The sequence below is a fragment of the Cyprinodon tularosa genome, unplaced genomic scaffold (genome assembly GCF_016077235.1).
Source record: "Cyprinodon tularosa strain WSP-4 unplaced genomic scaffold, ASM1607723v1 ctg10, whole genome shotgun sequence".
Lineage (NCBI taxonomy): Eukaryota > Metazoa > Chordata > Actinopteri > Cyprinodontiformes > Cyprinodontidae > Cyprinodon > Cyprinodon tularosa.
The window spans coordinates 1,706,003-1,850,181 of NW_024037782.1; the positions used below are offsets into that span (position 1 = coordinate 1,706,003).

The following is a 144,179-nucleotide window of genomic DNA, read 5'->3' on the forward strand; positions in this document are numbered from 1 at the left end:
TGTTTTCAACAGAGTTGGTTGTTTAACATATCATGCAAAAACGTATCATCTATCTGAGCAAGATAAAAATGCTGAGTATGCAAAGTGTTTTTCATTCAGAATCCAAACTCATCGCTACAGAACCAACAATGAGTGTTAACTGCACATTAGTGAATAACTACATTCATGAGGAGGTTTAGTTTTCAAAGCAGCCGGGAAAGCTGAGTCAAAGCCTGAACAGTTGGTGACCTGAGCCAAGGCTAGAGTCCATTCACAGCATACGGCCAGTGGTTAAATCAGATTTTGTCAATGAGAGTCGTGGTGGGCTTTGAGCCCGATATAGCTGCAGCAGCCAAGCAGGGAAGCCTTGGCTGTAAACCCTCACAGATGCTGCAGCCATATGTTTCATCCAACAGCGGGAAGAATCTCACACCAACTTCCCTTCAGATTATCGATAAGCGGGATTATCGCCAAATTCTGAAGAGTGCCATAATGGCTAAAGCTTTTTTCAGCTGATCTTTAAGGAATATTCTAATCAAATTTAATTTTTGTTCATGTAGTTGATTTGGAAGAGATTGATTTCAGTCCAAAGTTGATTTTGATGACAGAAGCTGCCGCATTGTTCTGTTAATCTGAGGGTATTTTCAAAACAGTCCATAGAGACAGGTATTCAAGCTTTTGCCATATACCACACTGTTAAACATAGAGAAGATTCAGTATCATGTAATATTTTTTTCTACTATAATGAAGCTCAATCTTTTCCCATCAGCAATTAACTGAATGATCCCCTAAAAAGTCAAACACAGGCTTGGTAGGGCGTGCAAATCTCAATTAGTTTTATAATCAGCAGTGTGTGACTCAGGCACACATAAACTGTTTTCTTAATGAAGCAAGGGGAGAAAAGGTGAATGGGACAGAAATAAAAAAGTTGCAGATGTCCACTTCTAAAAGCCGGTAGAGGGCTTAAAGTAACATACAGATTAACAGCAAGGTAAGCCAAAGCAAAAGCTTTCAGTCATGCCGTCGAGGTCAAGAAAGGACTGAAAGCTGCAGGCAGGATGCTGTCTTACCTTTTGTAGCTGCTTATGCCTAAAATATGTTTTATGGTGTGTTATCCAATGATTATACAGTCTATTTATTCACAAAAACGTCTTCAAGTCTTGACATGCCAACAGGTTTATTATAACAGCATATCCACACCTTACAACTAAAGGAACTTTTCAAACATTTCATATCCACTAAAATGACAAAAGGTAAAACACACACAAGGTGATAAATCCAAAGCCATGAAAATCTACAGAGGATCATGCATGTAAGGCAAGTGTGAGTGGAAGAGAAAGCAGCTGTCATCAAGGCTCAGGGCATCTGGACACCATTCCCTGGTGCAGTGAAATCCAGCAAATCTTTTACAGGATTTGTTTTTCCATTGCAGATGGTCCCTTAGCATGTTTTCCTCCCATTGGCTCGGGGTCCCTTGCTGGCAGTGCTGCAGCTTTGCAGGTACCACATTTAAGGGTGTTCTCTGTCTGCTGCAAGTCCCTGCAAACTGACAGGAGGGACCTGGAGTTAAAGATCACATGAGCAGCGTTGGATAACAAAGTTTTGTCACAGTAAGGTGCAAAGGTAAGTGCTGCATAGAGACTTTATTTTGGAATTAGATTTAAATTGATTGCATCAATTGTTGCAATATCTGCATCAATGCTTAAAGCCCAGACATCAACAAGGAAATCATGGCTATTTTGCAAAATTATGATTTAAAAATTCTTTTGAAATGATAGATAACATTCCGTCATATGAGAACTAAAAGAGCACCAGAATAAACACGTGTATCTGTATTTTGCATACATAAATATCAGGAAAGTGTTTAGAACAAAATATGTGTACTCAATGCCTGTGGAAAATAATAGAAACTATTCTTTTGTTTCCTGTTTTTATGTCATGCATCAAGATATTTCATTATCATAACCTAAAAAGTAGGCAGGCATAATTGTAATTATGAAGAATGTAGTTTCTCTGTCTGATAAAGTTATACACAACTTGCACAAAAATAACAGCTAGTTGAGGACTATAACTCTCCCTGCTATAATTTAAATCAAAATTATGTATAGATAATATTTCATAATTTGCTTTGTGCTCTTTTAAAACTCATAGTTATAAACAAATACAGATCTATATTTACAGGGTGAGTAACTTTCTCAGAGTTGAAGGTATTTTTCCTCCAAAGGAGCTTTTTTTCCTTATCTTTGATTTAAAAGACTGATATTTTACTAAACTTCATCTGAACATGAGTTAAAAAATTATTTGATTTAAGTAGATTTTAAACAAAATTCTTTTGTCTTGATTACTATCATACTGTGCTTTTCCCATATATAGGCAAGAAGCTGATTTAGGGTCCTCATCGCTAGAGGGCAGCATTGTCAAGCTGACAAGCAGGACAATTAAACACCTAATATGTTATAACTTTCAGAGATATTAGCACCCCTTTTGTCAGATTGTTGTAATATAAAAAGATATATTATTTACTTATTTCACTGAAATTTTGGGAAAATGCTTTTTGCAAACTGAAATAAAATAATTGCACATCTCTTAACAAATACTGTTTTATGTACTCTTTGATCTAATTTCCACTTTCTGTGGGGGCGTACCTGATATTAATCATAGCAAATCTGTTCAATTAGAGCTAAATTTCATAATTATTTGTATGAGTTTTCTGCAGTTTGCTCATTTACATCTACATTTGATGGCATTTATTATAATGAAGACCTCACTCCTCACCTTGCATTCAGTAATCTTGAGCTGGGATGTCCAACCATGCCAACATGGAACTTGGTAATGGTGCTTTCAATGAGATTATGTTTCTTGGAAGGATAGACCTAGGTTTTAGTGAGGTAACTGAAATTATAAAAGGTTCCAAATTGTATTTAAGTGTGACTCAAAGCATCTGGTAGAAGGGCTGTGTGGTTTGCAGCACTGGTGCCTTGCAGCAAGAAGGTTTTGAGCTTAAATCCTGGTCTAAGATCTTCCTTCTTGTCACATTCTCTAGGTGCATGATTGGGTTATCTCTAGGTTTTCTGGCTCCCCCAGAAATATGGCTGTTAGATTGATTGGTTATTCTAAATTGCTCTTAGGTGTGTGGATGTGTGATTGGGGTAAACATGGTTGTGTTACCCTCCAACAGACCAACGGCACGTCAAGAATTTACTCAGCATTTTGCCTAAATACTGCAGCAGGTAGATAACACCCCCTATGACTATGGATGGATGGATGGATGGATGGATGGATGGATGGATGGATGGATGGATGGATGGATGGATGGATGGATGGATGGATGGATGGATGGATGGATGGATGGATGGATGGATGGATGGATGGATGGATGGATGGTAAAGTCCGAATACATATGTATGTGAATGATTGTGGCACATGTTAACTGATTTGTATTTAAGAAGATTATCTCTTGCTTTTTTATTTAAATATCCTTCAACCAAATATTAGTTTAATGACACCCATGCTAATCCTACCAGATTATTGCAGCTATTTTCTCCATGTAGATTTGTTTGTTATAAGTTGTATTTTGCAATATATGAGTTATATTCGGTTTTGGGAAAATCTAAAAGAGATTTTTATGTTATTATTTTTACACCACCATGGTAATCTAAGAGTGCATAAAACAGTATTTGTTTCAACAGACATACACTATAAATAATAGCAAAATATACTACTGAGATCTCTGGGTATGTGTTACCTTACCATTTTTCACAGTTTGTTATATTCTTTGCAATTTTCTATTATTTATTAGAAAATATTTGGTTGTTTTCCTTTACCTGTTATTTCTTCCGACATGGAGATTAGCCCCACCATTTTCTGTGGGATGCTTAAACTGAATACATTTATAGCAAAACCTTTTTTCACTTATTCGTCTCTGGTCTTTATGATTTCCTTGTGATTGTTGCAGAGCCTCTGTCATGCAGGCAGGTCATACAGCAGACACTATGGTATGAAGGAGCAGCTAAAAGACCTAGGCTCCTTTTTTCACATCAGGCAGGTATGAAATCAAGTATTACATACAAATACACAATATATTCTTCATTGACTTAGAATGCAATAATGTTTTTTTTTCTTTGTTCTCCAAAACAGCCTTGGCTCTGACCATATAAAAGAAAATGAATCTTACCTGAAAGATCCTTAATGCTCCACTAGGGGGCCCCACAGTAGCTGGTAGAGGGGCTCCACGATGAGAAGGTTGAAGGCTGGATGGAGATTTTCTGTTCAAGGTTTGTCTCCTTTTCCTGCTCCTTTTGTCTTATTTTCATTTGTTTAATTTCACAGGAATTTGGTTTATCTTTCTTGATTCCACTGTTTCTATTCGGTTTGTCATAATTTTACTCAGGTGCAGTTCTTACATAATTATATCATTTATAATAAGACATAATAAATTAAATGAACACAATAATTCATTTTACTTTATATAACTCATATGTAACCTTAACAAACATACTTATAATTTAATTTAGCCTTTTTGTTCTTAAAAGCATAAAGTGTTATGAGATACTGACATTCATCACCCTGATTGGATGGATTCTGTTAAGTTGCCTTTGACAGAATTAGGTCCACACCGGACATTGAGTGGGGTAAGACCTGTTAAGATGGAGGTGAAGCAAGAACAGTGGCATTAATTCCTTTAGCTGTGTTGATGTAATGTTTTTCTGGATCATGGACTGCGTAAATCTGGCTTCCCATGTCCTCATGGAAAACTTTTGATTTTCTGCTTTTCAGTATATCATTAGGGTATTAAACATATAGAGATTGGTTATCTCTGAAGCTTTTCTTATAGGTCAAAGCACCTGGGACCAAATATGTATTATATATATATATATATATATATATATATATATATATATATATATATATATATATATATATATATATATATATATATATATATATATATATATATGAAGATTAATTTAAAACACGCACGTGTTTTGGTAAGTTCTCCAGCTGCATTAAATTGCCTTGTGTCAGAGTAAAAGATAGCTTTAATCCTTAAATAAAGGTTCTTACAGCTATAATGAATTGACAGTTTGAACTGACATAACAGCTAAAACATTGTGTCTGAAATTTAAACATAAACTTAATAAAAAAAGAAGACATAAATCCTTCCTGTAATGACAAACATATACTCTTTTTCTAAAAAAAAAAAAATGCTTCCTTTTATGTCTGTAGCTATAGTTTTCAGCAGCAGAATAGCAGTTTAAAGTCATATTAAATAAACACCTAATCACTGGAAGATCGACAAAGCTCAAAACAGAACTTTATTAATTCAAAAATAACATTTCCACTGTGAAATAAGATAGAAGTTTCTTTCCTTTTGTCATTTGTAGAAGTATATTGCTAATCTTATAAATAGAATTGAAAAGGATCAATGCCATGTCGAATGTACAGTCGTATTCATTAAATTAGAATATTATTGGGAAACTTATTTATTTCAGTAACATACACTCACTGGCCACTTTATTAGGTACCCCATGCTAGTAACGGGTTGGACCCCCTTTTGCCTTCAGAACTGCCTCAATTCTTGGTGGCATAGATTCAACAAGGTGCTGGAAGCATTCCTCAGGGAGTTTGGTCCATATTGACATGATGGCATCACACAGTTGCCGCAGATTTGTCGGCTGCACATCCATGATGCGAATCTCCCGTTCCACCACATCCCAAAGATGCTCTATTGGATTGAGATCTGGTGACTGTGGAGGCCATTTGAGTACAGTGAACTCATTGTCATGTTCAAGAAACCAGTCTGAGATGATTCCAGCTTTATGACATGGCGCATTATCCTGCTGAAAGTAGCCATCAGAAGTTGGGTACATTGTGGTCATAAAGGGATGGACATGGTCAGCAACAGTACTCAGGTAGGCTGTGGCATTGCAACGATGCTCAATTGGTACCAAGGGGCCCAAAGAGTGCCAAGAAAATATTCCCCACACCATGACACCACCACCACCAGCCTGAACCGTTGATACAAGGCAGGATGGATCCATCCTTTCATGTTGTAGACGCCAAATTCTGACCCTACCATCCGAATGTCGCAGCAGAAATCGAGACTCATCAGACTAGGCAACATTTTTCCAATCTTCTATTGTCCAATTTCAATGAGCTTGTGCAAATTGTAGCCTCAGTTTCCTGTTCTTAGCTGAAAGGAGTGGCACCCGGTGTGGTCTTCTGCTGCTGTAGCCCATCTGCCTCAAAGTTCGACGTACTGTGCGTTCAGAGATGCTCTTCTGCCCACCTTGGTTGTAACGGGTGGTTATTTGAGTCACTGTTGCCCTTCTATCAGCTCGAACCAGTCTGGCCATTCTCCTCTGACCTCTGGCATCAACAAGGCATTTCCGCCCACAGAACTGCCGCTCACTGGATGTTTTTTCTTTTTCGGACCATTCTCTGTAAACCCTAGAGATGGTTGTGCGTGAAAATCCCAGTAGATCAGCAGTTTCTGAAACACTCAGACCAGCCCTTCTGGCACCAACAATCATGCCACGTTCAAAGTCACTCAAATCACCTTTCTTCCCCATACTGATGCTCGGTTTGAACTGCAGGAGATTGTCTTGACCATGTCTACATGCCTAAATGCACTGAGTTGCCGCCATGTGATTGGCTGCTTAGAAATTAAGTGTTAACGAGCAGTTGGACAGGTGTACCTAATAAAGTGGCCGATGAGTGTAATTCACATAGTATAGATGTCTTCGGGCTCCATTTCTGTTACTTATGGGGATTTCTACTTAAAGCGAATAAAAACCTGACGTTTAGAATATAATTTTATATTACATCAAGAAAGAAATATGTTTTAATACAAAAATGTGGCCTATGTAAAATATGTTTATGTATGCTTACTGACAGAAAGTCAAATAAGTGTTTACTCCTTTACATAAAATTAGTAATTAGAATATATTTATGGGAAAAACAAATGAAGCTTATGCGAAAATTCAAATCCGTACGACTCTTATCATCATAGACTCTTATCGTCACTCGTCCAGCTTCAGCCAATCATCCCGGGACCCCATCTCCTCCGAAGCCCACTATCTTTCAAGACCCTCTTCATTTAGCTCCTGGCCAAGCTTCTCTCTCCCGTACGGAAGAAAACTTTCACGCACCTCCACCCCATCTCCTCCCTCACTCTCAGACTAATCCCAGTCCCACTCACCCTAGAGCTTATTCCACCACCAGGGGAAGACTACTCTAACTCTTTTTCTCGGTTACTCATTTAAGTGAATGTTGGTTCACAGCATCAAAGTGTTTTGCTGGGGCCTGAGTGCCAAATAACTTATTTCATTTATGTCACTCTCTGCTTATCTGCTTCTATCTTCTTGAACCCCAGTCGGCCTCGACAGATGGCTGCTCACACAGAGCCTGGTTCTGCTGGAGGTTTCTTCCTGTTAATAGGGAGTTTTCCTCTCCACTCTCGCTACATGCATGCAACCAGCTTATTTTCCTTTGATAGAAAAAAAAAATTGACCAATCTCCTGTGTTACCTGTATCATTACATTAAATTGAATAAGACGTTTCTAATTGCAGCTTTTCTCTGTGTGAGTCTTTCCAGGTTGAGTTGCTGAGTATCTGACTGATAAATTATCCAGTCGATTTACGCTCGTCAAAGTTGAAGGGATTCACCTCTAGGAACTGAAAGGCCTACAGTAGTATCCATTCAACATTTCCTTGGCTGGTCCCCTACAATTCCTTTTTAAACATCAATATTTGTACTAAAATATTCTTTCTGTCATGATTTGTGGACATTAAGATTTAAAGATAAGCATCATCTCGTGGTCAGACCCCGTGATTCAGCGAAAGGGTGGAGTCAGAATAGAAAAATGTTCAAGAAGGGGTAACTCCAGTGGCTGGAAGTTGGAGGGAAGTGGGCTGCCATTCGCGGGCGATTGACTGGGAAGGGTCATTTTGAATGGCTACTACAGTATCTGTATATAACAATTGGGTAGAAATGCATTATCGAGGCCTTTAAAATGTTTAAAAAAGGACAACAGAAGAAAAAGAGTGGTTAGCAATCTTTCAGTGGCTCGAAAAACCACCTGGTATGCATGCATGTGGTACAGGTTGCTAATGCAAGAAACTAGAAAAGGAACATTTTATAGTGCCCAAAGTAATTCAAGGTTCATGGCATAGCACCCGACTCATTTCTTTGTTTATTTCACAATGTAGGTTTGGTTGCATATATTTTCTGGAGAGAGTGTTCTTACTTATCAACAATAGCTTGAGCATTTTCTTTGGATGACAGAATGGTTCAAATGCTACTGATTAAAGAAAAAAAAAACAGTAATACAATGGTATTTGAAGCAAGTTTACCATTACCTTCTGTAAAGGGGAGAATTTGTGTCTCCCTCTTTCTTCTCGTACCTCAGTTCTGCTGAAGAGAGTTTTTCCTCACAACTGTTGCTTCATTTCGTGCTTTGTGTGAGGAATTGCTGCAAAGTCAACGACATATGCAAGCTAACACTATCTACTGTCACTACATGCTCATCCAAGAGAAGCGAGTCCTGCAAAGACTCACTGTAATCTGCAGTGAGTTGTTTGAATCATTCACATGGGTCAGGAAAGGATGCATTCTAAATCACTGCTAAACAAAAATGAACTGAATTGAATTATTTATTTCCAGACAGAAAAACAACCTGTTGCATAAATTCTAACTCTCTCTTACCCACTCACTTTGCAATGACGGTGCAGTTTGATTTTTGCAGATACGCAAAGGTTGGCAATAACTATAACATTTTAAAATAAGAGTTTTCTGCATTAGATTAACCTATTTTTCTTAGTAAAAGAAGATTGCATTACCATTGTTACTTCTTTCAGCCTTATTGAGAATGGACAGTATAAGGCAGCAAGCTAATTCAGTTTTTTACATTCTAAAACCCCACCATGTTGCTACTTGCACTGTGTTTACTGAAGAAATACTCCCGTAGGCAGATCTATTTTCAGAATTTATAGCTAACTTCACCTGTAATTATGAAATTGCATTATTCCCTCAAGCAAACATGCTCTTATCCATCTGTCAACATCAGTGCACCATCAGTTTTACTACCCTCATCATTTTAATTTTATCTCAGGTCTTGGGGGATGAGGGAGAAAACATCCCGCTCCTTAGTGACTCTGACTAACTCTGGGGTGTCCCTTGGCAGAAAGGGAATCCGATATCTCCAGCCTGTCCATGGGCTGCCTTTGGTTCACTTCTAAGGATTTTTTATTTAATGCATGCCCATTTACAATCTACAACAAATTCTTTAGATTTTGTGTGTGTGTAATGATCTTCAATCATGTGTTGGGGAGTCATTGGGACCTTAATCTGCCAGTTGCTAGCTGATAAAACTGAACTGTTTTACAATATGCACCACTTAAAGGTTAAACTCTTGTAAAGTTCTTGATCAAAGCCATGGTCCTGTGAGGCTTGTAAGAATCCAGAGGTTTTCAAAGGCATTTTGCTGCCCTCAAGTGGTCATACAATTGTGACTTGTAGATTACGTTATGACATGCATGTAGTTGTATTGACATTTTATGGCCAATAAGCTGTTTGGACTCCAAAGATGGTTTCAGGATTTGGGTAGGCTGCCATCAACATCATTTAATTGCCCCGGGTGTTTTCAGAATGTGTAAACAAATAATGCTAGTCAAGTCTTCCATGCTTATGATTATCAACTGAACTCAAAGAATACTGTCTATTGCAGACTTAGAAGTATGTACATTTAACAAAATCAGATTATTGTAGCTTTAAGATAGGTGAAGCAAAGGCACAACTGTCTTGTTTCAAGAAGTCACCCGTAGCCTTACCAAAGAACTATATGATAATACAGCATTAAGGTCCTTTGTTGACAAACTTATATTCTCTAACAAATCACCATCCAATCTGTAGTCTTTCATTTGCTAAGATGTACAAACATGTTGGTTTAATTTCCTTTGCATATATGCTCAACTGACTTAAACCATTTTGTTCTAACATGGTGACCTAAGTTGAATCAGGTTGATTCCTTGTACCTTTGTCTGAGGTCCACAAATTTCAGCAAGTTATTATAAATACATAACAGTAGAGATACCTTTACAAAACTCTGGAGGTCAGACACCTCCAAGTAGCTGTTTTGGACCCCAATAACCTTACAGAAGCAGGATCAATTGTGTATTTTGTCCGTTTTACATTAAAAACAAATATTATGGTATTCCTCCAATCATTCCGAGTCTTTTAGGCTTGATGGGCAGACAAAAACCCATGAGGTTATCACTTTTTCACACAGGTTTATTCCTCGCTTTATTTCTTGTATGTTGAAATACCTTGGACTTTTACTGTGAAAATAATAATGGATTTTTTTTAACTGTCGTTAAAGATCCATCTGTAACCAATCCCAGTCCCTTTGATATGATGATATTTTGGTGCTGCATCAAGTTTGCACTAGCTGGTTCTTGATAAAGCAAGATATGTAGCCTATAAAAGGAGAAAAAATGAATTGCTGTTTCACTAAACTAACTTCCAAAGAAGGTCTCTGTGGTCTTGATTTCAGTTGCTAAACCTAAAGGCAGGGCCAAGCCAAGGTGTGCATTGCCTTTTGCCTTACCCATGTGTTTCTCTCGCTAGTTCGTGATGATGACTGAAAAAAAGACAACCTACCACTGTCCCCCAAAAATTTGGTTCTATTGCATGTATATACTGAATATACAAGGTTGTCTCACTTTTTCTTCATAGTTTAGTTAAGCTTTATTACCGTTTCATATAATTTTCTTTGTGTTGCAGATGATCCCAAAGACAATCAATAATTTGAGAATGTCTCTTGAAAGTCATCTGACTTTTCCAACCTGAAATTTAAGAGATCATGCAATTGCCTTTCTCTTTTTTTGGCACATATTTCTGTGCAGAGATTTAAATGTTCATATAAGTTTTATGAGGCAATTTTGATATGTTTCAACAAGTGATTCAGGCACCGATTCTGACTTGCCCGAGTAAAAGGTCTTGGAATAAGGTTCTTTGTGTTTTTCAGCTATTAGAGGTAGGGTGGAGAAGGTGGAGTTGTTCTTGGGAACTCCCTCTCAATTGGAAAATATGAGCTTATTAGAGTACTTTTGACCTTTGCTTGGTTTTTGTGAGTCTCAAAAAAAGGTGAAGTGGAAAGCATACTAGCATCTTAACCATCTAACCGGCTTAAACAGTTTTCTGAGTTTAATGTTCCTGTGAGATCCTTTAACCATGAAAGCTCTCTTTGATCTATCGGCCACTTCTGTTTTTAGGAGCTAGCAAGCTTTGCGTCAGCAAAACATGCAGTTCTGGACAGTTTGTTGGCCTACAGTTTGTAGGCCAACACTGACCTTAGGCAATTCTAAATGGCCTAAAAGGGCATACAGTTCTAAAGTAGGAATTTGTATGGGCTATTCTAGAAATAGATCAAAGAAAACCACCAGCTGAAGTGTTGATATAGAAAAACAACCTTCCCGTGAGTCCAGATTGATTCTGTAATGTAAGTACTGTACATGAAGATATAGCTTTCCCAAATTATTGTTTAGGACCCGTTTTTTTGCACTGATCAGCTTGAACAAGGGACCAAAGATCCCATGAGTGTCGGCAAAGTCTTTTAGTGAAGCCATTCACAATTATACAAACTGCTAATTACCAGAAACAGCTTCACTGCTATCAGCTTCCACTTATACATACAGGTGCTGGTCATAAAATTAGAATATCATGAAAAAGTAGATTGATTTCAGTAATTCCATTTAAAAAGTGAAACTTGTATATTATATTCATACATTACATACAAACTCATATATTTCAGATGTTTATTTTGTTTAATTTTGATGATTACAAATGACAACAAATGAAAATCTCAAATTCATCATATCAGAAAATTAGAATATTACTGAAGACCAATAAAAACAAAGGATTTATAGAAATGTTGGCCAACTGAAAAGTATGAACATGAAAAGTATGAGCATGTACAGCACTCAGTATTTAGTTGGGCCTCCTTTGGCCTGTATTACTGCAGCGATGCGGCGTGGCATGGAGTCGATCAGTCTGTGGCACTGCTCAGGTGTTATGATAGCCCAGGTTGCTCTAATAGTGGCTTTTAGCTCTTCTGAATTGTTGGGTCTGGTGTATTGCATCTTCTTCTTCACAATACCCCATAGATTTTCTATGGGGTTAAGGTCAGGAGAGTTTGCTGGCCAATTAAGAACAGGGATACCATGGTCCTTCAACCAGGTACTGGTAGCTTTGGCACTGTGTGCAGGTGCCAAGTCCTGTTGGAAAATGAAATCTGCATCTCCAAAAAGTTGGTCAGCTGCAGGAAGCATGAAGTGCTCTAAAACTTCCTGGTATGTGGCTGCGTTGACCCTGGACCTCAGAAAACACAATGGACCAACACCAGCAGATGACATGGCACCCCAAACCATCACTGACTGTGGAAACTTTACACTGGACTTCAAGCAACGTGGATGAAGTGCCTCTCTTCTTTTCCTCCAGACTCTGGGACCTTGATTTCCAAAGGAAATGCAAAATTTACTTTCATCAGAGAACATGACTTTGGACCACTCACCAGCAGTCCAGTCCTGTTTCTCTTTAGCCCAGGTAAGACGCTTCTGACGCTGTCTGTGGTTCAAGAGTGGCTTGACACAAGGAATGCGACAGCAGAAACCCATGTCTTTCATACGTCTGTGTGTGGTGGTTCTTGAAGCACTCACTCCAGCTGCAGTCCACTCTTTGTGAATCTCCCCCACATTTTTGAATGGGTTTTGTTTCACAATCCTCTCCAGGGTGCGGTTATCTCTCTTGCTTGTACACTTTTTTCGACCACATCTTTTCCTTCCCTTCGCCTCTCTATTAATGTGCTTGGACACTGAGCTCTGTGAACAGCCAGCCTCTTTAGCGATGACCTTTTGTGTCTTGCCCTCCTTGTGCAAGGTGTCGATGGTCGTCTTTTGGACAACTGTCAAGTCAGCAGTCTTCCCCATGATTGTGTAGCCTATAGAACTAGACTGAAAGACCATTTAAAGGCTTTTGCAGGTGGTTTGAGTTAATTAGCTGATTAGAGTGTGGCACCAGGGGCCATCAATTTTGAACCTTTTCACAATATTCTAATTTTCTGATATGATGAATTTGAGATTTTCATTTGTTGTCATTTGTAATCATCAAAATTAAACAAAATAAACATCTGAAATATATGAGTTTGTATGTAATGTATGAATATAATATACAAGTTTCACTTTTTAAATGGAATTACTGAAATCAATCTACTTTTTCATGATATTCTAATTTTATGACCAGCACCTGTACTTACAGAAAAATCTGTCCAGCGCCCTCTGCTGTCTAAACATTTAACAAGCACAATAGCTAATGTACTATAAACTGTATTTTAAAGTATGATGTGGCTACATAAAAGAAAAAAAAAACATTGCATGGATTAAGAATTCAGAATATGTCCAGCTAATCCAGTTCCTGTAATGATAAAGTAATTTCCTTGACAACCCAGTAAGTACAGCTCATATTTTCTATGCAAATCATCTACCTATTTTTACTATATGATTAAAAATACAAGCATGCATATTTTCATATCTAGACCCCTTAGGCCCTCTGCAGCTAAACATGATCGCTTTGTCTTTGCTTGACAACAATTTAGTGTCTAAATATTTTGATGCAAAGGATCGAGTAAATTACATGATTAGCGTAGAGTAAGGGTCATTTTAATTGGATTATCCTCAATAGTAAATTGGAGAGGGATTCCCAACCCTCTTAAACACACAGTGCCACCATGTGGTATAATGGGATGCTGTGGTGAAATGTGGTAAATGCTAAGCAGGCTGTGAGCAATATTATTCAGTGTTTTTGTTATTTTGAAATATTTTTTATTCTTTCAACAATTATATTTTAACGTATATGCAAATGTTTGTTAATCTTTAAAGAAGGAGCAATAATTTGGCTGATCACAGATTTATTCGAATTAACTCTTTTTGTACGGAATGGCTGATAAGCATTTTGATAACCTTTTCAACCCCCAAGGAAAAAAATGATATAGGAGGGTTAATGTATTTGCATGTGTCCAGTCCTCTAAACTTAATTAAAAAGACTTGTTAGAAACAATTACCACAATTCGCTGCTAGTCGATTTGTTCTTATAATGATATTAATCGTAATTATTACTAATACATCACCAGGTTGACTCTCTGCTTTGTCTATGGTTTTAATTTAAATGAAAATGCTTATTAAAAGCAGCTGACCTCAGATGAGCTCTTTCAGTTGGAAAAATGAGTTGAAGGTAATTCTTTCTTTAGTTCTTGATGAGGCTCCCGGATATTGTTCTGGAACAAGGTACTCCTGATGTAACTCAGAGAGACATAACAGGTAACTGGGACTGTCGTAATGCGATCAGCCTGAGGATTTAAAAGTTATTTGAAGTGCTGTGTTTCTTAAAGCTAGTACACAGTCAACAGTGCAGATCCAGTCTTTTTAAAATGCCCATGAAAGTATGTCATACAGCTTAGCTCTATGTCCCTATGTTAGATTGTATAGATAATGAAATGTAAACAGATCCATTACAGCAGATATTTTATAGCCTATCTATTTGTATGCTCTTGTCTACAGGAGCTATTTGATCACTGTTGGGCTTATTGAAGATATACGATTTCATTATGATAATTGGCCTTGATGCTCAAAAAAGTTTTAAAAAAACATGGATATTGTAACTATCATCTAATTTTTATTATTTTTATCAATATTTCAGGCAGCTACTAAACAATATATTTTCTGTGAATTAATATAGATTCTGATAGTAAGTCCCAGTTAAGATTCCTTTGTACCATTTATACACCGTGATTTGATTTAATTAAGTCTTAGAATTTGCTTCATATAATTTGTAACTACATGACTTGTTAAATGCAGGGATCATGTAGCTGTGGTGATGCACAGTACTTTTCCCCCTAAGCTTAGCATCGTTATTTACTGTTTACCCGTGTAATAGGGGGAGAGAGTGGAACAGTTTGTTTTCACAGTGTCCTGTCCTGCCGTGACACTTTGAGAGGCGACTTTGGCTGAAACCTTTAACCCTCAGCAGAGGATTTGTGGGATTGTAGGTGGAGTGAAGGATTTAGGGTTTTAGTGGCACACTGGAAAAGAGTGGGTCAGTGTGTCAGTATATCAGTGAGTCAGTAGGCTTCTCATTTTTCCAATCTAGGTCAGCTATCTACTTTCTTTGAATGAGGCTAATGCCGGAACTTCGTGGTGTCACACTGGTCTCACTTGTCACGTAAGGGTCTAACTGCTTGTGTTTTAAAACCCTTACACGTGCAGTCACACCTTCAGCTTTCACCCAAAGTCCTCATCAGACAAAAACAAAAGGCCTTTCTGCTCAGGTTTGCTGGAAAGATGGGCTTTGGAGTGCAAAGTAGTTTTGTATATTGCCAATTATGTTTTAAAATGATCTAAAATCATAGTTCCTTGTTTAGCTAATGTTCTGTTTTAAAAGATCCAGTCCTGCTGAGCCACAGGGAAAGTGTAGGGATCCATTTACTGATTTACAGATTGAGAGAAGGATTTTAAAGTCTTTTCTCTGAGCTACAGGGAGCTAGTGGAAGGGCTTCAGAACCAGGCTGATGTGCTCTAGTTTCTAAGTTCTAGTGAGAACAAGGGCAGCAGCTTTTTTGATCAGCTGCCTGCAGCTGTCTGACAGACTTTTTAGGCAAACCTATGAAGACACTGCTGCAATATTAAATTCTACTAAAGAAAAATGCATGAATGAGTTGGTCTGGATCTTACTTGGACATTTGTCCTTCAATCCTGGAGATGTTCTTCAGGTGATAAAAGACTGACTTAGTAACTGCCTTTATGTGCCTCTGAAGATTTAAGCCATAATCAGTGGTTTCTGATGTAAAGGGATTATAATACTGTCTAAATATTTTGATACTTAATATTAAATGAATAGCTTAATGATTAATCTGTTTGTAAAACATTTTCTATTAAGTCATTATAAGCTATTTTTAATAGAAAAAATACCACATTTAGTAACAGAAACACATTTAATTGGCCCAAATAAAAAAAAACAATTCAAAATACCAAAAAACCTAAATGTTTTGGTACTACATTTTAAAGAATTGATTTAAATTTAAATTAGATGAATTTTTATCAATACAAAGGAAAGAGTTTCCTTTATTTCTTGTGTCTATCAGATGTAGCTCTTACACAATTGGTGATAATAATCAATAATATTTCAAAATTTGAATTGGTTCATAGACTCTAGATTCTCACATTTCAGTTCATTTGTTTCTATTGGTTTTCTCTATTTTCTTCAGCAAGATAAAACACATTGGATTGTGGTGAATATATTTAAATTTTACAGAAAGATTCTTCAGTGGGCTTAGATTTAGACTTCGACCAGGTAATGTTAACACACTCATATTCTTCAATCTAAGCCAGGTCATTTTACTTCTAGCTCCATATCAAAGGATGTATTCTTGTCAAACTTTGTCTTCAATCTACAGTCTGTCATTTTATACCAGCCGGTTTAGCTTATTCCAGCCTTTATTTCTCTACTGAGGAGTATTCCCTCGCCCCAGTTGCCACTGCAAAATACAATGAAAATGTTTGCAATGCACTGTATAAGACTCTTTTTATTCTTGTCCACATACTGTAGGTCTGCTTGCATTTGAGTATCTGATTATCAAAGCACTGCAAAACGAGTCCGTGTCCCATTTAAAAAATCAGGTTTCATTTTTATTCCCAGATTCATGTCACAATGTAACTGATTTATCTTGACTTTACCTTGATACCAGAGGTAAATGTCTGGCATTTGTCTTTGAACCATTTTAATGTCCAGAGTATATTTAATGTTGATTTGTGTTTCTAATGAAAAGACTTAAAACCCATGTTACCGGTACAAAAAAAAGCTTTCTTAACTGCATGGCTAAAGTAATGCCATATAAAAGTTGATGTGTTTTTTTTAAAGGGATTAAGCATTTTTAATGGTGAATCAAGTAAATCACATATGAAAACATACTCCTTTGCTCTAAAAAAAAAAATGTGCCAGGGTGCCTCAGGTGCCGATTATAGTCCATTTTAGATGATGTAACATGACTGTACTGTTGGCCTCTTGAAGAGAGTTGGGAAATGTATTTTCAGAGAAGGGACGATATGTTATGACCCTGTAATTTTCAGAGTCAGATATTACGGTCATTGACATTTTACACAGTTTGGCAAACAAAGATTTAAACATAAAAAAATTGCTTAGTCAGTAAGAATTATTAGTTATTTTTGTTCTGGTGTTCAATATGTTTAGGGCTTTAAATCTCTAAAATAAAAATAGAAAATACGCTTTAATACTACCTTGAATTAATGATTATCTATTTACCCCTACGTGTACCAGTTTCTCATATTTAGATTGCAATCAGTCCATAATGTAAAAGCGTGATATGTAACTAATTTCATGCCAGGGCAATGTTTACTCATCAAACACAGCCAGTCCATAAAGCCACTTCTACTGTTTGTATGAGCAAACATGCTGTTGCCCTAAAAAACTGCACTGGTATAATTGAACACGTGCATCTTCTTGAAATTGAAAAAAGTAAGAATTTGATAATTTGCATCCGAAAAAATAAGAAAATTAATACTTTATCTTGTTAAAACAGGATAAACTACATGAAGGATGCTCAGTGTGACGTTGTAGAATCCCTGATGTCATGATCTAAACATAAACAATCAATCCAAAACAAGAAACGGGTTTATAACATATTTTATTTCAGAATATACATAAATTATAATTATGTAAATTCAACTTTTTTAATTTTCAAATTCTATGACATATTCCTAATGTTATATAAAATATAGAATCATATAAAAATAAAGTAAATGATTTTATATTCAGGTATACACAAAATGGCTTTCATCTATTGCATCATCTGCTAGTGTACAATATTTCCAACAAAATATGTTTAAACACAGCTAAAACTTATGAAAGTAGGCAGATGGTTACCTGTAGGTCTGTTGACACTTTACATCATGTCCAACTAGTTTTAAGTACAGTAAAAATACCCCGTTAACAAAGTTTGCATTTAGGAAAATTTGCATTTAACCTAAAGTTAGGGTGATAAAGTGCTTGTTTTAGCGGTGCAGCAGAGGCCCAAACATTACACAATAATTCCTGGAAGTTATAAACAGGGAAAATTATAAAAAGGGATCTAAAAATGTATATTCCCTAAATACAGAATATGTTCTCCTTGGGAAAACTATATAAATATATTTGAAAACCTAATGACTACATTTTTATAAAAAACTGCTTAGAAAGCAATTATTAAGCTTTAAATTTAACAATTTCAACTGAAATCAAGATAGTTTTCATTATGAAGAAATATCTTATTCCCTGTACTGATATTTTTGTTTAATTACGACATAATGATACAGATTTTTTTTTAAACCATATAAATTCAACATTTATAAACCAACAAAGACATTTTAACAAACAGATACACCTCGTTTACTTATCGCTGGAGAGATACTAAATTTACATCACCCCTAAAAACTTTAGACTTTGAGAGCTATAAAAGCCAACGTGCTGATGCACATGCTTGTTGACCCAACTGCCTCACAGACCTTCAAAGGAGCAGACACTGAGGCAATAGCTAAATGTTTGACCATGCTGCCTAGGAATGACCTCTGGTTCATACACCGCTAAACTCACCCGTCTGGTTAGATAGCTTGTGTAAATAATACGGTAAAGATGATCAAATATTTTTTAAATTGATGCTATGCTGGCTGCCCACAGTCAGAGCTTATGTCAGATATTACATATGTTATGATTTGATTCTATGCATGTAAATATAAAGCACTTTTCAGTAGTTGTATTATGTCATTCTTTGATTTTTTAAAAATCATTTAACTGCATCTTGAAAATAAAGAATTATTTCAGGGGTCATGCTTCTATATAATCTTATTTAGAGACAGAGAACCATAAAATTCAGCAAAAATTTCAATGTTTCTAATGGGATCAGATTTAATAAAAAAAAGAATACAGTGGCTATAAATAAAAAAGAGAAATTATTTTTTAAATAAATTATGCCGGTGTATTAGTATAATTTCAGAATAAAAGCTGGGACAATTTTTTGTGAAAAATTCCACACAAAAAAAGAATTGAAACCAATGAAAATATAAAATACTCTCGACTTTTATCATAAATGTAGGGTTTTTTTTCCACTTGCAACTACAGTACTAAATACTCTTACTTCATCATATAATCCCTTTACAATACCTTGATTTTACAAATATAAATTTTGTTCTTGTTTGTATAAAATATGCACTACATACATAGAAACCTCCCTGTAAACCCATAGAGAAAACATCTTGTTTCTCAAAATCTCTAAAAGATTTGCTGTTAATACCAGGATTTATATATAGAAATTACATAAAAAAATGTTTCAGTATAGGCATTCAGTGTATTTGCATATATCTGTTTTAGCCACTTGTAAAAAATGTTTAATTATTAGGCTGTCCAAAGCAAGCATACCTCTTAAATTATTTCAGTCTGTCAATCTGTTAGTCACAGAGTGCCTTTTTCTGTTCTTTATGTGCATCCACAGGACTCTACTATCATATCAGGGACATCCATTTTAACGATGCTGTGCTGAGAGTTGAAATAGACCATGGAGAGTGGCCGCCGCTCAGTGGGAATGCAGCATGAAGCCGTGCCTGTGTTGATGCCATTGACTTTAAGCTGGCTGAAGACAGTAGTGTGGAATGAGGATGCTATGCCGGGCGAGCCAGCCAGATGTGGGGGGCACTGACCCATGCAGTAGTTCATGTGGTAGCCTTCAGGTGCAATGATCCACTCATCCCACTTGATGTCCTTAAACCTGATGTAGAAGTCTCTCTTGCAGCAGACCGTCACCTCATCGCCACAGCGCAGTGAGCGTTTTCTGACTAAATGCTTGGAGTGGTCATCGCGCAGACGCACCTGGGCCACCATGAAGGGCTGGTTTGCTCTGTCAACCGAGCCATCTAAAGAGCAGAGGTTCCTTCCATCCTCTATACAGCTGACCTCAAGCCGGAGCCGTCTCTGACCTCCATCCAAGAAAGTCTGTAGTGTGCGTGTTATTGTGAAGGTGTGCCAGTTACTCTCTTTGACTTCCAGCATCTTTTCTATTACCAGGGTGCGATTAGAGCCTGAGGTTCCTTCGTCTGCTGAGAGGAAGACCCGGGCAAGCAGGCGAGAGTTCCGGTAAGGATCCTCAGAGGGTTGAGCGTAGATCCACAGAGAGGACTGGAGGACTTGGATGCTCTTGCCACGTTCCTGTAGAAACTGAAAGGTAAGGCTGAGGCTGGCCTTATCACCGCTGCCTGAATCATCTATGAAACAAAGACAATTTAAAAACAAAAAACAGATTGTTAATATTTTGAACATATGAAAGTGCCAACAGTTTATAACCAAGAGGGAACATGTTGAAACGAAAGTTGTGAGTTCATTTATTTCGTTTTCTGTATCAAGATACAACAAACTAGCATTTTAGTATGTTCTAAACACTGTTAATCAAAAGGCATACAGTGCATTTCAAATAGATCCATACCTCTTGATTTTTTGTTGAAATGTCATTTTACAAACACAAGCTTTAAAAAGATAGCTATATTTTTTAAGAAGATATAATTGGGAAATACATAGTTTCATATTTTACCACATTCCTATCAGATTTTATTGTCAGCTTTGAATGTAATGCTCTTGAATAAAATCCAGCACATTCAGTGCAAAACCAAGTTTGAACTAACAAATATCCCAAGCTGTGAACGCCTCACAGAGCAACATTCAGTTTATTAACAGAAAGTGGAAAGATGCAGCGATCCATCACTCATGTGTAAGAATCAAGTGCAGAATGTCTGTTAGCCATCACTCTGCAATCTGACCTTTAGAGAAAGTAGTGGCATTGTTTAAGAAAGGTAAATGATACCCTCCTAGCAGTTCTGTTCAAGCCTTGAAGGGAAGACTTGGAAAAGGTACTAAACTGACACCAAATTAAACTTTTTGTTAAACCTATGTTGTACATTTTTCTTAATACACCATCTCTACAGTAAAACATGGTGGTGGCAGTATGTCATGTGGCAAAGTATTACTTAAGCAGGAATAGTGAAGATGCTCAGAATAGAATAAAAACATGTTTGGAGCTAAAAACTACTCAGACCAGGCACGAAACCTGTGTTAAACACAGACAGAGGCTAAGTTTTTAGTAAGAGAGAAAAAAAAAAAAAACAAGAGGTAAGGTTACAATTTCATGGTACTGTATGCCATGAAAAGTGCTATTTAAGGTAACTTTTCATCTCATTTATAATATTAGTGATATACAGTATTATTATTAAAAAGGGTCTTTAGATGAAAACCTTTCTGCAGCAAGAGTTCTTATATCTTTAAAGAAAACATGTATGCATGAGAATATTTTCCACTTCATCTTTTGTTGCATCATAATTTTCCCAAAACTTAGATGTGTCCTCTAGCATTCTCTATACACATTTTCACCCCACTTGTTTTTTCTCTATTTTCTCTATCTGTGCTCTATTTAATCATGTTTCTCTTGTAAAAATGCTTCTTGGATCCTACCCTAAGGAAATCTTGTTATCTGTTTATTTGTCTACACTATTTTTGGCATTAAGCATCCTAAAATTTAGGTTCAGTAAGATAAAAGATTTTAGTTGTTAACCAGGATGCTTTAAAGTTCCAATTTTCGTTGCTTGGGTCAAATTGTCAGTCTTGACGTTGAAAAAAAAAACATCAACTGACCTTATTAAATCTGTGTTAATATTGCAAAATCAACCACAACTTTTTTTTTTCTAGAGATTTGAAATTCCTCTGACTGCTGAAGGGGGGCGTGGTGTTTATCTAACTTTAAAAATCAATACAATATGCATTTTGAACCAGCATAATATGTTTAATAATTGATAAGAATTGAACTTAATTAATCTCACACTGGAGAAAATCACCTCTGCATTTGACCATTTGATGAATAAAAAACATTTCTAAGAGAGAATATTTCCATATTTTCTCACTAAATTGCGAGAACTAAGAGTAAAAATGTAATCTCTTCCAGGCCCTATGCTACTTTATGTGCGTAAAATAACAAAGACTATTTTACGCACGAACCGGATCAAAAAGCGCGCTCGTGTACAGTGTAAAAGAGTCATGCCAAAACCGCTTTAGGGTATGAAAAATGAAAGCACAACTTACTTATATCTGCAAAGCTCACTATCTCATAGCCTTGATCTTTTGTTGGTAAGCTGTTATCTAGTTCAAGGGTACCATCCTGCCTGACGCGCCCTGAGTGAAGCTTACGCAGCGCGGTGAGAAGCGCCACTCGCGGCACCGTCTGAGTGATGTTTGGTCTCTCTTTCAGGTGCAGCTTGTCCAAAAGTTGCTGTTTTGCGATCTCTATCATCAGCCTCTCCTCTGCCTCTTTCTCCAACGGTGGTAAGCCACAGGATGCGCAGCCTGGGGAGCCGCACACCCAGAGACCCTTCTGCAGTAAAGTTGGCAGTAGTAGAAACAGTGAGATGAGTGAAAAAGACGTCGTCATCCTCCAGTGTGAAGCGAGGATTTGCATTTTCGAACTAAGTAATTTGACTAATAAAAATCTTTTAAAATCTATTCTTTTAGTGCTTCTTTCCACTTGGTGTGGTCAGATGCTCTTGCTGGAAACTCTGGTGCAGTGAAGAAAGACGCTGAAGAAGCAGTGGCGTCTCACCCTTTTGATGCTGCAGATATCTGGGGTAATCCACCAAAACTGGTGACACGTTGGAGAGACGCACCAATGAGCGCAACGGGGCATTGGTGAAATTACGCATCAAACTGTCCTCTCCCACAACACGAACGTTCACACATCTGAGAGCACGCGCTCACGCCCTGGCATTTGACTCACTATCACTTAGTGTTAATCCTTTATCAGTATGAGCCAATTTGAGCACCTGGATGATGAATGCGTAAATGTTTGGTTTGTGTACAATGATCAGATTTTCTGTGCCACGCAGCACAAGCATTGCATCTCCAGCGTTCAAGGTTGAAAAGCTGCGCCCTTTTACCTAGTTTCAGATTTGGTACCAGAACAGTAAACGATTGAACTTAGTTCGACATACGGGAAAGGGTTGGGCTCTGTGAGAGCAATTAAAAACAGGTTCTGTCATGTTGTCTGTAAGGTCGCAGCGCAGGAACCAGTCAGTAAGCGGACGCCTCGCTGGTGTCTCTGCAGTGTGACGAACAGAGGGGGAAAAAAAGGAGAAGCAGAAGAACAACTTTCTCAAGTTGTGACAAGTTTTCTCAGTCTGGGTTCATCGTCTGGTGATGTCAGAGTTAAACAGACACTGAAAACTTTGGTGAATATTAATCTACAAGCGCCCATTTCCCCATAAATTCATTTTAAACAGTTATGTGACTTCATCAGATAATTTCAAACACTTAGCTATTAAATATCCCCATATAAAAAATATGATGTTTCAGAATCATTAATTGATGGAGTGCATGCATAATAAGATTGAATACAACCTTTTCTGTTCCCATATAAACATAAAGATGATTCCATTTACCATTTAATCGCTGAACTTTAAGACTGACCGATAATTGTGAGACAAAAACATTCTCTGGTTCACTGATTATTAGATTACTTGCCTGCCCACACGTGGGGAATCGCAAGCACTGCAACTATCCAAGTCCACTTTCTAATGATAGATAAAAAAGTGAAAGCGTAAAAATTTGAACTCCGCACAAGATAAACCCATAGACAAAACAAACTAAACAAGATTTTTGCAGCATTTTTGTGAAGAAAAAAAACTAAAGCTTTATTCAAAGAGCAAAGGTCTACATTCTGTCAACAAAACTTGTCAAGTGTCTTTTTAAAAGAGAGTTCAGCATGTCAGTTTTAGAATCTACTCAGGAAAAATAATACAAAATGCAAATTTAAGATAAACGGTATAAAATAAGCATTAATTATACAAATAAAAACAATATTTCAGTTTTTATTTACAGTACATTTGAATTTAAATTGTATATTATTTATACTTGTTTTCTTGATCAGTAGAGAAAAAAAGCAAAAATAAAAAACAAAGAAGTAAATTATAGTTATACTTTAAAGCAAATCCATCCATTATCTGACACACTTCTCCCAAATGGGGTCACAAGGGGTGCTGGTGCCTATCTCCAGCAGTCAATGTGCGAGAGGCGGGGTTCACTCTGGAAAGGTTGCCAGTCCATTGCAGGGCAACACAGAGACACACAACCATTCACACACACACTCACACCTAAGGACTATTTAGAGAAGCCAACTAAACAGTCATGTTTTTGGACTGTGGGAGGAAGCCAGAGTACCTGGAGAGAACCAACGCATCCTCAGGGAGAACATGCAAACTCCATGCAGAAAGACCCTGGGCCAGGAACAAACCCAGAACCTTCTCGCTGCAAGGCAGAAGTGCTACCCACTGCACCACTGAGAAGCCCACTTTAAAGCAAATATACTTCTATAATTTTACCTGCAGGTTAGATTTTAAAAAAAGAATATGTAGATCATAAAAGGGCAATAGAAGCAAAATAATATTCAGGCAAAAAAACAAACCAACTGACTGCATAAAGAACTACCTAAAAAAAGAAAAACTGACGACTATCAGAACTAAATGACAACTAAGAATAAAAACATATTATATAGTAAATACAAATATAAAAATTAAATAGAATAAGATACTTAAACAAATTATAATATAAGTTTTCTCTCAAGCAGGAGCTGGTGGTGCAGTTTAATCATCCCCTCCATACATTAAGGTCCTCTAAGACCAGGCCCCCATCTATTATCTGACCAAACTTCCAGGGATCATAGGAGGCTAGAATCCAGTAATACAATAGTCACAACACAAAGGAAGGAAATGGTTTAATAAAAAATTCAAGCTTACAAACATAGTGGATGTATTCAAATTAAGCAGACTTTTAATGCACACTAGTGCATTAAAAGTGTTTCGATAAATGAAAACCATCAATTTACAAATAATAAATGGACATGAGAGACCTTTCTACAGTTATAAATAACTTTTGATTTAACAATATTCATTTCCACTCTTAATTTTTTATTTATAAATACTTTGTTTTTCGAAAGGGAAATTAAATGTTGCAGTAACTCATTCTTTGTTTATGTTGATAGCTGTAGACTATCATTTGTAGATGTCATGGGGAGTTCCTAGACTACAGCTGGCCTTTTTCAATATTGAGCTTCTTTAAGTCATTTGTACTGATGCTGTTAACCCAGCAGATGACGGCAGAAGAGATCAGACTCTCTACAACATATTTATAGAAGATATGCAGCATCTTGGTGCTAACACTAAAGGATCTAAGCCTCCTTAGGAAGTGCAGTCTGCTCTTCACAGTTATGCCTCCAGTCTAGTTTGTTATCCAGGTGAACACCAAGGTATTTACACTCCACCACCTCTACTTCTTTTCCCCTGATGGAAATAGGATTCATCTGTCATGTTTTTTTTTCAGGTTCCTAACCCACATGCAGAACACTCAAGAGACTGGGAAAAAGTTTAAAGGTTTATTGAATAAACACTGTACAGAATGTAAACTGGTCAGGGGGTTATCAGATCCTGGACTGGTCACGACTGGGTATACTGCAGAGGGGGACAGAGGAGTTAGCAGAAGTCCAGGTGATTTGCAGGATGAGAGAGTGCAGGTCTGTACCTGTTCTGGAGTTTGAGCAGAGCGGCAGAGGGGGGGAACCAGGAGGGTCCAGAGGCTGTAGGCAGGCTGAGGGCTTGGTGGAGGCAGAGCTTGGTTTGAGTGCTTGCAGATCACAGGTTTGAGTTTAACTTCCAGATTCTTCAGAGAGCAGGTAGGCAGGTCTTTGACAGGTTTGATTCTCCAGGGTTCTTCAGAGATCAGACAGACAGATTTCCAACAGAGAAACTCTTCAGGGTTTCTGGTTTCAGGCAGGTTCAACCTGGGAAGCAGAGAGGACAAAACAAATCAAGTTCTGGTTCAGGTTTTCAGGGAGTCAAAGATTCAGACAGGCAGGTTGGCTCAGGCTTGCTAACCATAACTGGCAAACACTCTGGCACTGGAGTGATGTCCTCTGCCTCCTTATATACTGGTCTCCTGATGAGCAAATGAGCAACAGGTGGTGGCAATCAGCTCCGGCTCCAGGAGATCCAGTGCACCCTCTGGTGGAGAAAGTGGACAGACCTTCAGATCCCAACATCATCGTGTTCCTGTTTCTTCTCAAGTCTAAAATCATCTCCCCTGTTTTGTTCACACCCAGGATCAGATTATTGTTTTCACCCTATTCCACCAAGTGGTTCACCAGCTCCCTGTACAGAGCTTCTTGTCCATTTTTTACTTGTATACTGCAGATAACAGGACTCTATCTTGTAGTGGAAGTCGGAGGTTCTCAGACTTAAAAGAAATGGCGTAGCCAGAGGAAAGACATTGTGTGCCAAAAAAATGACACCTACACAATATGTCTCAATATGTGCACATTAATAATTAATGGAAACCACGACTCATTTCTGTTTACCTTTTGTGCACTGCACAGCTCTCAGTTCAAAGGCCACGGAGGCCTGGCTTTGCCCTAAACACATTTATTATTTAATCAGAGCCCAGTTTCTCTGACAGCTGTTTTTAAATTAAGGTCAAGTCAGTAGGTTACCAGGTGTACCAGCTGCCTCTTTGGGTGGCAATAGTACACCCTGGCACACTCATGGCTACGCCAGTGGTGAGAGACCAAGTGTAACCAGGTAGTCATTGTGGTCTGTTTGTCAGGCGATCTTGGATCCAGGTGATTGCTGAGGCCACTGTTTGAGTTTTGTGTAGTTTCTGAAAAAGATAATTACGCTGATTCATGTTAAATACCCCGGAGAAATGGAAGAATATGACCCTGATAGTGCTGCCTGCTTTGTCTTAATGACGATGGGTTTGTTGAAGCCAGTTTATGATGCAATCTTCAACACCAACTAAAAACAAAGTGCAAGGGGTCCTGATTGCTGCTTGTTTAGTGCTGAGTTGAACCAGTATGAGTCACTGTAGGACCTTCATTATTTGGGATGTCAGGACAAAAGGTCTGTAGTCATTGAAGACCTTTGGCCTGCAAGGTAACTGTTCACCAGCTCCACAGGCGATGCATTTTCTTTGGTAGGAGTTCTTCCAAATAACTGGAACTGTCTCCTGGGTCAGGCTGAGGTTGTAGAGGTGCTGTAGAATCCCATGGAACTGCTCTGCAGAGACCTTCATGACTCCGGGAATAACACCATCAGGACCTGGTGCATTGTGCAATTCAGGCAGTTGTCTCATCACTGGACTTGTAGAAATGGACAGGTGTAAAGCTGAGGGAAAGCACCATGATTTAGATTTGGTTGAGGACAAAGGCATAGAAGCGGAAGGAAATGACAGAGGTGGAAGATAAAACATTTGAGGTGTGAGAGAGAAGCTTTGGGTCAAAGAAGCATGGGACACCATTTTGACTTTGGCCAGGAAAGAAAGATGCTGAGTGTGTTACTGTTAGGTTTCTTGGTTTGTTTACTTACAGGGTGGCGGGCTTATTGATTCCAGCTGGTACTCCTTGTCGGCAATCAGCGGGGCCCTTTATTTTATTATTAATAATAAAAATACAGTTATTATTATTATTATTATAACTGTCTCGTGTCGGGTTGACTCCTTACAGGACCCACCAGCCTGCCTGTCCACCCTCCATCCATCCCAAATCCATCCTCTGAAAAAGAACATAGGCTCTCCTTCTCTGCTTCAGCCCAAGCTCTTTTCCTTTCCCCTGGTCAATGGTCTGCAAACCTTCTTCAACACTTCAGCGAATAAACCTTCTAAATCTGCTTCAGTGTCCGAAGTCTCTTGCTTAAGAGTCTCTGGTTCAAGCATCATGTCAGTTACTAAATTAAACCGATTGTAAAGATTCACTTCATTGGTTCTGTTCATACTTCTATCTGTCTGATCACACATCTGCTTGAAGCCTGTGATCTTCTTCATCCCCAACCACACATCTCTAATATTGTTCTCCTGGAGCTTGTTTTTCAGCCTCTAACTGTATGACTTCTTGATTTCTCTTATATTGAGCTTAAGTTGTTCTGTATATTGTTCTGTAGCAATAATTTCACGTCTCCCCTCCCTGAAATCTCTTCTTGTTTTCTTTCTTCATCTTATAGCAGATTCCAAAATTTGACTTAGGTCTGCAATTTGACAAGTTAATTTGAACAAGGATTTAACTATTTTCATGGTACTTCTCTCCCTTATGTTCATGCTCTTAGGGAGAAATTTTGAAACATCACTGCTTTATTAATAATAAAACAAGAATTGGAAAAACAGATATTTTCATCTGGTATAGTTAAATTAACTTTATCATAAATCAATATCAATGGCTAAAACCTTGACAGAGTTGGATGTTCCAACGAGATAAACCCAAACACTTGTAAAAACTGGATTTAGATTTGATAAAAGAAATGAAAATAAAGCTTTTGGAACGAATGATCCAACCTTCAAACTTATGGTAAATGTGTGTAGGTTTACTTTTAATGAAGACTGCTACACCCAAAGCATGAAACCAAAGCCTTCAAGTAAGCTCTACAATTTCTGCAATAACTCAGAAACTACAGTATAATCTCTTAGTTATAGTTTAATATCCCGAAGATTTATGCCAGAAGCTTGTTGCATACAGTAACATTTTCTTTTCGTTAACTTGTTAAACTTTTTTTTCCCGCTGCCTCAGATTATCAGGTAATCTCTTAAATTACGTAATCTCTATTTGATAATCACAGTTGACTACCAAATGTGTATTTATATATTTTCTGAATTCATTTATTAAATACAACAAAACCTTTAAAATATTTGATCAGACTAGTTCTAAATAAGCAATTATTATTCAAGTCCATTAATCTGTTTTTTGGATTAACCTTTTAATAATTCAATGGCAAAAGGTCCCAAATATGATTTAAAAAAATATATATATATTTGAACCAAATGAAGCTAAAGATTTACCTGCTAATGAGTTCTAGATAAATCACATTTTAATAAAAAGCTTTTTCCTTCTTAGATTTAAAATGCATATTTTTCTATGGTTTTTTTCTAATTTATTTTAATTCAATTCAGTTTATTTATATAGTGTCAATTTACAACACATATTATCTCAAGAGACTTTACAGAGACAGTTCGACCAGATCATACAGTCAGACTGGTTCAAAGTTTTCTAAGGAAAACCAGTTGATTGCATCGACTCATTGACTCATCAGCAATCCCTCATACAATGCATGCCTGTAGCGACAGTGGAGAGGAAAACTCCCTTTTAACAGGAAGAAACCTCCAGCAGAACCAGGCTCACTCTGCCAAGGCCAACTGAGCTTAAAGGAGACAGAAGCAGAGATACAGAAAGAAGCAGAGATACAAGGTAACTGTTCACCAGCTCCACAGGCAGCCCCGTCCAGGAAACACACAGCAGGGCAAACAAGCTCCGAGCCAGCTCGCATGTCAGAGCATGAAAGGGAGCATATACAGTTAGTCACAGTCAGAAAAACAGGAATATCCTGAAAAAAGGCCAAGCTCCAACATCTATAAACAAAGGTGTTGATGGCCGCACCACAGCTGATATTCATCTGTCGGATGGTGTCACAGCCAAACAGGAACAGACTAGATTACTGCTCCTAAAGAGTTTTTTTTTTTTTTTTTTGTAGAAGATGTTTTAGAGTCTATAGACCTACATAAGGTCAATAAAAAAAAATGACATAGGTAGTGTAGGAATGTTGGTTTACTGAAAACGGGGTTAAATATCTAGATGTTGTTATTTTCAAAAGGTAAATTTCCTCTAACAAGTACTAACCAGACTTGGGCTTAAATAACAGTCTTAAAACACTCATGACTTAGACTGATTTATTTAGTCATTTTGTATACACGAGTGTAAACAAAAAGAAATTTTGTTTAAAACAGCTCTAGACAATTTCATTTTTTAAAATGCAGCCTTGAAAACAGTAAAAAATACATAAATAAAATATAATATATATGAATTAATAAAATGGGAAATGAATAAAATGTGTAACAAAAGGTCCTGTGATATTCCGTATATCAGCACAAGAAGTAGAATATCCTGTTACTTTCCATTTGTATTCTTTTTAATTTATTAATATTAAGATCACTTGAACCATGACTTTAACAACTTTCTCTGTGCCCTGAACGCCTCTGAGTGACAGGGAGGTACGTCACTGACGTCAACAGCCGGTTGGGGGGGGACAAAAACCTGACGCTGACACACAAGCCGGAGCCGAGAAGAGGGGGACTAGTGTTTTGTTTCTTTTTTCTTTAATTTATGTCGTTTTATTCTTTAGTGTTTTGTTGTTATTCAGTAAGATTCCACTGACAGCGCAGACTGCCCCGCTTCCCAGCGCTTGCTTGTCTGCCCTTAACTTTCGTGGCGCTGTACCCGCACGCGGCGCTATTTTGACAGTCGGCTCGTTTGGATCCACTCGGCTAGCAGCAACATCATATTAGCAGCGGTAAGTCATTTTGGAAGCTAGCAAACGTAACACTCCTATTTAAGGACACAACAATGGCTGGACTGCTCTATGACAAGAGTCATGTCTTGTCTGTTTTAAATTGATAACATAAAGGGTGTCTTTTATTAGCATCGGACAGTTAGCGTATACTATAAAGAAAGGGCTAGCTAGTTGGGCTAATATTAGCTCGGTGGCTAATTATACTCTTTGGAGTAAGCAGGCTAGAGCGAGCAGCTAGCTATTGTTAGCGGCTAATATTATCAGGCAACTGGTAGCCACCACTGACCATACTGCCATAATTTCTTCAAATTGACAACTTGACAAATTTTCTTAATTGGAGTCAAAGCACACGGGGACGGAGCACGTAAGCTGAGCTCGGAAGATGATTTGAGATAATCTATGCTTGAAGATCTACTATATTTAGTCTCATTTGAAATGTAACATGAAGCACCATCTTTAAAGTCCGCGTTCCCAATGGCTGACTGGAGATGTCTAAGATAGCTCTCAATCTTCTTGGTATACGTGAGATGTGGCTCAAAGTCGGAGAATGTGTGATTAAAGAAGAAATTAAGGCAGTTATTGTTGATGGATACAGTATTGTAAAATAGGAAATGTACAGCCATAGTTAAAGCATACAATGAACGAGTTTACCAGTATACTATATATATATATATATATATATATATATATATATATATATATATATATATATATATATATATATATATATATATATATATATATATATACAGGGGTTGACGTTAAGGATTTTTACCACTTGAGAAGTTCACATTTCGGTTGCCCAGAAACAAATTTTACTTGCCCAGTACAATGTTTGATAAAAATAGTTCCTAATAGTCATTTTTGTATATATATCAATGAAGCATGTTCGGTTTTTTTTATTATTTTTTGTAATTCAGTATTTTTTAAGTTTACAGGTTCCTGGTGTGTATATGCATGCGTCAGATAATGAACTCAAGCCTACATTACCATGTTAACATGCTTTTCAATCCTTCCTGCACATTCTTTTCAAACTAAACTTTGCTTTAAACTGTTGTGTGCTTGGAAAAATATAATTGTAATGGTAAAAATCTAAAAAAAACTTGACAGGTTAAAAACTTCAGATAAATCACAAGACAGAAGTCAATGTCACAAATGAATAACTTTTAGTCACGGTACGTTTTTACAAGATAATATATTTAATATAATGTGACTTTTCTAGAGAATCATTATACGTAGTTATTTTATACAGGGTTTCCACAGTCTTACATAATTTCAGAATTGCCTGACTTTTAACTGACTCAGGATTAGTTTTCCCTGACAAAATAAATGCAGCAACAAGACAATAATAATAACATAACAGGTCACCAATTTAACATGTTTAGCTCTATAACATTTAAATTCACCTCTCCCAAGAGAAAAAAATAATAATTAACAGTTTTTAATGTATGACCTGCATCACTGTACATATGATAGCCACATTTACACTGTGCGCATGGCATACAATTATGCCAATTTTCCTAATCCCTGACGGATAATTTTTAATCTAGGGTTATCTGGGTGGTGGGTGAAATGGGTGGAGGGTAAAATAGGTGGTGGGTGTGTTACTGTACTTGCATTTTTTTGCCTTGTGGTTGTTTTTTAGTCTGCTAAGTCAAAAAATGTGTCTGATTCATGCAGTACCTCCCTGGACCCCCTGTGAAAGACCTCTGCTCTAAGGCATCATGTTAAATGCAAACAAAGTTACCGTAAAATTTCATGTAGTTTCGTTGAATAAAGTTGTGATTTAGAATTTAATTAAATGTCATTCAAAAAAGTGCAAAATACTTTTATTTGATAGTGTGTCCATAAATAAAACCATTAAAAAAAACAGAAGACAATTTTAATTTGTTATATTGTCCATAAATAAAAGCATAGCTTTTCTTACAGTTGCATGGGTGGTGCAAAATAATATTACCCTCTTCGTGTGCCGTGTTGATGTTGTCATCAATGCACTCTCACAGTTGCTGTAGTATGGGTTGATTCGACTGAGCCTGAGGCATGAACATCCAGCAATTTGGCATTTACTGCATTTAAGTTCATGGACGCTCTCCTGTTTCATAGACTGACAGCCAGCGACAAATTAATCATGTCTGTTTTCTTTTGCATATTTGCTGCACACAGAGCAGATCATTAGCTCAGCATTGTCATAAATAAGTCAGTCTCTTGCAAAACAGTCTTCCTGAAAGCACCATTTTTCAGTAAACTTTCTCTTCCCCCTGGGGGCTGTAGATCCTCGTTCCTCCTCCCCATTGGCATGTTGTCTTTAATAACCCTCTGAAACTGGCTGAAAAACCAGTTTAAACTCAGGAATAATTATCTTTTAGTGGCAGTGGGAACAGCTCACCGATGCGTGTCTATCCAGTCAAACGACTCGGCAAGCGACCCGTGGCTCTGATCGGCGTGTTGTGGGGTTGACCCGGGTTGATCAGCTAAATTACTTGACACCTTTGAACGCAACGTACAGACGTCAACAAACCGCGCCAGTCGCTGCTGATCTAACAAGCCCAAACAACTTAGTTTACATTCTATAAAAACGGTGCGGCACTGACGAGAGATTCGGACAGAGAAAAGAGTGAAATACAGAATACTGACTATGCTCTAGCTCCTGTCCACGTTTCTCTCCGTTATTTACATCACTGATTTCTGTTGCATTGTCGACAGCAGGTGATCAGATTTTGGCTTTTCTGTCAAATTGGAGAAGTGCAAAAAGTTGATTGTTCGCTGGTCAACCTGGTTTTGGAAAACCCTGGTTTTCAGTGGGAAATCGGTTTTAGAAGGCTTGGTGACTTCTCAACATTCCCTATCCCCATGATACCATGCTTTATGTATCAGCCTAGTAAAATGGATTGATCCCCAAACACCCAGTTCTAACTGGATTATTTGTTTCAGCCATTGGAAAGTCAAACATTCGCAGGGTTTCCATGGGTCATTAAAATCATTATAAGTAATTACATTTTTTGTTAAATTAAGGCCTTAATTGGCATTAAAATTAAATGTGATTATAGTGGCATTAAAATGCTTTAATAAAAAATAAACTTAATAAAAAAAATTTCGTCAGATATATTATATCAGATATAACTGGTGCTGCGTGTGTGCCTGGAACTGCTTGATCTTAAAGGCGTATGTACGGAAAACAAGTTTGAGGTGGAGAAAAAGCTAGAGAATGGGAAAATGCAAATTTCAACTAAAGTGGCTGGAAAACGAGAAATTCAGGACATGGCTGCAACCTATCAACATTAAAGATGACAAAGTATATATATATATATATATATATATATATATATATATATATATATATATATATATATATAAAAGACAGGGGTCTTTAACGTTTTTACGGGCTAAGGACCCCCAAACTGATGGAGAGCTGGCGTGGGGACCAAGTCATGGGTACCTGTTAATAGCATTAGATTTATTTCTAAAAGCATCAAAAGAGCATTAAAATGCATTAAATTAGAGTTACTCATTCCTAAACCCTGATTCGTCTCTAGTTTTCACCTAACCTACCAGCTCCACGTCATGGCTAGTTTATTTTCCCTTTGCTTCAAAAAAGGGATTTCTATATTTGGCTAAAACTGTTGTAAATACATGCTATTGTACTGAAGAGATTTTGGAGAATCCTATTTAGCGATCACTCATTTTTTCCACTGAAAGCACTGATGTCCCAATAAACGTCACGTGGTTTCATTTATTGCTGTACAAAATAGTGCTGAATAAACCACAAAAAGTGAGGAAGGTTACATAAAGACACGAATGGAAATGGAAATTCTCAGTCATCCGCATTATGGCAACAAAAAAAAAAAGGCTTAAATTGGAGGTAACAGACTTTTGCTTGGTCTTACTAAAGATGTTTTGACACCCAGCAGTCTGTCAATTCTTTTGGCTTGCACCTATCTGTGCTATTTTCTTTGGAGCTTCTAACACTTAGTTGGGTATTGTTTCATATATTGCTGTTACGTTTGCTTTATTTCCATGTACCTATTTTATTAACTGGAAATTATATTAGTTCTTATTTTGAGTTTATTTTAAAATGCTATAAAAATCATATTGGATTGGAAGAGGTCAGTGAGGGTTCTCCTCACTGTTTAATCTACATTGTTAAAGTGAGGCGCGGCCAAGCTGTGGACTGGTCCATTGTCCCCTTCCGCAATACTGTCCCCTGCGTATAGACTGCGTTTAGAATCTCCTCTTCAGTCTCATAGGAATCAAAGAAAACCCCAGTGGAGTTGTGGGATGAACCGTGATATCTTGAAATCTTCCCTCTGCTGTTTGTCCATACATTCTGTAAGCACTACTTTCTTGGACCAGCCCTTACTCTGAACATGCACCCAGCAAGGATGAAATTTGATAGCAGGCTTGAACGTGTATCTTGAAAATCTTATTTCTGTATAAACTCTCTAGATCTGAAAATAACAATTATTCTGTTTTCCCAGTTGTCAGATTTCTACTGTGCATGTAACACAGTAGAAACATGTCCGTTATACGCTCAGTAACATCTTAAGTGGAACAACAAAGTTACAGAAAAATAATTTTGCATTTTCCTTGGGCTCTAAGGGAGGTAGGTTTATTGTCGTCATTTTCTTTTTTAGGCAAAACTGTAGCTGCTGGTGAGGTGTTTTTGTTTAACTTGAAAGACTCACAAAGTTCTCTTTGCATATCCGTTTACATCCTATATCAGTTTAAGTCATACACAATTCAACACCTTTCCAAGTTTCTCTGTCCCACTTGATTCAATTTTTTAATTAATAAAGGATTTAGAGTTTGTAAAACACACATATATGATTAAAAATGTCATGGCTCTTTGTATCTTGGCCTTAGGCCTAGTTTTTGACTGTTAAGCTTAAAATAGCCAGATTGCTGTAATAATTAGATGGAATCACAGTGCAGGCTTTCAGAGCTGTGATTCAACCATCTGTTCTGGTAAAGTTGTCTCTTATTTGTTATTTGCATTTTCAAGTCATGTGATTCTAAAAATTGGCAATGGAACATTTGTTTCTGAAATTTCCATGAAAATCTGTTCTTTGTTTTGTGATTTAAATCACTGAGATAAAAGGCCAGTTTCCGTAAGTTTGTGCTTCCCTGGAACTTTCTTTCTATTAAAATTTTTTTGAAAGGCTGACTCTGGTCTAGATAAGTTAGTTCTACTTCAACACCATTTTTTAATGCACCAAATAAGTTGATGTCTTATGCTACGTTCACACCACATTGAAGCAGCAGAAGTAGCCGTTTTACATGCAAAGTCAATGGTTGATGTGCATCAAAAGATCCTGCAGCGCATCAAGAGCAGCAGGAGCAGCGCATCTTGACACATCTGAGCAGCCGAAGCGCGCCTCATAAGATTCTGAGCATCAGAGGCGTGTAATGTGCTTCACAAGCAGCATCTGCTGGATTTGGAAAAATGTAACTTTTGCTGCTCGAAGCATCACATCAACCTATCAGAGAAGCTGATCTGAGAGCTGGCAGGGAGACAGACACAGCACTGCTCAAGCATAGCGCTATGATCCCTCCTCTGAAACAGTTTATTAAATGAGTCTGTTGGTGAATGGATAATATAAACAGGCTCTGCTTTGCCTTGTTGGAAAGGCATTGTTATAACCTGTTCTCAGCTCATGAACTAGGACCCGTATGATATCTTGTTGTTCAATAGGTTTGCCCTAAATAAAATATTTAGATATGACTTATCAAGATATTCCTGCAAAAAGGTCTGATGTTGCAGGGGCAGGTAATGAAAAGTGTTTGGAGCATGCTCTTGTTCTGATGCCAGTTTGTTTCAGCCTTTATGCAGCCTCATGTAGAAGGGCTGGTCATATCAGAGGTTATTTGCATTACAATAGAGACAGTTAGCAAGGTAGAGTGAATACACAAACTTGAAGAGGGGAGGGGGGCTTGCAGGAGAACTGGACTTCTCAGGGACTTCTAGTGTGAATGCCTAAATCAACTTAAAATGTTATTTTATAGGTTTTTTTTGGGGCGGATTTGTGCAGATGAAGCAGCTATTAGCGCGCAAGACCCATGTACGAGTCCTTTGTCCTCAACGCCGCCAACCTAGGTTCCAATCTGACCCGTGGTCCTTTGCTGCATGTCTCTCCCCCTCTCTCTTACCCGCTTTCCTGTCAGTCTATTGTCGAAAAAACTAGTGCCGTAAAAATCTAAAAAAAAAATATGAATTTCTATATATATATATATATATATAAATATGTGTGTGTGTTTTTGGTTCCCTTTTATTATTCAAGTGTCTGCAGTTTGTACCACATACCTGGAAAAACGCTACTTCCAGCGGTGCTAACGGTAGTGGAAACCCTCCAATTCCCAATGAAAATGCACCGCCGGTATGTGGGGATCTGAGCAGCTCCGAGAGCAAAATAATACTTTGACGCAGGATCTTAATCTGGATAAACTGACTGCCCAGATTATGTTTTCAGGTGTACCTACTCGCTTAAAATAAATAAAAATTAAACCTACTTTTTTTACCAGCTTATCACCACAAATGTAGCAAAGCCACTCTGGCATTGAACACAGGAGCAGCAGAAGCTTCAGATGCATCTGTATGCAATTTACTGGACGCTCCTGACTTGTGTCTGACCATAATGTGTGCAAGCATAAAAAAATCAAGGATTAGGTGCCTTAAAAAAACTTTTTCCGCACCCCAATTAAAAATCCAGTCTAGTGACGGTATAGAGAACCGGTGTGTATGATTGTTAAGCTAGCTTGTACATTGACTTGCATATGTGATTGCTGTTTTCAAAGCGATTAATAAACAATATCATAAGCTGCCTTTATGAACTAAACTGGTTACACTAAAGCACGTGCTTTTAGAAGATTGGTAGATTCGTCCACTGGAATTATATTGTAGCGAATAATTCAGTAACGCACAAACATAAATTAATACATTTAAAATAGGTCTAGCTTAGGGCTTGCAATTATGGAGAAAAATATCTTTATTCTTAAGCCGGATGGTGATATATTTATCTCAATATGTTATTGATAGAGTATATATGAAAGGCCACATCTGAAACAAAGCTTTGTCTTTGTCTAAAGATATTGAGATAAGAATATTCTATAGTAAGATCCAATAGAGGTGAGTCATTGAATCTACAATCTACTGTTGCTAAGGCCACCAGTAAGAGAGTGAAAATAATCTGCTTCTCTGACAACATATTTTTCCCCTTTGTATCCTGCAGCTTGTCGCTCTTTATTTAGTACCTTTTTCTGCTTGAAAAAAATGACAAGAAATAAACCTAAAACAATTTCCTTGCTCAATTCAATGTGTTCATTTTGGTTAGTAAATGCAAAACACGTTTTGCAAGCATCTGTTTTTGTATTTTCTACATATTAAATAAGAAGTGCCAGGGTTTCTATTATATTTCATAGAGTCCCAGTGTTAAAACAATTGACTGTAACCATGTTTGATGTAATCAGTTTGTCAACATGGTGTCCATATCTGCTTCTGTCTCTGAATCTGTGTATACAGCACCATAAGTAGAAGAGAGTCTTTTTCTAGAGAGATTTGAAGAGCTATTTATAGATCTCTGCCAAAGCACCAAGCCTGGTGCTGTTGCTGCTGAGTCTCTTCCCTCAACCACTCCTGATTCTGTTCATCTCCATTATTTGTTTCCCTCCATCACGTTCTCTCTACTCCTATTGAATTTACCATTTTAGTGTTTTTTTTTCCACTTTGCTTTCCGTGTCCATCTTTTTTTTTATTCAGATTATTGATCAGAGCAGAAAGGCTCTGACAGCATAAAGTCTGGCCAAAGATTGAGCATGTCTCATTCACTTAAGGGTCGGTGATATATGAGTGGACATTTCTCTGATGAATAAGAAAAGAAAATGTGTAGATGTTTATTCCAACATTTCGGAAGATTTTGCTTAGTGTGTGGAATCATATCTTAAAAGTGGTTTATTGTAGGGGGTGTTATTTACCTTGTAATAACTGCATGACATACATTCTATTCTAGTGAAGTACATGTTTTTCCCCCCCCCAGTGTTAAGTGAACTAATCAGGCAAACCCCAGCCTTTGTATCTTTGTCAGTCTGTTCTTGTAGAGCTTGCCGTTCTCTTTGGGATATTTCCACATCTACTGCAACAGTGTGGTAAAAGAAATAACCAGGTGGATCAAGTTCAGAAGCAGCTGGACTTTTTAGGCATTAGATGGCATTAGTGCCCTTTATCCTGGTCATGTGGTCACCCTGCGACAAATTTGTCCAGGTCATGCTAGGATTGCTAAGTCATCAAGTGGTTTGTTTTAATAGAAAAGCAGTTTGAAACATCTGAGGGAAACATTCTTGCTTTGCTTTGTCTGTTTAAGTTCTGCAGGATTCATAAATTGCACTATAGTTAGAAGACAGCACTTACCATTGATGCTAATGCTGTCCTGATTTAGCCTAGGGAAATTCACCATGTGAGCATAGAAAACTTCTCTACTCTCTTTATATGAGCAAAAACAGACTGTAAATTTAAACCTCTCTCTTAAAGTAGACAGACACTCTGGAAGGTAAACAGAAGGTTTTCTCATTTGTGCTTAAGGTGCCAAACTGTCTGGAGAAGCATTTAGAGCAGAAGACCTGTTAGAAAACAAAAACTGTCATGCTTTCAGGGTAATTTTATTTCACAGGGGGTAATTTAATGCACAGGGGACTGTTGCCATAGATAACTGAAATTATTAGGCATGCACCGAAAATTCGGCCACCGTATATATTTTTGGCTAAAAATGAGTGTAAAGTGAAGTTTAGGCCGAAAGACATTAAACAACAAGGCCGGAACTTGTAATGTTCGACAAACGGCACATCCAGCACAGGGGAAAAAAAGATTGCAAGCAAACAGCTCATCCAAACATTCAGAGACTTTGTCGAGCGTGCTAAGTAAATCTCTGAAGCACGAGAGCACAGGTTGCAGAGCGGATCTTGCCGGAGCTGTTGGTGCGTCGGATGATTTGACTGATGGATTGCGAGTTTAAACGCTGCACATTGGTCTCAATGCGTGCTCAGGGCAGTTGCACATAATTGCGACAGAAATCCAAACATCCCCATCACCATTCTTAATATGGGAAGAATACGACAGAAAAGGCAACTGCCACCGAACATGGCCACTTGGTCTGTGGTGGACGTGTTTGAAAAAGCAAGAAAGTTTCCTAGTGATCCTGCTAATGTGAAGGACTTAACAAAATGTCAATGGTAAATAAATATTTCGGTACTTTTGTTATTGAATAATTTATATTGATAGAAATGCCTTGAGTTTAAAACAATATGAGTTTGTTTAAGTAGATTAGTACACATCAGGGCCAAAAATGCTGTAATTTTAATATTTGACATAATGACTTCTTTCGGTTTTTCACGTTAATTTTTTTTGTTTCGGCCGAGAATTTTCATTTTGGTGCTTCCCTAGAAATTACTAAAACTGTGTATATATTGGTATAAAGATAGTTACATTGGTTATGCTGTAGCTTCCTTTTTCTGGGAAGAAAGAGTTTTTACTTCATGAGCTATACTGCTTTGTTTATTATTACAACAAAATAATAAGTGATTATGACTGCATGTTATAAAGAAATTTAAAAATGTTTATCGCAATAATTGAATTAGTTGTATTTCCCAAACCTTTTCTCCCTTAACTCGTTTCTTTTAATCATGATGGGGACAGTAGTTCATTCATTTGCACCTTTGCCTTATAGTTAGATATATAATGAAGATTAATTGATTCTAAGTTTTATTATATGGGTTCCATTGTTATAAATTATTATTATGAATTAAATTTCAAGATCCCAATGTTCCTGACTTAGAAATCTACATCTACTGTTTTTGTTGTCAAAAAACAGCAAGGTCACTTCTCAAACACAAAACAAAAAAGAAATTATAAGCTGGACAAAAACCTTAGCTGGCCACATAATTCAGTTTAAACCTTTCCCAATCAGACTTGTATATGCCAGATCCCAGCTCCAGAGCTTTTTAAGTTGCTGTTAAAATAGTTTTTGTCGCTGAACTTTTATATGCCCCTCCCACAGCATCTTTCAGCTGACGTTTGCAGTAAAGTCACTGCAGGGAGAACATGTAGTCTTGGGGGAATAAGGTTTTTGTTTGCTAATGAGGTGGTTTAATTTTTTTTTTCTTCCCTTCAAACATTACTCCCCTTTATATGCTTTTTATTTCCAACACTGCAGCAGTGCTAGAGTTTCACCAGCAGCTGTCAGTACTTGAAGCTTATTCAGTTTGTCCAGACTCAGGCTCCAGATGATGATAGACGCTTCAGAAAAATGGAGTGATGAATGGCGCCTAGTGTGCCCGCAGACTGGGTGACGAGTTTTTTTCTTTTTTTTTTGTTTTTTACAGAATAATACCAAACCCTGACCTGCAGCTATTGAAAAATAAAATTTAATGCAATCAGTCATTACAGAGAAGTGCTGTTGAATCAAGTGATGTGCTAGTTGTTCCAAGCAGCCCTTTTAACAGCTGGGCTTCTTGTATGCACTGCTTTGGCCGTCATTGCAATTATACTGTTACAGAAGCAGAGAGCAAACAAGATGTGTAGGAGAGAGAGTGAGAATCTGCACGAAAGGGAGGGTTTGTGGAGCAGGGAGCGGTACAAAGTGTGCGCATGATAGCATTAGAGTGGTAGGCAAAGAGGGGGCTAGTTTACGAGCAACGTTTTCTCTTTATGGCTGTTTTGCTTGGGGAATCCAAAACACGTTTTCATAAAACTAATAAAAAAAAAGCAGTGGTGATGGAACCTCTAGGAGGGAAGAGACTGCATCAGGCGTGAGGATGGAAAAAAAGTACAGTGAGCTAAAGATAGTGGCAGACCTGAAGTGTCTTGAATCTCTTTTCACTCGATTCAGAAAATGGAGTTCCTTCATTTGTGTGTCTACATGCTGAGGTAAACCTTGTAAAAGCATGTTTTTGGATTGAGGATTTGAGGTTATGTTGTATTTATGTATTAGTCTTTGAGCTTTATTTGTTTGGTGTATGATTACGTTTCTTTTACTTGTCTTTTCACTATTGTAATTACTTAAAATGCATTATTTTGTTCTTGCTATAAAATATTAATTTGAAAGGTTAATGTAACCTTGCTAAAATCATAGAGTAGCTGGAAAATAGTTTCCCACACCCCTTTGACCATTTTTTCTATATAACTCATTTAGGCTGGGCTGTTCCGTTCCTTTTACATTATTTAATACTTAGTAGTTGGTTTTGTTTTGAATGAAGTTTGTATTCACTTCATAAGTCATGCTTAATAAAACGGTACAGACAAAGTTATTGTTTTTACTGAAGCAAATGATGAGGTAATACGGAATTCCCTTCCTCCTTCTCTGTGTAGGGAGGGCGGGGGTGGTCTGGTGGGGTGGAGAGTCACCAAGAAGTAGGCGCTGCTCTGCATCACTCTCACTTTAAGGAGGGAGGGAAGAAGTGGCACCTGCAGGTTGGAAACAGCTTACATAAAGCACATGGAAAGTTCTGCATGATACCCCCTCCCCTCCAATTGTTTGCACCTTTTATTTATGGAACACCGTGTGCAGGAACAGAGAGTAGATGGAAGGTTAGAGGGAGGCTGCACAAGCATCAGAAAAAGCATAACAGAGGCTTCTTGAATAAAAAATCTATTGCTATAAATAGCAATCCATCCCCATGGTGTAAGCACAGTTTCTGGTTTAGAGGACCAGGCTTTTCCCACCCTGAACTTGTATGTTGATTCTACCCTCTTAAAGTCAGAAACACAATACTCTTCATCGTTTCCTCTCCTTTTTTTGCATTTTTGTTCACTTGGCCTAAATATGTCTTGTGTTATTTCTGGGCTGTTTATATAATAAGTGCCTCCATTTGCATGTGTGTGCGGTATTGAAAATGATTAACATGCATCTGCATCCATATAGGCAGTTGGAGGTGTTCAGTTTATTTAATTTCTTAGATATAAATGAGAAGAATTTAATGATTATTTAGTCTGTAAAAACAAGTGATCACCAGAAACACCTAACACTAGATAAAAAAAGCTCTTTTGGTGATAGAGGCGCAAATGTCTTTCTTTTTTGAAGTAACGTTAAAAAAAAAAGGGAGCAAGGGAGGTTAGCTAAATTGCCCAGGGAGAACTGAAGTTACATAAGATGTACATTTTTATTTACATGTCTTTAATATTGAAAATCATCGTGATGAGGTGATCAGTAGTTTCATAACTTGCAAGTTCGTAATTCAAATTTCCAGGTAGCATTAAATGCAGATTATACTTCTGCATCCGCACACATCAAATGTGGCTTGGGTCTGGTTGCGAACCATTTTTGCTGGTAGGCTTCTGCACCATCGAATTTCTAGGGACGCACGGCAGTTTCCAGCCAAGGCGCAAGGGGGAGCCTATTCGGGAACTTGCAAGAACTTTGGCGGATAGTCACAAGAGCGTTTTGGCAGAAACCTTGGCATCTTCATATAAGGCATCATACAAGTGGTTGTACCTATGAACCTCTTCGATTAACCTTTCGTCATAGTTATCCATTGTATTTGTTCCTCTGTTTTTAAAAATGGCGCGCCCCGATACCGAATCGAGGAGGACGACCACACAGACCGCCGGAAAGGCATATCAAGGACCAATCACGGCTACTTTTTGTCTGCACACTTCCGCGCAGGTTCGCGACCGTCTGACGCGTAGTCAGGATTTCTTTAAGGTGCTTGACGACGGTTGAAAAACCTCTGCGCGGGGGGCGTGGTCGCACACAGAGACAGATTTGATGATTGCAGAGGCTATGCATCAGAAGCATAAATTGGCCCTTACTCTCCAAATGAATTGTCAAATAAGTGTTTATATTATTATTTTTATTTTTTGGGGGAGAAGAACGCATAAAAAGAGACAAAATAGGAAAAGCATCAAAAGGCTAAACTCAAACTAACTACTGTTATATGTAGTCTGATGTGAGAAGGTTTCAGTTAAGGTGGAGTGTAAAGATAGTAAAAACTATTAGGGATCTACCTCAAGCCTGCAAAATGTTGTCGGCTTCATGAGACCAGATTTTACAACTATAAATGGAGCCACTGAAAAGTAAATAAACCATTTGATAAAAATGCTGCATTGTTATTGTTACCAACTTTTAGCCATTCACAGTAGTCTCATGCTATTGAGCTTTTTTAACAAAGCATTATGAGTCTGGCTCATGAGAGTCTTTTTGAGAAGTTTTATTACAAACTCTCATTGTTTACGTCAGTTTTATTTGGCCATAGTCACACTTTAGCATCTTCCACCACAACATGTTGGTTCTATTGATTATTCTGATGATTAAGTAATTGTGCAGGTATTTCTCTTATCTGCGTAAACATATTTTATAACTAGTAGATAGAAAAAGAGCATTAAACCTAAAAAGAATGTTAACATTTTGGTGCTTATAACGCTTATGGGAAAAGAAGGAAAAAGAGGTAAAAAGGCTTGAGATTTTTGGGAGGCAAAAATACATTTTAACAGGTAAACAGATGGCACAACACATTGGTGATGTGACACTGCTGTCAGGTCAGTTACGTGACCCGGAGACTAGCTTCTAATCTGAGCTAGAGCAGCAGTGACGACACACACTCACTTTCACACATGAAAAATAAGTAGGGGGCAAAGCCCCCATCATGCTAACAGTGGATCGTTTTTAACTTAACTCCATCAAAAAAAGATTGTTTCAGGAGTTTTTTAGGAAAGGAAAAAAAGTTTTTACATTTTGAGTTTAGATTTTTTACACTAGTAATTAATCAGCTTTGTGTGTTTTTACAGTTACAGCCTGGAAGCTTGATTGGCTGAATCCTTTTCCCAGCATGAGGCTAGCTGGCTGGCAACACTCAAGGCGTGACCACTGTTGTTGCATGGCAGCCTAGAGACCTGCTTATAAGTGTACGAAAGAAAAGTCATTGCATGCGACTTGATCACAAAGGGAAATTTTCATAATTTTGAAAAAAAATCTGTTTGATTTATATTATAAATTAAAATAAAGAAGGTTCAATACTGTAATAACTTTTTTTTTTTTTTTTTTTTTACATTTCATTTATTTTTTTTTTGGATAATTAGAGATACAGTTTGGAGTGTCTGGCATATTTTTTTTCTCCCAAAATATGTTTGCTCCCTTAGAATGATTAGCCAAAATAACAACAACACACATTTTGCACTTTAAATATCGTTTTAGAGGACTTGTTTTACTAAAGAGAGAGGGGAGCCTTTTCAGATATTTTTTTCTTAAGAGTATTTAGTTTGCATTGAATATGATGCATTGTCACATAAAAACACAATTCAATAGGCAATCATATTCCCATATTGGAAAATAATACTCACATCTTACAGCCCAACATTCAGATTTGAGTATTATTTTTCGATATGGGACTTTGATTGCACTATTTTTAAATATTATAATCCTGTATTTTTTCCCCCCAACCAAATACAATTAATATTTTTTCTCTTTATTTGCATTTTCTACCTTAAGTTTTAATAATGAAAAAACAAAGGACATGCTTTAATTTTTAAAAACTTAATAATTTAACCTGTTAAACACGCTTGTAAGAAAAATAACAGTATAATTACTGTATCTTTGCAGCTAGTGATATTAAACAACCACTATTTGTTATCAGTTATGAGAAGACATCTAGGAAAAAATAAGTGATAAACTGACTTGCCGTTTTTTGGAAAAAAATATGAAATTTGAGTCACCAAATCAATTAATCGTCAAAGCCTGTCCAACAATGCTTCTTTAAATCTGTTTCAATAAAAAGGGTCAGGGATGTTGCTAAAGATCACCAAAATAACCTTCTATATTCTGCATATCTCAAGGGTAATAATTAGAGTTACATATGGGTGTTTTTTTTGTTTGTTTTTTTTTTAAGGAAAAAGTGAAAAGCATTTTTCCTAAAAGAAAAAAAAAAAGGAAAATATACTATAATGTGATTAAATTAATGCTGAAGTTTTGCAATAAAATTTAAGCGATTAATGTCATTCTAGTTGGGATGTCACATCTGAACAATCAGTATTATCAAAAATATGTTGGAGTGGGATGCTCCTTGCCTGCAGGAACTGTGTGTAGCAAACGTTTCATTTTGCATTCTGGCTAAATTATCCATGGAAATGGTTAACTATAGTCGGTTGTGAGCATGCATCTCTAACATGCGTTACCTTGGGGTTTATAAAAATTTGGCATGGGGCCAAATCAGTTGTCTGTGAGAACTACCATATTTTCATCTGTACAAAGGTTGCTGCGTGCAAATGTAGCATTTATTTTGACATAAATACATTGCAAGCTTGTGTGCTATAGTTAAAGTTATCTGTTTTTGATGCCCTTAGTTGCATTGCAAAGTGGGGTTTGTGGTATGAATATTGATAAACAGCCTGTATGTTTGTTGAAGGCTTTTAGATGTTCACCAACATATTTGTGCACTAAATAAGAATGCAAATGGTTTGGCTTCAGAGTAGAAACTGTTTCTGAGCCTGGTGGTCTTGCTCTGCATGTTCCTCAGCCACCTGTCTGAGTAACGTTCAATGTGCAGGATGGATGGAGTGAATCATGATGCAGAACACTCTCAACACTAAATAAGCACAAGTAAATACAAGCAACCAAAAAAAAGAGGAAAAGGGGTTTTTCGAGTACGATCAAGAGTCTCTGAGGTATCTGAATCTTAAGGCTTAATGTATTCAAGGTGTCCTTTTAAAATAGCAGCAGATAAAGGTGAATAACTCTGATGCAGAAATATTAAATGGGATCAAAGCTTTAAAAAAATTACAATTTCTGAGGAATGCATTAAAGTACATTGACACTGGTAAGAAGGGGTTAATTCAGCTGGTACTAGGCAGTTTCAGGGCAGGCCACCTTTAGCAAAAGAAGGTTAGAATAGTCATAAAATGGAGAGTGGTGACCTACTGGTTAGAGGAGTGCTTGCGTTCTAAGAAGGTTGCAAATATCCGATCGGATCCCCACAGCTTGAACCCTGGGTCCCTGGGCAAGAACCTTAAGCCTCTGTTGATCCACAGGTGCTGCACAATGGCAGCCCACTGCCAGAGTATTTATTATTGATTAGATGAAAGAGGCAAAAAGATGTTTACTTGTTGGCTCAGGGGAATGGAGGGAGCGGTGTTTGGTTCAGTTTGGTCTGTTTTGGTTGGTTACGTTCCAGGGAAGAAGTGTGTCTCGATAAAATTTAGGAACACGGCCTGACTTAATCCCATTAGCTAGGGAAACTCCTGGATCTCTGTGCGCCACTGTTGTGGATTGCCATTTGGTATGCTAGATTTATGTATGTTTAACGTGTGAGAAAACAATTTTTTGTTCAGTCAGTATTGAAAACATCTTGCACAATAAATGTTTTATTTGTAATTATGCCAAACTGCCACCATAACATGTTGGATAGGTCTCACTGCTTAAACCATCCCAGAGTCTATGTTGTCTGAGGCTTAATTGCCCCTAGTAGGGTCTCCCAAGACACACAGACTCTGTAGACCTTATGATGCTTTAAAAATCGAGGTCTGTAAAGTTGCCCTGTAGGGTGGAACCTGGCTGAGGGTGAGGGTTCGTCTCTGAGCTCTTGGTTCCTCCCCACGGGACGGGAGGGTCCATGATGTTAAGGCCAACCTCTGCTGGGGCCACCACCTACACGGGGAACCATGTGGGACATGAACAAAGAGGATTGGGCAAGAGACATAAGTGACCTGATCCACGCTTTGAATGCCTTCTTCGGGAGGTTTGATCAGGCCATGGTTGAGGGGCTATGTCTCGTGAACGCCTTGAGCTTCCCTCATCAGAGCTGGAGGAGGTGCTTTGGAAGAGTGAGTAGGAGTCTGGGGGTCGGGGAGTCTCTGCTTGAACCGTTGTCCCTGTGACCCGGTCTTGGATAAGTGGAAGACGACTACATTAATAATGTGCTACTTTTTTTTTAGTTCTACAAAATAAAAAAAAATAAAAAATAAAAAATGGTCCAATGTAATCAAAAACCTCATAATAAAAGATAAAACTAAGGTTATTTTTTTTGATGATGGCTGCTTATAAATTGTTAGCTGATCAATAAGATCGGTCAACTTTACCTCAACTCAGTTTTTTATAACTTGCATCTCTAGTACTTAAGGTTTTCTGGTACTATTACTAGAAAAAAAACACTTGATCATTTCAATATAATGGTAATTTGTTTCTGTCAAGGCGTTATTATTTATTCTGTCATGTCATTATTATTTATTCTGTCAAGTCCTTATTTTGGCCAGTAGGAAAGGGGTAATAGTCCTGCACCAGAGCTGAAAGCAATCTGACATTTTAGACAAATCCGAATGACTTAATCTATATGCCCTTTAATAAAATATTAGTATTACACATGCACTTTGACTACTGCAAATGCCAACGTTACTTTTTTTTCTCCTTATTTTTCTTGTTCTTTGAAATAGCTTCACAGACCTGATGTACAACTCCATAGAAACTTGTTTTTGCTTGTTGTCTTTGCAATAGTTTTCACTGATAAGGCAAAAACTGCCATTAAAATGATCTTTTGTCCATAGGAGTTAAGACCTCCCAGGGTTACATTTCCAAACAGACAGCGATCTCTCATTTACAGGGCTGCAGCTATCATGATGTATATGTATTTTTCTAATTCTCCTACAAAATTTCCTTTTTGTGAATTAAAGCTTTTTAAAGTAAAACTTTTTTTGCCATTTAACATTAATGCTACATGAATAACCTGAATGAAATAAATTTACTGTTCACTACTGAACAATAGTTTAATATATAGATGTAGATACATATTAAACAAAATTCAATATCTTTCCAATTGATTCATTTGGTGCCAGCATTTTCGATTAACCAATCCATCATTGGAGAGCAAAGTGTATTAAGAATTAAAGAAAAATAAAGAAAATAAACTTTTCTTTATTTATTTTAAACACAATTATGATTTAGAAGTTGCTAAAACTATGTCTCTTGAGATACAACATATTTACATATTCAAATGTACATAAGGCGTCAGCCTCACCGACACAAGCAGTTTTTCAGTTTAGGGGTAAGGGTTTTTAATTGTTTCACCCAAAGATGGGGATAAGTGACTGTTTGCTCGTGGATGAATAAGTGAAGCTACCTAAGTGTGTTTAACATTGCATAATATATAACAGTCTCTATATCAGGTTACAGTTTAAATCAATTTCAATCATGATAAGAAAATCAAAGTGTAATTAGATAGACATGAATATAATTTAAAATACATTTTTCAATGAGATTATCCATTATGGTTCATTCCTTCATTACACCAAACATATTTTTTGTGATCAGGATTGAGATTAAATATTTAAAAGTCATAGTTATCACTGTTTTTAGCCATATTGTCAAGCCTTGTCTGAAAGTCTTCACATTGTTGATGTGATGTCAATCTGTTTATCAAAGTTCAGCTTCAAGAGAGCAGATAGTCTTTGCCCTCATCAAGATGGAGTGAAACAGATCTGCGTCTGGTTAGGAGAGTGTTAGGAAAGCATTTGTCAGTCTCCTCATTTCAATAACTGTGTGTGAATGACTCACCTTCTGATCACTTGGAAAATCCAAGAGTGTCTGTGTGGACACCTCCAAACCATATTTTGTTGCATGTGTGGGTATTACCGTGTATGTGGGAAGGAAGAGGGTTATCCAAGCTTTAAGTAACTGAAGTTGTGTCTACTGTGTTTCCGTTTGCTGTTTCATAATTATTTTTTGGACCCTAATAAAAGAATACACAGAGCCTTGTAATTGGGCAAAGCAAGGGGTCATGCAAGTAGAAAGGAAATGAGAAATAAGGGGGTGTTGAGGCATATGGCAGCTTCTCTCTTGGTGACAGAGCCTGTTGCCATGGAGCTGGTCTTCCCATTGGTGGAAGCTTGGTCCAATCACATAAGAGTGCAGATTGTTTCATCATTGAGAATTTTTTCCTCTCTTCCTGTCTCACTATCCACCCCTTGCTTCTCCATGTTCCTCTCCTGTCTTCTCCTCCCTATCTCACTGACACCCTCTTTCACTGCTCCCTGCTTCTCACATTGAAAGATGCTGACAAATTGCATAAGGTTTATAATAAGTGCAGTAGCTGACACCCAGTTTTATTCTGGGAAAGTTCAACCAGCAGTACAGGCACTGCAAGCAGAATATTCCACAAAGCTTACCTATATGGCAATTTAACTCTGTTTCTTGAGATTCTAGTCATTATACATTTAGGAACCCCAATTAGCCTGTATCTGTCATGTTGCAGAAGGTTTGACTGTTTGAAGAGCACAATAGACAGGCTAGCTGCTTAAGAGTCACTGCTGTTTTAAGTGTTTTTTTTGTTTTTGCTGTCTTGGGCTGTGTACATTTTGCCATCAGCTGTAACTTTGTGTGGTAGCAAACCTATTTTAAGCATATTGCCACCACCTAAAGGGCTAGATTGAGACGGTTATTGATTTTATCTTTTAAAATGTAATATCAGGAATTAATTGCTCTGCAATTTTGAAATTACATTTTATTTTCTTTACTGAGAATGCAATTAATTGTCCTGGTCTTGAGCCTTCCAAACTACACTAAGGTATCTTTCACAAATGTTTAAAGACCGCATACCAGAAAAAACTGTCTTTACTTTGCACCGGTAGTATGTGTATAAAACGCTTAACTATAAGCTTCACTTAAATGTAAGATGTTGAGCCTTGCATCCTATACTGCATAGGTAGTTTAAAACCTCTGCCGTATTTTGCAAAAGTTTAAGATGGGTGGTCTGTATTATTTGTTCTTAATAAAGAGAAATATTATTATTATTATTATTAGTATAAAGAATATATAAAGAAGTACTTCCAAAACCTGCTGGACAGGTTCCTCAGAATGGGAATGTTATGGGGAGCCACCCTTTTGTCATTCCAGTCGTCACTTTAAAAGAATCCTGGCTTTGTTTTTGAATTTAGCATAGGTTTAATCTTGCAATGTTCTCTAGGCCTTACACTAAATGATCAATACTAGGAAATGCCTTTTGTCCTTTTGCAAGTTTTTTATGACATGGTAATTGGACTCAATGGATGAATGGAAAGTTTAATTGCTTTCCACCAATTTATAGACTTAGAAGATGTTTATTTTAATTTTGTATGCAGTCTGTTCATCCCCACTGCTAGGGAAGTCAGTTTTTTGTGGGAAAATATGTAAAGAATGTTAAATCAAAAAAATTTGTTGCATAGACGGCCAACCGCTGGCTGATTCCAGAAGAGAAACTGTTTTAGAATAGGAACTAAAAATGTAATTAATGAATTCTGCAAAAGTTTGGCTGAGAATGTACCTGTGTGCCCCATTGACTTCCCTTGACTGATATTATCGGAACAAACGGTACAGAGAGAGCTAATGTTCCTGTGCTACTTAAACTAAATACTTAAGCAAGGAGAAATGGGCTTGTGCATGCTCTCTCACGTATTTATTTAGGCGTTCCTTCTTGGGAGCGGGTATAGGATTGTGCAGCTGCATTTTTATTTATTTTTTTGTGGGGAAGGCGTTTTTTTTTTTTTTTTAAAGAAATTTGAAACAGTTGGTGCTTAAACATTGGATATAAGTGAGTGAGATGAGTAGATTTCAGAAGAAGTGGGAATGCAGCCATCAGTATTGCCTTCATCGGAGAGAATGTGGGGGAGGTCTTGGTGATGGGTTCACATAGACAAAGACTTGACCGGAAATGCAACTGGGCTTCATGAAAGAAAAAACCTACGCTCCTCAGTGCTTCCAGCATGTTGAAAAATATTGTCTATGAACCTGTTATAAAGAGTCTGATCTGTCCCGCCGTAATTTGTTGGAGATTTAAGACATTTGCATCGAAGCAAATGTCTGAAATTTTAACAAGAATGGCAGTACTGTTCTAGAGAGGATTTTACAAAGGAAAACAATTAGGTTTTCAAAATAATACCTTGATCATCATCCATTCATCTATTAATTTTCCGTTTCACGCTTATCCCAAATGGGGTCGCGAGGGTTGCTGGTGCCTAGCTCCAGCTGTTTACGTGCGAGAGGCGGGGTACACCCTGAACAGGTCGCCAGTCTATTGCAGGGCAACCTTGATATCACTGATACTAAAAAAAATCCTCATTTGAGTGACACTATGTATACTGGACAATTCATATCTCTCAAGTGTTTACACTTCTCTCTGCTGCAACGCTGCAACAACAGAGGTTTGAAGAACACCTGCTTGCTTCTGATGATTTCCTTCGGCGTTAGCACAAATTTGAAGAATAGGTAACCATTGAGTGTTTGCGTTTTATAACTCATCCAATTACACTATTTTTCACTAGATGCGGATTGCGCCACTGATCTGTATTGGATCATTGGCGTCAATGAAATAAATATGTATAAACATCAAACCAGGGTAACCAATTAAAAATCAGCTTGGTCCGAATAAAGAAAATCCTTATTTAGTGTCAGATCCAACAGAAAATTGGATTGTCTGAGGTCGTAGCACCTAGAGCCAATTGAAAATGCAGGAAAAGTGACATAATGCTAAAGTAAAACAAATTAACTTTAGGTAAAATCTCTGAATTGCAAGATAAGCCAGCAATGTTTGCCCATTTAGAAATGTACTGTGCCTATCTAGCAAGCAGGGCAGACGCGTACATACACAATCATATAACAATTAAAAAACATCTACTTAGAATTTCCTTGTCTAACATTTTCATTTGATACAAAACCAATATTGCAGCTTTGAGTATATAAAAAAAAAACATGAATGGAAAGTGATTCCATCAGCTTTCTAATGCTGTGAATTTTAGATCCATGCAGATATATTCCGATGTTTCTTGGCTGATTTTAGATTTTGGATCAGGCTAATTATTGGTTTCATTTCCAGCTGGAATGTCAATTTATTTCTTTTTTTTGGAGATTATGTTTAGTATTACACAGTAGGGACGAATAAACACTAACAGTTGCTCTGTAGGGTTGCATAATATAGGAAAACCTACAATTGTGATTTTATTTATTGGTGCACTAAATTGGTTGCAATTAACCCACATTTTCCTCTCTTATAGTTTTTATAATTACGATGTCCATAACATTTTCAGAGAGCTCTAGTGTTTTAGCCACCCAAATCTCCCAGATTTGGCTGTCAGGGCCAGTAGGAGAACATTCAGTGGTCAGATATATTGTTTGCTTTCAGACGGTTTATGCATTTCACTTGAAATATTGTAACCTAAAGAATAATGCTTCCAAGCGGTCTTTGTGAAATACAAACTGCAGTAGCATTACATAAAAACGCATCTGTAAGCTATCTCAGGTACGTCATCTTTTTCTTTGTTCATGCCTTTGTTTTTTTTTATTCACAGTTTTTATTGCTGCTTTTATTTTGGTTTGCACAAAGCTCAATATGTTTTCCTTCACTCCCCCTCTTTCTTTTCTCTTTCATTTCCTCATCAAAAATGCATATATGATCATGATCTTCTTCCTTTGTACTATGCATTACTTATGGAGATTTTTTTTAATGGTTGTTGTTTATGTGGCTAACACATTCATCTCCACCTGCCTCATCTTCATATTTTTTGCTCGTCTTCCTAATTTATCTCCACAAATCTCCTTTACACAGAACAGAAACATATCATTGCTTACTTTATAATTATTAGGAAAAACGGAAGAAAAGTGCAATAGAAAGGTAGGCTGGTAGGTAACTAGGGAGGGAGAGAAGGGAATGAGGAAAGAATGACTCATAGCTCGTCCCACAGGACTGAGTGGGTTGGCTGAGTGGAGGAGGATGGCGTCAGCAGCAAGCCTGACAATTTAAGAAAATACTTCAAATGATGACGAAAGAGAGAGATAGAAAGGTAACTTTTAGCATGGATTTTAAGATGTTTCAGTTCAGTGGGGTAGGATTTTGTTATCTGCATAACTAGGAGACCGAGACGAGATTGAGTGGCAAGGGGAAGTAAGGAAAGAGACAGATGAAAGAAGAGAACCCTTTTCTTCCAGTGCGCCTGACAGTTTGTGATTCCCCTCGTCTGTCTTTGTATTTATTGCTGATGGCCTAGCTACTGTGTGTCATTGAGATATCCATTGATGCATTTGCTTTTTAAAACGTTCATTGATTAAAAAAAAAAAAAAAAAAAAAAAAAAAGGTATTGGTGTCATGGCTGATGTATCTAGCTAAATATTACGTAAAGCAGAGATGAGGGCAAATTGCAGTTGTCCCTGGGTTTTTCCTTTATAGTCCCTAGTCCTCTGTCAGCCCCCTCCTCCCTGCCCTGTGTGAAACTGCAACCAACGCAAAGGGGAATCCTCTCTGACACAGACAAGCAGTGGTGCGCAAACACAGTGAGGGCTGCTGATATATGATATGTGCAGGCACTGAGCTTGCACAAATTCTCCCATCACCACACACACATTCAAGCCTCCACTCGGTGAAGACATAACCTTACTGCCTTGAGTGAAACGAGTTCTCTCTGACGTCAAAAGGGCGAGGTGCGCAGCTGAATACAGACAAGCTGAATTGGGTCGAGGTGCCTGTGTGTGTCTCCCACTTCCTACTGTGGGTTTGTACGTGCATGCTCACTCCTGTTCCGTGCCTCCATTCACCATTTCATTCATTTCTCATTCAGTTTCCACCAACTAAAAAGGGAAGCATTTTTTGCTTTGCATGATTTTTCACTTCAGAGTCTTTAGATAGCTGGGTGAATTAAATATGAGTTGAGCTGGGTATCAAGTGCCGCCTGTGAGTATAAACGGTAGTTTTCATTTATAATGTTTTGCTTTATTCAAAATTTTCTGCATAAAATTAGGAACGTGGCTAGATGAAAAATAAAACAAGCTGCTATATTTTCCTGCTCTGCCTAGTAATTTTTATTATGTTTTTTTGATATTTTTAGTGGATCCAATGTCTTGGATTGAGAATATTTAGACTAGACTAGATAAATATGTCCCCCTGAAACAATTTTTTTCTCTAAGTACTGGCTACTTTTAAGATGTTGTCGTAGTTTCACCTTGGCAGTTGGATGTGAGAAAACACCTTGTGAGATGCTTTGTTTTGCTTCTCCCACAACCCGACTCGATGGATCTGCTTACGTCACACACTGTTGACCGCTGTCATTACCCTTTCTGTCATCGCATTTCAACTCGGGGGCACTTTAAATTTTATTGTGGTAACCGGATGCAAAGGAGGAGTGTTGCCATTGTAAGGACCCTTGATGCAGTAAAGCGACCACAGTGTGCAACCTCTGGGCTTTATCTGTTTACCTGTCAAAAGAAAGCACATGGAAGCAAACAAGGTCATATCAGGTATCCACTGAGGTGCTTATTTGTCCGATTTTATTTTAGTGATATTGGACAACAAATAAATACATGATGAAGTAGGCTTTTTGCAAGCTAAACTCTTTTTAAAGCAGTTATTTTAATTAAAGCTGTTTTCAAAGTAAGGCAGTCTATTGAACTTTTATAAATGTGTTTTGGGGGTAATGAAAGGAAATCAGAGTCAAAATAAACCATGAAATTTAGTTTTGACATTTGTAGAACTCTGCATCACTTCTCACTGTAAGAGATGTCAGAGAGGTTTTTTTTTATAGTCTGAAGCCTGAGAGCATTAATGACAGTGAATGGTATCTGTTCTGTTAACACAATTTACTGTTTTTAAAGGCGTCCTTATCTGACCTTCATCATAATCTCAAGTTAGATTAATTCATGTCATACTTCCTTGTGGAGAGGAGTTAATTACAGCCTCTTACAAATACCAGTTATGATAACATTAAAGCAAAGAAGGGACTGGTATCAGAAAAGTATCGGGATCTGCAGAAAACGTGTGCTGGTACATCTCTGATTAAAACACCAGATTTGTCTGTTGGTGAGTTGACCATTGGGGTCCTCACATTTTGATACCAAAGTATATACCCTTTAAAACCCCCCTTTGTATAAAGGCATTTTTGTCAATATGCCTTTAAATGCATTATATATACATTAGCAGAATGTGGGGCTAGTGCTCCTAATGTTGCTGTCAGATTTACAGTATATATCACATTATGAAAGAAACCGGGGAGACTTTTTTTGGCACCATGGCCAAAAATATGTGTAGCATTTTATTTTGGATTCATTGCCTTACACGATGTATGCTATTATTTAAAATCTGTTCTCCATCACTGTAATAATGTTAAACAAGACAAATATTTAAACCCTAAAGGACCAATCTTTAAAACCATTGCCACATTCTGTTTGAGAAATAACTGGATAAATGCAGGCTAAAGTTTGAAGTTTAGATTAAAAAGGAAACAAGCAGAACATTGGTTAAATAATCCATAGTTATACCAGGATATTTTTTTCTGAATGAATTTTCACAGAGAAACTGTCATCTTACATGTTGCATAAAGTACAACACAATAAATATATATTTATAACATTGTCCAGCCCTGCATGAGTGTAGACTTCTTATGTTTTCTACTAAACCACAGGAAATATAATTTTGAGTTTGTGCCCTAGCTGGCACCGTATGCATTCAATGTGCACAACACACAGGGGACACCAGCTTTGCATTCCACTAATTCCACTAAAGGCCAAAGATGGTTTATTGCATAAAAAATAGAAAGTTACATAGAGAAGAGTGTTTTTATTTGTAATGAATGAGGATTAAACAAATTTTCACTGCAACTAAACAAAAGCCAGATTTTAGCAGTTTTTTTGTGTGCAAATTGTTTAAAATTGAATAAGCATTTATAAAGGTGTCTTGAAATGCATTTATATTTCAGAAAGGGACAGTCATCAAATGATTTGTACTGATTAGAAATTATTTGTCAGAACAAAGCCTAGCTAGCTGGTGGCTGCAATCCTGTCTGTCTTTGCACTAACTATATAGTCAGTGCACACAGCCATCACTGCATGTGTTGATGGGTCCTCCATTCATTCTTATTTTACTCACTCAAATCAAATGGCAGCAGTTAGCAATGACGTTATCATCTCCTTGGTAACGCAGTGGGTTGCATCCAGTCTGTGTGTTGAATGAAGCCATGCAGTGTTGATGACAGAGCTGTGTAAACATAAGAGGACTGGTATGAGAAGCTGGTTTATTCATAAGCCTCTTGTTAAAGATTGTGATCTACAGTTTCCTCTGCTTCCTCTCTTTCATTATTAAGTCAGGGCAGATCGCTCAGCTATGAGATTTGCGACTGACATTCAAAAGGAATAATTGTTACTGCTTTGTTGTTTAGAAACCCTTTTCTCCCCAGAACACACAGAGGGCTATTTCTGGAATGATTGACTCGGATCTACATTACAGAGTGGCTGGTTTTTTTTTTTTGTTTTTTTTTTTCTTGTGCTGCTGATATTGGAGAATTTGGTTGTCGTTGTCAATAATCTAGTGTTGCTGCTGATGTTGTTGATAAGGACGCTTTGGTGCTGCATCACCTTGGTCTTTCCCACATTGAAAATCCCTACCTCATCGGTTCCCTTACTAGAAGAGCGTAGGGTTGCAAAAAAAAGTAACTTTGCCATGCTTTGTTTATTCATACCATCATATTCATTAAACATATGCCTAAACATCTGCTTCCTTTAAGTTTTTTACATTTAGTATTGCATAATTTCATACATAACTCATAACTTTTGCTCTTAAACCCATTCTTGGCATTTACTGACTTAAAAAAGATTATATATCTTGTTCGGGGCTAATTTGTGTAGCATTTTTTGTTTTTTGACTCAATAGGTGGGGGTTAAAAACAGAAAATCTAAATTTATTCATTACGTTTATGGATTTTGTAGCCGTTACTATTAATAAAAAAAAAAAAAAAAACAGCTATAAAATGATGGTAATGAGGGTCTTAGGATAAGCTGTTTAATGCTCGTCTAATTTCATAGTTTTTTGCTCCAGTTCATGTCAAATACTTTTTGTGAATAGTAGAAGAGCAAGGAGATGTTCAGAAGCTCAGGTTGAAATTGATTTAGATTTTCTAAAAAGATGTTTTCAGGCTTTAAAGTCAAAGTGAATGTTTCTGCTCGTTTTAAAACCCATTCCCAGTGTGACTTAGCTCTCAGCTGCTCTGTCCTCCTCCCTGCCAGAAATGGCAGCAGCAGCAGCAGCAGCAGCAGCGATGAGTCACGCAGTGTGTGAAACATGACGTCATTCGTGTCTTCCTTTTCTGTTCATGGTGCCCAGGGCTCCAGACTGTAGGCAAGACCATGCTTCTGCAGTAATTGCAAAGCAGAGACAAGCGGCCCCAGACGACCTCTAAAGGTGGTGACCGGTCTATTGGTGTCCCCCCACCTCACTCTCTGACTGGCTGCCTCTTCAGTTCATCCATTTACTGTAAATATGTTTAACTTTTTTCAATATATATATATATATGTATTATTGTTATTGTTCAACTGGATTTCTTTAGCAGCAGATATGTGCCTTTTTTCTGAAAATTACACTTTAGTAGTTTTTGTTTCTTTTTTAATAGATTGTTGAATCAGGCCCTCATTAAACTAACCTTGTGCTGCAAGCTGCATTGTGGTGAGATCTGAGTTTTCAGTCTCACATTAAATCCATCTTAAAAGACTCCCGCTAATACGTCTGTCTCGTAACCACGAGTGGGTCGGACCAATGACATGCCAGCAGTGGTTTTTGGGGTGGGACATTTAGGAATGACGACAGTCAGAAGGGCCTTACCGGAGCATTACAATCATTGCTACACTGGAGGAATCACCTTTCAACACTGCAAATCACTGGGTTTTAGTTAAAATAGCAATAATGTCTCATTTAAAAAAGGAGCAAAGTGAAGCACTTTGTGCATTTGTAGATGGGAAAGATGTCTACACTTTTCAATCTGGCTACTGCCAGGTTATCATCAAACATCTTTCTGAAATGTCAAAGTTGTTAGTGGGAAGAAAAAAAAAATCCTCTTGAGGTTTGTAGAATATTTTTGATTTAAAATATAGTATTAGGTTATTTATGTCAACTGTGGAAAGTTAGCATTTTTTTTCCTCTGATTTGTTTTGCTTGAATTAAAAATCATTTTTTAGAAATGAACTCAAAATTCTCAATCATCCCCTTTGTTTTGCAAACCATACATTAAATTACTCTTAAAGCTACAAATTCTATAAAATATCCATATAACTGTTTTGCCATGGTGAAATGTTTCCAACATTCTGATAGCATAAGTTCTTAATTTTTGATCATCCCCAATTGTTTCCCCTTTAACCCCTTTTTTATTTAATAAAATCGGAGTCAAGGTAAATATATAAAAAATAAGCCTATTGTACTAATGGCAAATACAATTCTTCTTATTTGCCTGTGGCAAATGCAAAGTATGCAAAAAGTAAAAGTTTTAAGATGCGATGGTGTAAAAAGACAACAAGTTCAACAAACAAGTTCTTTTAGATGCCTTTTTGCAGTTTTTTTTTTTTTAAACTTCTACCACTGTAATATTGCCACTGCCTCCTTGGTATCCTGAAAATATAAATCATCAGATTTTCAGTGAATTATGTATTTAAAAACTTCAGTTGCTGTTCCTTTCCTATCGTCCATTAACTTTTTGTTTTTGTTTCCCGACAGCCTTTACCTAAAGGCCAAGACCTGCTATGGAATGCGCTTTCCCCCCTGCAGCAGCACAACCTAGCACACTACCTTAGTGGATTCCCCTCATCTCCCCCTGTGTGGTTCTTATCCACACTCACTGTAAAGTGTTCAGCATAGACCTGGTCCCTCTAACAGGTAGCTACTTCCAAGGATGAGTACCAGCTTGTCTTTGTGTTAAGGTACAGTTTAAAAAAAAAAAGAAAAACTACAGGCATGCTGTCAAGTCATTATTATTTTTTTTTTTTTTACTTTACAGCCACTTCTGGGTCCTCCACCTAACCCCCTCCCCACTCCCACCCTCTCCCCTCCCCCAAGAAGATGTCACTGAGCCTGACAACGGACATCCAGCCGGAGGGAGAGAGTGGGCTACAAATCGAGCCCTGCAGTCGAGGAAAAAGCTCTCCTCAACCACAGGGTACCAAGGATGGGACAGGAGAAGCCCCAGAGCCAGATGATAACTCTTCACAGGATGCACAGGTAGAAGAAAGTGAAGTTGCAAGTGAAGATTCTCAGTCATTAAAAGTAATAAAAAAAATAAAAAATCCACTGGACTTTGTTTCCAAGCTTGAAGACGTTTCGCTTCCTATCCGCGAAGCTTTTTCAATTCCAAATGTTAAAATTAGAGTTAATTGAGTTCAATGCTTTATAAAGTGGACTAAAAACAAAGCCTTGTTTTGGCTTAGAAAACTTGCATATTGAACTGGACAAACAGGTATGTCCCTTTGGAATGGGGGTCATTTGGCTTCTTTGTGAGCCTGCAATATCCCATACCTGTCTATGTCTGTGAAAGGGAGGTTGTTAAAGGGAATTGTTGGCCTGACTGAACAGGAGAGGTCTTCTGTTCCACTGTAAGGGGGGGTTGCGATGATAGTAGGAAGGAATAAACTCAATTGCTGCATTGTAGGTTTTTGAAAACTGAAGAACCAACCTTAAACAGTGGGGGTGGAATCTCTCTCATTATGGTGCTCCACAGTTTAACAATACACAGGCATTGGTTTAACAAAAAGATTCATGCTGCTTATGTCCAATCAGTGTTTTCATTTGTTGTATATATTTTACAATTTTATACAATAATATTTGATATACTATAATCAATGTTTGCTATCAAATTTACTTAAAGTGTTGCATAATGTATAATCGATAACACGGTTGTGGCATCTAAAGACTTGAGAACATTCAAATGCATTAGAATGACATTTAAATGTTTAACAGTTTTTGTAGGTGCAGCAACAGGAATGTATTTTAAACTGTACAATTGTATAGCTCCTTATAATTCATTAGTTATTATGAACATTTAAATAGCACCAAATGTCATTCCTTTTTTTTTTTTTTTTTTTTTGCTTTAATAGCAGAAGAGAGCTACTAACCACAGCCATGGTAGGAAAAGGGCCAAGGTAAGTGAATATGAACATCTTTCCCACCCTCTAACTTAGTAATCCTCTACAATTGTCTGGATTTGATCATTGACTCACTAAGTCCTAAAGCTGATAAGAAGGTAAAGAGTAAATGTGTTATTGAACTTAGTGAGTCTCTGGATTTGCACTTTGACCCAGTGATCGAACTAAGAAAGGTTTCAAGAAATAAAGAGAAATGGCAGAGCACACCTATTTCTACAGTGACTAATGCATAGCTATAACCCAGGTAATACGTCTGATAAGACCTTTATGGGAGTTTTCTTTAAACTAGATGGTTCCAATTAATTAAAATTGAATCCAAACAGTTTTAATACGTGCTGTTAATTTATATGACCTAGCAATGACAGAATCTTATTGTAGAATATTTTTCTGTTCAGTTAATGTTTTGAGTACAAAGTTTCATAACTCACTTTTCTTATGTCTACTTGTAAACTAATTGGCAAAAAAAACTGAAGTTTTTTTTTTTTTTTTTTTTATTAAATTGTTATTTCCATAAATACAAAAATCATAGAAAAGTGCAACCTTCCTATCTGTTTCAGTCTAATGCCAAAATGAAATTAGTACGGAGTTTGGCAGTATGCGAGGAGTCGTCTGGACCGTTCCCCAACGATGGACCCCCAGAATCGGTACATTTGTTTTCTCAGCATAAACCCAATTCACAATCTTAAACATCCCAGGTTACAGATCTTCTGAATTGTTTTGCAATAATAACAAGTAATAATTACCTAAATAGGTCATTTTTTTGTTTTCAATAGGAAATCATCCAGCTTCACATCAGCTGCCCATCTGACAAGGAGGAGGAAAAGTCTTCAAAGGACGAGTATGAAAACGAGGAAAAAGAGAAGGACAAGACTCCTCGAAAGATGCTGTCACGAGGTAAGATGCAGCTGTACGCTGGGTGTAATATTATTATGCAGTAATTCCCTTAGCTTTTAGGATCTTTTGTAATGTGGATGTCTCATCAGATATCGTTGGTAACTAGGGCTGGGTATTTTCGCCAAAAGTCCTGAATCGATTCGATTTTGATTAATATGGTTCTAAATCGATTAATTTCGTTTCGATCTGTTTTTACAATAATGAAAGTGGTTCAACTGTGTTTCAAAATACTCATGTATTTGGTTTTTTCCTGTTACATTAAACACAAAGTGCAAACTTGTAAATCAGACAGTTGAAACATGAGATGTGAACAAAACTGTCTCAAAAGTGCAAACTTGTTTGTGAAAAGGGAAAAAGTGAAGCGTCACTCGAGCAAGCAGACAAAACACAGCAGATATTCATGAGCTGCATTATCTCCACCGCACAAACCATATTTGCAGCATTGTCTGTAACAACTACAGGGTGTTTTCTAGTCACCCCCCCATTTGTTAATGTCTTCAGTCAACCTATTGGGTATATTTGCAGCTGTCTGGCTTGAAGTACTCTTGAGTGCATCTTTCCTGCTTGTCTGAATGTGGACGACATGCCGGTCACTATAAAATGAATCGATCTCATTCCCTAGACATCGATTTTGCAAAAATGTAAAGTAATCGATTCAAAATAGATTTTTTTTTTTACCCAGCCCTATTGGTAACTCTTCTTCAAATGATGCTTTACTTTCAGACCTGGGTTGCAGCATTTAGAAACGGGTCTCAGTTAAACATTTATGTACCAACACACCTTTGAATTAATGAAAAATAGGATTACCCACATCTGTCTAAAGTATACCACCACATGTGGGGCAATACATTATAGCACTTTCATGCGACATGGTGTAAAAGCTGCATTGTAGAGCATTTGTAAAGGTCATCTTTAGATTGCCTGCAGCATGACTGTGTGGGGAGAAATGTAAAGAGAAAATAGGGATTTCAATTGGCATCCTTTTTTCATATAAGCATGTCCAGTGCTTGACCAGTGCTGTCAGTGCTAGAGCCTGTTCCTTAATGGTTCTGTTAAAGAATTAGTTTCATCCTCCACAACTTGATTGAGCCAACTCTGCCTGACTTCGTGGGCATCATGTCTTTAGACGAGCAACCTGCCACAGCCTCATGCATTTGTTCTGTTTTGATGTTTACTTAATTGCAATACAATTTTACCCAGACACTGTTGGACTGTTGCCCTATACTAGAGGTCATGGACTAGCGGACCGCGGTCCGTATCCAGACCCACCTGCTCGCTAATCCGGACCCAACCTGATTTCAAACATCTATAAATTACTATTTCAGTGTTAAATTCTGTTTAAAGTAACAGATTATAATTAAAAATGTCTCCGGACCTTTACTGGTTGATGATTTTCTTTACTCGGACACCACTGATTTTTAATTGGTGATTCCTGACCTATGCTATAAACTGCTCCAAAGGAAGAGTTCTGTTTTACTTATAACTTCAAGCTGTTACTCAAAGCTGCTCACTGCACCGCACTCAAAGATGTGCATTAGACGTCTCATGGAAAAGAAATAGGCATATCTCTAAAGTAAAAGACACAGCTATTGTGTCTCTTTCTACTGTTTAATAACTACCCTTATCTATGAAGAGGTTAGGCATCAAATCTGAAGAGATCCATTGGTGTGCTCCATTTGAATACTCATTATGTACACTTCAATCTTCAGTGTAGTTGACCAAACAGTGACGTAAAACAAAAAAGCCATGGAACCAACTATTTTTTGTTTTTATTCAGTATACAGATCGCGCAGGCTGTCATTACAATAACTATACATTTTTTGATATATTGAGAAAATGGTTAAATGGCCAACATTGGGCTTAAATGTTTATATATGATCAATTCCACCATGTTCAACACTGGGTTTAGAACAAAGTTTGTATCACTGCTTTCAGAACTGAGTACAAAGTTGCATATATGGGTTCAGCAGAAGAGTTTGCAGTCTGTGCAGGTGTATGTGCTTCAGTCTTTCACATTACCTGGAAAGTGGACATTTAAAGTTGCAGTACGGACATTTTTCAATTTCTAATCACAATTTTCTTCATGGTTAAATTTTTTTTGTAGTTTAACATTTTTTTAGGCAGATCAGTAACAAAACTACCTCTTTCTATTTTTTAAGGATGGTCTAACAACACCAGGATAAGTTGTTGGCCTTTATAGACCTGCCCTGTAGTGTCTGATAAGTGATTCTCTCCTGATTGGTGCCAAGTTGGATTTTTAAAGCAGAGTCAAAAATACAACCATAATGGTAAAATCAGACCTAAAATTATTGCAGGATTACTCAGTCAGGTCATTATTTTGAAGGAAGCAGAGATGAAATGGCTCACCTGTGTATCAGGGTAGTGTAGCAGTAATGTTGCCCTCTAGAGGGTGTTTAGATGTGCAATCACCATACACTGCCTGCATCAGTCTACTTACTAAGACATGAAATGGCTATTTCTTTTTCAGCAGCCTGGGATATCATTAGAGAAGATGGGATAAACCATAGGTTCAGGCTTCACACTGGACCTGGCTGTTTTTCTTTTAATGTTTTTGTTAGATTTTTTTTTTTTTTATGAAATGGTATTCATTCAAATTTGTTTCTCTGTGGCAGATTCCAGTCAGGAATACACCGACTCCACAGGCATTGATGTACATGAGTTTTTGGTCAACACACTGAAAAACAATCCCAGGTATGATCACTGCTAAACACTATTGCATGTTTCTGTTCAGTTTGTCCTCATGTAGACTTTTGATCATTAGGTTAATACATTTAAAATGCATGTGAATATATATATATAGTCCTGATATAGAAATTAGTTTTTATTTGAATAACTTCTCAAACTAAGATGGTAAGTTTGCTACTTTATAAATCAAGGACTTAGCGCAGTCTCTTCCTGTGACCTTCTAGGGATCGAATGATGCTGCTTAAACTAGAACAAGATATCCTGGAGTTCATTAATGACAACAAGTAAGTCTGGCAATTATAAAACAATTTTTAAATGTATTCATAATATATTGAGATTTGTATTAATACACAACAACAACAATGCCTCAATCTATTTTGATGTTTTCATAAGAGTAAGTTTAAACTTGATTAACCCATTATTTGCAGAATCCTCATTATGTGCTAATATTAACTGTATTACTTTAGAGCTACTCAGTAAAGTTAATTTCATGACAGTATTAATATATGCATTATTACACTTGAATGTGCTGCATAGAATCTACTGTTTTGGGTACCATACTATCATGCCAACAATATTTCTAGCCAGTTTGAATGTCTTTCTATGTCTTTTTAAACCCACATTTGATATAAATTTTAAAGACTGAGATAATGCAACTTGCAGAGATTGATTGGAAGAACCTGATATTGTGAAAGACAGAAATGTAGGTTATTTGTTACTTATATGGTTATCAGCAATCAACAGTTTAACCATTTATATGCTTTGTTAATGCTGTGTTGCCCTAATTATAGTTATAAACCTGACTTATTGCCTCTGTTTATACATTTCCAATACTCTGCAAAAAATACTTAACAGAAGAGCTGATGAATGAAATATTGTTGGGTACTTATTAAGGATTTGTTTAATTCCTTTATTACGTCTTTGTCCACCTTCAGTAACCAGTACAAGAAGTTTCCCCAGATGACTTCGTATCATCGAATGCTGTTGCACCGTGTGGCCGCCTATTTCGGCATGGATCACAATGTGGATCAGACTGGAAAGGCCGTCATAATCAATAAGACGGGCAACACGCGCATGTGAGTGTGTTCAAAATGTATTATTCATCTATAGATGAATTGGTCTAAAATGTAGAATTTTAGCAAGAATATAACAACGGATAAACTTAAGTCATTTCTGCTCAGTTAAAAAAGGTGACATGGAAGATGACATGGCTGGTTATCCAAATCACCATACACAGGGAATAAAATGCTTTAAGTTTATGTTAAGAAAGGCGCTTGACTGAGGCTCATGTAAGAACATTGGGAAAAAAAAACTTAAGTTACGACCTAAAAAAAAAACAAAGGACTCAAACTCTGACCTGGATATGTACAATAGAGGAAGCAGCAATATGCAACAATTCTCCATGGACATGTTAGTTTGGAGATGAGAGGGCAATTAATTGCAACTGTTTATCAACAAGGACCTTTTCTTTTAAAAATATCTGCTGCATTCTTTTATTTTAGAAAAAAAAAATTCTCAACCGTACTTCTTGTATACAAAGAAAAAGGGTTTTAGAGTTAAACTCCCAAACAATTGATTATTTCTCAGTTGCTCTTTAACAAAGCAAATCAAACAGATGTTCAGAACGGAAAATATTGATAAATCCTGATAAGATTCAAATCAAAATGAAAGTGTAATCTGACTAAAGAGGAGCGATTTATGCCGATTGACAGTCCAATTGGCATGAATGCAAACACTTATCAGGATAAAGTTTTGACAATGGCGAGCTGACCTGATGCACATGTGCTCGCTGCGTCAATCTGCTGAATTTCCACCTTGAATAGCTCATTCTTTTGACTGGCTGTTATCAGAATATTCAGATCGGCATGTTTACATGAGTCCTTTTTGGTCCAGTGGGCCATTTTATGCTTATTATTAATGGAACAATCATGTTTATTTATTTATTTATTTTTTTAAGTCTGAAACATTTTACTCCAATCTTGAAAATATGTGCATGTAAAGATAGCTATTGAGAAATATGATTGCAAAAGTGAGTCAACAAGCAAAGTGTGTAGATATGCAGTATAAAGTCACATTCATATTTTCCCTTCAAAAGCCTTTTACATTTTTAAGCTGTTATGTTCCTTATTATTTGCCTTCTCTGTTATGTAGTTATATGCTTTTTTTTTTACCCTCTGAAGAATAATTTCAATGGTATTTTCTTCTATAGCCCAGAACAACGGTTTTCTGAACACATCAAGGATGAACGTAACATGGACTTCCAGAAGAAGTTCATCCTTAAAAGAGATGATGCTAGTATGGACAAAGATGATAATCAGGTATGCTGTTTGGCATTTCTGTACCTATTGCACCGTAATCATTTGTCCTCCCTTTAATATCTCCATGCTTTAGTAATTAACCATGGAGCCACTAAAGTGACCTGCATTGAATGTAAACTTTAGAGAGGTTCTTTTTTAATTTATTTTTTCACTTAAATTCTGTTATGGCTGCTTTAACATACATGTAGGGTCACAGACAGATTGCTTTTTCAGTTGTACTAAAATGTCAAATTATCATTAAATTGTTGTACAGCAAACTGTTATTAGTGTGACTATTAAAAAAACAACAACACAGCTTTTTACATATATAATCTGAGCTCTAACTTGCCAAAATTTAGGACTTTGTATGAATTAGATCTATTTTTAAGGTGGATAGATACAATTTCAGTAATGCAAAGGAGAAGGCTTAAATCTTTATCAGAGCTGTTATTTTTTATGACAGTAGTTTTTGCAAATCTGAGTAGGATTTTGTGGTTTGCTCACCCTGCTCCTCTCTACAAGTCACACTTGCATCATCTTCTATGTTTTTAAAAATGATCTTGCTGGTAAGTTTGGAAATCTGAGGATGTTTTATTTACTTTTTCAACTTTGAAAGAAACAACTTCTGCATCTATAATTTGCTTTGAAAATAAAAAAAAATACATTACTTGACGTAAGGGTAAATGGCTTTGGGACTGTTGGCTGTCTTGAAGAGAAATATATTTTTGTATGAGTTTGTTTTTAATCATTATTGTATGTATTTCAGTTATTACTTTTGATTCACAATTCATTCTTGATGTTTTTCTTTTTTTAACATGTGCAGTATTGGAAAGTTTAGCCCTGCATTTAGCTTTTTGGAATGTTAGATTTTTTTTTCTTTCAATTTCTAGATCCGTGTGCCACTGCAGGACGGGAGGCGTAGCAAATCTATTGAAGAGAGAGAGGAAGAATATCAGCGGGTACGAGACAGGATCTTTGCCCGAGAAGTAAGTATTTAATGTTGACGTTGCAACACTCACTGGTTAAGATGATGAGTATGTAGCTCTCAACTGCCTTATTACTAAGCTGTAAATATAGACTTAACATCATCAGATGATAGGATTTTTTTTTTTTTTATTAGTTTACAAATCTAAAAAAAGTACTTTAAAGAATTTGTGGTGGGAGAACATAATGGATAAATATTTGTAATAGATCTTAATGGAAAAATATAGTTTGGCTTTATTTTTGTGCCACTGAACTGAGCGTGCAGTAAAATGATGTGCAACTTTTAAACTAACACACCCTCGCTCAAAACCTATCTGCGATGCGCTCTACTTTTTACACGCTCAGGTTCATCTCTACACTTTTTATAAATAAACCACACTGCCAACCAATCAAAGACAGCCCTTTTTTTATTCTAAGCAAATACTCAAAATACTGCACACCAGCAGGAATTACAAAGCCAAGCTGGAGGATGTAAGAAAAAACAAAACATTGGAATGTAATTAAATTAACACTTAAATGTACTTTATTAATATATATTTTAATATAGTTAGAGAAGTTTTTATTTTTCTGAGCAGCTGACCTAAATGACATGTGGAAAATGTTTTCTTATTTTCAGCATTTTATTATTGCGTTAATCCCTGGTTAGACTTAAGACAAAGAATGTCTCTTCTTATGCTGATCCATGTCAAAACATCTGCAGTCAAATAATAAAAATATAATATAAGCATTTATTGGTTCAAAACCAAAGAAAGTGTTGCATCCGCTCATAACAGCTGGTAGAAAGAAATCCTGGCAACAAGACGAAAACATTTATCACACGTAGTTTAGGCTCGTTGCTCAGGAAAATAAAAACTGGAGCTGAATGAGCGCAGAGATGAAGTCAAGTGCACACTGATGCGTTGTTCAGCCCACTTAGTCAGCGTTGAGCGTCAGCAGACAGATTTTGAGTGAGGGTTTGTAGTTTTGAACGCGGCACATCGTTTTCACTGTGGTAACTGCACACTTAGTTCGGTGGCACAGAAATTATACTATAGATGACAGCTGCCAGGAGGTGTCGCTTGGACTGGTCTACCTGAAAACAATATTTTAGTAAGGGACTTCCTAGTAAATAACGGCCAAATCAAAATAGTTTTTTGTTTGTGTAGACCATCAATTTCCAAGCCTACTTTTGTGAACTTTTAAAACTCCGCTTTATTTCACCTTTGCAACAAGTTCTATGCTGCTGGTTTTTAGTCATCCAGCAATTAAACCTGCTGTAGATGCCTCAACCTCAGTCTGTAAACATTTTATTTCTTAAAAGTAAAATTAGACAATGAGTGTAAGGACCGTACACTGCATTTGCTTTCATTCATAATTCCATAATTACATCCTTGCAGAAAGTAGAATCCTTTACTTTCAGATTGACAGAATAAAATAAACTGTGATACAGTTTGTAGGATGTTATTTTAGTAGAGATTATTCCCACAGGTATAACAAGATAGAAAGTATTCTTTTAGTTTGATTAAACTGGAAACATATGTTAAAATATTTTAAAAGGAAAAATTAAGCATTGAAAATCTTATTTTAATCATCATTTATGATGACTTTTTTTTTGATAAACTTATATAACTTATTTTAATGGCAAATATAAAAAATGTTTTACCTTTAATCTAGTCAGCTGAAATCATCCAGTGCCTACAAATATTTATATTTGTAATTTAAGGGGTAGTGAACTTGAGGTTTGGGGAAGCTCCTGCAGGGTTTAGCTGAAAGTTTTTCCAACAGAACTATTGCAGAGCTAAACCAGGACCAACGTCTGTTTTTTGGCATTATTACCATTATTATTATCACCTATATGTCTTGCCTAAAATATTTGATATTCTTAATGAGTTATATTGAGGAGGATCATATTCCAGGCAGCAGTTTAGGAAGGTAATGGATCTTGTTTTTTGTTGCTTGAAGCTTTAGATCTGAAAAGACCAGATGTTAAGCTGTACTTGCATCCATTTAGTAGAAGGATTTGAAATGTTAACAAGCTAAAATGATGTTGGGAATATGTTACTAATAGAATTATACATTTCATAATGTGCAGGTGTCCTTTTTTTTGCAGTCGTCTCAAAATGGATACATCAATGACAACAGGTAAATTGATGATTTCTTTTGGATACCTTTGTGTGTTTATTATAGCAATTGTTTTCACCTCTTTAATAATGTATAGTACTTGTTTAAGTTTCAGTTATGTAGAAAGGATCCAAAGACATCGCTACTCAGACATTGTACATATATTTATTTCTTTTGTAATGACAATCAATATAAATCCAAATCATTAATGGTATCCTGTATCATACCATAAGTTTCAAATTTATACTGAGATCATATTCCTAAATTTATCATGACTCTTATGGTTTTCAGTTTTTATCAGTTTTATCCTGAACTTTCTGCAGTCTTTACTACAGAGTTCAGTCACACAGAAGTCAGGGTCCATCCCAGCACACACTTTACATTAAGCTTGTTAGATGAGAGCGAAATTTGCTGAGAGGGAGACATAGAAGCAGCATGGGCTTCTTTCGAGTTAAATTTCTGCCTTGTGCGCATTTTTCGCTACCCCCTTTGTTCTGTATCCCTTTTAACTGTCCCTACTTCTACCTCCCACCTTTCTTTTTATTCAGGCCCTTTCCTTGTCCTATTCAGATCTGTAACCTGAGCGTTTTCTTCTAATGTTAACCCCAACAGATTTCCCACTGAGGGCTACTGCTCTAGCTCTCAAAAGAGGAGGCAGATCTTTAGGTATTGGGGAGCTGCTGACCCACTAGTGTGTTGCCATGCCCATTTTTTTTTAAAGTGGTTTGGTGATGACATTGGTGACGTGTGGTGATTATTATCTTTGCTTGGCGTAACGGGCTGATAAATGGCTATTTTAACAATGCACCGTGGATGCATGGCTGCTTTGTAATTTCACTGAAAGTTGATCTAATCACCCATCCACCCTTCAATCATAATGGAACATATCTTCTGCATCAATTCCACAGTGATCTTTTTGTTTTGTGGTTGATTTAGTTGTTTAGTTTTCTGTATTTCACCTAAAAAAGTATGAGAATATATTTGCACATTTATTTGATCGTGACTCAGAAGTTTCATTAATAACCTCTAATGTAATAGAAAAAAATTGTTTTTTTTCTTCCGTAAGTAAATGTGTTTTTGTTTTGTTTTTTTAGGTGGACTAATCTCACTAATGAATTAATATTTTTAGTTAAATTGAATATTGACAAATAGGGGAATGCTTTTTAGATGTTCTTTTTCTGTTTGGGTTAGGGTTTGTTACTTCATAGCAGCATCATGTAGCATAGTGGCTTTAATCAGCCCATTGTCTCTTGCTCCATTCCTAAGGTTAAGTTAAGACATAAATTGTAATCAACCGTTAGGGGGAAAATCAGGTTCTTACAGTGTAAGATATTGTCTTTTGTCTCACTCCTATTGTGATCATTTGTTGAGAATACCTGAATATGTTTTTTCTCCACAAAATCTTTTAAGATGTTCTTCTTTTATTAATCCACATCCAATATATTGATCTCATCCATTGTATTGATTTCCCATGGGTGTAATTGAGGTTTAATAACACACCTATAAATTACTACCCTGATGTAGGATTCTTTAAAGGTCACAGTGGTAACCTATGGCAACATGAGCTAGAAGGTACATGCAATATACAATTTCCATGGCTGCCATGCTGACTAAAACAGTTTACTAGTATCAGATTTTAGGGCTGTGACTATGATTGTTCTGCTAATGGATTATTCCACTGATCTTTTTGCTTTTTTTAATATAACTGATTAATAATATAAGCAATGGCATAGTTGCTTAATTGGAGATTTATTTACCAGGTGAAGGTAAAACTGTCCCATTAGAGCAATTCTTGATAGATCACATTTACAGAGAAGGATTTTCATCCTCAATGACAAATATACATATACTTATGTACAGTGTTGTACTAATAACTGCTCGTAGTGGGATGCCCTCTTAGCAAATTGGGTGTTTCATAGACTGTTAACATAGTTAAATTTTGTTTGATTGCTAAATTAGCTGATGACGGTATCGCAGATTAAACATTTTCTTCTATCCTAATTGTATTCAGCATCTTTGTCATTGATGCTTTGTTTTTATTTGAAATGATGACTGGTTAGACAAATTCGACGAGATGAAGTGTCATGTGATCAGCAGCTCTCTCTTCTTGCTAAACCTGGTGTCATCTTTGCCTGCAGAGTTAAACAAGTGTGTGTCAGCCTGCTCAGAGAGCATCTCTGCAGCCACCCTTCCCTTTCTTAAGATGATGTGCAGAGGGTGGCCTTAAACTAGTTCCTCCATTAATTAGTCTTGTTGAATTATTCATGAGTCATACTAAATCCTACTTGCTGTTCAGTAGAGTTTTATAACCAGCATCAGGTTAGTTTTATCAGAGCACATATATAGACACCTATATAGACACCACTCACACTAAGATAACGGGTGTTAGCAGCTAAAATACTGTTTTCATTTGGAAATTGCTGAAATGTTACTTTTAATACACAAAATGCTTTAGAGCAGACATTCTCAACCTTGGGATCCCAACCCCAATTGGGTTCGTGACATGATTTCTGGGGGTCTCCAAATCCTTTTGGAAGAATCTAAATGTGTAAAATTAATGTAGCTTCTGACCAGATATTAGAAAGATGGTGAGCAGTTTGTCTCAAACAGGCAATATATTATTCAAAACTAGTTCCTATCGGCCGTAACTTGGCTTCACCAAAACGACAGCAACAAACCTGTCCAGTACCGTCCCAGCATTTAAGAGAAAGCTGGAGCGGTGGGCTCTGTGAATGGATGGGGGAAATAGTTAATGTTCTCAGAGATTGAGGTCTTTATGGAGAGGTATGGCATAACCATTTAAGCTATAAAAAGAATTATAGCCTCTCACCTCCGGAGCCTTGTTGAAAGTTTCAGTAAGGATATGCCTCTATTTCACCACCACACCATCAGAGCTGCAGAATACCCTGCTGGATCTGTTCTCTCATTGCACATTATAGATTGCTAGTTCTCTGCATCTGTGCTGCATGAGTTCTGGTTGTCATTAGCAACAGTATGCAGTACTATTAAAAGCTCAAACTGATGTGCTGTTTCCATTTGCATCCAAACATTTATGCGAAAAGACGTTTCCTGGGCTAAAATTATAAACGCATAGAGATCGCGACACTTCAGGGTTGAGTGATCTCTGCCGTTTCTAATAAAGAGCTGCTCTGTTCAAACAAAGTATGTTAAATAGTTGCAGAAAAACATCTCTGCTTTTAACCTGGAAGTTATTTTTCAAGTTCTCAGAAACAGAGACATTTAAAATTAAACATGGGATATTTTCTTGTGTTTTTACTTTAGCACACTGTTATCGTTTTATTTCATTTAAAACGTTTTTTTTTTTGGTTTACTTTTTTCAACCACAAAATCATGTGATGTAGTGACATTGATACTGCTTTGTTTTCAAAGAATCCAAGTTAGTTTCAAAATAAGATGATAAAGAGACTTATAGCTGAGGTGAGTTCAGTGCTTGTGTGGTTATGTAAATGTTACCTATAAGTATATTGATCAGGCATTGGAACGGGAGTCATGGACGGCAGTGCATGTTAAATTTGGGGGTCGCAACTCAAAAAAGTTGAGAACCACTGCTCTAGAGCAGGTAACAGCTGCACAGTACAAAAAGTTGGCATAGAGCTAAAATGCTTGGTGTTCACCTTGTGGATGGTGTGTGTGAATCTGAGTGTTGATGCTCTTTTATATCATATTGTTTGTACATTTAGTGTTCCTTAAAAAGATATTCAGCTTATTTATTTTTTGTACTTGTTTTTTTAATTGTATTTAAATGTTTAGCACCTTTTGATGTGGTTTATTCATCAGTTTTACTATAAGCTGTGTCCAAAGTCTTACATGGTTTTGCTGTGTTGTCAGTTAAAGTCATGGAACTCTTGTCTCATCTTGTCATATATTCCTTTACACCCAATTGATGTTATACATATTTCCCCACTGCATGCATGTTCTACCCATGTGTGGGTTTGTTTGTGGGAATGTGTGTGTGTGTGGTTGTTTACTTGAAAACTAAAAACAATTTGCTTTTGGTACGTTGCCTGTTATCGTACTTTGGTTAAACAAAACCAACCACTATGCATCTTTTGTTGAATGTTCTTTTTCAGTCTTGTTAAAGTGTATCCTTCCCAACCACCTTACTCTACTGTACCTGCCCCTTCTTTATGTCTACCTCCACTTTGTTTCAACTTCTAAATTAGCAAAAAATCCTTGTTACATATAGCCCATCTCTCCTTTGACCTACTGACAGTAGCATGTAATATTATTCAACCCCTAAAAATGTGTTTTATTTCCAAATGCTGACATTTCCAGATGTTAGCATTGCCACTACACAGACAATGTCACTACACAGACTAATATCACAAGGATTTTATAAGAACTGAGCTCTAAATTCTACTTGAAATGACTATGAAGTCTTAACCCCCCAATATCCCATCACTAAATGTTTTTTGAAAAGTTGCAGGAAAACATATTTCCTAAAAGTTCAAATTACAGTCTCTATGTCAGCTTCATGTTGAAGAACACAAAGTTTCCGGTTTGGTGCACCAAATGCTAAAGGGCTTGGTGCCTAAACTGCAGCATTTGCACCTCTGCTGACCAAAAAGCACAACAAAAGATCAAGCTAAAATTTCCTTACAACTTACAACTCATCATCAGGATTTTAAGGTTTCTGTTCAGTGGTAGGGTGTCTTAAACCTATTTTTTTTAATCCTTATGGATTATGGCATGTCTGAAAGAGGAATGATGTAGTATAGGAGAAGACGACTATGTTTACATTATAGCATATAGAATTGGCCAAGTTAGACTCTGGAAATGTTTTGCTCCTTCTGTGCAGCGTATGGAGTCAAGATGGATTCATTAAAGTAGCAGAAAACCCTGGGATATTTTGCTGTCTATAAGGAAACTGAAACTTTGGGATCTTTGGACCTTCAAAAAGTGATCCCAGCACTTTTTAAGAGTCCACCTAGGCTTGTGAAAGATAATGTAACATACTAGCAAGCTTATTATCATTGAAAAGCTTTGGCATTTAGGACAAAAAAAATAGTTTGTTGCAGGGGTTGAATAATTTTAGGTGCCTCTGTACATGGTGACTCCCTTCTGACTGTCTATTGTTAACTTCTTGCACTTGAGAAGTTTACTCCATTCTCTCTATTTCACTGTGGTCATTGTAATATCTTCACTCTTGTGTTACTGTTTTATAGAGGGAATCGCGAGAGCTCTAGCCGGGCATCAAGCAGCCGTCAAAGCAGCACAGACAGCGATATGAAGTGCCTGGATCCCCGACCCTGGAGCAGTACGGACTCGGACAGTTCTAACCGAACCCTCCGGCCACCTGTGACTAAGGCCAGCAGCTTCTCTGGCATTTCCATCCTCACCAGAGGGGACAGCCTTGGCAGCAACAAAGGATCACAGGGAAGCGGCAAAGGCTCTCGCTCTGGTAAGGACTAAAGCTAAACTCCTATAACTCATTACAGTTAAGGCATCTATAGATTGAATTAAGTTTTTATATAGAAAGAAATCACAAAGTTGTATTGTTACAGCTGCAGGTAAGGATGCCAAAATACCACATACAAAAGTAAGCAGGCCACTATCTGCTCTGACTGACTGCATGGCAACCTTTTCTTGAAAATTATTTGTATGTTTTTACGATGGAGAAGTGATTGCTACACCCTCAATATTGAATAAACAACATCTTCTGTCTAAGTGTATGAGCTCTGAGTAAAACAATATTTGATGGTAGAACTTAACGGTGTGAGTACTGTATGAAAACAAACTTCCGCTTTTAGGTTTAACCAAATAGGCAAATGTAACTGTGGAGACTTCTTAAAGTAGAAAACTATCGAATCTTGGCAAAGCTTTCAAAAAGCAGCTGACCAGGTTTGAATCTGTTTTTTTTTTTAGGAGTTAAAATTTTTATAAAAGTGTTTTTTTTTTATCAACTGTCTTAGGAAAGTAATAAATTATTTGCTCCATTAAAAAATATTATTTGGGTCCCGCATGTACTAGTCCTCTAGGTATGATTTGCATATGACTTTTCAACTAAATAGAATTTCTTTATATCTATCAATTTAATTGAAATAATTAGACTAGTTGATTCGGGCCACAATCAGTTTGTTTCTGACTTATTCTATCTGCTTTGTTTTTTCAATGCTGTCTATTCTTAGATACACTGTAGGACCATCCGCCAGTCTGAGTGCACTCCATTCAAGCACTATTTATTACCTGGATGTTTTCAAGTTAATGACAAAACACATTCTATAAACTGCAATATGCAACATCTACTGTAGTGGTCACCCTTTTTTAAGAATAGGCTATCGTATGGTAAGCTCATCGAATGTTTTGTTAAATAAAACGCTGTCCAAATTTCTGGATCTGCTGAATCTAAACCATAATGACATAGTGAGATTGATTTAATGTATTTCAGATCTATCATAGCAGTCATTTGAACTTTTAATGGTTTGATTGGTTGATTACATTGGTCTTTTCTGCATTATGTGTTTTGCATGTAAAGCTTTTAAAATATCTCATCTTTCAGAACAGCTAATGCCAGATGGGAGGGATTTTTTTTTATCTAGTTTGATCTTGTACTCTTCCATTTTTGGTAACAATTTTAATAACAATTTCCTGAAAAGGATACAGAAGAGTTAAGAATGGAAAACTAGTTTTATTTTCTCTTAGAAATTAATCAAACATATTTGATTGCCTGCAGGTTGTTGTGTATAAGTTAGGACATTGAAAGTTGTCATTTTTGTGAAATCATACTCTTTTTGTAAATGTATTGATGGTCATTATTTGGAAAATAAAATGCTGTAGATTTCTTGTTTTTGTCTTCCTGTTCCTTACTAGGCTTGCCCTTAGTCAGTCCTGATGTTTGTCCCCCACCCTCAGTGTCCCAGTCCAGCCGTAGCCTCCTACCCTGCCCATCTCAGCCGCCACAGCAGCCACAGGGCCCGGCTCCCCCACAGACTGCTCTGCTACCTACCCCACAGCAGCACCCCATGGGGAACCACATGATTGCTCAGGTAAATCACCTTGATAGAATTTAAAAACAAAGAAGAAATAGAATTAATATGAAGTGGTTGGAGCTTATCTTGGTATCATTTACAACCCAAATGTCTGTACTGTATAATTGGAGAGAAACAAAATAGGTAATCCTGATAGCATATACTGAAGTTTGATCAAATGCAGTTTAATGGTGAATTTAACAATACACAACCACAGACATTTTCTTTGATTTCTTCTTTCCCTCTGTATTTTAAACAGTCATTTTATGTGCGGGTTATATTGCATAATAAAAATGATTTTAGTTTCCATTTCTCTCATTTCTAATCATTAAAACTTTACCATTGTGGTCTAACCCTCATTTTCCTGTCGTCATAATTATTTCTTTTCCTTCCTTTCTTTACATCTGTCTCTGCTCCCTCTATCTTTGCCTTTCTATATGCTCTGCTTCTATACTTGCCCTCCCTCTGTCTTTCTCTGGTGCGTTTAGCCGGTGGCGTCTCTGCAGCCCTCTCAGCCTGTCTCCTACTCCAGTCCTTCCTGCCCCCAGGTTCTCCTGCCAGTTTCTCCTCCCCAGCAGTACACAATGGTACTGATGCCTCTAATAACTTCATTTCAAACATTAAAGGATGTCCTACTAAAAACTCATGTTCTGCTTTTTTTATTTGCTTTTACTAACATTGGATGGTTATTTTTAACCGCAGTAAAAAAAAAAAAAGCTCTCTTTCCACACTACAACTTTGACAAGTCGAAGTCAGTTTTTCTTAAAGGAAGAAGACTTTCTAACAAAAGGAAAATATATCTGAAAAAGGCTTATAAAAAAAAAAAAGCAATGCTTCTGTCTGGAACAAAGTTTATTGATTCTTGTTTTTGTTTTTTTTTGATCTGTGGAGAAAAGCTCAGCTGAGCATTCTCCCTGCAAATGACAGTGAAGTGTTGAGACTTAGGGTGTCCTAACATGACCTTACATTATTTATTCTGAAACTCGGTTCCACATAGAATTATTTTAATGGTTATTGTCTCAAACTTGCAGTGAGAATAACTGCTCATGCCTAAAGCTTATAATACCAGTCAGGTTTTTACTTATGGCAAAATACAATGAATTATGTCAATCACCCACATTAGGCAAACTTTTCGGTAACTTATTTTGGTTTTATACAGAAATAACTCTTGTTTAAACACTAGTTATTTGAGTATTTTCTAAAAAGTAGGTTTCCATAAAATCATGTTCTTTTGACATCAATTTCATTTAGTTCCAATTTTTGTTAGGTCTTATTATCATAGTCTTATTTTCATGTCAGTTTTTAATGTTTTTCTTAAATAGTAATTGTCATAAATTGAAACCCACTATTCCAATCATTCTCATTCTACACAGGGAGATGAGCTAACAACGCAGTTCACACAGATGACACTGAGTCGACAGGGCTCCAGTGAGAACCCTGAGCCTCCCACCATGTACCCGCCCCCACCCACCGTGCTATCGCAGCATCCCCAACATCAGCCTAGCTACATCATGGCTACAACAGGCCAGCCTTTGCTGCCTCCATCTGGTTACCAGCCCCCTACTGGACATGCTCATCCTCCACCTCCACCACCACCGCCATCCCAGCCTGTCATACAGGCTCCACCACCTCCACAAGGCTACATCCAGCCCCCTCCACCTCAACAGGTATGTTGCTTTTAACAGACTTTTTTTAACGTAGTCGCACACATCCAAACTGATCTGTCTTTTTAACCCAGCAGAAGATTGTCTAATTGAGTGTAGCTCCTAACACCAGTATTTTAAAATAATTCGTAATTAAGAATAATATGTCTTCAACTATGTGTTGAAAATCCGTTCAATAGTTTGTTCATAGTCCGTTCATAAGTAGTTTGATGTAAAAGACCATTGGTAATGTAAATAGTCTTCATTACAGATAAAGAGAAGAAGAAAAACAAAACATGGACAGATAACATAATATTCCCTCAAGTAAATACAGTTTCTCCACAGCTGCAGGTTGGATAGTTTTAATAGTTACAGTTTATTACTGAAGAAATCCCATCAGTGTGATTTGCAGTATGGATTTGGATTTGGATATATATACAAGACTGCAGTTTGTATAGTTTATAGGTGGGGATCAGTTTATAATAGTAGATGCTATTTTTTATTTTTATTTTTTTTACAGTAATTAGTTATTGCTATGTTTCTTCTCTATGTTATTCCTTTTGACTGTCCTTAATGTTTCACATCCCATATCTCCCGTATGTCGTGGTTAGTGGTGGGCTTTCATCGCATTGTTGACATTGATAAACGTAGATTCCTTATCAAAATAAGAATTTTTATTTATCATTAGAACGATAAATTCACATGAATGTTTGAAAACCTTTAAACTGCTGGACATGTTGATTTATTAGTTATTGTAAGTTTTAATTGTCATCATATTTAAAAACATGCAACCTAATTTAAATAACTGATTCAGACTTCTACTTACAACTCAATATTGTTCTCTCATTTTATATGTTTGATAGCTTTATTTCTGAGAAGCGTTGTAAGTTTAACGCTAGTTTGTTTTAAAGGACCTTGTTTGAGTTGTTGTGCTCTTGTCCCTCTGCTTTTGCAGAGTGTAGCAAGCAACAATTAGTTATTTTGCCATGGCAACTTCAAAGGGGGATACATCTCCCAGCTAATTTCTGTCGGCTCCTCTGTGGCCAAAATCTAATATGGGAGATTTAATGAGAGTTTTAATATTAATGGTGGTTTTCACAACAGTGCTTGCTCATCTCTTTGATTCAAGTTATCTCAAGTAAAATTTAAAAATCCTAATAATATGTAAATAATATTTGTACAACTTGTAGGTTTTTGTTATGGTTTAGGACATTTTCTTTTCTTGTGTGAGGTTTCATGTTTTCTTCACTCAGATTTATGCCTCCACCCTGTGTTTATTTTTTTATGTATTTCCTACGGTGGCTGAGAAGTGCAAAACACATTTACAATTCAAAAACACATTAACAAATAAAAAACAAAATAACATTTGAAGAAACAAAATTATATTTTATGAAACAAATGTATTTTTGAAAAAAAAGTTTACATTTTTAAAAACACATTTACATTTTAGCAAACAAATTTACATGAACAAATAAACAAAATAACATTTGAAGAAACAAAATTATATTTTATGAAACAAATGTATTTTTGAAAAAAAAAGTTTAAATTTTTAAAAACACATTTACATTTTAGGAAACAAATTCACATTTTAAATAAGTTAGATTTTAGGTGAGAGAAAGTTTCATTTTAGAGAAAAAAAAATACATTATAGGGAAACAAATTTACATCTAAAAAAAAATTGACCGTTCGGAAACACTTGTACAAGTGCGAAGACAAAACTGCAAGTGGCAAAACACATTTACATAGCCAAAAACAAATTAACAAAAGACGGCTACACGGAAAGGGAATGTCCCAGTGGCCGGATTTGACGTCACGATTACCCTGACTTGTAGTACAAACAGCTCAATCTGTAGTCCTCCTGCTTCACGTGAAAAGTCAGCGGCGATTTTAGATGGAAAGAATTGCACTGAAGCTGTTTTTCTTAAGTTTATGCTAACCGAACAATGTTTTCAGCCAATTCACACCATTTTGTTCTTCGTGCGGACGGTCTCTGGAACTTTTACGGGACACGGTACAAGGTGGCAGGACCAAGCAGCAGGGCCGAGCTCAATTCGTGGCAGTGGCTGCGGCAGAGCCGGCCATCGGAGTGGCCGATGGTGGCCGCTGCCGGCAGAGCCTGCCATCGGAGAGGCCGATGGTGGCCGCTGCCGGCAGAGCTTGCCATCGGAGAGGCCGATGGTGGCCGCTGCCGGCAGAGCCTGCCATCGGAGAGGCCGATGGTGGCCGCTGCCGGCAGAGCCTGCCATCGGAGAGGCCGATGGTGGCCGCTGCCGGCAGAGCTTGCCATCGGAGAGGCCGATGGTGGCCGCTGCCGGCAGAGCCTGCCATCGGAGAGGCCGATGGTGGCCGCTGCCGGCAGAGCTTGCCATCGGAGAGGCCGATGGTGGCCGCTGCCGGCAGAGCAAACCCATAGGTACTCTGTTTCCCTATAATGTATTTTTTTTCTCTAAAATGAAACTTTCTCTCACCTAAAATCTAACTTATTTAAAATGTGAATTTGTTCCCTTAAATGTAAATGTGTTTTTAAAAATTTCAACTTTTTTTTTCAAAAATAAATTGTTTCATAAAATATAATTTTGTTTCTTCAAATGTTATTTTGTTTTTAATTTGTTAATGTGTTTTTGAATTGTAAATGTGTTTTTAAAAATTTAAACTTTTTTTTCAAAAATACATTTGTTTCATAAAATATAATTTTGTTTCTTCAAATGTTATTTTGTTTATTTGTTAATGTAAATTTGTTTGCTAAAATGTAAATTTGTTTTTTAAAATTTAAACTTTTTTTTCAAAAATACATTTGTTTCACAAAATATAATTTTGTTTCTTCAAATGTTATTTTGTTTTTTATTTGTTAATGTGTTTTTGAATTGTAAATGTGTTTTGCACTTCTCAGCCACCGTAATTTCCTCCTTTAGATACAGGTATCCTATTACCCTGCTGGTCAGTATCCAAATTCAGGGCAGCAGTACCGTGTGTCCCAACCGATATCCCACCAGGTGTCTTACCAACCCCAACGCACACAACCCATGCCTCCGCCCAGTCAGCAGTCAGGTCAGTACATTCTGATGAACCTCGCTGTTATCAGCTATCAGTCAATCCCCAATCAGCCTTTTGTACAATATACTAATTAGAGCCATTTAAGAATAGGCGTTGGCAGAAATAATGTCACACTTTACCAAAGTTACTTAAATAAAAGCCATTCATAGACATAAAACTTATTTAGCTTCAAAGGCAATAGAATACTACGCTACATTTCATCAGTGTTAAAGCTTGCCAAGACGTTCTAGATGCTGCAGTCTCTAAATTTCTTCTTCTCTATTCCCCCTTTTCCTGACAGTGAAAGATCTCTCATCACAGCTGGAGTTTATGACTTAATAGGCTGTTTCAAAGTGGAGTAACATGGCTGAGAAAGCTACTGCAGTGTTCTTAGGGGAAGCATGCATAGCTTTATCATTTCAAATAATATATCTGATATGACACATTCAGCCTCTGTAATTTGCCTGGAAACATATTTCTAGTGAAGTTCCAGTTATTATACATATGAAATTTGTTCTATAACTTCACTAGCTAAGCACCACAGGTATCAGAAGTTGTTTCTTCATGGACTCCTGATTCGATCATTGCAAATGAGGTTATTGGGCCCTCGTGTCTCTACAGGGGGTCTAATCAGTTGTACCTATAAATGTGCACTCTGAAGCAGATGGCAACACATTTATTCAATTTTTGCTTGATAAAGTCATAGAAAAGACTGACAATGTGTATCACTCTAGGTCTAGTTTTACTCATTATTAATCTAGACCTGTTCCCATTGAACCCGTTTTGGGGAAAGGAGGGACATTTTGTCCCAATGAGGGACTAAATATAAATTTATATAAATGTACTTTTACTCGTCTTTCCTCTACAGTACAGAGAGTTTAGTTACTTTTCTGTTACTAAGATGTGATCCTATGATTTATTCATAAAAATGATAAGCTTTAGTTAAACCTTATTTTATAAATCATGTACTTGAGACCCAAATAGAAATAAAATGGACTCCTCTTCTTTCACTTATCATTTGCTAATGCTGACTCAGACCTACTGAGTCAACCAGATAAAAGGTCTAGTTTGAACAATCTTTTCCCTGCATTATTCAGCCAGGTCAACCTGGCACAGATCGATACACAAACTGTATATTTTAAGAAAAATATTGCTAGCATTAGCATTTAACTATTTGATCCATGGATTTCTAAGGTAGGCGGTTTTAACAGATAAGATTTAGGAGAAATAAACTATGTAGACAGCTAGAATGGACTTTGAGTTAAAAGGGAACTCTGCCAATACTAATGGGCACTGAGGTCAGCAAGAACTTGCAAAAAAAACTGTAGCTCTTCTTTGGGTTTTGATTGCAAACACGCATAGATTTGATAAAACTTAGGGTTTAACTTTTTAGAATTAATTTAAAACATGGTTGGTCCAATGAAAATCAATTACTTTGAGTTATTTTGGAACAAATGATTCTGCTTCTCTAAAAATACCCCCTTTTAAAATACAAAAAATATTTCTAAATCATTTGTTTTTCTTCTCTTTTGTGTTATAATCAGGTCTTCAGACCATGATGCCAAGCCAGCAACCAAGCTATCAAAACATGATGGGAGTGCAGCAGTCTCCAAATCCTGGTCTGCTTAATTCTCAAAGGACGGGTATTGGAGCCCAGATGCAAAGCATAATGGTTCAGTACCCACAGATGCCATCATATCAGGTTTGTGCTGTCTTAAAGGGATAGTTCGGTATTTTTGACATGAATCTGTATGGCATCCCCATCACCAGCGGCATGCAATCACACTCACTTACCCCTGGCAGCGTCCTGTGAGCAGAGTTATCGTCCAGTTTTGGTCAAGCCAAAAGTAGTCCGGCAGGTTTTTAGGAACAGCGAAATAAAACTTTTCTCTTCCCAAAACATTATGTGTTCTCCCTCCCGCCGCGGAGGGAGACATGGCTGTTGTTGGGCTCGCTGTCTGAATGACGGCGCGCACTGATACGAACAGAGAGAAAATAGGACCAATTGATAACGACGTGTGACTTTTTCCACTACAATGTTTTTGGGATGCGAAAATATCACTCTTTTGAACACATAATGTTTTGGGAAGAGAAAAGTTTTATTTCGCTGTTCCTAAAAACCTGCCGGACTACTTTTGGCTTGACCAAAACTGGACGATAACTCTGCTCACAGGACGCTGCCAGGGGTAAGTCAGTGTGATTGCATGCCGCTGGTGATGGGGATGCCATACAGATTCATGTCAAAAATACCGAACTATCCCTTTAAGCTACCTATGTCACTAATGATAAAGCAACCATAGAAATGTGGTCAAAAAAAAAAAAAAAATAGTTGTTCTACTTCACTGAAACCTTAATATACATTTGTTCCACATGTGGAAATATGTTTGCAACTGAATGAAACATTAAGGAATCTGTCATTTTGTTAAATATTTGATGGATTGTAATAATTTAACATGGAAATCTGAAATTTACACCTAAACAATATTTTTTTGTCTAACTTTGACCTTTGCAAACCATAAGCTATAATAATTTGCTTGTTTTAGGTGCCAGTGGCAAATGAAAATCAGCAGGTGGTGCAGCAGCAGTATCAGCAGCAGGTGATGGTGCCAGTCAGCCAGTCTGTCCAGGGGCCTATGCCTGTCTACTACAGTGTTATCACACCCACACAGCAAAATAGCACAAGGTACAAGGCTGCAGTTGCAATGTTTGCCATTTGACCTCACATGTGAACTTACCTTTATATTATGTTTGAGAAAACTGGTAAACATGCAATCTGTTTTGAAATGATTACTGTAGACAATTTTTCTTTATATAATTTACATAATAAAACTAACCTTTATCTTCTTTTTCATTTGTTCTGCAGCCCGTCGGTAGGTTATCTGCAGCCCCCCAGCTCAGAGCAGTTTCAGATCACACAGTCACCGTCTCCCTGTAACCCTCAACCATTGCAACAGCAATATTCAGGTAAGGCCTTCATCAATAAGTAGTTTAAATTAGTAAAAAGTTCTATATATTTAAATATTGTTACCAAAAAACTTTTTATTTTAACAGGAAAATTAAATGATGATGTAATATTTGAGTAACTTATTTTGACCTTTTAGTCATTTGAGATCATATCTGGTTTGAGATTTACTCACAGAGATGCAACAAAAGTTATAACCTATCAGATAATGATAGAAAACACCTGTGTTCTATAAAACTGGGTGAAAGGTAATGCGGCAAAAGTTCAGTCAGGGGTGATCAGGTTTGTGCTGTAAAGCTGTAAATAAATGTCCTTGAAAGAGGCAATGTTTGAAGAAAACAAACTGAACACCTTTTGGGTTTTTTTTTGTGGCCCTGGTCAAAACTGAAGTAAATATTGTGCCAAGTCATTGTCACGCTAATGTCTCATGCCAGGCAGTCCTTGACCCGTTCTGGCGGCAGACTATGACACTCTAATATACTTCACGTGAATATCCCAGTGCAGAGATGAGTAAAAAAGCCAGTATTGGTACTAAAAAAGCAGCAATTGAAAAGTTGGCAGGGTGATGTAGAGCCAGGCCAAATGGAGCCAGTGGAAAAGAGACATTGGACAACCTAGCATAAACAGGTCTGATTCACGGGGCATTAATGTGTTAAGATAATCATTTTAACGTTTGCTTTGTTACAGTCGTAAGACATGTAGACTTGAAGTTTTTTATTAAATCAACACTAGATGGCTTTAGGGAGTATATGAATATTTCACCATCACTGAAAATATTAATGTATGGAGACTATGAATATTATTGATATGAATATACATTCAAACACGTTTATTTTTTTTATTCCAATAAGCGTTAATGTCATTTAGTTTCTTTTATTGAAGATGCTTTGCCTTGAACTTATTTAAGAACTAGAAAAGCACTCGGAGAGAGCAGACATTCACCGAGCAGCTTTTGCCCCAAATTATGGCCCCTATTGCTAAATCTCTCACATGATCTGGATCATTACCACATTTAAATTAATTGTTCCTTGGCATGATTTCCATGAAATCCATTCATAATTTTTCAATTGATCCTGCTAAAAAGAACATCAACGTTCCCTTTTCCTGTGTTTTTGTTTTCAGTAAAATTCCTCCAGAGTTTTTGAGTGAGATTCTGAGGCTGTAAATAGTCACTGCTGCCACCCTCTGGTTTAGTGATGAACTGCTTGTTTCACCAAAAATCCCTATCTCACAATTTCAGGGAATCATTAAAAAAAGTTCCTGAATGCAGACTATGATCTGGATCATCACCAAAATGTATCGAATTGTTCCTTGGCATGAGGGACACCTCAGATAATAATTTCATTTAAATAAGTTATCGTGGACACAGATGGATAAACACACAAACTCTCCTGTAACCATAACCTCCTTGGCGGTGGTAATAACTTTCAGCAGTAGGTAAATTCTGCCGCATGTGGTCCCTAAGTGTGTAGAAGTTTTTTGCTAGAAAGTCCTTAAATGGTCCTTGAGTTGGATGTCAACCAAGGTGTGGGAACCCTTTATGCATAGTACTCTACATTACCAAAAAAGCATCCTAAGCCACTGATACCAGATAGGATGGATCCATCTAACCCTGCTTTCTGAATGTCTCAGCTCAAATCAAGACTGATCTGAAAGATGATGTGTTCTAGCCTATTATTGAGTTTGTGTGAAGGGCCTCCAGTTCCTGTTTTTAGCTGCAGGTCTGATTGCAATGTGCACGAGCCCATAGAAATGCTGTACATGTTTATATTCCACACAGCTGTAGGTGCAGTACTCACAAAAACAAACCACAGAGGGAAAGTGATCAACATAACAAGTGAAAATGTCTAAAAAAAAAAAAAAAAAAAAAAAAAAAAAAAGAGAAACATCACGGTTTTGAGTCACGGATAATTCTTTGGATCACAGGAAAAAAATAAGACATCAACTATAATGTGGCGATTCATTTATTTTGTTCAACATGTATTTAAACATTTTTGCTTTTTTTTGCTTATTTAAAAACTTAAAACTCAGGAGTTTAATCCAGATCTGATATTGAATAAAAAAATGAATTATATAAAAGCAATTTAAAGAGCAATTAAATGCCTGAAACCTTGTTCCAATCCCTTTAACCAGGTCATTGTATAGTACATAGCTTTGTTTTCCCTGGAGGTCCACCCGTCTGTGGTGAGGGTACAGGAGGTGTCTGTGACAGTTAAGCAACAAGTCTTTCCTGCTTGTACAGACAAAATTTTTTGCAGACATAAAAAATTACAAAATTGTGTTTTAGAAGGTTTCATAAATGCAGAATGAAGAAATATAAAGTTTGGGTGTTACTTTTGATGTCTTGTTACGAAGAATATTGTTCCATTGAGTAGTTTAATGCTACATGTTTGCTAGATCAAACTATTCTTTGACTCAAAAGGACCACATGCAGATCAATGTGTCTCTCTGTCTAATACCTTCTAAATAAATCTGTTTTTACTTTAATGTTTGCTGTTTTTCTCTCTCAGGAGTGGCTCCACCTGGGCCTGGGGTGATGGTCATGCAGCTCAGTGTTCCCAATGGACCTCAGCCTTCCCAGAATCCTCCTCTGGTTCAGTGGAACCCTTGCAAGTACTACAGTATAGAGCAGAGGGCCAGCAAGCCGGGAGACCTCTACAAACCTGACAACACTCCACAGGTGAACAAAAGCATGATGCCATTTATTATTTCAATAGCCTATTATTGTTGTTTATCTTTAGTCCTCTACTGGTGTTATAACAAAGCTTTACTGTTTTAGCTACTTCTGGGTTCTAAGCTGTACGTTATACACTGAAATAAATGCTTTGAAATGAGACTTTTGACTTAAAAATTAATCATATTATCCTAATCCTTATTTTTTATGTAGGCCAGCACTCAGCTGACGAGTCCCCTTGCCTCTCCCACTCAGTCTCCCACTCCGTCTCCCTCCGGGAGTGTCAACAGTGTATGCCCAGGCCTTGGACCACTACCCCTCATCTCCCAGTTTCCACGGCCAGGAGGACCAGCTCAAGGTAAACACAAAGGTTTAAATAAATAAATCCACATCAATCCAGACCCCGATGTCCCTGGACAAAATGTCAAAAGAACAAGAGTGAGGAAAAAAAAAAACTTTATCTTTGAATGCCACCAGTAATGCACTTTGCACTGTCAGATACTCTGCAAGTGTTGCCCCACCCTAAACAAGGAGATTAAAAAATAGCTAGTGCTGTGTTTCCTGCTTATAAGTTGAATATTTAATTTCATGCTTTTTTTAGACCTCTTCCAAAGCTGAAGGTAAATATAAAATATTGTTTTATCATCAGCTACTCCCTGGATTTAACAAAAGTAAACACTATCAGGTATTTTATTATAACCTGTTGTACTTACCAAAAAAAAAAGAAAAAAAAATATATCTATATATTTTTTTTTTCATCTCCTATTTTCTCTGTTTATAAATCCCTACCATGACTTTGCCTTTTCTTTTTCCAAGAATACCTTCTAAATTTGACCAGGTGGTTTTTGGCCCCAAACCAGCAGTGATATCACCCCCCTTATCCCTGGAGCATGCTGAAATGATTGGCATCATGCCACAGGGTCAAACCTTCTACATGACTTTACCTCATGTCTGTACTCTGAACTATATTTACTTAAACTCTGCCTAATTATACGTGTAAACCTTGATTGATCTGTCGGTAAAGAGAATGGCTCATAGTATTACGCATTAGAAACCTGGAGTTGCATCAGTCCTAAATTCCTCCCATTGCACCTTAGCAGCACAGAAAAAAAATCTGTTGTTTTTGACTTATCCCTAAGCTTCACTGAGCAGCTGTTTTTCCAGTGTTTCTCCACATCATAGATTAACACTTGATTGTTTGGATTTAGATGTATGTTTTCTGCTTTTCAGGTGATGGTCGATACTCTTTGTTGGGGCAGCCCCTCCAGTACAGCCTGTGCCCTCCACCCCTAATGCATGGACAGTCCTCCTATAACTCCCACCAGGTCAGTAAAGGCCAGCCTCTAAAGTCCATCTTATAAAGTTTGATGTTGATAAATGTTATTTAAATCATCAAAGTCAGCCTTCCATGAACCATTGGTCAGGATGGTTACAGATTTAGGAGAGCCTGATGTGACCGGGTGGTTTTGATATCTTGACAATTAAAGGTGAAACCAATGTTCTAAATTGAGAGACTTTATTGGGGAAAAAAATCCTATAATAATTGGTTATTTTAATAAACTATGTTGCTATCACAAAAATGACAGTTAAAACTGTGGAGAGAAAAGATGTTGACAGGGAATGTGTTTTACTTTTAAAAGCAGGCACTATAAAAATTGTCCCTGATCTAACTGAGCAGCCTGTCTCTACTAGCAGGCCTCACCTCTTTCTGCACCTTATTAATGGGCTGTGACTGATCTCAGGGCAAGGCAGAGGTGTCCATCTTTACTTCTCAGGGACCAATGTCCTGCTTGTTTCTGGTTTCTTACCACCTCAACACAGCTTATCTATATATGTGGTTACCTTCTCAGTATCTCCAGTATCTCGGGGAATGAACCAGGGAAAGGGTCTAATCAAGTAGAACCCCCAATGTTTAAGAACTTTCTTTAGAAAACCGCAGGGTTTTTTGGCTTTTACCTACTTGCCTATACTGCCCTCTGGTGTTATATATGGTTATTGCAAAGCATTATTGACCACGGAAATCTGTTGCTCTGTCTAGAGTCAAGGAGTAATCAAACATGGAACACGAGGAAAGAAGCAAACACTTAAATCCGCATCAACAGACCTTGGCACCACAGATGTTGGTAAGTTGGAAACTTCATAAATAAGATATATAGCTATCTATTTTGTAAACCATAAGTTTCATGTCAGCAATTTGGTATTTTATCTTCCATGATGTAATCTTTAATAATAATGAAGCTGCAAAATGAAAAGCGACATGGAAGGAGCCAATGTTTAGCATGTGTGGCACAACATGCTAAAATAATTCCTGTAACATTGATGCTAGATGAAGGAAGGATCTGGACACCAATCCTCTTATCCTGTCTGATAGTGGTAGAACAATGCATTAATGATCCAATTACAAATAAAAACACAGATCCTCAAGGTCATCTTTAAGAGAAAACTTTATTTTATTTTGATGTTCAAACCAAACTGACCAGGTTATCTATTTGTTTTCTGAGTGTGCCAGTAGATAATCCAAAGGTTGTTGTCTGACTAATATCTCCTTCCCACTATTAGGAGGTCCACCTACTTTTATAAGAACGTCTAAAAACAGCATTCGATTATCTCTTAGAAGTAGTTGGGATCTGTAATCAGCAATGCTCAGGGCCTCAAAACAGTTACATCTCTGCATCACAGAAGTTAATCTGAATTTTCTCTAGTTCATACTTGTTTATCCATGAGGCAATGTCTGCATCTGAAATCCTTTCAACAGCCAAGGCTGAGATTTTGTTGTAATTAAGGACATTTTCTGTCCTCGTTGGCTTTAATGGGAAACTAACAATGAAAAAAAAGCACTAAAATTAGGTCATCTAGCTATGAAAGCACTAAGGTCATACCAGAACTAAAACCACAGTTTAATTCAACTTTCTCAACCTAATTAATCTTTTTTTCTTCTTCTTAGCTTTAAAAAAAAGTGCTCACTGTGTTTGTTTCGTTCTTGTCCAGTTGTGAGTCGAGTCCTCGAGGTAACAGACCTGCCGGAGGGGATTTCGCGTCCAGAGGCCGAAAAGCTTTTCAACCAGCTGTCGATGTGTGGCGCTAAAATCCAGTGGCTAAAGGAACCCCAGGGAGGCCGAGGAGTAGCGAGTGGCTGCGGCCCCTGTGCCGGAGCCAGCTCAATGTCTGGTGTCGGCATGGGAGCCGGGGGAGGGAAGGGGGATGGCCACGATCCAGCGCACCACTACACAGTAGTTGCAGTGTTCCCCACCACCATGGCTGCCCAGAGTGCTTCCTTCAAACTCAACAACAGCGGAGCCAGCCTCTTCAAACTTCGGGCCGCCAAAAAGAACTATGACCTGCGTGTGCTGGAGAGAGCCAGCTCTCAGTGAGAGGACAGGAGACATGGTGGAAAGACACAGAAAGAGACTTTTGGTGAAAAAGGAAGGACAACTGAGGGGGGGCTGCTGGTAGTGTACAATTTAAAATCAAAATGGAAAAAAACAAACTTGAGTTTCATGATGTGTCAAATGTATAAAAGGGAAGAAGGTGTGAATCATGAGGTGGCTGGTGTTTGGTTGCAAATCAGATTTTTTGTTGTTTGTTTTTATTCATTGGTTTTTTTTGTTTTGTATTTATAAAGCAGAAGAGCACACAAGACACGCGAGCATGTGTTTCACTGTTGCTGTGGAACGTGTGCTGCCATGACACGAGAACACTCACAACACTGCGCAGACACACAGACCGAAAGACGCAAAGAAACACAGTGCAGGCAACAGGGTCACGTAGCACATCACAAAAACACACTGGACAGTCGATCTCAGTCAAACCTTTTTCTCCTCCTCCTCCATCCCTCCGTTTCTGCTGCAGCTTCTCTCCTGCCTCTCTGCTGACAGATTGTCTCTAAATCGTACATATTTATAAATTTTCATACGCACAGTTGCGCACCCTTTCTGCTCTCCCCAGCTGCCATCTCTCATACTTCCTCCTATCTTTCTCTGCTTATCTGTTCCTCTCATGTAGTGTCACTGCGCTCTCCTCTCTCGCTTTCTGTTTGCCTTACTGCTGTTGTGGGTTTCAGTATTGCGCTGTTTTTTCTTTCTCAAAAGTTTTCCTTTTTTTTGAGGGTTCAATATATTTATATAATTGATGTAAGGAATTAAAGAAATCTATATATTCAGTGATTTTTCTTTTGTTCCCGAGTGACGAAGTTTAGGCCTTCCTTTCTCCTTTACTGCTTCCTTCTTCATCCCTGCTCCTCTACCTCACTTCTTCAGTCCTCTTCCTCTCTCTCCCTATGACTGCCCTGCCCAGCCCTCCAGCTCCACCCCGACGTCCCCATTGTGTTTGCGTTTTTTGTTGACAGCCGTGCAGAACGTATCAGAAGAAGTAGTTAAAGTGCACAATGATTGCATATGTCTACTGTAAATTTTATTTAATCTGTTATTTTTTGTTTGTTTTTAACAATATAAAAGTTGAAAAATCTATGAAAACATGTTTGATGTCCTGTGATTTGTTTAGAAACGCCTAAACTGACATGAAAGATTATCTAAAAAGCGTTCATTTTAGGAAAAAAAAACTATCAGACTAATTTTCATTTACAATGAATAAAAAAAAAGCAGATTAAGACATTTCCATTCTCATAACGTCAACAAAAAGGATATTTTTGAAAATATGAAATGTAAAGCCCAACGAAATCAAAGTGAACAATCCAGCTATGTTCATTATTGGTGCATCCAAAAGCCATTGTTGTGAGATGGGTGTTCAAAGTCTGCTTTATCCAAGCATAATATTTGGAAAATTGAGTGGAAGGAAAAAGTGTGGAGCGATGAGCACCAGCAGCAGGAATAGCTGCTGCCTGGAATGGGTTTTGCCTTAATTTTTTTCTTTTTCGAAGAGATCTGGGATAATTGAGAAGCTGCATCCATCATATGGGCTATTACTGACACATAAGGCCACTCCTAAACCAAAAACATCACAAGCAACTTATCTGGTCTAGATGGATCTGGATATTCTAACTGCATATTTGTACAGCTTTATCCTCCACCACTGTTGGACCAAAAGTCAACTTTAGATCATGGTTTCTCATTAGTTTGGTTTAATATTGGAACTAAACATTGATACTCTGATTTGAATCTTTTTTTTTTTTTAAAGCTTTCACAGTTGGAAAGCTGTGCTTAAAATCTGCATGTAATTTATATGATCCCAGTCGACATTTAACAAAGTTAATAAAAGTTGTTTAAAATGTTAGAAAGATCCTGCAGAATTATAAGGGTTAGCAGGATGATTTGAGGATCGTGGTAAATGTTTAGTTCTCTTGGGTATCTGGTCTCTGTGAAAAAACCTGAGATGGATAGGCAGTCTGTTCAGGATGCACCCAGCATCTCTCACTCTGTAATCAATTGAGTGCTTAAAGATGACAATTTCTTTTTTTCCCCCCAGGATGGTAAATGTTGAGATTATGAAAAAACAAACGAAATAGATAAATCCCACTGTTAAAGTATGAAAATCTAAATTTGAAAGTTTCCATATATATATTTTTTTAAGCATCTGTCACCCCAGCAGCAGCTGGTCTGCCTTAAAGAGTTTTAGGTTTTCATAACAGTGATGCCAGAAAGGCAACAATAGTTCATTCTTCTTAAATGAGCTCGGCGACAGATGCTAAAAGTAAAGCAGACCCTCCAGAGCTGAACCCTTGGGTCTGGTGATGTATGTTTTTATTAGGCCTTTCAGTATTATAATTATGATATGGTGATCCTCACGTATTTTATTGTGTAGGGGGACTCATGCTAATAGAACGTTGTGAGATGAGTATTGGGAGTATTAACATAACTACATAATCATCAATTAATGAATAAGAGCCTTAAGTGTACATGTCCAACTTGCACATTGGAGTCCGTTTCTGGATTTTAATATTGTTATTTTATGCCATCTGCTGGCTGCATCTAAGTACTACAAAACTTTCATCCCTGTTATCTGATGCTACAGAAACTGCCTATTCAATGGTGTTGCGGGACACCAAAAAAAAAAAAAAAAAAAGTATAAAGAGAGATAAATATCGATATGTGTGTGTGCTGCAGTTTATTATGTTCGTTATTCTGTTCCTGATCTTTTTGAAAGGTTCCAAACTTTATGAATTCATCTTGTAACCTCTTTCTGCAAACAGGATCTTTTCTCTGATTGATAGGCTTATTCAAGGTTTTGAATTATTTTTTTAAATGTCTTGGTTTAGCTTTAGAAATGTGCAACCTTAAACTATTTTATTTTTCTGATAAATGGTTTGCCTTGGAAAAAAGTCCATTCAACCGTTGTTCATCTGTATAAAATTAGAATTTATAATACAACACTGATTCCAATTCAGGAGGAAATAATGACTGAAAAATGCTACAAAGTAGAGCTAACGTCTCTTTGAGGAAGTTGATGCACTATATTTCTAACATGTGGATTAATTTAGGTAAATGTGGATAACTAAACCTAGTTGTGATTACTTTTGTAAAAACACCTCTTTCCAACACGCACAAAAAGGTTATATAGAATTTGCTTATATTACCAAATAAACCACAGGGATTTGTTTATCATAGTTAAACTTATATCTCAGTCAGTTTTCCTGAAGAACACAGTATTCACTCACCAACCCTCACAACATATGAACTTCTGTCACACCGTGCTTCTCATCCCTATTCTGGCCAGCCTTACAGATAAAGAGCTTAAACCTGTTTTAAGCTTCATGTATATGGACATTTTTTTTTTTTAGCACTTTCTCAAAGGTGCAATAATTAGGTTGACAAAGATGCTTCTAACCCAGAATCAATCAGAAGGTTGGAACCTCAGATTGAGATTTCCATCAGCCGGACTTGCATTTTTTTTTTTTTTATGTACTAAATAAACAAAAATACATCCTCTGAAATGATTAGTTTACTTTAAGGTATTGGTTGTATTGCCCAGCAATAAAAGTGACGAAACATTAAGAACATAATTCATGTAAAATAACAGACCTGAAAACGTTTTATTTTTGTTTAGGAAAACCAAAGATGTTTAAAAAAGATCAGAAATAATAAAAAAATAAAACAGCAGCACATGAATGTGTTGTTTCATTTTGGCACATAGAATCTATCTACAACAGGTGATTTTTAGAACTACAGATTGGAATGATCATGCGTTTGCTTGTACCTTTATATATGTTGGTCATTTTCACAGAAATTTTATCTGTTATTGCTTTCACAGTAATTGTTTCCACCTCAAGTTATTTCTGTGACCATTATGGGTTTTTCTTTCAATAAATCAGGGGCAGAGACAACTTTCTGCACTGTACATAAAATAGAGTTCAGATGTTCCGGTATTTTTGTAAAAATGTTAATTTGTGAGCATACAGTATGGTCAAATCTGATGCACTTGTATAATTTAAGACTTTCCGTAAAAATTAAAAAAAATATCCACTGGACTTGGTTTCCAAGGTTTGAAGGTTTCAAATCTTGGAAACCAAGTCCAGTAGATATTTTTTGAATTTTTACGGAATGACTGACCTGGATGACTGAGAACCTTCATCAATTTAAGACTTTGCAAAACAATAATTTATGAGAAGAAATCAATATGGAAATTTCTTATGCTGTCTTGTCCTTAGCTTAATTCCTTTTTTCACCTTTCCTCAAATGGGACATGAGCATTAGTTGAAATTTTAAAGAATGCAGTTTTCATCTGTAGATTTTCTCAGTCCAGTTTATTTATAGTGACTTTTGGGTGAAGAAATTATGGCATGTTTGCAAAAATCCAACATACATTTTCTTTACCTGATCATCTTTTAATGTATGTGCCTCACATATTTCTGTAAAGGCAGATGTTTTTTTTCCCCCTCCTTTGGTTTTCTCTCCCTGTGCTAAACAACTGAGCTTAGATGCAGCTTATGACTCACACAGTCACGCCTCCTCCTTCCTCTGTTGTCTGTCAAAGGAGAAGAGCAACAAGGCCTGCGCAGGTAGCGCCGCCAGGCTTCAGCAGTCCTCTGATTGGAAAAGAGAGCATCCCCCCAGACACGGGTCACTTCCTACTGGGAAGCCTTGTCTGCTTCAGGCTGCTCCAGACCAAGTCTCTGGAAGAAAGAAAACACAGCTGCTGGGTTGTCATCTCCAAGCTACTCTGACCCTGCCTCTGAAGACAGGAGGGATGGAGGAGGATTGCCTCAGTAGATGTTGGTTTGTGTGCGTGTGGCAATTTCCCATGAATATGCTACACTGTGGGGACTTGCTACACTGTACGTGTGGAGACTTACGATTGTGTTTGTGTGTACGTGTCTGCAGTTGGGTTGGTAAGTGAATGCACTGGTGAAAGGCTGAGGCTACTAAGGGATGAAAGCCTTGAAGTGAGGCAATAAATCTGCTCAGGAGAATTTTATATTCTGGTATGGATGCACTGAGATCAAATGTCCATTTGTTTATACCGTTGAGTAATATTTAAAACCTCATGTTAGTAATTCAATTAGTTCAATTCAGTCATTTTAACTGAATTCAAATCTCCAACTTGGGGAATTCCACATGACAAAATTGATTAATTCCAATGGAAAACAGAAAAAACACAAATAATATGAATCTGCTATTTACTAGGCTTTTTGTTTTCATTCAAATACTATATGTGAGCATAATTCAAAATCGGATTTATATCCCACCAGAGGGGTTGTGAATGAGACAGTCCACCAGAAAGAATGAAATGGAAAACAGTCCAACCAATGTTTACAGAATAGTTTTGCATATTTCTAATAGGGCTAATATGAGAGAACTTTTATGAGCGTTTATTACATATATAGTAATATATTAATATATAATAATATATACTAAATGTTATTGATTTGGTGAAAGATTGAGACATCAGTTTATTGCTGCTGAAAATAAAAAAAATCTGTATCTTTTTTAATTGTGGCCTGCTTTTACTTTTAAATTGATCTCGATGTGTCTGTCAAAATGTTTGAAAAATGCAATCTAAATCCAAATGTAAGGCCATCTATCCAACCCATAAAGCTAAGTCCAAATGTGTTATAAAACAGCACAGTGACCCCAACTATGGTTGAAAATGTACAGAATATCTTAAAAAAATTAATAGGAAAAAAATAACAGCCTAGTCAAAGCTAAGTCATAAAACGAAGGGATGGTTAGTTGCATTCACTTACCGGTAGTTGTATTTACTTGAGTTATTTAAAAAAAAAAATTTAATTATACTTTACTTATTTTAGCATGAAGAATTATTTTTGTTGTTTGAGTAATAGTTTCTGGCTTCCACTTATTTTAGAAATTGTATGCTTAAAAAACGAGTTGAAAAAAGCATCTCTCTGCATAAAATGTGTTATATCTTCTGATATACAAACATACATATACATACATATATATATACATCCCTAATTTGCACATAACTTTCTAATTTTTTCAGTTTGATGACATACTTTTGACTTAGATTTAAATAATTTTTTTTTTTAGAAATAAAATTTCTTCCATCAAATTTAGAGTAAAAAACACTCATCCATAAAAAGATCATATAATAAAAATGTAATGGCAATTCCCCCCATCAGAGGGCGCTGTTGTACTGGAAAGAGGGTATTAACTGCTTAAACTGGTTTGATTTAACAATTCTGGGGGGAGCTTTTATTACAGATAAAACAGCTTTAACTTGTAGAGATAAATATGGCTCCACAAAGCCAAAGACAGGCTAGGTGACATATTTTGTTTGGTTGGGTTTAAGGTTTTTAAAGCAGGGTTGAGCAGGATGTAAATTATTAGCAAGTTTTAATTATTAGCAATAATTTTACATTTTTAATTGACCTAAAGCTTAAATAAAACTTTCTATTGTTGATATTATTGTCATTTTCAGACTCTAACAGAAAAGTGTTGCAAGACAATACAACTTTGCAGAGACGCATCCGTTTTTTAAAAGCACAGCCTCTGCACCATCCCATTGAACCGCCACATTCAGAATCACATTTAGCATCTAGTCGAAGAGAAAATCCATCTTCCCTCCGCCAGCCGCTGAGAAATGCTGCAATGTGCGAGGAAAAATAATAACATAAAACTATATTAGAGATCCTCTTTGCCTGCTGTAGCAGAGATCGTATTGATTTTTAGAGAAATATTTTACAAATCATCTCCACTGGGCCGATGCTAATGTTGACTCTTTCTTCCAGGTGTCAGGGGCTACATTTGGGAGGTTTTTTAGGCCTTTTGCTGAGCTTTTAAAAAGATTTTTTTTGAAGCTTTTTCGTTTTTCATTCTGATGTTTGTCTAATTTCAAGATTTGTTATTTTTAAATATATCATCTGATGTGATCTAACATTAATCTCCATTTCTCTTATAATTAAAAAGAATTCTGTAATACAAATATATTTATGTAATGATTTGATGCTGTCGGAGGCCATTTTTTTGGACCAGACACTCTTACAGACAGAAACAGATTTCGGAAAGGGACCATTAATCAGTTTAGGGTGTTTCTATCAGATGAGCTTCTAAGCAGAGCAGCAGGGGGAGGACAGTGGCATTAAATTGTTCCTGTGGGTGTTTTTCAGTCTATCCGTCCATCAGAGACATAAATACCTAAGTGCTAGTTAATACATGCGATTTTATCCATCTGCAATAGTGACTGAAGGTTGGTGGTGACACCTATACACATAAAGTGACAAGACAAGTTTATAGATTGAGTCTTGAGGCCCACAGAGAGGGAGAGAGAAGGAGAGAGGGAGGCGGAGAAGGAGAGAAGGCTGCAGGGTTGGAACCAATTAGGCCAAGTGAGGCTCCCTCCACCTGCACCGCCAGGCCCCTGGGGAGAGCCCCAGTGACAAGATGAGGGATCATCATCATTACCATTATTTATTTGCTAAGCAGAGGCCGACTCTGGGGCCAATCCTAATAGCATTCCCGAATTGCAATGAGCAGTTTGCTTTCAGGGGCAGCTATGGTGCTCAGGAGGAAGCAGCGTTGAGGTGGTGTTACAGCATATACAAAAACCTGACGACGCGTTTAGAAACAACACTAAACTGTTCAGACCGAATGATGCTGAAAGTAATGCTGTTCAATGAATTATACAGAGCTGTTGTAGGTCCTAGCATCAATAACATATGAGGCTTACCTAGGAGTTTGGTACACGGTGTGGAGGAGTCAGGTCGACCCGGCCTCTGAATTCATTCTCTCCATTTTGGATGAATGCTGTTAAATTCACAGGAGCAGGAGCAGCCAGTTCATATCATTACTGACATTTGCAACATTTTTTAAAATGACTCGCTGAACTTTCTAGCAATGAAAGAGGACTTGGTCTGGATATATTAATGATTTGTAAAAGCTTCTTTCTAAAAGTGAATTCAAAGCTTTTTAAAACTGTATCTGAAACATACTGGCACGCCTAGCGTGCAAGAAGAAGTTACATACATGCATGGGTTCTATCTTATTATAGCTTCCGTTCTATGTCCAAAACCATGCATGTTAGGTTACTCAAAATCCCACTTAGGTGCATGAAAAGCTGCCCCATAACGAATGATCATGGGAACCATTATCCCTGTGGCCCTTCATGGATTAAGCAGTTTTAGAGGATGGGTAAACTGATCACCAAACAGAATACATTTTTTTTATTGTAAAAACTACAATCAAATTATCAACCCTATTATTATGATTCAGTCAGTTTTTAAAGATCTACAGACGCTTTGTAACTAATCAACAAATGCAGCTTACAATTCAAACAGGTATTTATAAAAGAATGAAAAACAGATCAATAAATTAGAACTTATTCCAGAGCTCATAGGAATTAAGATATAAATCTAAACCTCTGTCTAAAGAATCATTATTTATTCATAGCAAACACACCAGCATTGGTATTGGATTATATTGGCAGAAAATCAGAGATATAACTTTAAGTGAGGATGGCTCCCTGGGCTAAGGGCTATCTAACATGAACTATCACAAACAGAAAAAGCATGTTGGCTGAACCAGTAGTTCAAGCCTTGTTTTTGGTAAGTTGATGTGTTTTTGCAATCTTAGATTAAACACATTTTTTGGCTGCAAAGATAAACGGTCAGCACTAATGCAGCTCCTGTTATGGTTCTTCCCTTGTGGACTTCTGTTTGAGTTTCTTTTTAAGTTTTCAGTTCAGCTTTGATTTTTGTTATTCTGTGTTTTCTTCTGTATTGGTTTCTTTTCCGTTTAGTGTTATATTTAAGCAGTCTTGTATTTTTTGAGTTGCTCTCTGTTGCCCACTTGGGTCAGTCTCTTTTCCCTCGGCTCCTTCTCATTATTTCTTTCTACACGTGCTCCCCATCAGATAATTAGTCCTCCCATTGTTTCTGTCTCCCATATATACACCTTCTGTTAAGTTACTCTTTGCTGGTTTCTCTTCATTGCTTTGTTCCTTGTGTGTTATTTTTTTGTTTTTCTGTATTTTGTTTTTGGACGTTTCTTCTGTTGCCTTTGGATTTGTTAAATCTCCAAGAACCCATCTCTGCCTCCTTGTCTCTGCATTTGGGTCCTCTACCAACTTCGAACAAACCTTGACAGCTCCATATCAAGTCCTAATGATTCACTCTACATTCACCCATTTTTTCACATGCTGATTGTGAAAAGCTACGTTGTAGCCACAGCCACCCTGGGGCAGGCTGACAGAAAGCAGGGTGTTAGGCCGTTTGAACACCAACAGCAGGCAGGAGAGTGAAGTGTTTTGCCCAAGAAAAAATAATAATGGTTATTGTCTAAAATGTTTATTATCCAAATTCCTGGGTTGTCACCCGGTTTGCAATCTGCTGATATAGTGTTGTTGTCTATTGATTTGTAGTTTACAGTACTTCCTGTTTTATTTTGTAGCCTTGTTTTTTTTTTTCTCTGTTTCCATCCCTTATTGCTGTGATGGAACTAGCCTATGCTGCCTCCATCATCTTGTGGTTTTATTTCTTTTTCTGCATTATGAGGGTCCAAATTTTAAAAAAGTAATAAAAAAAAAAAAAATCTGTAATTGAATTCAACTTCTTCATATTAGGGAAATTTTCTCACATTTAATACCAAATATAGATATTAAAGCTACAGTGTGTAATAATTACAGGCATATAAATTCAGAAATTTTATATATTATACATAACTATGTTATTTATCATCACCTATGAGCTCAGCCTTTTAACCATAACATTTGCGTTGCCTTAGAATTCGTTATTTATAATTACATAGGAGCGGGTCTCGCAGCCATGGAGGCTGACATCTTTGCGCTACGGCAGCGCAGAGCCAACAAACTAGCGATTGCGAGATCTCCCATTACGCTCGAAAATAACTACGGCAAGTTGAGAGAGATGAACTGAGACGGTACTGAACAGTAGATGGCAGTATTATGCCTGAGAAGCGTTTAGTCTGCCTGAAACCAAAGAAGAAGAAGAAGAAGCAGGTATACTGCGCCTCAGTAACAAGAAAGGTGAACAAGGCGGCAGGCGTGAGTGACTTTGCAAACTGTTTGGCACTGTGTGGCCAAACATCAGACGAATGGAGGATCATGCCTACTCTGTATCACAACGAAAAGCGGCGGACACCGAACCCCCGTCATCTAAGAAGCGGAAACACGACGAGAATAAACGCAAGAGTGACAAGAAACGGCAAAAAAACACGGATCAACATTGGCACGGCATTTACACGATGGAAGTCACTGATGGAGGAAAAAGGTTTTCAAAGTGACGCTCAAGTTGCCAGTTTTCTCTTGGACAGGTAATTAATCCTATACACACAATTGTCTAATATCACTGCAGTTTTTGGAGTACAGGATGCTCAGACCTGTCTAAAACAATAACATGCTGCGTGATGATGCTGTTACTCTCCAGTATACTTATTCAGCAACGTCCCTGACATTTCACAGGTAATGATTCAGTAATTTTCTGTAAAATAATTTTCTGGATATATACCTCGGTTACTTCTCTCCGGCTCCTTTGGAGATCTTCAAGCCTTTCCTCCTCTGCTCTCACCCCGCTGGCTCCCCTCTCTCGCCTGGCCCCAGCTGCACGCTCACCCCGGCCTCTCTGCCCTCTTCCTTTCCCTCTTCCTTGCCTTGTAACCCCCGTGCCACAAACAAGACTTGGACTCTGTAAACGGGGAATATATATTCTTCCAGCGAACACAATCTCGCTGTTAAACTAATGACTACAATTACTTCGTCTGTTTATATCACCATGCAAAGCAGCTCACCAAAACGTCACAACGACGTAGAAAAAATAACGGGTATATTTATTATCTTAAGTCTACATGAAATCTATACCCTACACAGACTAATGAAATACTATCTGTAAAATTATCTATGTAAACAAACCTCATCACTTGAGAAGGTAGGTGATGCGGACGTCGTGGAAGACATTTTGTCCCGTAACGCTCGCCGTACTGTTGGGGGGGAGAAGCGGTGGGGGGGAGACGTTCATGTTGCTGCAGTCTGCAGTCTGACCGCTAGATGTCGCTGAAAATTACACACTGTAGCTTTAAATCCATAGCCATATTATATCTAAATTGATATATTTAATCTTTTTCTACATCCCCTATCTATATATAGTTGTTATATCGAAATCTAATATTTATATCTAAATATATAGCATATTATATATCTAAATCTCAAATTAATTTATCTGATTTATCTTAAATCTGTCTAAATCTAATAGCTTAAAATGTACCGTATAAATCTGCCCATCTCCTACACTTTCCTGCTACCTTGGTGTGAGATCCTTTATGCTTAAAGACAACAAATAGTAAAGCACTAAATTTAAAACTAAAATTAATACTCAGGTCTGTTGCATCTAAATTGTATTATGTCTCAATATTTAAAATGCTTCATTTTTATCTTCATATATATATATATATATATATATATATATATATATATATATATATATATATATATATATATATATATATATATATATATATATATATATATTGTTTTAAGAGTGAAAATAGGTGAGGAATGTTACTGTTCTAAATTTCATGATTAGATCACATGTACTATATTCATGATTCAGTCAAATGACCAATGAGAAGAATCTGAAACATTTGCTATCACAGTTTGTACTATTGGAGAGATCAATTTGATATTTCATTTTGGCTTCTAAGATAGGTGGAATTCTTCTTTAGGCTACATGAAGGAAAATTCGTAGAAAATATTGGACAAAAATAGATGTTTTTTTTTATTATTATTATTTCTACAGTCAGATGACAGTAGTCTGAGCAAATTTTTTATTTGAAAATCAGTCAAAGGTTTTAATGCAAGAGCCAATGAAGCAGCTGGTCTGAGAAGAAAAAAGTTACATTTTTTAAATGTTTTTAGATTGGTAAATAGATCATGGTATGAGTAGCAGAATAAACACAGATTTAAAAAAAACTGTGTAAATACAATGGAGCTGTTAGCTTTACACTTCACTGTAGCCCAGGGAAAATTTAACAGTCTAAGAAAGTAAAATACAAACATGTTTTTACCTCAATTCTAGGAACCAAAATCTGAAGAATTTTTAAAGAACTAATTTAGCAAAGCATTATAATAAAAATTATTATATTTTTTTTACTTTGCAATGCAGAAGTTCCTATGGGACTTTTATCTTACAAGACAGCTACTGTTCAATGAAAATATTTCATAAAAAAATGACCCAGTTTGAAAATGAATGCTGGGAAATGTTAGATGTTGAAGTTAAATAAGCCCTAATGTATTGAGCTAGTTTAATTCCTGAATGGAAATGTCTTTGCGATGATCTGGACCGTTTACTGCTGCTGCATGTAGGGTACTGAGTACCCATTGATATTCCACATTACCTTCCTGTCTGTAAGAAAGAAATGCTTAATCTCATAAAAATATCAAGAAGTATATAACTATCTGATAAAACAATCTCAAGTCCCACCCTTTTTTATACTGCCAGTGTAATCAGCAAATCTGGAACAAGAAGTCAGTGATGTGTTTGTACTGCCTTGTCCCAGAGAGGCTCATAATACTCCCCATATTCTCTGCATGTCCTTTTCAGAACTTCAATCTAATCTACTTTTATTCGGCAGCAATCACACGTCCCAATGTTAAATCACTTTTCTCTGAGTGTAAGAGGGAGAGAGAGAAAGAGAGATGGGGGGGGTGTGGATGATGCAGCCTCTGTCTGTGATTCAGGTGTTGTGGTGGAGTGACTATAGTTAGTTCATAACTCATGATGCTCTCCATTCAGAAGACACCTTAGGGCCCGCATAACACCCAGCGAGACTCAATCACAGCCTACGCTAAATCGATAATCCTGAAGATAGTTGGGAGGGAGAGAAAAAGATTGAGAGAAAGTTGCTGGAGGAGAGAAAGAGAGAGAGAGAAAGAGTGAGAAACGGTGGATGATGTGAGAAGGAGACAGGGTATGAGGGGGAAGGAGACGGTAGAGAGGGAGATCAGGGCCTGGAAGAGGGAGATGAAAGATGAGGGCTTGTTTTCCCACAAAACCCCAAAGGCCCCTTTGCTGACTGTGTTTTTATCTGATGATGTGAGGACAATGTAGAGGCAAAAGGTGAAAGAAAAAGATGAGTGAGGAAAAAGTACCAAAAGCAACTCAAATGTGTGATTCAGGTCTGTTTACGGTGAAAGAATGCAAGTTGCCCTCATTTTTTCTTTCTTTATCAAATGTTAAACATCCAGTTACTTCAAACCAGAGTAGTTTGTCTTGTGATCCTGCAGAGGTCACACTAGCATCAGCTTGGCTACATATATGGTGTTTTGACTTCCTAGAAAAGGAAGCTATTGATCTTTTTTCAATAAAGACAAGGGAGGGACCCTTCTCTGAGGCAGTATTTGGAAGTATCCTTAATTTTAGGCTGTGTGCTTACCTTAAATGATAGTATGCTTTTTGTTCTACTCTGCTGCCTGTCTCTAAGTGTGCAGACTTATCTAAGTGAATCAGTGAAGGATTGTGTGGTTCTCTGTCTCTTCCACACATTAAGCTTCACTCACTGTGTCCTAGAGGTGTGCTTAACACTAAAAATTGGTGTACTGGATTTGGTTTTTGGAAAAGAATTTAGAGAATTTTGATGATTTTCCTCTTCCACTTTAGAGGTCACCACTGCAGTATCATCCTCTCCCTGGCCCCTTCCTATCACCACAACCTTTGAAAATCCTTCTTTCAGAGAACCTTTAGGTGTTCTTCCACTAAACACCAATCTTTGATTAATATATCAATAAATCCTACAATGCAAATTTCCATCCATCTAGAACCCTAGATTTGTATGAAATTAATGTTATGGTAATCTTTTGGAAATTTAGTAATGTAAAAAATGGATGAATGGTTCAGTATTACTGTGAAATGACCACAAGTTAATGGTTTGAGCAAGAGGTTTTAATTCCAGCTATTAGGTTTCTGTTATGTTTTTCTTTTGATGTTCAGTTTTCCTTTGCTCTTCGTTTTTTTTAGTTTTTTATGGTTTATTTCTTATTTTGTTGTGTTCTTTGGGTTTTTCTCAGTTACTGTCTCAGTCTTGGTTCTGTTATATTTTCTTTTTAGTGTTCAGTTTTGCTTCACTCCTTGTTTTCTAGTGTCAGTGGTTTTATTTTTATTTTTGCTGTGTTCTCTGGTCATTCTTAGTTACTGTTTCAGTCTTGGCTCTTTTATGTTTTTCTTTTGAGTTTTCAGTTTTGCTTTGCTCCATGTTTTATTTTCTTTGTGGTTTGATTATTATTTTGTTGTGTTTTCTAGTTATTTCCAGACTTCTAGGTTTTTTTTATTTGTTCCCCTCTGCTGCCCTCTTGTGTTGTCCTTTTTCCCTAGCTCTTTTCCTCTGCTGCCCTTTGCTCACCTGTTCCCAATCTGCTCATTAGTCTTTTATTTGTCTCAGTCTCCTTTAAATGTTTTCCCTCTTCAGTTCTTGTTTGCTGGGTCCTCGTTTAACCTTGTCTGTCTTCCTCCAACTCGTCTCTCTGAGCCCTCCTCCTGGTTACAGTTCTTCCCTGATGACCCCATGGTTTTTTGGGTAACGTTTGACTTGTGGTTTCTTTTTTTTTTTTTTTTTTTTTTTTAGATCTTGGAATTTTGGACTCCTGGTTTCTTGTTTTGTTTGGACTTTCCTTTTTGATTTTTGGATCTCCTGGTTTCCTGTTAATTTTTGTATAACCTGCCTCTGTTTTCAGTTCATTAAATTCATCATTAAATTACAATTCACCTCTGCCTTTCTGCCTCTGCTTTTGGGTCCTCAGCCCATAACCAAATCCTGACACAAGCTGCAGCTCTTTGTTTATATGCCCCCCCCCCCCCCCCCCTTTTGCTTCAAAAAAGGAGAATGGAGACATTTCTATCAGCAAACTTCCGTTTAAAATGTCCTACTTTCCTGTGAATAATCATTTATAACTTTGTTTAAAAAAATAAGGCTGGAGGAATCTCCTGGGCAGCTTTAAGGGGTGTTTCTCACTTTCTCACGTGCATTTTACATGCATGTTCTGCTGATAATCAAAATTAAAATGCTGGATTTTTTTCTATAATAAAAATTTATTGCATTAGACTTAGATGTTTTACATCCCAGCAAAAGTCAGATTAAAACCCAAAACCTAAACTAAGCTACAGTATGTTTTTATAGATCAATCTGTATCCAAGTGGTAGCTAAACAGTTGATGATGACCTGACCTGAAAAACAACCTTACAAACTGCTTGTCTAATTTCTAATTTACCTTTCACACAGACTGAATGGCATGTGGGTAACAAATGCCTGAAAGAACTATAAACACAACAAATGAGAGCATTTCCCTCTAAGGAAGACATAATGTAGGGTTCCCATAAATGATGTTAATCAAGGAGGAGGACCAACAATGACGTTGTAGAGAGCTGGCTCTTGTGGGCTTTTCTGGTTTAAGTGAAGAGCCAACATGAAAATAAAAACAATTTTACACTTTGTATGTTCCAGCATGTGTTAACTGAAGCCTAACATCAACACATACACGAACATGTAACAATCAGATTGCCAGGCGATGAGTCCTAATAACCTCCCCTCCCCCCAAAAAGGCTCTTAAGTCTAAGTGTGAACTTATTGATCAATATTTGTTGCAAACTAACCAATAAACTAAGTGTCAGTAAACACGTGTTAAAAGGGAAGGGATAAGTGAAAAAGAGCAGAGGAAGTAGCAGTCTGAGATGTGAATTCTTGAGGGTGATGGGAAACGAGAGGACACTTTCTGTCAGGCATCCTCGCAGAGATCACACTCAGGAGCATCAAGCAGTCACTTCAGAGACGACGAAAAGATATAGAAAACTCACATCTGTCTTGTGGTTGTCTCTGTCACCCCTGCACTCTGTCTTTGCACCCTCTTCCCCTCATTTACTTTCACTCACAGCATCTCCAACTTTCAGCCGTGAACTTCCCTGTTTATCTAGCTTTCTCGCTCTGAGGCATCACGGTGTATCCCTTACTCCCTCCTCTTCTTCTCTATGACTTGCTGTTGTTTTTGAGTGATGTACGGCTGATGGCAAATGCTGGGTGATGACAGATGGATGTGACAAGCAGATGGTTTTGCTTGTCATCTCTTTAATCACACAAACTCAGTCGGCCATGAAGTTGGAGCTCTGTCTTGTCAAAGCAGCACAAAGTGGAGACAAATTTACCTAGCATGCCATAGATTTTGATAGAGAAAAAAGTGACGGCATTTGTTGAGAAAAGGACCTAAATGTAAATGGAGGTCTTTGTGTTGAGGTTGGCTTTGATACTATTTTGACGGGTGCTGACTGCTGTTGGTTTGTAATAAGATGAACTCGACAGCTGTGATGATAAAAAGCTGGGTGAAGTGGAATAAAACATGTTTCTTGCCCCTGTGGTTGTGAGATTGCTTGAGAACGAATATAGTGAATACACGTTGATATGGCGACATGCAATAACTTTGTAAAATAGTATACCAATTGAGTAATGTATTATCTAAACCCATATACATATATAACATTTGATGGAGGAACGTTTTGCAATCTGTGTGCAAACTATTCTTAATCAAAACATTCTCCTAAGGGGATCTGTGTATGTTCATGTGTACAGTTTGTGAGTGCAATAGAATAGCCTTTTAAAAGTCATGCCTGTTGAGCTTTTTCCTGTTTATTGCCTATTTCACTGCATTTTATTGAGATTTTGTTTGAGATAGGGTACCAGAAAGTGGAACATGGGTAAAGGATTTTGAGGTGGAAAGGAAATGTGAAATATGAAAAACAAGAAAACCAAGGACCGCACCAAAAAGGTTGATGATAAAGTGAGGAATTTCATAGCAGGGTTTAGTTATAAGGCATTATTGAAAGCTTTGTGCATCACAGAGTGCTCTCCCTTTAATCAAGTGAAAATAAAAAGAGGAGGAATTAACTGTAGACTTATGAAAATATGCTAATTCACCTGTTCTGACAGGCCTAGCAACAGGAGGATGAAGCCAAGATGCACTCCTAGCAGACAATTTGGTCCAATTTGATCCCGACTTCAAGTGGGAGATTCTTTTGCAGGAGAATTCCTCTATTTTCCCCTTCATGGAGGAGATAAACCAAGACAGCCACCATTGGAAAATGAAAAGACAAAATAAGTAAAATTTTATGTCTTGTTTTGGTGTTGGTATTCTGAAGGCAAAGACAAGTCTAGGAGGAACATAATGAAAAAAATGACAGATTGGATCACAAAGAACAAGGTAAAGACAACAAAAGATCTGACACAGAGTAATTGAACCAATTCGTTTTTTTCTTACCTGGATTTGGATGCTACACAGCTAAAAAAATTAACAGGTGGGAAAACAGCTGGAGAAGAGTAGGAAACTGAGACAAAGAGATAAAACTAAAGAGAAACGGTAAACTTAAGCAGTAATAAAATAAAATAAACAAAAGAATCTCACAATCAAACAAATTATGAAAAGTACAGCCAGTTCCTACAAGCTGTTTAGGGACTTAGCAACTGAGAATAATCGGCTTTAGCAAGAGAAGACTAAGTTTAAACTGTGCTCATCCTCCAGAATACACCACAACCAGTATGAGACTTGGTGGTAGCAGTATCATGAAATGGAAATATTTTCCTTATGCAAAATAAGAAAAAAACAAAATCAAATTGGATGGATCAAAATTACAGGGCAATCCTGCGAGAAAGCGCTTGTTCCAACAGGACAGCAACCCCAAAAATGCAACCAGAGCTAAAACATTATGGATCAGAGCAAAATATTTAGGCTAGGCTTTTCAGATTTTATTCAGCAAACTATATCAACCTTCCACCTCACAACTATGTAATCCTTTGTGTTAGATTTCTGGTAAGTAATGACTGAAGTTATTTATTCTTAGTGATAACTTATAAAAAGCCTCAGAGGTTTGCTGTAGAGATCACATTTGAAAAGGCAACAAACATCAATGGTGTGGGTGAACATGTGCAATATTTTAATCAGATTAATCTCAAACAGCTGATGAGTTGTTTTTTTTAAGTGAAAGCTTTATTGCATCAGATGCTAACGTTTGATTCCAGTGTTTGAAAAGGTTATTGAAAATAGAGAAACTTGACCCTTATATACAGAGCTGTCGTCCTGCTGAGCATGCAGATGAGAAATATAATTAACAATAAGCGATCAACTGGGCAGAATGAGGTGGAAATTGTCCAATAAGATTGTTAAACATCAAACAGGATCCAACTCTCAGGAGGTTTATCTATCTTTACTCTGACAAGGAGATAGAGCAGGAGATTCCTGCAGGTGTAGAGATATGGTCGATCAAGTCCCTCCATCCTTCCCTCCTTCTTCTCTCTTCATCCCACCATCAGATCTCCACCTTTTTCATCCCCAACACAGCTCTCAATCTTAAAGTGAAACTGGCAAGGTCAAATTGACTTTAGATTAATTAACTGTCAATTAAAGAAGTAATTGTTTCATAATGCCCTGCACCCTCAAGACAAGGTGTTGGTACTGTCAGGACTGGTTTAGGCCGATAAGCTGGGGAGTGAAGCCTCTCAGAGAGACAGCAAAGTGACAGGAAACCAGGGGATGTGTGGGTTTCTGTGGAGGACAGTGTTACTGTGTTTATGTGGGACACATAATGAGACAAACGAGGAAGACCCTCATCCATTATCCCACAGTAACACCGCTGCTGGACCTGCAGCAGGTCGCTCTCCGGTGGCTCCGTATACATCAAAAATACCTGACATAGATACACACACACAGAATGGGTTTGTATTCCCTCAGATCAGCATCCATCAGTTCACACGGCTGCATATGAGGAGATATGTCCACTACCACAGACGACCAAAGGGAGGAGAGAAAGGCTCAGTGAAGGTGATGAAAACAGAATAAAAATGAGAGTTGGAGAAAAACAACTGAAAAGAAAGAAGACATAAATAAAAAAAGAGAGGGGGAGAGGCCGTGCAGTGAACGTTGATGAAATGGTGATTGCCTCTCGCTCGCTAATGGTTGGCCTGGAGGGGTGTCGCACAAAGGCAGCTAAGCTCTTCCCTCTACATTTGTCTTTTCTCTCCTCAACATTATCAGCTACATTTTCCTCTGCAAGCAAAAGGAAATCTTCTCCATTGGGACTACTAGACAACATGAAGAAAAAAAAAAAAAGCCAGACAATTTCTTATTGATATTTGAAAATATGTTGAAATTTTTTGTTTCTTCACCTTTATAAGTCCAGATTTGAGTGATAAATAATAACAGTCAGAAATATAATAGATCAACATCCTCTTTAACTATACGTGATGTTGACTTATTTAAAAACTTAATACAGATTTCAGCAATACAATATATTGTTTTAAAACACTGCACAGCCATTGGAGGTTAAGGGAGCTAAAAAAAAACACAGTTAGGCTTAACATGATCTTCTTTTGTGGTGGTGTTTCCTTACTAACAGTGCAACACTTTGCTTTTTTGATGACAGAAGTTATGTTATTTTATATAAATATTTGCTGAAAAATTAAAATATGCTTTTCTGCTTCTGGTTTATCATTATAAATGTATCAATTCCTCCAAAGACTTTACTGTCTTTGCCTTTTGCAGGATTAATGGTGAAATAAAAGAGCCACCATGTTGATTTTACACATTTCTTCAGATTGAAGCACTTTAGATATGCAGGACCACAGAAAACATCATTCCATTATTTCATCCAGACGGATTCTACACCATCTGGATCAAAACATTAAAACTAGTATTTATGTTCAAATGTTTTCATTAACTGGGTTTTTTAAATAGTATCTACTGCTGATAACGGGATTACATCTTTTTTTTTTTTTTTTTGCTTTAAACCAGTCAGTTTATTGTATTTTATTTGTGGTTGAACTTCCCCAACACCAAATCCATTTCAATTACTAGATTTATCCGTCTTACTAATCAACTCCACCATCCACTCCTTCCAACGATGTTTCATTATTTACTACAAGCGTCTCCTACAGGATTATTGAGTCACACGAATGCTAACTCCTCTAAATATTGACTGAAGGGCTTGTCTCATCTGCATTTATCTGTTCGGATGTCCAGCACTGCAGCCCATTGTGTTCATGTGAATCACTTCAAACAACAGTGAAGCAGACATGATGGTGCAGCTTGAAACTCATGGAAGTATGACTGTGTGAGAATGGATGGATGGATGGATGGATGGATGGATGGATGGATGGATGATAGACAAGTGGATGAATGACGGGTAGATAAATGGGTGGGGGGGATGAATTGCTGGATGGGTGCACAGATGGATCTGTTGATGGACTGATTATGTGAAAGATGGAGGAGAGGCAGAAGAATAGTGGAACGGACTGGGAGGATAGTCATCAGAGGAGCTGATAAATAAATGGGCAGACGGAAAGGTGGATGGCCAGCAGAAGATTGATAGGTGCTTTCCTCTGTGGGCCACCTGCATCCTCAACATTTAGAGGAGGGTGGAGAGTGGATACTCATCTGTAATAGGGGTAATGGAGCTCAAAATAAACTCGCAAACAACTCTATTTCCGTCTTTTTTTTCCCCTCTCCCCCCTTTAACCCTCTCAGCCCACCCCCACTCCCTCTTACACCCCCAGAACATTTGCCATGTACCAGTCACTTCATTTGGTTTTGTTTGAGGAGCTACTTGAAAGTGAAAACAAGCTAAAACACCAAAGAGAGAAAAACACAGTGGAGCAGGTTTTGTTAAAGCCCACACGGCAAAAATGGCAAATTCTCCCTACTTCAACTCCCCTGATGTTTCTCTCTGGCAAACGTACATTATGATAACAGTAAAACACGAACATTACAAACAAGGGCAATCAAAAGGAACATGTTTGAATAGTGTGGTTTTACAGATTATATCAAATAGGGAAGAAATGTGAGGTAAGGAAAACATGTGAACTAGATAATGTGTTTACATGTAGTAGGCGGTGAGTTTAGAATATAAATGGTGAGCTTTTGTTTTGTGAAAGCGTTATGTCTTCATATTTTGTATATCCATCCATCCATCCATCCATCCATCCATCCATCCATCCATCCATCCATCCATCCATCCATCCATCCATCCATCCATCCATCCATCCATCCATCCATCCATCCATCCATCCATCCATCCATCCATCCATCCATCCATCCATCCATCCATCCATCCAAACCGTTGTGGATGGGTTTCTTTCCAGCTGTTACAATCAATTAGTATTCTAACTTTACTCTTAAGCATCAGGGGGGCCTCAGAATACTAATTCTTTATTGTGTCTGACTTGCATCTCAGGGGGTTTCAAAAATAAGCCTTCTTTAAGCAGGTGCTTTGCGAATATAACTGAAAAGTTATTATATCTAATTTCATGCTATGTTTTACAGAAATATTTATTTTTCTGCAGCAATGAAATTACTCACTGCATTATGCTTAATGCTTGCAGTGACAGCTCTCTTTTGGACTGCTCTCTCATAGGTTCTGTAAAAAGCATTCAGCGTTCATCCCAAGATTGTTAGTTCATTATGTAGGGAAAAAGATTTAAAAGAAGATTACCACAAAATGTATCTGCTCCTCACACCTCAATATCCATATTATAAATATGTATGCAAAATTTGCTTAATTTGCAGTTGTACTCATATGAATGTCTTTTTTATATATGCATATAAGCCACATACACACTAACTATGGCCAAACTGTTATGTAGGAATCCAGTTTGTGTTTCTTGATTTTCCACCACCAGGAGGTGCCCTGTCTTCGCTGTCCCTCCCTGCACACATTCGGCTCATTGGATCATTATCTGGAGGAGTATTTGTGCAGTGGACTGTCACTACCTCGTCGCCAGAGTGTTTGCCAGTTTTGGGTACTCTAGCCAAGCTGAGTTTAGCTGAGTCTAATCTAGATTTGTTTTGAGTCTAACAAGTTTTTAACAAGGCCCCCCTCAAACATGAGTTCCCTACCTAGCAAAATCTCAGAGCTTCCAAGATTCCCAAGGAACCTGAACTAAACACTGAACTTCCCTTCTCACTTCCAGTTCCAGGTCATCAGCTGAGTTCCAGATCCAACTCCTTTTACCCCTTCAATAAACCTGTTAAACTTTTGCCTAGTTCTCTGAGTGGTTATCTCTGCATGAGGGTCAGATTCGTAAACCGCTCATGACACAAACAAGCTGTCTAAATTGTTGTCTGTTAAAAAAGATAGTTAGGCAAAGGTTACCAAAATGATGACTGCATTAGACTGAAATTATTTCAGGATGGAGGCCATGGCTGTGAAACAGGATAGTGACTGCTTATAAAAGCTCCACAAATCCCAGTAAAGTAAAACAGTCCAATTTAAAAAAAAAATGTTTTAACGCTAAAATACAAACAGGTACATTTCTGTAAATGAATATTTTCATTTCAAAGTGGGAAAAAAAGGCAGAATTGTAAGTTTCTGTGCAAAGAAATGTAACAACCACACTGATTAAAAAATTTAAATATTAAACATATATTTTTTATGCTTAATTCTGAATCTCTTTGACATATGTACTGTGTATGATGTTTTTCTATCTGCATTAACTAAAGTCCCTATTTTTACTTGTATCTTATCAGCCATAGTCAGGTGGCGGATTGTGTGTGTATAAATGCTATGCTCAGGATACATTTCAATGTCCATCACCTACACCAGCTTCTTTAATCGTTGTCCCGCTGACTTCTGCAATCAAACTTTCTTATGTTAATGTGGTTTCTAGGTACAGCTGGCATAATCTTAAACCATTTTATATTAGTTTTATTGATCATTGTATCGCTGTAAATACTTGTGCAAATAACTGTGATCTGCAGGTGGAAAATGCAAGACATACAGAAGGGCAGTGAAAAGTGAAGAGTCTGCAGAATGCAAAAGAGGAATAAAGTGGAGAAATCAATAGAAGGTAAGCAGTTTTTGTTCTCTTGGGAGAGATTCAGGCAAACTGTCATGATGTCTTTCAGCAAAAAAAAAAAAAAAGCTAAAAAAGGCCTGCAGTTATTCAAGCTAGTGAAAAGTTAGGACATTTGGGAAATAGTAATGCGGTCGAGTTATGTAAACATTTTAAATGCAAACTCGGTTCTCAGGCTTTGTGGCACATACAGATTCTGGGTTTCTACTGTTTCATATTTATCAAATTTAGATTAATAAATTGATTGTTATTTAAGTGGTTAATTGACTTGTTTGGGGGGGAGGGCAGCAGAAATTGTGTCTTTCCAATGTGCAACACTGACAGACTGACAAGCTGATGAAAACTGACAGTACAATGTTTCAAGTTTTTGTCAGGATGCAGCTGAGTGATAGAATGGTGCCAGTGATCAACACTTACTCTCCAGGAAGAATCCAGGTTTCTAAAATTGTCTTAATATTAAGCCAGATGGGGAAAATTTGATCTGTATTTTTTTTCTATATACAATTATTTGCCTCATTACCTGGTTAAATAACAATATATGCAAAATATGTTTTTGAATTTCAGAATTGTGCGACTAGACCAGTAACAAAAAAAAAAAAAAAAAAAAACTTTTGCTGTCTTGTTCCAAAAAAAATAACTTATTTCTTGGACACTTTAAAATATCACATTCTGTTCAACATAAAATAAAATATTGTGGATGGGTTGTTTTTTACTTGGTGTAAATTTCGGATAAAAATGAGAAGCCTAGAACATAAGAAAATGCCTTTTTATCCCTCAAAGGGGAATTGTGTAGTTATAGTATAAATACATTGTAAACATTAAAAGAAAAAGCTGTGGCAATAAGAATCTGCCAGGGCATTGATGATTGTGCCTTTGTTTACATTGTTTTTTATTAGTTCCCCTGTTGTAAACAAGTTTCTTTTAACATTCAGACACAAGGCTTGGTGTTTTGGGCTTTTAAGCTACAGTGAAAGCCACAAAATAAAAAGGTTTCAAACTCATGAAGGAAATCGAGCTTTATTGATTTAAAGAAAGATGACTTGACCAGAAATGGTCAGTTACGTGTTTTTCATTAAACTTAGAACAGCTGCTGTTTTTAAGAACACATCAAACTTTAACAATATCAACAGAGACATTTATAACGGTAATAATGGTATAGGCCAAAATATAAAAAATAATGAGTTTATAGAAATCTTTGTTAGTGATTTTTCCTAATGTAGGCTGATAAAAAATATTTCACTATGCAGATTGGTTGACAACACTGACAGCTTTTCCCTTTATACATACAACAATTATAAGATTTTAAAGGAGGAGTAACAAGAATAGAAAGTCAGTTTGTAACTTACATTGGCCCACAGTCCCGCCAGTTGATGGCAATAATGTATCTTCATGTATACTGCAACCTACCAATGATCTCAAGAAAAAGTAATTGGTTTCTGATCGGTATCACCGACAGCACCCAGGTTTGGGTCAGCCTGCCTGTTAGTCCAGGAGTATGCCAGCTGGAAAGAATAAATTACCACGGTTACTTATGTGTTATTGGTTTTGGTAGCAGCTTATTTTGGCCCAAATTTCCAGATAATCCTCACTTGATCACTTTGGTTATGTGAAACATGGCCCTGCTCAGCAGCCATTATGTTGTGGGAATGTCCTTTACCCTAAATTCTACTGATTTCAGTCAATCTGCACTTGTGCCAGGTCGTCCCCATAACAAAGAAAAATGTTCTTGTATAACAACAGAGGCTGGTATGCTTTCAAACTAGAAAAATAGAAAAAATGTGTGTTGTTGTCATGTAAAGAAACAAGTAAAAAAAAAAAAAACCCCACAAAGCTTCCCTTTTCAACAAAAAAAGTTGTTTTAAAGGTACCCAGCCATTGTTGTGATCTTCACTGTTATTTTATTGCCAGAACCATCTTTTAGAGTTGAGTCTTATATCATAAAATAATTACACATTTATACAAAAATAAGTCTTTAAAAAGACTTCTTTGGAGGAAAAAGGCATTTTTTCCTCTTCTTTTTTTATTTATTTACAATGTATTTGTCAATCCCACCAACTATTATTCTTCTCAGTTGAACTGTATACCAGTGAATACCAAAAGCTTATAAAAAGCTTATAAATCTTGAAATAAACTTTAAATTTTAACAGGGTTGTTTACACTTTTCAGACAAAAATACATACACAAGTCGATGGTTATCGTCTTACATCCCAGGTGCAATAGTACACATTCTGGATGGATTTGTACCAATAACCATCTAGCAACACAAAAGACCTTGAGTGCTTTCCAAAGTGTTTTAAAAATTGTAGAAATACCAAGTTTAAAACAACAGTTAAAAAAAAAATCTGCTGGAAAACAAAAACCATCAATCTAGACCAGAAACATATCAGGGTTTATTTATTTTTCTCTAAACCAAGGAACAGACAGCTCTGCCAGTTCTGGCACTAGTTTACAATTTATTTGACAGAAAACTTTTGGCACTTCTCTGGGTGAAGCTAATGGCTTCCTGCCAGACTGTTCTCCCATTTAGTCTAACTTCTTATCCTTACAGACACATAAAACCTTATCAAACTAACATTTTTCCACACTTATTATGGAGCTCTAAGGAACTTATTCATGCTCTGATTGGGAAAGAATCAGAAGAAAAGTGACAGATATGATGGAAGTCAAAGTTGTCGCATTGAGAATAAATGCATTAACCCCTACATGCTGAATGAAATGATGTCAAATGAATCTACATTTCTTATAATTTCAGGTGACATTACATCTGAGTCAAACCTGGAAACAACATTAACACCGCTATTATATAAAGTGACCTATGGTGGCAGATTTATAAACCCTCTGTGGTCACAGAGGTATGCATGTGCAATCTAATCACAAGAAGCGTTAAAATCTTTTGGCATACTTAAAATTGAAATAAATTGTAAGATATGACTTCCAGTTTAAGAAAAGTATGATTTATAAAAACAAAAACAAAAAAATTCTCCACAAAGTTGGTGAGCTCATTGTTTTTTTCTGTTGTGATCTTGCCTCATTATAACCTTGGTCCTCCTGGTCAGCATGTTTAGCTTATGTTTAGTTTCTAGTTGTTACAATCAAGATGAATCGAAACTGACTATTTTTTGTCTCAGCTTTCTGAAACCCAAAGAGATGAAGACAAATGGCAGAAAATGATAATTTAGAAAAGCACAAAGATCAAATCTTACTGCTACTGAGTGAATTAAATATGAAAAAATAAGGATTTTATACAACTTACAGTAAAGTGTTTAATTTTGAGAACATAAATTATGCATAATTTCAACAACAGAAAAAAGAACAAAGATAATATCAATTTTATCTGTTTTGTTAAAGTAAAAAAACAATCCCAGTCGATTTTGTACAACATCCCCCATGAGAACGAATTGTTACATAAAGGAATCATAATAGATGTTAGTTATTATTTCTTTTTTCTGACAATCAAACATTTGATATTCTACTTTATTCTTAAAGAAAACCTCTTTGCTAGTAAGAAGTTATACTATAATAACAATTGGGATTCAACTGTTGAAAAAAAAAAAAAAATGTTTATTTACTTACCAGCGGAAGTAAGTTTAAAGAAAAGGCCCAGGGGAGCAACAGGCCTCAGGAGACATGTTGACAGCAAATGATAAACCCTCTGGATGAAAATAGGTTTTAGGAAGAATGAGGGACCCGAAGGTGGCTAAATATACATCCTCTCATCTTATTGTCTGCATCTGAGCGCTACCGTTTCACCTCACAATCCTCACATATGCAGAATTACACAGACTTCTTTAACCAGTATTTAATAGACATGATCTTGGTGAGAGCACATTTATGTGTGTGATCACAACATTATAGAAAACAACTGCAGTCAAACAGCCACTGAGAATTTACTGTTTGATGGAAGACAGGATAAAAATGAGGAGGAACCCATGAGATGATGCACAGGTTCTACCTGTTTGAAGAGCGTTTTTATTCTTCATCTTTACCTGCTGACAGGTAATCGAACACGGCAGGCGGTTTTGATATGTATTTGTTTGTCTCAAAATAAATTTTTAAATATCTAAATAATTTTTTGCTCATCAAAATGAACATTTCCAACAAAATGTCTTTAAATCTAAAATAAGCATTTAGGAGTTCAAAATTTTAGCTTCAGAGTGGTTTAAACTAACTCACAGCAGCTTTTGTGAAACCCAAAAAACACAACCTTACAGTAGGCCAGATCAATTGAGAGTTGACTATTTGAGTCTGAGTTTGTTAAACTTGCTTTGTCAAACGGGCCTAAGCCACAATGAGCAGAAATAAACAGATCTGCAAAAAGTGCAAGAACTATTAGAAACTAAATGGAACCCTACCATCCTGCAATAAAACAACAGCTTTCTATGGTCGAAGATCAACATAAGTAAATGAAAAAACCATTCTAAAGTACCTAAATTGTGGTCAATCCTCCATGATAAGTCCACAAGGAAGACAGAACACTGAAGGTGTTAACTTCATTCGCAAGCTGGGCTGCAATAAAATGTTGCCAACTTGGCCAAAATCGTCTTTCTCTTTTTAAATAAAATTGTTTTAGAAAAGAGGAACCCCAAACATGTAGCAATGTTCTTTTTTAATCAACAACGTTACCCTCTCTATGTTATATTTTCCTACACATACATTTTTGGTATCCTTATAGATTTACACTTAGACAAACTTCAATGTTGTTTCGTATGCACAGACTGTATACAAACCAAAATTCTGTTGCATGCAACACACAGTACAGTACAGTACACATGGGCGTAGGTTTGCATAGGGACCATAGGGACATGTCCCTACCAAAATTTCGAACCGACCTAATTGTCCCGACCAATAATTGGATGTGAGCAACATGTTTATAATTTACAGCAGTAGTTGTTCCAGCAGTGGCTTCTTTTCCTCTCGCAGCTCCTCTGCCTGGTCTGTCCTGTCCCTTTCATGTAGCAGCGCATGGAACTGCGCTGCGCTGTTTAACTCAACTCTCATTGGTTGTTCTGCCTTAAGTTCCGCCTTCTCTCTCTCTGATTGGCTGTTTTCTAGTCCGCGTGTGATTGGAGCACAACATTGAAAATTTATTCACACTAGAATGCAGCGGTTACTACAATTAATATTAGGCTACAAAACCAGTCCCAATAAAAAAAATGAATATCATGTACACTAAAAAACAAAAACCTTTTTTTTCTTTTATAAAACGAAATATTCTGAGTCAGCCAGGAGTCCTGAAGACTGTTGGAAAAATGGGCAAATAAAGGCTGTAAGCCATCAACATTTCTGATTCTTAGCCACAGCCAACTAAAAAAAGAAAATGCGAATGTTTCCTTTTTACCGATATTGTAATATTAAGTTGATATTACTGTTTTCATTTTTTTGTTTTTATTTTTACAATTTTGATATGATAACTGATCTAAGTGGGTTGCTCTGTGGGGAAAGGCACATTTTACATTTATATTACTGTATGTTTTAAAGTCTCTATACTCCAGTTAATGATGAATCACTTACTAAATTAGTTGACGATTATTGAAATAATCTATTAATATGATTCATTTTTTTCAGCCCCAGATGAAATACATGTAATTGGCTAGACAGAGTAACTACAGCCCAGATGTTCAACTTTTATAGTGAAGTTAATATTTTAATGAATGTATTATTTGGCTTGATACAGAGAGAGAATAGTAGGTACAAATATTAGAGTGGGGTTTAACTCTGCACAATTCTGTATCTTCAAAAGAAAATACTGTATTTACCTTCTCTCTTAGTCGTTCAAATGAAACCGTTTTCAAAGTGGAAAACAGTCCTAATTCCACATTCATCAGAGCCGGTGATACTTCAAACATTGATAAACAGCATCTAATGAGTGTAGAGCTTATAACATTTTTATTAATGGAGCAAAATGTTGCTTTTCTCTTTTAACAATGAATTCCTCTTATCAGTACGGATGCTCACATCGAGCATAAAAAAGGGCATGCATATTGCATAGCACCAATGACACCAGACCAATAGTGTCCCTACCAAAGTTCAAATCAGACCTACGCCCTTGACAGTACAGTAAGTACAACAGTGAAATGAGCAGCTTACAACAGTGAAACTGTGAAATGAACATTACCAATTAAAGAGTGCAGCAGTGATCAGGCTGTAAGCAGTACGGGAGAAAAGAGACCAGTTTAGAAATAATGGTGCAAAAGAACATTATTATGAAAAGGTTCATTGCAGGGCAAAATAAATATGGTTCAAAATGCAGTGGAACATTAAGTTTTGTCCTATTTAAAATGATTTTAAAAGTTTTAGCCAGGTTGGTGGTGCAAAAATAATTTTGTAGGTGTTATGCAGAGTCCAGCTTTGAGTTAAATAGTTCAACAGTGTAATGGCAGTGGGGAAAAAGCTGGAACTGATGCAGATACTGCAAAACCTCTTCAGATGATATGGGATGATGGTGTTGAAGCTGAACTGAAGTCCAGGAACTGCATCCTGGACGTGGGTGTTCTTCTCCTCCAGGTGCGCCGGGCTCCGGTAAAGAGGGGAGGAGATGGCATCTTCAGAGGAGCGGTTCCGTCTGTAGGCAAACTGGAACGGGTTGAATATTAGGGGTGAGTGTGGACACAATGTTGTCTATTACCAGCCTTTCGAAGCACCTCATCATGATGGGAGTTAGTGCGACAGGAAGGTAGCCATTAAATTAGGTGACTTGAGGCTTCTTTGGGGCTTGAATGATTCAGGCAGACTTAAAGCATGCTGGCCATGTGGCTTGGTCCTGCAAGGTATTAAAAATGTCTGTGAGGACACCAGCCAGCTGACCTGCCCACTTCTTTAACACCCGCCCAGGTATGTTGTCGGGGCCTTCCTTGGATTGAATCTACTCAGAGTCTTCCACACGTCAGCTTTGTCACGGCAGAGTGCCTCCTCTCCCTGATGGGGAACAGCTTTCACTGCTGGAGTGCTGTTTAGTGCCTCAAGCCTCCCAAAGAAGTTGTTTAGTCCATTTAAGAAGTCAGCATCGGTTACACAAGAGGAAGGGGGAGTTACAGTCTCAGACAAACATCATGATCTTTCATCACGACATTTATAAAAGCTGCATGTTTTATTTACCCAGTAAGTTATGATGAAGTTTATCAATGATATGATCCTAAACTGAATGATTCTTGTTAAATCCTCTTGACATAATCTGTATCTCTTTCACATTATTCCTTGTTAATATGCTGTCTTTTGATGTTTGGAGGCTTCAGAGGAGTTTTCCCAGATACTTTGAAAAATATGTCCTATATCGTCAGGATAGATTTAAACACCCAACCTTCCCTGACACATTTCCAGAATCTGTCAGCTGCTTATTAAAATGTTTTGTTGACAAGACCTGGAATTTCGGTAGGAAGCTTTTTTTTTATGCCTAATAGATTATTGAAATGAAATGAACAGAGGGGCTGCACGATAGAGCAGTGGGTAGCTCTGTTGCCTTGATGCAAGAAGATTTGGGGTTTGATTCTTTCTAAATGGAAGTTTGCAGTTTTTCCCGTGGATGTGTGGGTTCTCTCCGGGTACTCCGGCTTCCTTCCATAGTCCAAAATTGTCCTAAGGTCGGAGTGTGTCCATAGACTGCCCATAGACTGCTGTAGATAGGCACAGGCTCCACTGCGACCCTGACAAGGCCTAAGCAGGAGAAGATGGATGGATGGATGGATGGATGGATGGATGGATGGATGGATGGATGGATGGATGGAACCTATAGATATAGAATGTTTGACTTCTTTTCAAAAGTTTTTTGTACCCATTTTCTATTCTTTGAGACCTAGCTCGATGATTAAAAAAAGACTTCTTGGGTAATGGGTCAGGAACAGTGTTGTGTCACAAAAAATGGTGTAACACCTTGACAAAGTCTGCTAAATTACCCTGGGAGAATGTTGTTCTTTGGTAAATACCATTTTTTCTGCCTACATTTAAAGTTTAGGTGTGAGAACTCATTAAGGAAAGAAAGCTTTTACATTATGTTGTTCAGTTGTGGTTGATTATTATGGTGTTCTTTTGCTCTGAGATGAACATGAAAAAATGGGCAACTTGGAGAAGTTTAACCCAGGGTTACAACAGTTGAAAAGTGGTCACATATGAACCAAATGTAGTTAAATATTGTTTGCTTTTTGACTCCACTGTGTATAGTATGAACTGTATTTTAAGTAGTTTATGGATGTTTATATTCCTGTGAATATGCATGTCTAATTATAACTGTAGGGCCTTACAGTAAAATAGGTTAAACATAGTTAAATTCCTTCCCTGCAACGGGTCAATGATTCAGCTGAAGAAACTTTAGATATGATTGAACTTAAGACGTGTCAAATGGATTTGAAAGCTGATATTCTTTGAAATAAGATACATAAATAAAATGAGAACCTCAACCAGCAGATAAAGCACTGCTCTACTCTAACATATTAATATATAGTTACCTATTTCACTCACCTAATGTTTGAACTGACTATCTTTCAATTTTAGTTATTTATTCATAAAGGTCTGTGACCCCAGAAATAAGAAGAGATAAATAGAGAGATGATAATATTTAATCACACCGATGGCAGACAAAACTAATGGTTCAGTCAACTTCATGATATATATACAGAAGAACAATTTTGATCAGCAAGAATGAGCAGCTTCTTTTGTTAAAATACATTCTCCGGAAACAAAGGCCTTTTTTCTCTCATTTTCTTTGGAAGAAAAATCTAATTGTGCTTCTGTTTGTGAGCAGGAATGGAAGATAAATTTTCCCTCTGGAAAATGAATTAGTTAGAAGAGACTGTCTTGGTGAGAAATGGCTCTGTCATAAAATAAAGGCAAGAGGATGGTGATAATAAAACAAAGTGATCGCAGCAGCATTGGTAGATGCAACAAACACAACACCAGAAAACAATACAGTTAAAATAAAACTGGTTTTATCCAAGAGGAACAGTTTAAAGCTTTTAACTTTATGGTTTATCTGCTTATTTATAGGGTTATTCTAAATTATTCTGTGTAAAACATACAACAAATATAGTGACAAATATAAAATCTATGGAAATAAAAATGACTAAATATTATCATAGAAACAGGCATTTTCTATCCCTCATGACAGATTCTTATATCAATTTCACATACCCAGCTGCCATTATCCATAGCAGTTCACCAAATTCCCCACTGTTGAAATTAATCGATGTTTTTTTTATCTTTTATTTTCCCCAAATTTCAAATTTTGTGACAAAAATTGGCCAGGTTGCTGAAAATGTCTAATTGATTGGTGGTATGATGGATTGACTGACTTTACTGATCTCAGTGTGGACAAATCTACTCATTATGTCAACTCAAATAGTCAAAGAGGAAGAATGTGGCAAAGGAAGAAAAAGGTGCATTGATATATAAAGTATATACAGTTTATTGTTGTATTGTAGAGTCTGGTTGCAGCAGGGATAAATGACCTGCGGTAGCACTACTTTTTATAAACAGGGTGTAAAAGTCTTTCACTAAAGGAGCTGCTCAGCTCCTCTACAATCTGGTGCACAAGGTAGAAAGTGTTGTCCAGTCCATGATGGGTGTGAGCTTGGACAGCACCCTCCTCTCAGCAACTTCCTCCACTGAGTCCAGAGTGCAGCCTATGACAGAAGTGGCCCTTCTTACTACTTTGTTCAGTCTCTTTCTGTCCCACTCTGCGCTGCAAGGGGCCTAGTAGACAGCAGTGTAGAGGAGGGCTGATGCCACCAAAGACTCACAAAGGATCTCAGTCTCCTCAGGAGGTGGAGGCAGCTCCAGTCTATTTTGTCATTGACGTGAACACCCAGGAATTTAAAACTCTTCACAATTTCTATGTTCTCCCTCGATGTTCACTGGGAAGTGAGATAGGGGTCTTCTCCTGACGTCGACCACCATCTCTTTGGTCTTATTGGTGTTAAGAAACAGGTGGTTCTTCTCACACCAGTCCACAAAGTTCATGATGACCGATCGATACTCCAGCTCGTTCCCCTCAGAAACACAGCCTACAATGGCGAAGTCATCGGAGAACTTCTGGAGATGGCAGCTGTCCGTGTTGCAGGGGAAGTCCGAGGTGTAAAGGGTGAAGAAGAACAGAGACAGAACGGTTCCCTTTGGGGCCCGGCTACTGCAGACTGCCACCTCTGACTGACAGCCATGCAGCCGCACATACTGAGGACATTGGGTGAGGTATCTCTATCTTGCTATGTCAATATTTAGGGGGGCCACATGCCGAAGGCATGGCCCACCTATTACTATTGCACATATTTATTCCGCGTATTATTATTGGGGGGCCACATGCCGAAGGCATGGCCCACCTATTACTATTGCACATATTTATTCCGCGTATTATTATTATAGCTTATAGTTCTCCTCGTCCCCTAAAAACTTCGGCACGTAACTAGTCACGCACCATTCGTCGGATCAGGCCCCAAGTTGGCACACGCGTAGGGACCAATGGGGCGATGCGTGCTTGTATAAAACTTTCTCATTAGTCCGAAGGTTTGCGAATTATTAGCGAAAACGTCGCAAAAAAATCCCATAGGAAATGAATGGGGAGAGGAAAAAAAAAGCATAAAAAACAGCATTTCACTGTGTCACCATACATTCACCTAGAAAAACAGTTTAAAGCTCAGTTTGTAGATAAATCCTTCGTCTATTTAAAACTGAAGACGGCATGTTGATAACTGCTACGGTTTTTGTATAATCAGACCTCAAGCGCCACAAAGTTTTAGCAAAATCCTGCCTCCTAGAGTGGAGCAACTGAAAAGCTAGAGTGTGAGGCAGCCGTTTTTTTAAGACCAAAAAACATTTTAAACTCGCCCTCACGGCCACATATTTATAGCTAGAGTCACCATTTTTGGTCAGTTTGTAGACTGAAATCTCTGGACCCACACAATGTCTTCGGAATTACGGTAGGATTAAAACTTTTCCTTAAAAACCCTCCAGACCGACCTAAAGTCGATGAAAATCAGAGCATTTTTCCATTGGTTTTGGAGCAGCAGAGGGGAGAAAAACGATTGACAGTATGTGTTTTAAACTCGTCATAAATATTGTTCTGAAAGACACACATACACCAAAGTTGGCATAGTTGGAGTGAAAGGATGGCTGACGCTCACGGTGAAAGAATTTTTTGAATAACTCATACGGTTTTTGCTCAGCAGTCGTTTGTTCGGAGGACATTTTAAGCACCAGAAAGCTGGGTGACAGTGTCCTGCTGCAGCTAGCTCAATTAGAAGCTCAGGTGTGAGGAAACGTTTTTTTTTTCCTTCTCTTCCCATTCAGGTTGTAGATGACCTACAGCCATGAAAGTTACTCTAATTGAAGTAAAGATATAGCTGTAGCTTAGATAAAAATAATTTTTCAGATATCATTTATGGTTTTTACTCAGCAGTCATTTGTTCGGAGGGGGGCTTTAGCAGCTTAAAGGTGAGTGAAAGTGTGTTGCTGCAGCTAGCTCAGTTAGAAGCTAAGGACTGAGGACCCGTTTTTCTTATTCTTTCTCTTCCCATTCAGGTTGTAGATGACCTACAGCCATGAAAGTTACTCCAATTGAAGACAAGATATAGCTTTAGCTTAGATAAAAATAATTTTTCAGATACCTTTTACGGTTTTTACTCAGCAGTCGTTTGTTCGGAGGGGTGCTATAGCAGCTTAAAGGTGACAGAGTGTGGTGCTGCAGTTTAAACAAAGGGAGGAGCAGGTGGGATCAGCCATTTTGTTTGTGCTTCGTTTTGGGTTGTGAAAGAGCTACAGACATGAAGGTTACCCCAGTCTGAGACAAAGGATAGATGTTTCTTTCACTGAAAGAATTTTTCTAATACCTTTTACGGTTTTTGCTCAGCAGTCGTTTGTTCGGAGGGGTGCTATAGCAGCTTAAAGGTGACAGAGTGTGGTGCTGCAGTTTAAACAAAGGGAGGAGCAGGTGGGATCAGCCATTTTGTTTGTGCTTCGTTTTGGGTTGTGAAAGACCTACAGACATGAAGGTTACTCTAATTGAAGTAAAGATATAGCTGTAGCTTAGATAAAAATAATTTTTCAGATATCATTTATGGTTTTTACTCAGCAGTCCTTTGTTCGGAGGGGGGCTTTAGCAGCTTAAAGGTGAGTGAGAGTGTGTTGCTGCAGCTAGCTCAGTTAGAAGCTAAGGACTGAGGACCCGTTTTTTCTTATTCTTTCTCTTCCCATTCAGGTTGTAGATGACCTACAGCCATGAAAGTTACTCCAATTGAAGACAAGATATAGCTTTAGCTTAGATAAAAATAATTTTTCAGATACCTTTCACGGTTTTTACTCAGCTGTCGTTTGTTCGGAGGGGTGCTATAGCAGCTTAAAGGTGACAGAGTGTGGTGCTGCAGTTTAAACAAAGGGAGGAGCAGGTGGGATCAGCCATTTTGTTTGTGCTTCGTTTTGGGTTGTGAAAGACCTACAGACATGAAGGTTACCCCAGTCTGAGACAAAGGATAGATGTTGCTTTCACTGAAAGAATTTTTCTAATACCTTTTACGGTTTTTGCTCAGCAGTCGTTTGTTCGGAGCTGTTCCTCCCATTCAAAAAAGCCTGACAGCGAAGGAACGATAGTGCTGCGCTTTTCTCTCTGTCACTGACAGGCTCGTTAAGCGTTGTCAAGGTAACCGTGCTTCAAAGAGATTTTACCTCTGCTGTTTTAAACAGCACATATTAATCCAATGGAGGGTGAAAGCACTGATTTAACATTGGAAAATGGACACTATATGACTGCTGTCCATGACACTTCCCTTGCCACTCAACACTGATAGACTTTCAAAATAAGACTCCAGGGACCCTACAAAATAAAAGCCTCTATATTTTTTACATATATTTATTGCCCTATATGGCTCAACATTATGACCCAAACTCAACCCCATTTTAGAGAATAGACTCTAGGAGACTGTTTAAAACACACCCTATGGCAAATTTCAAAATAAAAGCCTCCCATTTCCGCTTCATCTACTGCCCTAATAACATGGAAAAAGAGTGATTTAACGATTGGAAAGTCATCAACTATGATTGCTGGGTCTGAACATTTTCTCTAAACACAACTCTGTTGGACTTTCAAAATAAGAATCCAGGGACCCTACAAAATAAAAGCCTCTAGATTATACTAATGCATTAATTGATGCAAATGGCTCAACATTATGACCCAAACTCTTCCAGGTTGTTTTTATTAGACTCTAGTGACCTTTTCAAAACACACCCCAGAGCAAATTTCACAATAAAAGTCTCCCATTTACTCTGTAATACAGCAGCTATTCACCTAATAACATGGAAAACCAGTGATTTAACATTTGGAAATGGATTTTATATCACTGCTGGGCATGACCCATCTTTTGATGCACATCCATGATAGACTTTCAAAAACACACTACAGGGACTCTACAGAATAAAAGCCTCTTCCTTATTTAAAAAATTCCTACATTCTGGGGATAAATTTCTCGAAGCCCTTTGTAATTTCAAAACACTGCAAAAGGCTAGCAGGCGGGCGGGGGCCCGCCATTGGGGATTTCATCACTGGCAAAAGGCTCTTAGAAGGGGGGCGAAACCCGCCAATGGTTTATTTCATCACTGGCAAAAGGCTTTAGCAGGTTCGGAAAGGGCCCCCCCCAATGGGGAAATTTCTTTTACTTTAAAAAGGCTCTTAAAAAGGCGGGGCCCCAAGCCCGCCAATGGTTTATTTCATCACTGGGAATGGCCTTAGCAGGCCGGGGGAGACCCCCTCAACTGCGCTTTTCCCACCCCCCAAAAGGGTTCCCAAAATGGACCCAAACCCCTATTATCCCTTTTTTGCCCTCATAAAGCTGTGCCCTCTATTTTCCCCCGTTTTTAGGCAAAAGGGCCCCAACCCGGGTCTCTTTGCCCTGGGCCTAGCCCTCCCTTTCCCCTTCCCCCAGAGGGCCCCCAAAGGGGGGAAGGGATTGGGGGTGGGGGGCCCCAATGTGCCCTGCCGGGGGCCCTTTTTGGGGCCCCGTTAACCCCCGGGCAGTAGGGGGGCCCCCCCCAAAATTTCTTTAGAAATTTTTTTAGTTAGGGGGGCCACATGGGGCCGGGAAGGGTGGCCCCCTCCTACTACTATCTCACATATTTATTCCGCGTTTATTTTTTTTTAGGGGGGGCCCCTGCCCCAAGGCTGGGCCCCCCTAAATACTATCCTACATATTTAATCCGGGTATTTTTTTTTTATTGCTTATATTTCCCTTTGCCACCAAAAACTTCGGCGCGTAACAGTCACGCACCATTCGGTTTGGATGGGCCATAAAATTGGCCAGCGTTTGAGGACCCAATGGGGCGATGGTTTCTTGTATAAAAAAATTTTTCCCTTAGTCCGAAGGTTTTTTGCGAATTAAAAAAAGCGAAAAACTCGCAAAAAAATTTCCCCTAGGAAAAAGAATGGGGAGAGGAAAAAAACAGCATAAAAAAACCCCCCCCTTCAATGTGGTTGGGGAAAACATTTACGGGGAAAAAAAAAGTTTAAAGCTCAAATTTGTAGAATTTAAAACCTTCGTCTGCAAAAAAACTGAAAAACGGCATGTTTAACTGCTACGGTTTTTGTTAAAAATCAGACCTCAAAGGCCCCCCAAAAAAAGTATTTGGCAAAAACCAGCCTTCTAGAGTGGAGAGGGGCTGAAAAGCTAAGGGTTGTGGGGCAAACCGTTTTTTTAAGACCCCCAAAAAAATTTTAAAAAACGCCCTCACTGGGGGCCTTTTTTTATACTAAGGCACCCCTTTTTTTTGGTTTATTTTTTAGACTGAAATCTCTGGAAACCCCACACCCAATTTTCTTCGGGGAAATTTCGGGGAGGTTAATTCTTTTCCCCTTTAAAAAAAAACCCCCCAGGGCCAGAAAATCATGAAAATCAGAGCCGTTTTTTTATTTGGGGGTTTTGGAAAGCAGAGGGAGAAAAAAAACGAATGACATTATGTGTTTTAAAACCCCGTCCCTAAATAAATTGGGTTCTGAAAAGACACACATACACCAAAGTTGGATAGTTGGGGGTCGAAGGATGGCTGACCCCTCACGGTTTAAAGAATTTTTTGAATAACCCCAAAAATGGTTTTTTCTCACATCGTTTTTTTCGGAGGCATTTTAGCACCAGAAAGCTGGGTGAAAAAATTTTCCCTGCTGCAGCAGCTCAATTAGAAACTCAGGGGTTTTAGGAAACGTTTTTTTTTTTCCTTTTTCTTCCCCATTCCCGGTTGTAGATGCCTACCCGCCCTGAAAGGTTTTCTCTAATTTGGGAAAAAAGTTTTAGCTGTAGCTTTAAAATAAAAAAAATTTTTTTAGGGTATCATTTTTGGTTTTTTAAATCAGGGAGTCCTTTTTTTTCGGGAAAGGGGGTTTTTAGCGCTTAAAAGGGGGTGAAAGGGGTGTTGCCCGCAGCTAGTCAGTTAGAAGCTAAGGACTGAGGACCCGTTTTTCTTATTCTTTTCTTTTTCCCCCTTCAGGGTTTTTTGATGGGCCTACAGCCATGAAAGTTACTCCAAAATTTAAGAAAAAGATATAGGCTTTAGCCCTTTTTAAAAAAAAATAATTTTTTTAGAACCCCTTTTAAAGGTTTTTTTCTCAGCAGTCGTTTGTTCGGAGGGGGGTTAGGGAGCTTTAAAGATGACCCGAGTGTTTGGGCTGGGGGAGTTTAAACAAAAGGGGGGAGCAGGTGGGTTTAGCCATTTTTTTTGTGCTTTCGGGTTTTTGGGTTTTTGAAAAAAACCTACAACATGAGAAAAATTACCCCAGTCGAACAAAGGATAGATGTTCTTTCACTGGAAAGAATTTTTTAAAAACCCTTTTTCGGGTTTTTTTTCTACCGTGTTTGTTCGGAGGGGGCTATTTGGGGCTTAAAGGGTGACAGAGTGTGGTTCGCAGTTTAAAACCCAAAAGGGGGGAGCAGGTGGGAAACAGCCCCTTTTTGTTTTTTGCTTCCGTTTTTTTTGGGGTTTTGGGAAAAACCCACAGACATGGGAAGGGTTTCTCAAAATGAAGTAAAATAAAAGCTGTTTGCTTTGATAAAAAAAATTTTTCAGATTTCATTTTTTGGTTTTTTTAAAATCAGCAGTTCCTTTGTTTGGGAGGGGGGCTTTAGCAGGTTTTAAAGGGGTGAAGTGTGTTGCTGCAGCTAGCTCAGTTAGAACAAAAAGGGCTGAGGACCCCCTTTTTTTCTTATTCTTTTCTTTTCCCCTTTTAGGTTTTAGATGACCCTTAAAAGAGGAAAAATTTCCCCAATTGAAGACAAGATATAGCTTTTGCTTATAAAAAAATTTTTTTTTTAGATACCTTTTAAAGGTTTTTTAAATTCCCGCTGTCTTTGTTCCGGGGGGGGGGGAAAAGGGGGGCTATTAAACAGCTTAAAGGGGGGCAGAGGGGTTTGGGGGGGGCTGGGAGTTTAAAAAAAAAGGGGGGGAGCAAGGGTGAAACAAACCCTTTTTGGGTTTTTGCTTCCGTTTTGGGTTTTTGAAAAAACCCACAGGGCAAAGTAAAGGGGTTAAACCCCGTCCTTTGGGGCCCAAAAGGGAAAAATTTTTGCTTTTTAAATGGAAAGAATTTTTTCTTTAAAAACCAAATTACGGTTTTTTTTCTAAAAAAAAGTCGTTTGTTCAGGGAGTGTTCCTCCCAATTCAAAAAAGCCATGAGAGGGGTAAAGGGGAAACGGTTGGGCTGGCCCCTTTTCCTCTTTTCCCCGGGGCAGGCTCGTTTAAACGTTGTCAAGGTTTAAAAAACCGGTTTTCTTCAAAGAGGGTTTTACCTCTGGTTTTTTAAACAAACCATATTAATCAATGGGTGGGGGAAAGCACTGGTTTAAAAATTGGGGAAAAAGGCCCCAAATATATGACTGCTGCCCCTGAAACTTCCCCTTGCCACTAAAACTGATTTGACTTTCAAAAAAAGACTCCAGGGACCCCTTTCAAAAAAAAAGGGCCCCTTAAATTTTTTTCTATATTTAATTTTCCCCATAAAGGGGCTCAAAATTATGGGCCCAAAAAATCAACCCCCATTTTAGAGAATAGACTCTAGGAGACTGTTTAAAACACACCCTATGGCAAATTTCAAAATAAAAGCCTCCCATTTCCGCTTCATCTACTGCCCTAATAACATGGAAAAAAGAGTGATTTAACGATTGGAAAGTCATCAACTATCATTGCTGGGTCTGAACATTTTCTCTAAACACAACTCTGTTGGACTTTCAAAATAAGACTCCAGGGACCCTACAAAATAAAAGCCTCTAGATTATACTAATGCAATAATTGATGCAAATGGCTCAACATTATGACCCAAACTCTTCCAGGTTGTTTTTATTAGACTCTAGTGACCTTTTCAAAACACACCCCAGAGCAAATTTCACAATAAAAGTCTCCCATTTACTCTGTAATACAGCAGCTATTCACCTAATAACATGGAAAACCAGTGATTTAACATTTGGAAATGGATTCTATATCACTGCTGGGCATGACCCATCTTTTGATGCACATCCATGATAGACTTTCAAAATAAGACTACAGGGACTCTACAGAATAAAAGCCTCTTCCTTATACACACTCATACATTCTGGCATATTGCTCATAGCCATTTGTAATTTCATCACTGCAATGGCTCTGAGCATGCGGGCGGAGCCCGCCATTGGTGATTTCATCACTGCAATGGCTCTTAGAAGGCGGGCGAAGCCCGCCAATGGTGATTTCATCACTGCAATGGCTCTTAGCAGGCGGGCGGAGCCCGCCATTGGTGATTTTTTTCATCGCTGCAAGGGCTCCTAGCAGGCGGGCGGAGCCCGCCAACTGCGCTTTACCCACTGCGGTTCAATATGGACAACCCATATTACCCTTGTGCATCATATGCTGTGCACGTCTATTTCCCAGATTTCAGCACAAGTGGCACACAGCTCTCTTTGCCCATGACCTAGCCCTCTTTCCTTCCCTCAGCAGCCCTCAAAGGCGTAAGCAGTTGGTCTGGGGAGCCCCAATGTCACTTGCCAGGGCCGTATTGGCCCAGTTACCCAGACGGGCAGTAGGTGGCCCCCCTCAAAATTTCTTTAGAAATTTTCTAGTTAGGGGGGCCACATGCCGAAGGCATGGCCCACCTATTACTATTGCACATATTTATTCCGCGTATTATTATTATAGCTTATAGTTCTCCTCGTCCCCTAAAAACTTCGGCGTGTAACTAGTCACGCACCATTCGTCGGATCGGGCCCAAAGTTGGCACACGCGTAGGGACCAATGGTGCGATGCGTGCTTGTATAAAACTTTCTCATTAGTCCGAAGGTTTGCGAATTATTAGCGAAAACGTCGCAAAAAAAATCCCATAGGAAATGAATGGGGAGAGGGAAAAAAAGCATAAAAAACAGCACCTCACTGTGTCGGCATACATTCATGTAGAAAAACAGTTTAAAGCTCAGTTTGTAGATAAATCCTTCGTCTATTTAAAACTGAAGACGGTATGTTGATAACTGCTACGGTTTTTGTATAATCAGACCTCAAGCGCCACAAAGTTTTAGCAAAATCCACCCTTCTAGAGTGGAGAGACTGAAAAGCTAGAGTGTGAGGCAGCCGTTTTTTTAAGACCAAAAAACATTTTAAAATCGCCCTCACGGCCACATATTTATAGCTAGAGTCACCATTTTTGGTCAGTTTGTAGGCTGAAACCTCTGGACTCACACAATGTCTTCAGAATTACGGTAGGATTAATACTTTTCCTTAAAAACGCTCCAGACCGACCTAAAGTCGATGAAAATCAGAGCCGTTTTTCATTGGTTTTGGAGCAGCAGTGGGGAGAAAAACGAATGACATTATATGTTTTCAACTCGTCATAAATATTTTTCTGAAAGACACACATACACCAAAGTTGGCATAGTTGGAGTCGAAGGATGGCTGACGCTCACGGTGAAAGAATTTTTTGAATAACTCATACGGTTTTTGCTCAGCAGTCGTTTGTTCGGAGGACATTTTAAGCACCAGAAAGCTGGGTGAGAGGGACCTGCTGCAGCTAGCTCAATTAAAAGATCAGGTGTGAGAAAACGTTTTGTCTTTTTCTTTCTCTTCCCATTCAGGTTGTAGATGACCTACAGCCATGAAAGTTACTCCAATTGAAGACAAGATATAGCTGTCGCTTAGATAAAAATAATTTTTCAGATATCATTTATGGTTTTTACTCAGCAGTCGTTTGTTCGGAGGGGTGCTTTAGCAGCTTAAAGGTGAGTGAGAGTGTGATTCTGCAGTTAAAACAAAGGGAGGAGCAGGTGGGATTAGCCATTTTGTTTGTGCTTCGTTTTGGGTTGTGAAAGACCTACAGACATGAAAGTTACCCCAGTCTGAGACAAAGGATAGATGTTGCTTTCACTGAAAGAATTTCTCAAATACCTTTTACGGTTTTTTCTCAGCAGTCGTTTGTTTGGAGGGTAAGCACCTGGAAGCTAGCTGACAGTTAGCTTCTGCAGCAGCCTGCTGCAGTGAAGCAGGCTGTCGTTTTTTTAAGATAAAACATTTTGTTCTTGCCTCACGGCCACATATTTGGAGCTACAGTCACCATTTTTGGTCAGTTTGTAGGCTGAAACCTCTGGACCCACACAATGTCTTCAGAATTACGGTAGGATTAATACTTTTCCTTAAAAACGCTCCAGACCGACCTAAAGTCGATGAGAATCAGAGCATTTCTCCATTGGTTTTGGAGCAGCAGTGGGGAGAAAAACGAATGACATTATGTGTTTTAAACTCGTCATAAATATTTTTCTGAATGACACACATACACCAAAGTTGGCATAGTTGGAGTCGAAGGATCGCTGACGCTCACGGTGAAGAAATTTTTTGAATAACTCATACGATTTTTGCTAAGCAGTCGTTTGTTCGGAGCTGTTGCTCCCATTCAAAAAAGCCTGAGAGCTAAGGAACGATAGTGCTGCGCTTTTCTCTCTGTCACTGACAGGCTCGTTAAGCGTTGTCAAGGTAACCGTGCTTCAAAGAGATTTTACCTCTGCTGTTTTAAACAGCACATATTAATCTAATGGAGGGTGAAAGCACTGATTTAACATTAGGAAATGGATACTATATGACTGCTGTCCATGACACTTCCCTTGCCACTCAACACTGATAGACTTTCAAAATAAGACTCCAGGGACCCTACAAAATAAAAGCCTCTATATTTTTTACATATATTTATTGCCCTATATGGCTCAACATTATGACCCAAACTCAACCCCATTTTAGAGAATAGACTCTAGGAGACTGTTTAAAACACACCTTAAGGCAAATTTCAAAATAAAAGCCTCCCATTTCATCTTCATCTACTGCCCTAATAACATGGAAAAAAGAGTGATTTAACGATTGGAAAGTCATCAACTATCATTGCTGGGTCTGAACATTTTCTCTAAACACAACTCTGTTGGACTTTCAAAATAAGAATCCAGGGACCCTACAAAATAAAAGCCTCTAGATTATACTAATGCAATAATTGATGCAAATGGCTCAACATTATGACCCAAACTCTTCCAGGTTGTTTTTATTAGACTCTAGTGACCTTTTCAAAACACACCCCAGAGCAAATTTCACAATAAAAGTCTCCCATTTACTCTGTAATACAGCAGCTATTCACCTAATAACATGGAAAACCAGTGATTTAACATTTGGAAATGGATTCTATATCACTGCTGGGCATGACCCATCTTTTGATGCACATCCATGATAGACTTTCAAAATAAGACTACAGGGACTCTACAGAATAAAAGCCTCTTCCTTATACACACTCATACATTCTGGCATATTGCTCATAGCCATTTGTAATTTCATCACTGCAATGGCTCTGAGCATGCGGGCGGAGCCCGCCATTGGTGATTTCATCACTGCAATGGCTCTTAAAAGGCGGGCGAAGCCCGCCATTGGTGATTTTTTTCATCGCTGCAAGGGCTCCTAGCAGGCGGGCGGAGCCCGCCAACTGCGCTTTACCCACTGCGGTTCAATATGGACAAACCATATTACCCTTGTGCATCATACGCTGTGCACGTCTATTTCCCAGATTTCAGCACAAGTGGCACACAGCTCTCTTTGCCCATGACCTAGCCCGTTTTCCTTCCCTCAGCAGCCCTCAAAGGCGTAAGCAGTTGGTCTGGGGAGCCCCGACGTCACTTGCCAGGGCCGTATTGGCCCAGTTACCCAGACCGGCAGTAGGTGGCCCCCCTCAAAATTTCTTTAGAAATTTTCTAGTCTGTTTTGTTCTTTTATATAACATCGCAGTAAATTAAATTACAAATTGAGTTAAAATAAAGGTTTAAACTGAACTTGACCATATTAAGCCTGTTCATTTTTGCACTATTGTGACCAGAAATTTATTTTCACTTTGTATGCAAGCGAAACTTAATGTAAAATAAATACAGAAAAAAATCCCGTTTGTAGTACCATGACCACCAAAGGTGGACAGTGCTGCTTTTGATGAAGGGCATTGTACCGCTCGAGAAAATAAGGCAACGCATTGTATGCAGGTATTACTTTAAATAACTGACTACCTTCTAAATACTTTTTTTTGTGGAGCAATTACAACCCCTATCACAGAAAAGATGCACACTGTCCTCAGTCAAGCAATAATGACCACAAAAACCATTTGGTTTAGTGATCCTGTCTTCGAAGTTTTGAGCTTCATTTTCAGACACAACTCTGCTGCATCAATGAGAGGATTCAAATGCAAGAGACACTTTATCAATCCATCAGGTTGGGCGATTCTGTTGCTGATTTTCCACTCAGACATTTTATCACCTGAATATGCTGTTCATCCATGCCCTGATCCTCCATTATGACCCCTGTTGTGCCATAAACCATGATAATAATGCAATAATAATGCACTTTTCCTTTGCAGTTAACTCTCAATCACTTGCTATAACCTGCTACAAAGCCCCCACCCCCCAAAACAGTTTTACAAGGCACTCCTGCAGGACATGCAACCCTGCCGCCATGATGTTTGAGGAGAAAAACACACAACTCAAATGAATTCTCTCTCTTGTCTGCAAGGCTGTGGGAAGGCTCACATCAGAGAGGCTTAGCATGGAAGGCCCCATGCTAAGGACCAAAAGCTGCAAACTGACCAAAGGCTAAGTGGACCTGATAGCTGACATCAGAAAGAAATTCCTTGTTAGCAATATTTCTCTCTGAGTTTCAGGACTTTAAGATACAAGAGGCTTGAGGTTTGGAACTCCTGATAACAAATGACTCCCTGATGTTTGGCATGTGGAACAAAGGAACCCATACCCCCTTTGCTGTGACCTGCTGCTGTGCTGCTAAATGCTGGAGAAAACCTCAAGCCTTCCAAATGGAGATCACCAGAGGTCTGCGGGTCTGATACAAGTAAGGGAGAGTATCAAGCTAATGATTAGTTTCTTTAATGATTTTTGATAATTTCACGGTTTACTGTTGGGTAAAGACACACAGTATGTTGTTTCATTTGTCATGCATTATTTTATTATTTGTTTTTACAAAGGTAAGTGACCATGTCAATCTAGCGGAGGATGATAATGAACATGAGTCACTACGTGGTGGGTGCTGCCCAGAGAGTCCCAAGTGATGAATCCCGAAGGAAGGCAGGATAATGGGGACGTGATCAGGAGTCAGAACCAGCAGATCAGAGATTCAAAGAGGTATCAAAGGGAAATTCAGGATGCTCTCAGGAAACAGTTCAAGATTCAATACACAGGCAGAATCCAGCAGGTGTCCGAGGACAGGTCAGCCAAACAGATCAGAACGGTAACAGGCAGGCTCAGAGGTCCAGAGGCAGAACGGCACAGGATCAGGCAATCTGAAACACTATGGTACACTAGAGAACTCTCACCAAAGGCTTGAATAATCTGGCACTGACGACTGGTTGGAAGGCTTGTTAAATAGAGTCTAATGCAGATGGATCAGATAACCGGGTAATAAGAACGGCGCAGAGCTAAAGCGATGTGTGAAATGATTAAGACACCAGTGCCAAGATAATGACAGACTTTTGCAAAGTGACCCTAAAATCAGGCTTTAATTATTAAAAATAATAACAGATTACATGAGAAAGAGACTGGAATATATTACTGTCCAGCATGAGCTGAATTAAACACAATATTACCAGATAACTTAGAAGAAAACTTAAGATAAATCCACACTTACTTGGCCAGTTTGGAGCTCAGCTCAGATTTTCCTTAAAATGCAGCTTAGTGTCAACCTGCAACTTTACCCTTTTCTACTTAATGTTTATTTAGAGGACAACAGATTTTCTTTGCCTGCAGGTCTGCATGAAGCATCCTTGTCTGATTAACATGGATTTGTGGTGCAAACCACTGTCAACACTGGAGCTGTTTTGATATGAAAAGTGACAGCTCTGGATTGTTTAAAAAAAAAAAAATGTTTTCTTCTTTTTTTTAACCCATCTCTTCAATAATGCCTGTAGAAATGTTATGCATGTAAAATGTAATGATTTTTATTTTTCTATGTTTATTCATATCAGTTTTTTTTAATTATGTTTGTTATTGGGAAGAGGAGTTTTAGACAGTAGTTTATTATGCCCTGATGCAATGTTCTTTTTTTCATTTGCAGAAATCTGTTACTGTAAACATTTTTTATGTCTGCCATGTTTAATTTTTGCCACAAAATTTTTACTAAATAGATATTAGTATTTTGTACTATAAAAGTTATATGTGTGTGTCTTTATTTGTCATGCCATAACCCCCTCCCCAAAAATGACAAATGAAACTAATTTATTTTAGGGGACTTAGGGGAAAAAATAAAGGCACAGGCATAAAAAGAAAACTACGGTAACAGCTTAAAAAAAAAAAAAAAATCAGCTTTCTGATGTATTTGTATCATCAGGAGACTATATAGGCTCATTAACACACAAGCCTAGATCTATAAAAGGCTGCCTTGACTGTACTGTTTTAGCAGTACATTTCTTTAACTAAAGCATAAACAACCTATTTTCTTGCAGCTTATGTTTTATTCTGCTATATTTCTTCTTAAGCAACCAGATTTTTACATACACCAGTTAGGTTGCTCTTAGTATAGCATCTATGTGTGCTGCACTTTGAGTAGCCACACAAACATGTACTGATGTTCTCCCTGTCTGCTGCTGAATTAATGACATTCAGACTGAGTGCAGGCACTTGGAGACAAGTCCTGCTCCTGCTGGGATCTTATCAGTGAATGTGGTGGGGGGTAATCAGAAGATGTAATACATCAGACAGCTGACTGACCAGTCAAAATGGAAAGAGCCTCTCTGACTTGGTCACAAAGTCATAACACTCTCAGGAGCCAATACGTCCTTGAAATGGAAAATGAGACCAGTGCAAAAAAAAAAATCACCTACACCATGCAGTAAAGATGAATTTGGTTATCTTTGTCATCCCTCTGAGCTCTATCTGTTTCATGCTCCGTGTATTTCTGAAGATAAGATTGGATTCCACATGTGGTGGTTGTCTTCTCAAAAGAGTTATGATTTTTCCTACCTAGAAAAATAACATTTATGTAACAGAAAAAAAAGATGGCCGTCCATCCTTTTGATGTAAAGAGAAATCAAGTTTTTGACTGTGTTTGATTTTAATGTTGAAAACGAGATCATAAGTTGTCAAACTGAACAAAAAACTATATAATCATCAAAGACCTTTTCTTTACTTCATTGTGAAACTGACAGACTACAGAGGTCCTATTGTTTTCGATTAGACACTGAATTGAATAAAAGAATTAAACAGAACGTCTTAAGGACTGTGAGGTAAGCAAGACCAACATGCAGATTGGACCCAAGAGGGGGTGTAGCGATTTAAAACGGCTCAAAGATGAAAACATATGAAAGCTTACTGGACCTAGAGTAACTGAATGTGGAGCTCATACAGAAAACTTGGTGAACAGCAAAAAACAAAACAAAAAAACAGACGTAGTAACAGAACGATCCACTTTACTCTAACACCAAGTTAACTGCATCAGTGTGGTGACATTGTGCGGCATGGGATTGTTTAATCTAGATTCTCTTATTCCATCTGCCACAGTGCTACCCTCCAGGGGTCCAGTGCTGTTCAGGTGCTGGCTGTCACTGCTCTGCAGCTTGCCTGCCTAAATGAACAACGCAGTCTAAGTCTCAGGGTCACCTTCTTCAGCTTCCAACTTCAACTTCCTCTGCTGCTTTCTTACTTTTTGTTTCCACTGCATCTGTGTAGCTTTTCCATGTCCTCACCAAAAAAGAAAAAATATCACTGCAGTTTTTCAAAAATAAAAATCTTAACTATCTGTAACAGATGTTTGCCTGGTTCTGTGTTGAAACAGTAGTTTTATGCTTTTTATTTGTTACAAAAGTCTGGATTGATGTTGCTGAACATCACTTTTATTATATTGGGATGTTCCCTCTCCTTTAAATATCATTATTATTTAAAGAAACTGATATAAGAATCTTATTTTCCACTCAAATAAGAAGGTTAACATGGGTTTTTTCCAGAGGTGTCAAGTAAGGAAGTATGAACACTGCAAAAACAATCCAGAAATAAGTAAAAAATGGCTTAAATTAAGTATATTTAGCCTTAATTTGAGCAGGTAAATAAGATGATTTGCCAATGGAATGAGTATTTTCACTCTTAAAATAAGATAGTTAGATAATATTTACTTGAAATAAGACGATAAAATAGTTTTTTCTTATTTTAAAAGGAAATTGTCTTGTTCCATTGGCAAAGTGTCTTACTTATCTCCTCAAATCAAGGAAAAACACACTTATTTTAAGAAAAAATAACTTATTGAGATTTATATTTTTTGCAGTGAGTGTTACTGTACTTAAGTACACTTTTTAGGTACTGAGAACCTTCATCAGCACTTTTTAGGTATCTATACTTTAATCCATTACTTATTTTTCTTCCTACTTCTGACTTCTACTCATTAGATTTTCACACAAGTATCTGTACTTTCTATCCCTTACATTTTTAAAACAAACATTACTCGTTACTCTTGGCTTCGGTTTAATGTTTATAAATATTTATTTTACGTCATGTGCGCCATCCAATGCAGATCATTGGTGCCATTCACATCTAGTGAAAACTAGTGTAATTGGATGAGTTATGTAACTCAAAGACTCATTGGTTACCTATTCGTCACATGTATGCTGATGCCAAAGGAAATAATCAGAAGCAAGCAGGTGTTCTTCAAACTGCAAACGCAAATTGTTTATGCCATGCTACAATGTCAGATTCAGAAAAATATGTCGAAATGTGTCTTGGTTTGTGTTCTGTTTTAGTTTTCTTTTTGAATTTTCATTGGCCCTCTGTTGCCCTCTTGTGTCAGTCTCCTTCCCCAGCTCCCTTCTAGTTTCTTTTGTCAACACCTGCTCCCAGTCTGCTCAGTTACTGTTACTCTCCTCAGTTACTGTTTGGTGGTTCCTCGTCGGTTCTGTACTCCTTATGTGTGTTTTCCCTGATGTCTCCTGCATTTTGGTTTTTCTGTATTTTGTTTTTTGGACTTCTGCTTCAGTTGCCCCTTTGGATTATAAAGCTTGCAAGAATCCACTTCTGCTTTCGTCACTGCATTTAGGTCCTCAAAAAAAAAAAATCACTTATTTCTGCAGAATATGACAGAACTTTACTGAGTAGACCTAGACAACTTGTATTCAAAACAAAATTTCATTTTTACAGCGTTCAGACAGTAAATGAGCAGCAGCTTAGCAGTGAAATTATATTTTCCAGTCCATAAAATGGAGCAGTGATCAAATGTAAACAGTGTGGAAGAAAAAAAATGTAATCTATCTGTTAAGTAACTGACCTAGATATTTCATGGCATTAGGTATATCATTAATAAATTTTAAGCTCAACATGTAGACTTTTAAGAATTAATATTACCTGTAAGCTTTTTCATAAGCTCTCCATTAGAGTCAAATTAATTCTTATTTTCCTAGTAATTATTGAGGATTCTAGCTTCTACCCTTTTGGACCCTTTCTATTGATTTGTGGATCAATCTAGCAATTAATCACCTCATTAATTACATCAGGAACTGATTGTGATCAGGTTGAAGGTGAAACCAGAGGCAAAGGAGATGGCGTACACTTTTAGATGGGATTTTATTATATAAAAATTCAGGAGTATGGTGTAAGGCCTAAAGAATATGATCACAACAAACTGCAGTTTAGATGCAGAAAAGGATTGTTTTGAAGGAGTTTTATTAGATGTAAACATGCTTGGACAACAAGCATGGGGAAGGACTACAGCTGCGCTTTTTTTTGTGTCTGATGGACATTTTTCGCTAACTCCACAGAGATATTAATCCGCTGGAGCAAGGGATATTAAATGACTGTTGAAAAGAAGCTGTGGAGTACAGTGGTAGTGCAGTAATTAGGTTCCAACAGAACCATCTTATGTTAAATTAAAGGAAAAAGAGTTGGTGGTAGACTTTTGCAGGTACAGATCTACTTCACTGATACCATTGAAGACCAGAGAGCTGATATTGACGACCCTTGGCCCTGTGGTAGCATCAACTATCTTTTATGATATAGCATGATGGAGCAGATACTTATTTGCATCTGGAAACCCCCTTAGCTTATCAAACGCCCAGTGGTAACTTAAGATGTCCTCTCAATCCAGTTTAGGGGTGGGAAACAGAAGGACTTTGTCAAAAAAACTTTACCGTTGTCTCCTACCTGGTAAATGAAGCTGTTGCAGGGTTAGAGAGCTCCTCCAATTTCTGATGCATCCTAAATGCACAAAAAGCTTATCGCGGATCAGCCTTCCTTCCACCAGATGTTAGACTTCAATCCCTTCTGTTTTGTTGCTTTTTAAATTCTAGTAAATTCTCTCTCATTGCTTTAGAATGCATATAGAGTAGATTATTATAATAAACCAGCCTACTAAGTTGCAAATTTCTTTAATCTAAGATTGCCTTTGCTAGGCTCTTATTCTATCTTATTTGATTTTCATTTGATTATTTGTTATATTTCTGTCTTGAAAAGGCATAACAAGTTCTATATTTATAGGTTTAGTTGCCTTCCAGAGCAAAATTTAGGTTCACCCCTACTTCAACTGTTTTTAACAAAGAAAGAGTTTCTTCCTGTATATTTATATGGATATAACCAAAACAAATGATAGTCATTAATTTCAAACACAAAACACTATTAAAGATTATGTGTGTTTTTTTTTTTAAGTTTTATGATTTTAAATAAGCTGAATAACCAGATCTGCAACAGGAAACATATAATGAAATTACAGGTGAACGACCCTTTCTGAAGCAGGACAGCTATGATTTTTCATGCTCTTTATCAGCCTTTTAGGTTGTGTGGCAGGAAAAACACTTTTGCCTTTCTAGTATCTGCTCCTGATATGAACATTTGTGGAGTTAGGATCTTATGTTGTCACTATCAGAGAGGTACGAAACAGGACCGTGTGAGATAAGATCCACAAGGTAAACACTTCACCTGTCTTCCTTGATAGCTCACAGACATCATAACATTACCTCCTGTCTTCTCTTTCTTATCACCTTTCTTTAAGAAGACCTCATTGTTTCAATCAGACTCAAAGAGCAATCGTTCCATGTGGTCACCACTCAACGCTTGTGTAAGTGATTCACTTATTGGATACTAATTGCATTCAACCAGCAGATAATTGAAGTTTTGTTCTACAACTTGTGGTCAGTGCAGAAAAGATGACCTCTGTTGCCAACCTAATCAGAAGGTTGAGCATCAGTGAGTGTATGCAAGCAGCACTGTGAGTTGTGAGACACAGCGTGGTTCCCATTAGTGTCAGCCACGTAGGAAAATATGGAGGTTATTTAGCTCCAACAGAGGGACTGGGAGCCAGGTTCTTAACATTGAACTGTTGTGATTAAGAGGCTCCCTGCTCTGCAGACGCTGGATATTTCCAGGGAGAAAAAGCTTTGATGATAATTCACAAGATTCTCCCCTGCTCTATACACGTATGATCTTTGCATAAGGGCCTGCTTGACCTAATGTCACTGAGTCATGTATCTTAATAAGACATGTAATTCAAATACTAAATATAAAATCTCTATTCCTAAACAAGGATTTATCGACTGCAAAGCTAGTGTTTCCACCAAAGAGAAATAAAATGAGCACTGGGGTGTGATCAGTGTCTGGTAGGATGTCTGTGATTAATTTTAATGATAACATTGGTGAGCAGCTAATTAAATTGTATGACTGCACATGGAGGGGGCTGATTAGAAAAGGTACTCAGAGGGCATGGAAATGACAGCAGGTTGTTATTTAAGCCTTGGGCAGTCTGTCTAGATGTTTAGAAATGAGCAAATTTACAAACCTTGAGGGGTCGCTTACACAGAACACACCAGCAAAAAAAAACCCAACATATTTTAAAGACTGAACAATAATCCGTCTGCTAAAAGACTTTCAAAATATTCTTCACATATCTTGGATTTTTGACTAAAAATGGGTGAAACATCAGGGAAGGATATTACTTCCAACTCCTTTGTATGTTCAGCAATGCCATTGGCATGATTTTGGTTCTGTTTTAGTTTTTGTTTGTTTTTTGTTTTAATTGGTTTAATTTCCATTTTGTGTATTCTTAGTTGCTTTTGGTTGTATTTGAGTTATTATGTATTTCTTGTTTACCCTCTGTTGCCCTCTTGTGTCAGCCTCCTTCTCACCTGCTCCCAATCTGCTGATTAGTGTAGTCTTTTTTCAGTGTACCTTATATATACTCCTCCCCTTCAGTTACTATTTTGTGGTTCCTTGTCGTTTCTGCACAATGTGTGTTTTCCCTGATATCTCCTATATTTTTTCTTTTTTTTCCCCCCTGTATTTTGGTTTGTGGACTTTTGCTTCTGTTTCTCTTTGGATAATTAAATCTGCAAGATTCCATTTCTGCTTTGGTCTCTGCATTTGGGTCCTCAAAGAACCTCACCACAACCTGACAGCCTATAAATGGCTGATTTTAAGGAAAACACAATTTGGAGGTAAAGTATAATAAGCCCTCTTGAAAGCTTAAATGGCCTATATTATGCAAATTCTATTTATACTTAAAATGGCTGGGTACAGTAGAGGTTTTATCAATAGAAAAGAGACCAGTTGAACACAACAGAAGAAATGCACGTCTAATAAAAGCTATGTACTGCAGATAAACAGTATTGTTGCTTTATGTAAGTTTTTTTTTTGCTAATTCATGTTTTTTTTTTTACATTCATAGGGCTAATATACCACTGTCTCTCAAACTAAAAAAAATCAGATATATTTTACATTTTATACTAAAGAAATTTAATAAATTATGCCCATCAGCTGCTGGTAACCAACTCATTAAAGGTCTAACTCAGATTGTATTTCTGATTCTTTTGCATAAGGGTGCAGACTTTGTTCATCATCTGAGGGTAGAAACATTGATGACTAAAATGTTCTAAAGTTAAATCTAGATGTCTTAAACAATAACATTTCTCAGCTGATTCTGAGAAAAACGAAATGTGAGTCAATATTTAAAACAAAAAAACATATCAAGACTAAAAGTTAAGCTTTTGGAAGGATTGTGAGATGATGAACCATTTAATCAATAACAGCTTCTTACACAATTACAAATGAAAAAGATACAAATGCAATGCATAATCATTATAGTAATGCCATGGAATTTATTTTCCCATAAAAAGTCCCAGCTTGATCACCACTCGGTACAATTCAGGAAAGGATGGATGTGCTGCATAATGTCACCTCTGATTGTCAGGGGAGGGAGATAAGATTGATATGCATATATTCTTGGTATTCACTGAATTTGTAGCAGAGCAACCTGAAAAAGAGAAGAATTGGGATACTAAGGCAATTCCAATTTATAGTAGTGTTGTCGCTCATCGGTCACAGAGAGTTAATGAGAATACGACCCAAGCTCTGAGTCATCCTGCCACCGTCACTGATCCCCACCCTGATTACTGTAATGAATTGGTCACAAGATTATTAACCAAACAACGTAAAAATGTATCCACTTAAATGTATGTGTCTCTTTTTTTTTCTTGTTTTTCTGTGGAGCAGAGTACCAAATCCTCCAAATTTAGAACTTAACTGTTAACAGAAGCAGTCCTTGTTAAACTGAGTAGAGATGGACCCTTAAATGGCCTTTAAGTTGTATGTTTCAAATATAAAACATCCATCCAGCCATCACATCCTTTAAGTGGTTGAACATCTCTATATAAAAACAGAGATTACAGTTTAGCCCCCCTTTTATGATTCAGCTTGCTCTATTTAAATTGTTTGTGTAGTAATTGTCCCATCTAAGATTGGTCCAAAGGTGAAAACCTGAGCACTTGGTACTCTAGTGCTTTGTTTATTTATTGTTTTTGAGCATGCTGACCCAATTCTGTGGTCACTCTGACTAGAACTTTCATTAGAACTCTAAAA

The 144,179-nt window shown here is 37.5% G+C and overlaps 2 protein-coding genes and 1 long non-coding RNA gene across 21 annotated transcripts; 2 read left to right on the top strand and 1 right to left on the bottom strand.

The window, feature by feature from the left end:
- The first annotated feature begins 1,415 nt into the window (after window positions 1–1,415).
- Window positions 1,416–22,701, top strand: LOC119791739. Its single transcript, XR_005281898.1, has 5 exons — window positions 1,416–1,602; window positions 3,935–4,024; window positions 4,117–4,253; window positions 19,572–20,297; window positions 22,365–22,701. It is a non-coding gene; the product is annotated as an uncharacterized LOC119791739 (long non-coding RNA).
- On the bottom strand, window positions 18,418–22,706 carry LOC119791668 (inhibin beta B chain). The gene is made up of 2 exons (XM_038297929.1): window positions 22,199–22,706; window positions 18,418–20,337 (listed from the first exon to the last, which is right to left on the bottom strand). The coding sequence occupies exons 1-2, from the start codon at window positions 22,569–22,571 to the stop codon at window positions 19,556–19,558; spliced, it is 1,155 nt and encodes a 384-aa protein (XP_038153857.1). The 5' UTR covers window positions 22,572–22,706; the 3' UTR covers window positions 18,418–19,555.
- A 7,497-nt stretch (window positions 22,707–30,203) lies between these two features.
- Window positions 30,204–91,112, top strand: LOC119791787 (R3H domain-containing protein 2). Of its 19 annotated transcripts, none has more exons than XM_038298295.1 (27): window positions 30,204–30,483; window positions 57,556–57,705; window positions 58,936–59,138; window positions 59,216–59,436; window positions 60,309–60,353; window positions 60,914–61,000; window positions 61,130–61,250; window positions 63,884–63,962; window positions 64,181–64,240; window positions 64,892–65,032; window positions 66,166–66,274; window positions 67,144–67,239; window positions 69,309–69,358; window positions 69,950–70,003; window positions 74,524–74,759; window positions 76,136–76,344; window positions 76,815–76,913; window positions 77,700–77,993; window positions 80,882–81,017; window positions 82,547–82,704; window positions 83,546–83,685; window positions 83,866–83,966; window positions 86,475–86,644; window positions 86,852–86,996; window positions 87,869–87,963; window positions 88,677–88,761; window positions 89,627–91,112. In XM_038298295.1, the coding sequence occupies exons 4-27, from the start codon at window positions 59,278–59,280 to the stop codon at window positions 90,007–90,009; spliced, it is 3,252 nt and encodes a 1,083-aa protein (XP_038154223.1). In that variant the 5' UTR covers window positions 30,204–30,483; window positions 57,556–57,705; window positions 58,936–59,138; window positions 59,216–59,277; the 3' UTR covers window positions 90,010–91,112. The 19 variants fall into 19 exon arrangements, with proteins under 19 accessions (XP_038154223.1, XP_038154062.1, XP_038154596.1 ...); XM_038298134.1 differs by having other exon boundaries at window positions 58,936–59,094; XM_038298668.1 differs by having other exon boundaries at window positions 58,936–59,094; window positions 86,894–86,996.
- Window positions 91,113–144,179: the final 53,067 nt, after the last annotated feature.

What these genes read in the sequence shown, in the direction of transcription:
- LOC119791668 (XM_038297929.1), bottom strand. Translation starts at nt 22,571, where the DNA reads ATGCAAATCCTCGCTTCACACTGGAGGATGACGACGTCTTTTTCACTC. An exon ending in AGTGAGCTTTGCAGATATAA is followed by an intron (nt 20,338 to 22,198) that starts GTAAGTTGTGCT and finishes TTTGTTTCATAG; the next exon opens with ATGATTCAGGCAGCGGTGAT.
- LOC119791787 (XM_038298295.1), top strand. Translation starts at nt 59,278, where the DNA reads ATGTCACTGAGCCTGACAACGGACATCCAGCCGGAGGGAGAGAGTGGG. An exon ending in CTCCCCAGCAGTACACAATG is followed by an intron (nt 76,914 to 77,699) that starts GTACTGATGCCT and finishes CATTCTACACAG; the next exon opens with GGAGATGAGCTAACAACGCA. An exon ending in CCTTGGCACCACAGATGTTG is followed by an intron (nt 88,762 to 89,626) that starts GTAAGTTGGAAA and finishes GTTCTTGTCCAG; the next exon opens with TTGTGAGTCGAGTCCTCGAG.